Below are 123,412 nucleotides of genomic sequence, written 5' to 3'. Positions count from 1 at the left end.
CTTTGGGGGTTTTAAACTGCTACTCTCTTTTTTTTTTTACTCACAAAGAATCTTTTTCTCTAAAATCACAGATTGTCTAAAAGCTTGCTCTTTGAAATCAATCCATTAAGATTAAAATATCCTAATCTTAGCTAGATGACCTAAATCATTTAACACAGAGCAGCAGTCTCTACTTCCAACCCAGGGGCAGAACATTAAAAAAAGTGGTTTGTTTGTTCCAAGGTTTCGGCACCAAAAAAATAAATAAATAAAAAATTTAAAAACGGGTTTGTGGACAAAAGACACAACTTTTTTAACTGCAGTTTCCAGAAAAAATGCAGCCTGTGTCTATGTTGGAGTCCAAAAAGAATGGAGACCCCTTTACAAAAGCCTCACTTTCTTTTGAGCCTACACACCACTACTTCATTTCAATTTCTTCTCAACTCCACACTTCCCCAAATTCCTATAACAAAGGAATTCCTATCTATTCCTTTGTTTGGTGAGGCATCCCATAGTTCTGGAATGTGAACTCCCTCCCTGCAATAAATTAGAAACTCGACTTTCTTAATATATATTCTTTTACTAATGGACTTAGCCTTCTGAATGAGGAAGCCTCGCCCATACTAAAAATTCGGGAGTAATAATTTGACAAAAATGAACAACAAAAAAAAACTCTAAGCTCAAATACTATACAAAATTATTATTTTTAAAAAAGAGCATAACATCATCATTATAGATGATGAAAACATACCTGAAATATGTGTCACAAAAATAGATCAAAACTTACTATTTTTAAACTACCTAAACAAAAAAAATAAAAAGTAGCAAAGAGCAACATGATTCAGAATTAGAAAAACTCAGCTTGATGGCAGGAATCCTTTTACAATGTATATTTTTATCAAATCATCACATTGCAGTTAAAATATCTTACAGTTTTGTTAATTATCTCAAAAGGGTGGGAAAAAAATTCACAAATGAGGTGATAGATCTCAGAAGAATTAGTAATAAAGAACAAATTAAGGAGTGCCTGAGTGGCTCAGTCAGTTGAGCGACCAACTCTTGATTTTGGCTCAGGTTATGATCTCAAGTTCCTGGGCTTGAGCCCTGTGACGGGCTCTGTGCTTAGCATAGAGTCTGCTTGAGGATTCACTTACTCCCTCTCCTTCTGCCCCTGCTCCCAATTGCAAGCTTGCTCTCTCTCTCTAAAACAAATCACCTTAATAAAAAAAATTTTTTAAAAGAATAAACTAGAAATGGAGTAGGTAGGATGAGTAAAATAGGTGAAGGGAATTAAGAGGTACAAATATCCAATTATAAAATAAATGAGTTACAGAAATGAAAAGTACACCAAAACAAATATAGTCAGTAATATTGTATTAATATTACAAAAGAAAAAAAGAATAAACTAGAAGGAACACAGAACCTAATGCATGTAACGGTTTACGATTTCCTGGAAAGAACCTGAGCCCATCCTTAGGTCCTCTAGTCATTTTGGTTGTCTGATGTTCATTCTCTAGTAATTCTTCAGGAAGGTTTTATGACAATAGTTCATCAAATATTGATACCATATCAAGTGTTGATAATAGTTTATACGCTTTGTACATTAGAGTTGCTTTTGCTGCATAAAAATCTTTAGCCTACATTTTCCCCTTAAGTATCCTAAATATGCTGTTCCACTTTCTTTTGACAATAAGTTTCACTGTCTAAAGTCTAGTGATATTCCAATTTTCTACATTTTGTGAATGTAATAATACCTTAAAATACATTAAACTGGGGGTATCCTTTGTGCTTTTGAAATAATGCACACTCTATTTCGCTAAATCTAAGATGACCTCAAATTTAAGAGTACCATTTTTTCTGTCTTGATGAAAAAGGGAAAAACTACATTCCAATTACAGGGATATTAAACTGTAAAGAAACGTGGGTTGTGGATGAAATTCAAGGTATCCATTTTTATTGTATAACAATGTGCCATATACATAGTACAAGCTTAGCACTACATAGACTGTTGAAAAATGGGGCACAGACCGAGTTCCTTTTAATTACCATGTAGAAAAGGTACAGAACGAGATTAAGAAACCTGAAAAATGCCAGAAACAAGCAGCATCAAGTTTCCAGGTATTTGGAAACGTTCAATGTTGAAATGAGAATGAAGAGAACAAAGGATCATGCCGTTTTGCCTCCACCCTCTCTCCACACCAGAGAGGAAGAAGATTCCAATTAAAAAATATCGTACATTACAGACGCTGATATAAAATCGACGTACATTCTAATTTTTTAAAATTCTACAGACGTTTCCTCAAATGTAGTTGAGAATGAAAGACAAACCTTAATGTTGAGTACTAATGGTTCTTGTTGTTTTCTAAGAAAGGGGAAAGGGGAACCAACAGAAAAAAATAGATGAGTCCGTAGGTGTCCAGAACTTCGTCTGACAGTGACCTGTCTGTGACCTTGACCCAGTCACCCCGGCCGTCTGGAAGCTCTTCTCCCTCACCTGTGAAGTGGAAGCAAACCGGACGACGATGTCACTCATGGCTCTAAAAACCACGACTCGAGTCCACCTGCGGCAGTGCCCGGCACGCACTGGACGCCCACGATCGTACGTTTACGCCTAACGTTTGAAAACGGAACCCCGGAAACCCCGAAAATCGGGAGCTCCCCGCTACCAACTTTCGGTTTTGTATTTACTAAATGAAGGGGCTTCCTCTCAGGGCTACGCAACCCCATCCCTTTGCCGGCCACAGGAACCTCCGTGCCTCCCCCAGAGCCTGCGGCACCGCGTAACTTCGCTACTTCGGCCCACCCCCATCCGCGAGAAGCTCGGTCGCAGCCCAGCCGCTCCCGGAGCACACCTGCGGCGAGGCCCGTCCCGCTCCCCCGCGGCCACACCCAAACCGGAAGCCAGGACGCCCCCGGGGTTGACGGGAAGGCTCCGGCCGGCGGCGCGCTTCCCCGGCCCCGCCCCCTCCGGTGATGTCATCACCCGCCCCTTGACCCCCGCGGTCCCACCCCCTTCCCTGCCTACCCGTATCCAGCGGCGGCGGCGTCTCTTGGAGGCGATGGAGGCGTCCGAGCCGGTGGCCGCACCTCAGAGGGAAGAGGCGTCCTGCTCGTCCTGGGGGGCCGTCAGGTGAGAGGAGGAGTGTGAGCGCGAAGCAGCGAGGGGTGGCGGCCGGGAGCGGGGCGCCGGCTTCTGCGGCTCCCGCTGGGGCGTGGAGGGAGCGCGCGCGAGGCCGCGGAGCCGGGCAGGGCCAGCCCCGGGAGGCGAGAGGAGCGCGCGCGGTGGGTGTGGCGCCGTGGGTTCGGACCTCGGCGGCTCCCGGCTTCGCTGAGGAGAAAGGCCGCTTGTCGGTGCTTTCGGCGCCCTCTCAGTTCCGCCTGGGGTCCGCCGTCTCTCAGTCACCGGACATGTTTGGGGGGGAGGGGACGCGAGGCGGGGCGGAGTGCGGCGAGCGCGGCGGCGGGTTCTGGCCCGGGTCGCGCGGCGTGAGCTTCGCAGCCTTGTTGCCAGACACCGTCCCTCCTTCCTTCGGGGAAAATGACAGCGAAGAGCGCCGCGGTGCGGGATCCGGCGCCAGGATCCTCCTTTGAAAACTGTTACCAGAGGGAACTTGGTAATGATGAATCACAGGCGGTCAGGACACCCTGAGGCCTCGCTGACTACGGTTTAAAAAAAAAAAAAAAAAAAAAAAATCGGGGAAAAAAACCCCCACGAGTTACTCATTCTTATTTGCCTGTCGGTGTTGAGGTTCCTCACATCTTTTGCATGCCTGCAAAATCGGGGTGGAAATGTTCGTGTGCGGCCTTGTAATTAACACAGCGGTTAGTTGCATACCGCGCACACCGGAACTCGGTATTCCAGAGGTACGAGGGCTGGGTGCCTGATTCTGAGCTAATGGGAAAGTGTCCGTAAACCTGTAGCTTCTCCGCTGGTTGGATGCTGTCAGTACCGTGGTAGTGCCCAGGCCAACCCGGCCACATTTCCGTGGGGGGGTGTTATGTAATACAGACAAAACCTCCCCTTATTTAAAGGGTTTTTGATGGCCCTATAGACGTTATTCCAGAAATGACTTTTGAAACGTTCCGGTGAGGCAGGATTTTGTGAAGAGTAAGTGCCAGTCAGATCATTAAGTGACAAGGCTGGTTAGAACGGAGCTGATCTCCCCTTTCCTGCGGAGCTTTGCCCACTAGACTGGTGTCCTCCCTGCAAGGAAGACAGTGAAAGTAGACCAGGGATAAGGAACCCGTGTAAGGAAATTTTTGCTTATTTTCGTGTTTCATTGCTGTGCCAAAGCAGGGCATATTGTGTATGTGTGTGTTTTAATTAGACGTTATTTGATCTAAATACAGCTATCTCTTGGTTTGCTTTCATAATTGGAATCAAATATTTCTAAGTTATCCATGTATCACTTAGCTAGAAGCTGATAACATTTTGATTAACTCTGTTTACAGATCTTTTGGCTTATCAATCAATACCAATCTGAAAATTGGATTTCAGAACCTAAGTTTTGTGCCTTCCCATTATTTTTAGAATCCTGTAATTGATAATTAGAGCTTCCCAGAACGTGGAATGGATTACATTTTTGCCAAAATGATGTTAATCTTAGCAGTCACTGTGTCTCAGGCCAAAGTGCCCCCACCTCTGTCTGGGAACTATTTCAGTTTCCCAGTGTTTATCCTGTTTTCATTTTCATTTCATTTTTGTGTGCCACGCTGTGAAAAATTTGAGCTACGGTAAGTGATACATCACTTTAAGTACATCTTATCATGCTAGTATGCTGCTCTTTAAAAATTTTTTTAATTTCCTCAAATAATCTCTACACCCATCATAGGGCTCAAATTTATAACCCTGAAAGAGTCGCAGGCTCTACCAACCAAACCAGCTGGAGCCCCCCCCCTTTTTTTAATTTTTAAAATTCATTCAACAGATACCTGTTGAGTGTTTTCATTATGCCTTCTATGAGGCAGTAGGCAGTAGAGGATGGTGATCAAGAGCTAGACTGCTTAGGTTTACATTCTGGGTCTACCATTTACCTACTCTGGAACCTTGGGCAAGTTATTTAAATTAACTTCTATGAGCCTGTTTTACTTCTCTGTTCAGTGGAGTTGGTAATAGTGCCTGTCTCCTTAAATTGTAAGGGTTAACAGAGTTAGTACATCTAAAGCACTTAAAACAATGTATGTATGTTGGGGAAGGTGTATGGGGCACTCCCAACAAAATTGCTAAAATAAAGATCCATCAGAATATATGTAAAACAACATCTGATAACACCTAAGAATAAAAGCGTTGGCTGTAATTTTACAATACACACGGAGTAGGCAGTCAGTGAATTTAATTTTGACCTATTTTTAAAATGGAAATAAAGGGATGGAAAACAAAATATATATCTGGTTTGTAAAATCCCATCTAGTAAGTGCCATGTGTAATTGAGTATTAGATTATAGAATGTGAATATTGAATGACCGTACTTGCCCCTTATAAGTTGTGTTTTATTTTTTTCAGTACAAATACAAATTTGCCCATCATATCAGCAGAATCTGTGGAGATTGATGATGCATTGTACAGGTGAGAACCTTAGGGAAACTGAAACTTATTTTCCTCATTTATTGTTCTATAGTAATGGAATACTCTATTTGAAAATACCATTAGGCCTTTGCAGAGTTTTGTAAATATATCCTAAGAGTTCCTCTGAGGTTATAATTCGAGTTTTCTTGGATTTTTTTTTTTCCCTGCAGTCTGAAAGCTTGAATAATATTTAAGTCTCAGTTGTTTTAGGTTTAGGTGATATGACAAAGAATGATTTTGTTACCCATTATAAAATATTCCTCTTGTTTTTGGATAGGAGTACATATTTATGTTCTTGATAGTGCAAGAGTCTCATGAAAAACAGTCCATCTTTGGTTCATACAGTAACATACAGAGAATATATTTACTTCAGTGTAATCTCATTGACAACATTGCTTGTTTGCATGATATAGACAGCAAGGAAATATGAGGTTGAAGATGATTTGAATGGAATTTAGTGAGATTCTTATTTACTGTACCTTTTCATGAAGTGAAAATATTTTTCTTAGAGTTAAAGAGAAATTAAAAATATATACATAACTAGTACTTCTTTTTTTTTTTAAGTTATTGATTGATTTGTTCAAGTAACCTCTGTACTCAGTGTGGGGCTTGAACTCAGGACCCCAACATCAAGAGTGGCACATTCTTCCAACTCAGCCAGCCAAGTGCCCCTATATTGCTATCACTTTTAAGACTTTTTTTTAATACTTCAGATTGTTTGTATGGAAGATAGTATAATCTCAGTTTTGAAGTTTTTAGATTTCCTCTCTATATAATTATGGAAAATATATTTTATGTAGAAAGAATTGGAATAATGGGCTATTTATTTTTAATCCTTTTTGTTTAGTGTGGGATGCAGAGTCAATTTTGAGCATTTTAGGAAGAGCTGAATCAACTTAATAGGTTGATTTCAATTATTGCTTTATGTTGTACACTTGAAAAAAGAGGGAGAAAACTAAATTTTGCTTTCTGAAAATTATTTTACCATATGGTTTCCTGATTATAAATATACTTTAGAAATCACCTTAAGGAGAAAATCAGTTATCATATGGTTTCACTTATTTGTGGAACATAAGGAATAACATGGAGGACATTAGGAGAAGGAAAGGAAGAGTGAATTGGGGCAAATCAGAGGGCCAGACAAACTGTGAGAGACTCTGGACTCTGAGAAACAATCTGGGGGTTTTAGAGGGGAGGGGATGGGAGAATGGTGAACCTGGTGGTGGGTATTAAGGAGGGCATGTGTTGTGTGAGCACTGGGTGTTGTACATAAACAATGAATCTTGGAACACTTCATCAAAAACTAATGATGTATTTTATGGTGACTAATATAAAACAATTAAAAATTTTAAGATTTTATTTATTTATTTGACAGAGATCACAAGTAGGCAGAGAAGCAGGCAGAGTGAGGAGGAAGCAGGCTCCCTGCTGAGCAGAGAGCCCCATGTGGGGTTCGATCCCAGGACCCTAGGATCATGACCTGAGCCAAAGGCAGAGGCTTAACCCACTGAGCCACCCAGGCGCCTCTATAATAATGATGTTCTTAACGTCCTTTCGATCATATCCTTGGGATAACAAATGTCAGCTTCTTGGAAAGGCACTGGCTAATTCTATTCATTGTTCAGTTACAATCCTTATAACACTTTTTTATATCCCTGAACCCTGTAATGGCTGATTAATGATCATAATTTTCAATAAACCAGAGATTAAATACTCCATTTGCAGTGTCGTATAAGTAGGGCTGCAGTTTGCTTGAGTGCAAAATACAGAATATAGTAGTTTATATATGATCAAGTATTGCTGGATCATAAAGTAGTTCCACTTTTAATTTTTTGAAGAACTTCCATACTATTTCCATAGCAGCAGGACCATTTTGCATTCTTACCAATAGTGCACAAGGCTTCCATTTTCTCCACATTCTTACCTTTTTATTTTCTGGCTTTTTTTTTGTAATGGCCATCCAAACAGATTTGAGGTGTTATCTCATTGTGGTTTTGCATTTCCTTGACAATTAGTAATGTAGAGTACCTTTTCATACCTGCTGCCCATTTGTGTCTTTGGAGAAATGTCTGTTCTAGTCCTTGCTCATTTTTTAATTATATTCCTTGGAGGGGGGTTGCTATTGAGTTGTAGTTCTGTATATAATTCGAATATTAACCTATCAGATACACGGTTTGTAAATATTCTCTCCCATTCTGTAGTTCGCCTTTTCACTTTGTCGATAGTCTCTTTTGCTGTGCAGAAGCTTTTTAGTTTGAAGTCACCCCACTTGTCTACTTTTGCTTTTATTGCCTCTGCTTTTGGTACCATATCCAGGAAATTCTTGCCAAGACCAATGTTAAGAAACTTTTCTCTTATGTTTTCTTCATAAGTTTTCTAGTTTGGCACTTAAATTTAAGTCCTTAACCCATTTTGTATTGATTTTGTATATGGTATAAGGTAAAGGTCCAGTTTCATCTTTCACATGTAAAATTCCAGTTTTGCCAATACCATGTATTAGCCCCAACTTTCCTCTACCTCTAACTATACTGGCCTTACCAGATTGTTTTCCTCCCAAACACAGTTTATACTTTAACACCTCATTGTCTTTTCTTTAAGAGCACTCAACACCATTGGATCCCTTTTCCTTCTTCCCACTTCCCATTCCCAAACTTAATTATTTAAAATGCTACCAAATCTACTGTGTAACCTAAACTAGAAACCTTGGTTTCATCTTAGATTATTCCCTATTTGTCATCCTCCAAATTCAGTTTTTTAAAAACCCTTTTAATTCTTTCTAAACAACTCTCAATTCCAACTCTTGGGTTCTCTCTCCCTGCATTTTGTATCTCTCAGTTGAACTATTATTTATAGCCTCTTATATGACCTCTTTAGAGCTACTGAATCTTTAATCCACCTTCCATACTTTATTCAAAGTGATATTTTTCAAATTTACCTCAAAGCTCCTGGTTTCTCTATTTAAAATACTTAGATGGTTCCCTATCATTTACATTAGTGAAGCCAATGCATTTAAGTCTCCTTTTCTATACAAAGTAACAGTGGCTGAGAGGATAATCTTTGGTATTAGATCTGAATTTGAATTATCCTTAACTGCTGATAAGCATTTGGATTGTTTCCAGGTTTGCATTATCACAAATGTTGCTGTGAGAATTTCTATGCATTTTAAGGTCGACATGTGTTTTCATTTACTCTTTAATAAATACCTAGAAGTAAATGTCTGGGATGTATGGTAAGTGTATTTTTAACTTTTGGGGGCTGACTGGGTGGCTCAGTGGGTTAAGCCTCTGCCTTCAGCTCAGGTCATGATCTCAGGGTCCTGGGATTGAGTCCCGCATCGGGCTCTCTGCTAGGCACTCCTTTCTCTCTCTCTCTACTTGTGATCTCTGTCAAATAAATAAAATCATTATTTTTTTTAAAAAGTGTATTTTTAACTTTTTAAGAAATGCCAAGCTGTTTTCCAAAGCAGTTATGCCATTTTACCTTTGTACCAGTAGTGTATGAAAGTTTGAGTTAGCCCACATGTTTATTCACCATCTGAAATAGTCAAATCTTTTTTAATTTTAGGCATTCTAGTATGTGTATCGTAGTATTATATTTGTATAATATTATACAGTGAATATAATACAAATATATATATATATATATATTTGTTTTACATTTGTGTTTCCATAATGACTATTGATCATGGACATCTTTTCATGAGACTATTTGCTACCTATATTTAGGGAAATATCTATAAATCTTTTCTCTTTTATTAGCTTGTCTTAATGAGTTCTTTATGTATGTTCTTTGTTATAGATATGGTTGCATATGTTTTCTCCTAGTTTGTGGCTTGTTTTACTTTTCATAAATGTCTTTGACAGAGCAAAATTTTGAATTCTGATCAGACACAACTGATGTTTTTTGTCCTATTTTTTAAATGTTTGCAAGACTTAAAGATTTTCTCTGATGTTCTGTTCTTGAAGCTTCATAATATTAACTCTTAAACTTGTGTATGATTCATTTTAAGTTAATTTTTATATAATGTGAGCTGAATATCAGAGTTTATTTTTTTTCCATATAGCACTAATGTTTTAGCACCCCATTTGAAGATTATCCATTCTCTTTGAATTCCCTGGGTATCTGTCTTTGGCAGAATTTAATAGAGTATGTATCTGTTGAGTTATTTCTGGGATCTTCTTTTTCAGTAATCTGAATGTTTCACTTTACAACATCACACTGCCTTGCTTACCATAACCCTGTCATAAATCTTGGACTCTAGGAGTGTTATTCCTCCAACTTTGATCTTCTTTTGCAGAGTTGGTTTCAGTCTTCTATGTCCTTGGAATTTCCACATACATTTTAGAATCAGCTTGTCGATTCTTTAAAAAAAAAAATCCTACTGGAATTTTGTTTGAGTTTGTGTTGAATCTCTAGTTCAGTTTTGGGAATATAGACATTTTGACAATATTGAATTTCAAGATCCGTTAATAAACATGGTACGTCTGTCTGTTTCTTTCTTTAGTCTTTTCTTGTAGTGTTATATAATTACCAGTGTGGAGATCTTGCACAGCTTTTATCAGATTTGTCCCTTGGTAATTTGCAGTTTTCTACTATTGTGAATGGTCATTTTTAAATTTCAATTACCATGTATTCTTAAATTCAAGCTCAGTTGATTTTTGAATAATATTCTTATCCAGCAAGCTTGCTAAACTTACTAGTTCTGGTAAATTTTTTTGTAAACACCATAGGATTTTATAACGGTCCTGTTTGAAAATAAAGAAGTTTTACTAACTCCTTTCCATTCTAGATGCATTTTGTTTCCTTGTCTTAATCACACTGATTGGAACTTCCAATACAATGTTAAGCGGAAGTGATAAAGGTGGACAGCCTTACTTTGTTCCTGGGGTGCATTGGAAAACATTCATTCTTCCATGGTGGAGTATATTGTTAGCTGTCGGTTTTTCATAGATGCCCTTTATTGGGCTGAGGAAATTTCCTTCTGTTACTAGTGTGCTTAGAGTTTTGTTTTGGGTTTGTGGTTTGTTTGGTTTTTTTTAAAGTTAGAAATGGATATTGAGTTTGTCAAACACTTTTTCTTCATTTATTGAGGTGATCATATGGATTTTCTTTTAGTCTTTTAATGTAGTGAATTATAATGATGGCTTTTAGATTATTATATGACCCTTGCATTTGAATTCTAGGATAAAACCCATTTGGTCATGATGTACGTTTACAATATGTATAAAAACTCTGTTAAGTTTTGCTTCTGGTTATAGAAGACTGATGAATCACTGAACTCTACCTCTGAAACTAATAATACTCTATATGTTAATTAGTTGAACTTAAAAAATGGGTAAAAAAAAGAATTTTTGCATCTGTGTATGTGAGGGATATTGTTGTAGAGTATTTTTTAGTGCAGTGATTATGTGTTTGATATAGGGTGATGCTAATCTCATAGAATGAGCTGAGTATTTCTTCAAATTTCTGGAAAGTGTATAGAATTGGTGTTATTTCTTTCTTAAATTTTTGGTAGAAATAATAATGAAGTTTGGAGGGGTTTTTTGTGGGAAGGTTTTTAACTACAAATTTAACACCTAATAGACATGGTAACATTCAGTTAATATATAATTGACCCTTAGCATAGATTTAAACTGCTCAGGTCTATGTGGATATTTTTCAGTAGATATATTGGAAATTTTTTTATAAATTTGCAACAATTTGAAAAAATTCAAACTACACAGCCTAGAAATACTTAAAAATTACAAAAAGGTATATCAGGAATGTATAAAATATATGTAGAAACTAGTCTGTTTTATCATTTAATACCATAAAATACACACTAATCTATTATTTAACAAATTTATCAAAACTTACACACAGGGGCACCTGGGTGGCTCAGTGGGTCAAGGCCTCTGCCTTTGGCTCAGGTCCTGATCCCAGGGTCCTGGGATCAAGTCCCTCGATGGGCTCTCTGCTCAGCAGGGAGCCTGCTTTCCCCTCTCTCTCTCTGTCTTCCTCTCTGCCTACTTGTGATCTCTGTCTGTCAAATAAATAAATAAAATCTTAAAAAAAAAAAAAAACTGCCGCTCACAGTGTCATTTATAGTCAGGAGAAAAGTAAGCCAACATAAAAATGCAGTATTAAATCATAACTACATAATATAATACTGTATGTTAGCTAGTGGGAATTAAAATAAAAACTTAAAAATCTTAACTATAAAATTAACTGTAGTGCATATATTAGTGTAATAATTCTGTAGCCACCTCCTGTTGCTATTGTGGTAAGCTGAAGTGTTGACAAGTATTCCCTTAGAACACCATGTGATGCTAATCATCTTAGTGTGAGCAGTTTCTCTCTTTAGTAAATTGTGTATCTCAGTAAAAAGTGATCTCACACAATTTTTCATTGTGTTTAGTGGAATTCTGCAGACCTTGAATACCACTATGAATCCCATAGAGGGTATCACTAATGATGCTGGAAGCACTCCCTAGAAGTAGAGAAAAATCATGACAATACAGAAAAAGTTGAGTTACCTGTTATGTACCATAGATTGAGGTCTGCAGCTGTGGTTGCCTGCCATTTCAAGATAAATAAACGCAGCATAAGAAGCACTGTTAAAAAAGGAAGAAGAGGGAGGGGGAGAAAGAGAGGAAGGGAAGGGAAGCTGAAGCTTATGCTCCATCAACAGACACAAAAACCTTGCAGTTTTTGCAAAATTCCTTTATATCTTGCATTGAAAATGCAGCTTTTATGTGGGTATGAGAGTTGCTTTAAGAAAAACATGCTGATACACTCTATTACGATTTGAGAAAAAGCGAAGTCTTATAAGACAACTTAATGCAAAAGAAGCTAAAGCTGGAGAACTTAATGCCAGCAAAGGATGGTTTGATAATTTAGGAAGAGACTTGGTTTAAAAATGTCAACAACAGGCAGCAGTTGAGTTCCAGATGCCTTTCAGAAAATCATTATGGAGAAAGAATACCTGAACAGATTAATGCGGATGAAAGTATCCTATTACGGAAAAAAATAATGCCACAAAGAACATTTATTAGTAAGGAAGAGAAGCAAGAGGATTTAAGGCAGGAAGGGATGGGCTAACTCAACTGTTTTATGCAAATGCAGTTGGGTTTTTGATTAGCACTGCCCTTACCTATAAAGCTGCTAACCCCACCACCCTACCTTCCCACCCCTGTCCTTGAGCCTTAAAGATAAAAAGTAAACACCAGCCACTAGTCTTTTGGTTATACAACAAGAATGCCTGGACAGTTCAACTTTTTATTCTGAATTGATTCCGTCAGAGTTTTGTCTCTGAAATTAGGAAGTACCTTGCGTAAGGGATTGTCTTTTAAAATACTTTTGATATTGGACAATGCCGTTGGCCACCCAGAACCCTATGAGTTCAGTATGAAAGGTATCAAAGTTGTCTACTTGTCCCCAAAGTATAACGTCTGTAATTCAGCCTTTAGATTGGGGCTTTACATTGGACTTTTAAAGCTCATTACAAATAGTACTTTATTGAAAGGATTATTAATGCCATGGGGTAGAAACCCAATAGAACATCTTGGGAAGGATTACACCATTGAAGATACTGTTATTCTAGAAAATGCCAGGAAGGCATTCAGGCCCAGAACAATAAATTACTGCTGGAGAAAACTGTGTAGATGTTGTGCATGACTTCACAGTATTTACGATAGAGTGAATCAAGGAAATTAGTAAAGAAATTGTAGATATGGTTAAAAAAGGGGGGGGCAGGTGACGGGTTTTAAGGTACAGATTTTGGAGAAATTCAAGAGTTAATAGACACCATACCAAAGGAATTAACAGAAAATGACTTGATGGAAATTAGTACTTCCAAAACAGTGCCAAGCGATGTGGAAGAAGATGTAGAAGAAACACTGCCAGAAAACAAATTGACATTTGACAATCTGGCAGAAGAGTTTTGATTATTCAAGACTGTGTTTGACTTTTTTCATGACACAGACCCTTCTGGGATACCAGCACTGAAACTAAAGCAAATTGTAGGAGAAGGATTGGTACCATATCAAAACACATTTAGAGAAATGAAAAAGCAAAAAACAGATCATGATGTATTTCCATAAAGCTACACTGAATGTGCTTGTATCTCCTGCCTACCCTTCCCCCTCTACTTTTTCCACCTTTGCTACCCTGAGACAGCAAGACTACCCCTCTTCTTCCTTCTCCTCCTGTTCAGTAAGACAATGAGAATGAAGACCCTTATGATCTGTTTCCACTTAATGAGTAGTAAATGATCAAACTGCTGCACGGTTAATAAGCTGATAGTTGTATATGTATCTTCATATGAAAAACTAATAACTGTACAGAGGGAACTGTATGAGACATTTTTGTATCATCATCAAGTATTCATTGTGTAGAACATCCTATGCAAAACTCATAGAAGTGGATAGCCTGTCCTTAAATAGGCCTAAGATGAATATGTAATACAAAATTAATATTTTAGTGTTTCATATCTTTGCTTTCAAAGAATTGCATTATTCTACAGTATGATCCCCTTTCTCTCATCATTGAGAAACTGCTTATCAGCTTTCTAATTACAAGTAAGTGGGTTTTTTAGAAAATGTAATGATGTTTCCAGTACTGTCTAGATGTATGGCTACAGTAATATATGCCATAAAAATTTTGTAAGGATTTACTCATTAGTATGTAAGCTACACTACCATGAAGCAATTGAATTGTTTTTGCTAGGCTACCAAAAGCAATCCTATTGCTGCTGCTTTGTTTTTAGTATGGATCGTTAAACCTATAAATAAATATGGCTTGTTTTCACGTTATCTTTTTATTTTTGATGACAAATATTAATAATACATATAACATCTACAGTGTTTTGTATCATGTAAGACAATAAGACAACATTGATATAGGTACTGACAGGTGATTCATCTTATAAACAGATGATAATTTACAGTACTGTAAATGTATTTTCATTGTATGATTTTTTTAAATAACATTTCCTGTAGCTTACTTCATTATAAGAATATGGTATCTAGTACACAGAACATACAAAACATGTTAATTGACTGTTTTTGTTACTGGTAAAGCTTCCAGTCTACAATAGGCTATTACTAGTTAAGTTTTTGTGAGTCAGAAGGTGTGCACAGGGTTTTGACTGTGTGGAGGGTTGGTACCAGTCCCTAACCCTAACATTGTTTAAGAATCAGCTGCCTTTCTTTTTTGAGTGAGCTTTGAGAGTTTGTCTCTTTTGGAGAATATGTTTGTATCTCAGTGGTTGAATTTAGAGGCATAAAATTGTTTTTAGTTTTCTGTGAATACCCTTTTTAATGTCTATAGAATGTGAAATGATGTTCCTTCACTCATTTCTATTACTGATCATTTTTTTTTTCCTGATCATTCTGGCTAGAGGTTTATTGATTTTATTTTATTCTCAAGGAACCAGCTTTTAGTTTAATTGATTTTCCATATTATTTTTCTGTTTTGTATCTCTGTGATTTCTGTTCTTTTTGGGATTTTTCTTTGGTTGACTTTGATATTAATTTGCTTTTCTTTTTCTAATTCCTTTTTTAGTTAAGTTTTTTATTTAAATTCCAGTATGATTAACATACAGTATTATATTAGTTTCAGGTGTAAAGTACGATGATTCAGCAATTGTATACATTATTCAGTGCTTATCTGGTTAAGTATACTCTTTAATCGCTATCACCTTTTTCGCCTATTCCCTCCCCGCCACAGACCCTCCCTTTGGTAACCATCAGTTTGTTCTCTATAGTCTATTTCTTTGTCTCTATTTTTTTTCTTTAAATATTTTATTTCTAAAATTCCACATAAGTGAAGTCATACAATGTTTGCTGTTCTGTGTTACTCTGCTTGACCTTATACTCTCTCGCTTCATCCATGTTGTAGGAAATATCATGATTTCATTCTTTTTTGTGGCTGAATGGTACCCCATTTTATATATGTACCACATCTTCTTTATCCATTCATCTATAAATGAACAATTAGGCTACTTCCATAATTTGCCTAAGGTAAATAATGCTGCAAGAAACAGAGGTGCGTGATGAATGATGTATTAGTGATGAATTAGTGTTTTGTATTTTTTGGGTAAACAGTAGTTTGATTAGTGAATAGTAGAACAGTTATATTTTTAGCTTTCTAAGGAACCTCCATACTGTTTTCCACAATGGTTGCACCAACTTGCATTCCCACAAACAGTGCATGAGGGTTCCTTTTTCTCCACATCCTCACCAACATCTGTTGTTTCCTGTGTTTTTGATTTTAGCTATTCTGACAGGTGTTAGGTGATATCTCATTGTGGTTGGTTTGCACTTCCCTGATGATGAGTGATGTTAAGTATCTTTTCATGTGTCAACCATCTTTATGTTGTCTTTGGAGAAAAGTTTGTTCATGTCCTCTGCCCATTTTTAAATTGGAGTATTTGGGGGTTTTGGGGTGTTGAGTTTTATAAGTTCTTTATGTATTTTTTTATACCAGCCTTTTATTAGATATGTCATTTACAAATAATTTTGTCCCACTCAGTAGGTTGCTTTTTAGTTTCGTTGACTATTTTCTTCACTGTGCAGAAGCTTTTTGTTGTAGTTCTAATAGTTTATGTTTGCTTTTATATCCCTTGCCTTGGGAGACATATCTGGAAAAATGTTCCTATGGCCAGTGTCAAAGAAGACATTATTGCCTGTACTCTCTTCTAGGATTTTTATGGTTTCAGGTTTCACATTTAGGTCTTTTATCCATTTTGAATTTATTTTTGTGTTTGGTATTAGAAAGTGGTCCAGTTTCATTCTTTTGCATGTTGCTGTCCAGTTTTCCCAACACCATTTGTTGAAGAGACTTTTTTTCATTGGATATTCTTTTCTCCTTTGTTGAAAATTAATTGACCATATAATTATGAGTTCATTTCTAGGCTTTCTATTCTGTTTCTTTGATCTGTGTTTTAATTTTTGTGCCAATGCCATATAGTTTTGGTTACTACAGCTTTGAAGTATGGTTGTGATACCTCCAGTTTTGATTTTCAAGATTGCTTTGGCTATTGAGGATCTTTTGTGGTTCCTTACAAATTTTAGAATTGCTTGTTGTAGTTCTGTGAGAAATGCTATTGGTATTTTGATAGGGACTCTAAATCTGTAGATTGCTTTAGTAGTATAGACATTTTAATAGTATTTGTTCTTTCAGTTCATGAGCATGAAATGTCTTTAATTTCAGTTTATTACATCAGTGTTTTATACTTGTCAGTTTACAGGTCTTTCATTTCTTTGGTTGAGTTTGTTCCTAGATGTTTTATTATTCTTGTTGCAATTGTAAATGGGATTTTTTTCTTTCTCTTTTTGCTGCTTGATTATTAGTGTATAGAAATGCAGCAATTTCTGTATGTTGATTTTGTATCCTGGAACTTTACCGAATTCATATATTAGTTCTAGTGTTTTGGTGGAGTCTTCAGTGTTTTCTATATATAGTATCATATCGTCTGCAAATAGTTGAAGTTTTACTTCTTACTTCTTTACTTCATACTTCTTTGATTGCTGTGGCTAGCACTTTTAGTATTATGTTTGAATAAAAGTGGTGAGAATGGACATCTTTGTCTTATTCCTGACCTTAGGGGAAAAGCTCTCAGTGTTTTCGCATCATATTGATGTTCACTGTGGATTTTTCAGATAAGGTCTCTATTATGTTGAGATATGTACCCCTCTGAACCTACTTTGTTGAGGGTTTTAATCATGAATGGCTGTTATACTTTGTGAGATGCTTTTTCTACATCTATTGAAATGATCATAATACTTTTTATCCTTTCTGTTGCTGGTGTGATGTTCTTTTTCTAATTTCTTAAAGTGAAAGTTGAGATAATCAATTTTTGAGTCCTTTATTCTTTAGTAATATGTCCATTTCATGCTAAAAATGTCCCTCTAAACACTGCATTGTATGTGTCTCACAGATATGTCTCCATTTTCATTCAGTTCAGAAAGCTATAATCTTTTTTTTTTTTTACTTGTAGGTCTTTTTTTTTTTTTTTTTAATTTCTTTTCAGCATAACAATATTCGTTGTTTTTGCACCACGCCCAGTGCTCCATGCACCACCTGGTTCCCCCAACCTCCCACCCTCTCCCCCTTCAAAACCCTCAGATTGTTTTACAGAGTCCATAGTCTCTCATGGTTCATCTCCCCTTCCAATTTCCCTCAATTCCCTTCTCCTCTCCATCTCCCCTTGTAGGTCATTTAGAAGTGTATTATTTGGTTTCCAGGTACTGAGAGATTTTTTTAGAGACCTTTCTGTTGTTAATCTCTAATTCAGTTTGTTGGTATCTGTAGATAAGCTTTGCATGACAGCTTTTTTTTTTAGTGTTTTGCTGTAGAATATGGGTTATCTTGCCATTGTTCTATGTGCATTTGAAAAGAATGTGTGTTCTGTTGTTTACTGGATTGTCCTTTCAATGTCAAATTGATTGATAGTGTTTTTCAGATATTCTAAATCATAACTGATTTTCTGTCCACTCTTTATACCAATTGAGAAAGGCATATTGTCTTTCATTTTGTATTTGAATGTTTCTCTTTTCAGTTCTATCAGTTTTTGCTTTGTATAGTTTGAGCCTCTGTTATTAATGCATAAACTTTTAGAATTGTTGTGTCCTCAAGATGTATTGATCCTTTATCATTTTGAAATGACCCTCTTTATTCTGGTAGTTTTCTTGGTTCTGAAATCTATTTGTCTGATATTAATAGAGCCACTCCAGTTTTCTCTTGGTTATTGGTAGCATGGTTTATCTTTTTATACTCATTTATTCCTACTTGTGTATTTAAATTTGGCTACTTATAAATAGAATATAGTTGGGTTTTTCTTTTTCTTCAGTCTAACAATCTTTGTCTTTTAATTGGAGTGTTTAGACCATTTACATTAAATGTGAAACCCTGATTTTTCTTTCTAATTGTCATTTCTTACTAGTTTTCCATTTTTTTCTGTGTTTTTTTTAATAGTAGAGCATTTTTTATCATTATATTTCATCTCCTTTGTTGGCATATTACTATACTTCTGCCTTGTTTTGTGATTGTTTTATGGTATGTACCATATATTGTTAATATATTAAAATAATTTGTTACTTCGTATATGTTATAGGGATATTACAACAATATACTTCTGTTGCTCCTGTCCCAGGATATCATTTATTGTTGTCTTACATTTTACTTCTGTATATGTTACAAATTTGTAATTCGTTATTGTTCTGGGCTTAAATAGTCAACTGTCTTTAAAAGAGAATTTTAGATAACAAGAAAGTGTTTTGTATTTATTCACATACTTGTCATTTCTGGTATTCTCTATTCCTTTGTGCAAGTTAAGATTTCTACCTAGTATCATTTTTCATCTCCCTGAAGATTTAGTGTAACATTTCTTATTGTGAAGGTCTGTCAGCAATGAATTCTTTCAGTTTTTGTATGTCTAAAAAACTCTTTACTTTCTTTTTTGAAATTGAGTATAGAATTCCACATTGACAGTTTTTTCCCTTCAGTGCTTTTAAAATGCTGGGCCACTATTACTGATCTGTAGTACTTCCTGGAAGAAAGTCAGCTGTCATTCTTATCTTTTCTTAGGTGAATAATGTGCCCTATTTTCTCTGATTGCTTTTAATACTATCTCTTTATCCTGGTTTAAACAATTACAATATGCCTTGGTATAGTTCCCTTCATATTTCTTATTCTTGGATTTGTTCACATTGTGGTGTGTGAGTTGATTGTGTTCCTGGAAAAATTCTAGCCATTAGACCTTTAAATATATTTTTATCTCTCTTTTTCTCCAGTCTCTTTCAAGGACTCTAATTGTTGTTCCACAACTCATTTATGCTCTGGGCTTTTTGGGGTTTTAGTCAATCTCTGTGTTTAATTTTGGAAGGCTTCTGTTCCTGTATCTTCAAGTTCACTTCTGCAGAGTTGAGTCTATTAATTCCATCCAGTATTTTTTTTTTTATCTTAGATATTATGGCTTTTATCTTTAGAAGTTTTGCTGCTCATGCTTCCCTCTACCTTCTTGAGCATATGGATTATATTTATAATTATGATTATATTTATAATTATTTCAACATATTTGTCTATAAAGTCTGTTATCTGTATCATTCCTAAGTCTGTTCTATTGTGAATTTTTCTGTTCATTATAAATTTTATCTCTCTACCTTTTTGAAAACCTTTTTCATATATGTCCGGAATTGTGAATTTTTATCTTTTTTTACCTTTTTGGGTACTGCATCATTTTGAATTCCTCTAAATTCTTAAGCTTTGTTGAGAGACCCAGTTAAATCACTTGAAAACAGTTTTAGTTTTTTCAAAGTTTGCTTTTTAAGCTTTGTTAGGCAAGATTAGAGGAGACCTAAGTCTGAGGCTAATTTTTTGCCCACTATCGATGTATCCTTCTGAGTATTCACATTTTCCACTTGGGTGGAGAGGAACACAGACTATTTCTGGCCCTATTTAAATAACCATCATTGTTTCACCAGCCCCTCTCAGGTTGTTCTTTCCCCAGCTTGATGTTGTTTCTTCATATGCACTTGCTGATCTTATTCAGCTAAAGACTCAAGAAGAACCCCTACAAATCTCTGGTGCTCTATCTGTGCATCTCTCTGCTTTCAAATTTTAGCATTCTTGAATTCACAGCCCTATCTCTTCAATTCAGGGAGACCACCAAATTCTATTTGGGCTCTCCTTCTCCACTGCAGTCTGAAAAGGAAGTAGCTAGTGCATTCATAAAGTTCACCTCATTTGTTTTTCTTCGAGATTACTGTCCTGAGATGCCTATTCTCTGTGTCAGAAGTCTGTTGTTTATTTATATTGTCCAGTTTCCAATTGTTTAAGGTAGGCAGAGGATAAATCTGGTCCTGTTAATTCACCATGACTAGATGTAAACATATTATATTTATTATGTATCTCTTACATGCCTTTCTTTTCGATGATTTTCTTTTTCCTGTTACAGAATGCTTTTCCTTTTTTGATTATTTTTTAACTCCTCTTAAGTCTTCAGAGTTTGAGTTGGATGAAACTCATTTGTGAAGCTTTCCATGATCTCCAATGATAATTACTTCCTGTTCTGTATTTCAGATTCCCTTAGTTTCTAGTACTTTTGTATATAGTACTTGATAAAGAATTATTTGATTATTTATCTTTCTCTGTCAATAACATGTCACAGGCATTCTGCTAAGTATTCCATATATTTTTTCTTACTTAATTTAATCCTCATAGTACCCATTTGATGTTGTTGTTAAGGTCTCCACAGAGTGCCAGTGCCTGGTTAGAGATAGATATTTTAATGAATTTATGAGTACATGACAAAAATAATTGAAATCCATCCAGAAGAAAGTGATTAGTGTGTTGAGGGGCCTCAAAATGATGTTATATTTGGAATGTTTAAGGAACTGGAGATATTTAGTCTGGAGAAAGACAATTCTGGAACCTGAATACCATCTTCAAATGTTTGGAGGGCTGTCACATTGAAGAGAGAGTAGACAAGTTTCCTTACCCAAGGAGGTAAAATTAGGACTAGTAGGTGAAAACTGTAGGGAGATACCACACTTTCATGAAAGGGAGAATCTTTAATGAATAGGGCTCTCTAAAAGCAGAGTAGATAACTTGGTAATTTCTTTCCACTGAATACTCCACTAATATTTTGAGTATCCGCTTAATAGAGTAAACTGCAATAAAATAGTGCTGGACTTGAGGTTACAGTCTAGGCTCTTTAAATCCCATCTCTACTACTTACTAACAAAATGAACTTTGTAGGATTTAAGTGTGTCATTTTCAAAGTACCTGACATTGCCTAACACAAAGTAGGTACTTAGTACCCTTCCCCTTGGTGGTCAGACATTAAAAAGGTAGATAATTTAGGTAGCTGCTGAGAATCTGTCTGAGATTTTATGATTCTTTGGAAAACTTTGATTCATTTATCTTTGTTTTATCCTTTTGTCTGTAAGTTCTTTGTCATTTATAGCCAAATTTGTGTCATGGCTATTCATTATTTACTGAAGTAATCTTCAAAATAATTCATGGGAACAAGTCTGAGATGAAAAACGTTTTTTTAACCTAGTTCCTCTGACTCTGAATAGGAGAAAAAGGACTCAAGTCCTCTGCCAGGTAGAACGTAAACATGTTTTTGTTCTTATGTGCCAATTTTTAACAAATTGTTTTTGTGTGTGTTTATAATGTGCCAGGCCCTGTTAATCCGCTGAGAATACAGTAGTAAATAAAGGAAAGGCCCTGCCTTAAGGAATCTGCAGTCTCCTAGGAATAGTAGACAAGTAGCAAAATACACTGTGATTAATGTTGTAATAGCTGGAATGTAGGATGTTATGAATGCACATAAAAGATGATCCAGCACTGTCTTGAGTAAATTTAGGTGTCTGGAGACATATCAAGAGGGAAAGTAATATATAAGCCAAGACTGGAGGATGAGCAGAAGTTTTTCAGGCAGAAAATATTGAGGGAGAGGGATACTCCAGAAAAAAATGTCTCATGGCCAAAGACAACATACCACATTTGGAGAACTGAAAACCTTTAGCCCACCTAGAACATGGAGTTTGATGGAGGAGTGACAAAAGATGAGACCAGAGAGACAAGCAGAGACTAGCTTATGAACAGCCTTGTGACTACTGTCACAATCTAGACTTTATCATAAGGGAAATAGGAAACCATTGAAGTTTTTAAAGCAGAAGAATGATTTGACCAGATTTGTATTTCAAAAATATTATTCATGTTAGTAGAAAGTTAATAGGCTATATATAAAACTGAAGAATATGAAATAAAAGTGTAAACATATTACTGGGGAAAAAAGGGGGCTAACTTTTTTAGAAGACAAAACTTAAAGAATTGAGAGTGGTTGCCTTTGATGTATACAAATCTGGATTAGGAAGAGTTAGGGAACTAATTTTTTTTTTTTTAATTATTCCTCCAGTAAACCTTATTGGAATGATTTGACTTTCTTAATCTACACTGTAGCAGAGTGGGTGAGAGTGGATGATCCCAGTGTCTTGTGATCAAGTCCACATCCGCCTCCCTTTACAGCAGGGAGCCTGTTTCTCCCTCTTCGACTCCCCCTGCTTGTGCTCTCTCTCTCTCTCAAATAAATAAATAAAATTTAAAAAAAAAAACAAAAGGTAAAGTATGGATGCTAAGACCAGACTGCTTGAATTGAGTCTTATTTCCACTGTTTGTAAATTAATTAATTTCTCTGTGCTCAAGTTTTCCTATCTGTAAAAATGGAAAAATAATAGAACTTGTAGAATTTAGTGAGGATTAAATGAGTTAATACAAGTGAAAACCTAAAACAATGTGGTGCAGAATAAATACTCAGTGTTAGCAGTTTTGCTTACATGTCAGCACTGTTGAGGTACTAATATACAAGAATAGACAAATTTACTGTTATATTGGAGGAGGAGTTTAAGTGTTTTTAGTAATCAAGAGAACAAGCAGGCAAAAAAAATCAGAATGGGAATAGAATTCATCAACAGGAATATTAAAATTAATGTAACAGTGTATATAAAGAATGTTGTATTGTGACCAGCTGTTGAGTACATTCTGTTCAAGAGCACATTTGCAACATTTGCAGATTTTCAAATACTAAAAAATGAAATCATATAGGATTGTGATATCTATTCACAATGCATTTAGGCTAGAACTTAACACAAAGGTAGCTAGAATATTCCCCATGAAATTACAAGTTTAAAATACACTTCAGATTAACCCAAAAGTTAGAAAAGAATCGTAATTAAAAGTGGAAAATAAGGAAGTATTATGTGTCAAAACTTGGGATTGCTGTTTAAGATCAGTTCAAGTTTTACGTGTGTATTTTAGAAAAGAAAACCTAAAAACTAATAAGTTTTTATTTCAGGAAATTAGGACAAAATAAAATAGAAGACACCAGCCAAGGGCTAGCCTTGTCAATAGGCTAATGATCAGATCTACTGTTAACTTTTTCCTACATGTTAAGGATGTGAAACTACAGGGACTTTGATACACTGCAGGAGGAGAGTTGTTTGGTACACTTCAGATAAACAGTATGGCATTATCTAATAAAGTTATCCCTGCATTTCCTCTCCTAGATATATAATGATATCTGTCTGTCTGTCTGTATCTCTGTAGAAATGGCTGTGTACACATGTGTATCACTAGACATATCTAAGAATGCTGATAGTCTCACTATAAGTAACTGTCCAAAAATATAGAATAACAGGGGTGCCTGGCTGGCTCAGCCAGGAGAGTATGTGACTCTTTATCTCAGGGTTTTAAGTCTGAGGACCACATTGGGAATAGAGATTACTAAGTAAATAAATAAACTTAAAAAAAAAGTCATTCCACAAAACTATAGAATAAATTATGTTATTGCAGTAGATTAGTACAATACAATAAAATAAAACTGAAAATCAGTAGCCATGTGCACTGATAATAAGTAAATCTCATAAATACAATATCATTCAAAAGAGGCATGGCACAGAAGACAATATTCAAAATGATCCCATTTATATAAAGTTCCAAAACAGACAATACTTAAATATATTGCCTAGAATTACACAAATAAGAGTGGCAAGACTGTATCATACACAATTCCATACATATCATAGTAGATAATCAGCAAGTATTTGATGAAAAAGTGATTGGTTTGGCTCTCTGAAACAGAAATGGTTAATACTGACTTAAAAAGAAAAGTCTAAGTTTTATTTTGCAGGAATAAGGAAGGAGGGGTGCCTGGGTGGCTCAGTTGTTTAAGCACCTGCTTTGGGCCCAGGTCTGATCCCAGAGCCCACATTGGGCTCCCTGCTCATTGGGGAGCCTCCTTTTCCCTCTGCCACTCCCCTTGCTTGTTTTCTCTCTCTCTTACTGCATCAGATAAATAAATAAATAAAGGAATAAGGAAGGTAATAACATATAAATGATGTTTATAAAGTTTGTTCTTACTAGACAGGAAAACCGTTTTCAGGCTTTTAAATTGAATATAAATAACTAAAATACAGAAATTAAATAAACATCTAGGGGCGCCTGGGTGGCTCAGTGGGTTAAGCCTCTGCCTTCGGCTCAGGTCATGATCTCAGGGTCTTGGGATCGAGTCCCGCATCGGGCTCTCTGCTCAGCAGGGAGCCTGCTTCCTCCTCTCTCTCTGCCTGCGTCTCTGCCTACTTGTGATCTCTGTCTGTCAAATAAATAAATAAAATCTTTTAATAAATAAATAAATATCTATATACTAAACAAACATACATTGAACCGGCATGAATATTATGAATTCCCAAAAAAAGTACTTGTAAACCAAGGGATTCACTTACTTGTACCTAACTCATCTTTCAGTGATTGTTGTAAGAATCCATTGGAATGTCCATTATCTTCAAAATCTTGATACAGCATCAAGTTTTTCACTCTTCTTTCAAGTCAATTTTCTATTGCCCTTATTACTGTATCTGACTTTTTAAAATAGCCAGTATGTATTTTTTAAAGTACCTATTCTGAGGCTACCTTATGGTTATTAGTATGGATGACTTAATGAGATCCCTTATATAATTTATCAGCATTTGTATTTAAAGTAATGTTTTGGGGCACCTGGCTGGCTCAGTTGATAAAGAATGTGACTCTTAATCTTGAGGTCAGGAGTTTGAGCCCAATGTTGGGTGTAGATAATTACTTATAAAAATAAATAAATAAAATTACATTAGAAAACTGCTATATGTCACCTAAACTCCAAGAAGGAAACCAAATCTTTGGCTCAGAAATCCCATTTATAGTGAAAGGTCTACAGGGGAGATAACATACTCAGATGCCTGTAGTGGCCCCTGAGGTAATAAATGAAGGGAGCAAAATGGGGACTACGTCAAATCTAGAGCACATAGTCGTCCCTGTCTAAACAGGACAACACAACTCCATCTGTTTGTTGCTATGAGAGAAGATGGGCCAGATCTTTAGTTTTTTTCAAAATATGTCATATATTTGGCAGTTAATTTAGAAATATCAAATACTGTGATCCAAACCATGTCTGTGGCAGGATCTAGTTGCTATGCTGTTCATTTACAAACATCTTTAAAGGATATGTAGTTTTGGTGAAATAATTTATTGTTTTTTATTGTTTTACCTATAGTCGACAGAGGTACGTTCTTGGAGACACAGCAATGCAGAAGATGGCCAAGTCCCATGTTTTCTTAAGTGGTATGGGTGGTCTTGGTTTGGAAATTGGTAAGTAGTATTTTTACATATAACTTTATATGACACCTCGAGCAACATAAGTTAAAAGAATTTTCCCCTTGTATGTATTGTTTCCTATAAAGGAAATTAGATCCAAAACCTTGAGAAGATTCAGTTTTGGGTCTTTTTCTTTTTGGGTATGTTTTCTTTTCTCTCTCTCTCTCTCTCTCTTTCTCTCTTTTTTTAAGATTTACTTATTTATTAAAGAGAGTAAGCAGGAGCAAGGGGAAGGAGCAGAGGGAGAAGCAGATTCTCTGCTGAACAGGGAACCTTACCTGGGGCTCAATCCCAGGACTCTAGGATCATGACCTGAGTCAAAGGCAGACACTTAACCAACTGAGCCACCCAAGTGCCCGTTGACAACACTATTTCATAATACTGTTTTTTTTTTAAAGATTATATTTACTTATTTGACAGACAGAGATCACAAGTAGGCAGAGGCAGGCAGGGGGGCGGGTTCCCCACTAAGCAGGTTCCCCACTAAGCAGAGAGCCCAATGTGGAGCTCGATCCCAGGACCCTGAGATCATGACCCGAGCCGAAGGCAGAGGCTTTAACCCACTGAGCCACCCAGGCGCCCCTCATAATACTATTATATTCTTCCACAAAGAACTGGTAATGACACTTTTGCTTTTCTTTATGATGTTAATAGCCATTAATTATCATTTCTGTATCTTTAATTCATTATGATAGAGCACATACACACATATTTATAACAACCTGTCTAAAATAATACAGTAAAACTTTAGTGTATATATACCTCAGTGTGGTATGATTATAGAAAATTCAACTTTTTCCTTTTGGTTTGTCTGCATTTTCTAAGGAACTAGTATTTTTTAGGTACTAAAAAAGTTAAAATTATCCAAAGATGTGACCAAGCTCCATCCAAATGATCTAATATACATTCCTAATATTAAGCTATTTTTCTTTCTCCTTCATAGCAAAGAATCTTGTTCTTGCCGGAATTAAGGTAAGTGAATAAACGTCCTTGGTTATGGTAGTTGTTTGTTGTAAACTTTTTTTTTTTTTTGCTCATCATTAGTGGCAATCATTTTTACACTTTGGCCTAATTATTGCTGCTGCTTCATTTAGTAGCAAAATTGTTTTAATTCTGTATTTTCCTCTTTTTAAAAAAAACTATTACAGAAAGTTTAAAAATTTTATGAGACTAATCTAAACAAAACCCCATGTACCCATCATGCAACTTCAGTTACTTGCTCATAGACAAATTTGTTCCATATTATCTCTTTCCCATTCCCCACTGTCCCCAAGCCACCAAATTTTTTTTTTTTTTAAATAGAGATTTTTATTTATTTATTTGACAGAGAGAGGTCACAAATAGGCAGAAACAGAGGAAGGAAAGCAGGCTCCCTGCCGAGCAGAGAGCCCGACGCGGGGCTCGATCCCAGGACCCTGGGACCATGACCTGAGCCGAAGGCAGAGGCTTAACCCACTCAACCACCCAGGTGTCCCCCCAAATTATTTTGATATAAAACTCAAGGGAAGGAAAAATAAAATAATTTATTATTTTATTGAGGAAGATACAAACCATAAGAGACCCTGAATCCAATGAAAAAGACTGAGGGTTGCAGGAGGGGGGCGGTGGGAGGGAGGGGATAATTGGGTATCAGCATTAAGGAGGGCTTTGATGTAATGAGCACTGGGGCTTATTTGCAACTGATGAATCACTAAATTCTACCCCTGAAACGATTTTTAAGGAACCTCAGACACCCTACTATAGCATTCTTAAATATATTAATATATATCTCTAAATGATAAGGGTGCCTTGTGAAAGCATAACCACAATACCATTTTCACACCTAAAAATGTAACCAATTCCTTAATAGCATTGTCTTAGTTAGCTATTGCTGGAAACAAATTACCCCAAAACTTAGCAACTGAACTTATCAGGGAGCAGCTTAGCTGGTTAGCAGCTTAGCACTTATCAGGGAGCAACTTAGCTGGTTCGTCTCTTTGGGGATCTCTCATGAGGCTCCAATTACGATATTGGCAGGGCTGCAGTCATCTCCAGGCTAGGGAAAGAATCTGCTTCCCAAGCTCCTTCACATAGTGATTGACAAGATTCAGTGGCAGGGTGGTTCCGCTTCACATTCTCACTTTAGTTCCTTGCTGGCTCTTGGTTGGAAGTTGCCCTCAGTTCTTGAAATGTGACCCTTTCCATGGGACAGCTCGCAATATGGCAGTTTGCTTCATCAGAGTAAGCTAGCAAGAAGACAAGAAAGGGAGTGTCCTAGCAAAACAAATCACAGTCTTTTGTAACCTAATTTCAGAGGTGACATTCCATTATCTATGCTTGTTTGCTAAAAGCAATTCACTAGTTTATGAATGTTAGGAAAGGGAATTACATGAAGACCTGAATAACATGAATTGGGAGCTATTAAGGCTGTCTTACAGCCTGCCTACCTCAGTCATCAAATATCTAGTTAGAGTTCTAATTTTCCCACTTGTCTTATGAAAATTTTATTTGTTTTGTTCTAATCAGGATCCAAGTCAGGTCCATGTACTGAACTTGATTTCTTTCAATGTAGAGATTGCCCTTCCCTGATTTTTTCCCTTACAGTGTACTCGTAAATGAAACCAGGTCATTTATCACATACACATCTGCCCTTGTATTTCCTGTAAACTGGTAAGGTCTATCCAAAGATTCAAATTCAGATTTGTTTTTTTTTGGCTTTTTATTGCTTCACAGATAATTTTATTTTCTCATCAGGAGAAAATCATAATCTATTGGCCTTATTTTTCTGGTTGTTACTAGCGATTAATGATCATTGCCTAAATACATTATTTCATTAGGGCTAATGACATTCTAATTCTGTCATTTCTTTTTGATTTATTAGCTGGAATAATTATGTATTTGCTTTATCCTATGTTGTATTATACCTATTTATGACATAACTTTAGGTTAACAGTTTAAGTATTGTTAATAACAATATAATTATTGAACTTACTTTAATGATTTTCTTTTTTATCCTTAGGAAAAATCCCATCCAGATTTGGCAGGCAAATTAACTACTTTTTAGAAAGCAGTAGTAGTGGATTTTTAGGGATCACTTTTTTAAATTTAACTTTTACTATTATAAGACATATCTAATTCAAAGTGGAAATTACAGTGGCACCTGCGTGACTCAGTCGGTTAAATGTCCAGCTCTTGATTTGGCTCAGGTCATGATCTCAGGGTGTGCTGGGCGTGGAGCCTGCTTAAGATTCTCTTTCCTTCTCCTTTTACATACCCCCTCCCCTGCCACATGCTCGTATTCTCTCTCTCTTAAAAAAAAGAAAGAAAGAAAGAAATTATAAAGCAAGGTTTATTCAGGTTAATCTACTTTCTCTCTTATCTAATTCCCTCCTTCCCTTATTAGGTTGCCTGCCTTTTTTTCATGTTTTTAAATATAAGCAAATGCATACATACAAATATGCAAATCTGTATATGCATGTGTATACATATTTATCCCCTCTTGCCTTTCTTAGATAAAGTGTCATACTTGCCTCCACCTTGCTCCTTATCACTTAACATATCCTGGGATTACTCCCTAATGCTAAATATATATATTTCATTCTTTTTTTATAGCTGCATGGGATACATTGTATGGATTATCATATATTATTACACAATTCCTTATTGGACGTTTTTGTTGTCTTCAGGCTTTTTCTATTACAAATAATGCTACAGTTAATACTCTTGCACATATGTCTTTTTTGTATCTTTCCCAGTGTGTCTTTGTGATAGATTTTTAAAAGTGGGATTGCTGTATCAAATAAAAGCACACTTTTGCTAGAGATTGCCAAATTATTTCCCGTTGAGGTTATGCCATTCGATATTCCCGCCAATAATATATGAGAATGCCTGATCACCTCATTCACCAATACAGTATATTGTCGAACTTTTGGATTTATACATTCTGATGAATGAGAAAAGGAATTACATTCTTGAGCAGGGTTGAACCTGCTTAAATACTTTAATAAAAGGCCATATGCATTTCTTTTTCAGTATACCCCATGTTCTTACACCTTGTCCCTTTTTCCATAAGATCTCTAATGTAAGTTAAAAATGTTCTTTCCAATTAGCCAATTGTCTTTCTTACTTTGAATACAGAGCATTTGAAATTGTTTGCTTTTGTGAGTTCTTTTGATTTTTTTGTATTTTGATTAATATAGTATGTTACTTTCCTAAATTAAAATTCTCTTATGGCTTAAAGTAGTTTTTCCTTTAATTTTCCTGGATTTCCAGGTGTATATGGTTATACTCTGTGTGAATGAATCCAACTTTGTATGCTTCCCAATTCTGAAGCTTTTAATTACTTTGTATTGTTTATTACACAGGATAATTCTGATACAGTATAAAAGGTATTGGAGATAGTTGTCTTATTCCTGACTTTAACAGAGATTTTTCTCTTTTCAAAGGCACTTACCATTCATGATACAGAAAAATGCCAAATGTGGGATCTAGGAACGAACTTCTTTCTCTGTGAAGATGATGTTGTTAATATGAGAAACAGGTGAAGATAGAATATTTTGATGTATTATTGTAGGATTTTTTTTTTACTCTTGCAATTACTTAGAATATTTTCTGTGTCCAGTGCACTAGTTCATTCAGAGTTGTTTGACTCATCACCATAAATTCACATCACCATAGTAAAATAAGTGTTAACATATACTTACATAATTATTTATATTTGTGAAATTTTTAAGATATTCATATTGCTACCTAGAAATGAATTTATGATTGTTAAGGGTCTTTATTATTAAAAGACTTAGTATGGAACCATAGGGGTATACTTTGAGACTAATATGGTTTACTATGGAATATGACAGTATGCTACATCTCAAGATTGTATAGTTATCTATAAAAGTCTTATAAATTTCCACTGAAATTTTCTAACATTCAGGTTTCTTTGATGTTGTCGAAGTGTCCAAGCATGAGAGATTGGGTATATTGAAGGAAAGAATAGTAAAAGTCTTTTCTTTTTTTTTTTTTTTTTTTTTTTTTTAGGGCTGAAGCTGTACTTCACCATATTGCAGAACTAAATCCATACGTTCATGTCACATCATCTTCTGTTCCTTTAGATGAAACCACAGATCTCTCCTTCTTAGATAAATACCAGGTTGGTACTCTATTTTGTATTTATATTTTATATGTTTTATACTAGATGTTATTGACAGATTATAAGGCAAATTGTTACATGTTATTTTAGTATATAATTAAACCTAGTCTTCTGAACAGAACAGAAAATTTTAAGTTAAAAGACTTCCTTTAGAATAATACTTTTCTAATGCCCCATTTTAGGGAACACCCTGAGAACTACTGACAAAACCATTACATTTAACTAATGGTTTTGACTAATGACCATATACATGTGGAAACCCAGCTACTGTCACAGTAATGTTCATCAAAAACTACCCAGCATGTATTTCTAGCAACATGTATTTCTTTCTCCTGCACCTACACGTCAGTTGGAGTTCAGCCATTCTGGGCTGAACTCAAAATTGCAGAGTCTGTGTTTTGTTCTGTATGCTCTCTTCTAGAACCAAGAGTCCACCAAGTATATGGTTTCATGGCAACAAAAGAAATGTGTAAAGTCAAGTCCAACTATCTAAGCACATTTCAAATTCTGTTCATGTTACTTCCATTAATATTTCATTGGCCCAGGCGAGTCACATGGTCAAGCCAGAAATCGAGGAGCAGGAATGTAGTACACTGCTCTTCCTAAGGCCATAGGCAAAGGATGATGTATAATCCAATGGCAGAGGAATAAAAAATGCAAATCAACATTCAGTCTACTTTAGTTAATATTAACTTTAGTTAACCTTAAATAGTAACAACAATTCTCCACACCTTAGATGTTTCAGAAGTGACTAGGTTAACCCTGGTTTTCTCTGCAAGTAAATTATGATATTACCCATTTAGGGAGAAGCACTCTGTTTCACCTTTACTCGGTACTTTTGACACTGTGTGACCATGTGTATGGGGGGGTTTTTACCCAACCAAGCAGGCAGTTCTCCAACTCCCTGGACACCTAGTTCAGTGTCCTATAGTTCAGTTCAGTTTTGACACTATTACTTAGAAAAGATAGCTTCACATCCCATACAGTAAGGATTCATTTCCACAACAGCCCCCTTTTTGCCCCGTTTCTGACATGAATCACAAGTCGAGGTTGTTATCCTGTGCTTCTAAAGACTGGCTATAAATCAGAGATTCCCACACCCCCTCCCAGGGTCTAATTAATTTGCCAGAGCAGCTCATAGAATGCAGGAAAACAGTTTACTTACCAGATTGGTTTATTTAAAAAGCTATAATTCCAGGGGCACCTGGGTGGCTCAGTGGGTTAAAGCCTCTGCTTTCGGCTCAGGTCGTGATCCCAGGTGGGATCGAGCCCCACATCGGGCTCTCTGCTCAGCAGGGAGCCTGCTTCCCCCCACCCCCCTCTGCCTGCCTCTCTGCCTACTTGTGATCTCTCTCTGTCAAATAAATAAATAAAATCTTTAAAAAAAAAAAAAAAAAGCTATAATTCCGGAACAGTCAGATAGAAGGGACGCATAGACTAATGTATGGGGAAAGGGGCACACAGCTTTCATGCCCTCTCCAAGTATGGCAGCTTCCCAGCACCTCCATGAATCCTGAAAGCCTTCTGAGCCCCTAGTTCAGGGATTTTTATGACAGCTTCATTATGAAAGCACAATTGATTAAATGATTGATCTTTAGCAGTTAAGTATATCTCCAGCCCCTCTCTTCTCCATGGAGGCCTGAGACGTAGGACTGAAAGTTCTGAATTTTAAATCACAAGGTTGGTTCCCCTAACAATCAGCGCCCCATCCTTAATGACATCCAAATGTCATTTCATTAATCTAAACTCAGGTGTAGCTGAAAGAGCCTTGTTATGAATAACAAAAGATGTTATTTCACCTTTATCACTCTGGAGCTATTTCAGGACTTGGGACAAAACTAAATACTATGACAAAAGATGCCTCAAATGCCTCGATAGCTCTTACATAGGAAATTACAAGAGTTTTTAAATATCACACTAATTTTAAAACCAGCATAGGCTTCCATTCTAGACTGCATAACTTGAAATCCATCCTCTACAAAGATGCGTAATAGACTTTCTAAGTAAAATTGTTTAATAGACTTCCTTTTTCTAAATTTTTTTATTAAAGTATAATTAACATATTAGTTTCAGGTATACAGTATAATGATTCAAGAATTCTGTGCATTACTTAATGTTCACCATGTTAAGTGTAGTCACTATCTATCACCAGTGTTATTACAATATTATTAATTATATTCCCAATGCTGTACTTTTCATCTTTGTGACTTATTTATTTTAGAATTGTATGTTTGTACCCCATACCTCATCATCCTCTTTACCTATTTTACCATCCCGCTACTCATCTCCCCCCAGCAACAACCATTTTGTTCTTTCTGTTTGAAGACCGGGATTTTTGTTTGTTTCTTTGTTCATTTCTTTTATTTTTTTGGATTCTACCAACAAATGAGATCATAGAGTATTTGTCTTTGACTTATTTAATTTAGCGTAATACTGTGCAGGCCCATCCATGTTGTCGCAAGTGGCAAGATCTTACTCTTTTTTATGGCTGAGTAATATTCCATTATAGCTTTTCCTCCAGTTTGCATTCTCACCAACGGTGCAAAAGGGTTCCTTTGTCTCCACATCCACACCAATACTTGATATTTCTTATCTTTTTGATTCTAGCCATTCTGACGGATGTGACATGGTACCTCATTATGGTCTTCACTTGCATTTCTCTGATAATGAGTAACATTAAGCATCTTTTCATCTGTTGGCCATCTGTATGTCTTTGGAAAATGTCTGTTCAGGTCCTCTGCTCATTTTTAATCAGATTATTTGGAATTTTGGTGTTGTGTTGTATAATTTCTTAATATACTTTGCATATTAACCCCTCTCAGATAGATCATTTGCACCTGCAAATGATAGGCTGCCTTTTCATTTTATTGATGGTTTCCTTCACTGTTCAAAAGCTTTGATATAGTCCCAAAAGTTTATTTTTGCTTTTGTTTCCCTTGCCTAAGGTGACATATCTAGAAAAATGTTGTGGCCGACGTCAAAGAAATTATTCCTCTGTTTTCTTCTGGGAGTTTTATGGTTTCAGGTCTCACATTTAGATCTTTATTTTGAGTTCATTTTTGTGTTTGGTATAAGAAAGTGATCCATTTTGATTCTTCTACATGTGGCTGTCCCAGTTTTCCTATCACCATTTGTAAGAAAACTGCCTTTTCCCTACTGTACATTCTTGCTTCCTTTGTTTTTAGATTAATTGAACATAAGGGCATGGGTAAGCATGGGTTTATTTCTGGGTTATTCGGTTGATCTATGTGTCTCTTTTTGTCCCAGTACCATAGTATTTTGATTACCTCAGATTTGTAGTATATCTTGAAATCTGGGATTGTGATATCTCCAGTTTTGATCTTCTTTCTCAAGATTGCTTGAACTGTTTAGAGTCTTTTGTGGTTCTGTAGTATTTTTTAATATTTTTGGTATTATTTGTTGTAGTTCTGTGAAAAATGCTGCCGGTATTTTGAAAGGGATTGCATTAAATCTATAGATTGCTTTGAATAGTATGGACTTCTTAACCATATTAATTCTTCTAATCCATGAGCATGGAATATCTTTCCATTTGTTGTATTGTGTCTTTAATTTCTATTGTCAGTGTTTCATAGTTTTACCTCCTTGGTTTTATTTTTAGATTTTTTTTTTTAGTGCAGTTGTAAATGAGATTGTTTTCTTAATCTCTCTTTCTTCTACTTCATATTGGTATGTAAAAAGAGATTTGTGTATATTAATTTTGTAAACTGTGATTTTACTGAACTCATGTAGCAGTTCTCATAGTTTTTTTGCAGTCTTTAGGGTTTTCTATGTATAGTATCATCCCATCTGCAAATAGTGACAGCTTTACTTCTTTACCAGTTTGGCTGCCTTTTATTTCTTTTTCTTGTCTGATAGCTACAGCTCAGACTTATAGTACTGTGTTGAATAAAAGCGGTAAGAGTGGGCATCCTTAACTTGTTCCTGATCTTAAAGGGACAGCTCTCATTTTTTTACCATTGAGAAGAAAATGTTAGCTGTGGGTTTTTCACATACGGCCTTTATTATGTTTAGGTATGTTCCCTGTAAACCTACTTTGTTGAGAGTTATTACCATTAATGGATGTTGTACTTTGTCAGATGCTTTTCCTGCATCTGTTGAGATTTAAGTGATCCTACGGTTTTTATTCTTTCTCTTGTTAATGTGATTTATCATTTTGATCAGTTTATAAATATTGAACTGCCCCTTGCATTCCTAAAATAAATCCTACTAATCTTGGTAGAGAGGGTTTTTTTTTTTTTTGAAGTTTTTTAATGTATTATTGAATTCAGTTTCCTAATATTCTGTTGAGATTTTTGCATCTCTGTTTATCAGAGATATTAGCCTGTAGTTTTGTTTGTTTTTATAGTATCTTTGGTTTAGAATCAGGGCCTCACAGAATGAATTTGAAAGTTTTCCTTCCTTTTCTCTTTTTTGGAATAGTTTAAAAAGAATATATATTAACTTTTCTTTAAAAGTTTGGTGGAATTCACCTGTAAGGCTGTCTGGTCCTGGCCTTTTGTTTTCTGGGAGTTTTTTGATTATTGATTTGATTTTTGATAGACTTCTTTTACATGAGTATCTGAGCCTAAAATAATGTAAGGGGTGTGCTCAGAGACCAAAAATTTACATTAGCCAAAGGAAATGAACTGCTTATTGGCTATGGTCACTTTTAGACAGGGATCACTGGTTTCAGTAACCACATTTCTTGGGAATTAGTGATAATTTAGAAACAGAAGAAACAAAATGGTTTACACGAGAGAGAGAAATGGATTTCCAACCTACCCCTCTTCGTAAAGTTAGAACCTAAGAGAGCTATACAAGGAAAGTGTTGATTAGAATAGTCTTTTGCCCATCAGAACAAGATTGCCTGTTTTCTTTTGAGCTGTGGATGAAAAAAATAATGCTCTTCTCTGGGAATTCACAACCATATGCTTGTCCTCACCCGAGTTTGGAGATAAACTTTACAATTCTTTACAATGTAAAATTTCCCAAGCTGAGAATTTGACGTAAGAAGTAAACTGGTAATATCCTGGAATGCCAGAAAGAAATTAAACAAATACAAAGGAATCTACCTCCAACTAAACCATGGTGTATTCCAGTATATAAAGCTACTTTGAAGGTGATTCAGGATACAAAATAACAAGACAGAAAATGTAGTGCAGTGTGATCAAGAGTCAGTGAATATAACAAATAATAGAATTAACCTCCAGGAATTTCAGATAATAGAATAATTGGATACAGACTAAAAAATATACGTGTTCAAATGACTGAATCTTAAAAGAAGGAATTAAATATACAGTATGGAAAAGGAATTACAGATGGAAAAGGAAATACAGAAGGAATTAAATATACAGTATGGGAATAAAAAAAACTTAAAAACAGGCAGATATGATAAAGAATTAATAGAACTTTTAGAAAGGAAAATATAGTCTTAAAAATTAAACCTCACTAGGTAGATTAAGCAGTGGGTAGATACAATTGGAGTAAGAATTAGTGAACTTAAAGAGCTAAAGAGATTATTGAGACTATAGCCCATTGAAATTAGAGTTAAGTGTGAAAGAGAAATTAAAAGAAATGAGAGCTTTGGTTGCCTGGGTTGCTCAGTCAGTTAAATATCCAACTCTTGATTTTGGCTCAGGTCATGATCCCAGTGTCCTGGGATCAATTCCCCCCCCCCCCAAAATCTGGCTCTCTGCTCAGTAGGGCGTCCACCTCCCTTCTCCCTCTCCCTCTGCCTCCTTCTACCTCTCCTCCCCCCTGGTCATGCACACTTTCTCCCTCTCTCTGTCCCTCTCTCAAATAAATAAATAAGATCTTTAAAAGAGAGAGCTTAAATGAAAAGGTTCAGTTCATCAGATTAGATTTCTGGAAGGCGAGTATTAGGAAAGAGCAATATTCAAAAAAATTATGGCTGAGAATTTTCCAGCATTGATGAAACACAAATTAGATTCAGTGAATGATAAGTCTCAGATTTTATTCTGTTTACAAACTTAGTAAGTTAGCCTGTTAATATTACTGGTTGCTGGCAGAAAACATGAGATTTCTGGGTCAGAGACTAAGGGCTTTATTACTCAGAGCATGGTGAGAAGTATGAGTGTCATGAGATAACTGAGTGTTTCAGTCAGTTAAGTATCTGATTTGATTTCAGCTCAGGTCTTTATCTCAGGGTCGTGAGTTCAGGCCCTACGTTAGGCTCCACACTGCATGGGGCCTACTTAAAAAAAAGTTATATTTGTTTCATTTCCTCTTGTCTTCCCTCCAACCCCATTAGTGTAGTGCCGAGGACTCAGTGGATGTCTGCTCATGTGATGGGTCCCTTTTGAGAAGAGGAGCACTGAGCTTGGGAAACCTGCTGTTTTATAGCACGCAACAGATATATGCTTTCCCTCTTTGTTCCAGAGGGTATCAAACCTCATTCCTAAGCTTTCACAAAGCAAATATAATCCTGAGAAATGACCCAGGAATGGTCGAGAGCCTTGGATTCATGGCTGACCCAGTTGAGACATGTACAAAAAGTAAGAGACCCATCGAAGAGAAATATCTCCCTGCAGGAAGCATACCATATTCTGAGCTAGATGAATAAGAATAAATTCACACCTGGATATTTGTAGTGAAAATGAGTTATACAATTAATTCATGGGAATGAGCAGCGAGAAAAAGTCTGGAATGAGAGCCTAGTTCTGCTTTTGCCACTTGATAGATGAATAACCTTAGGAAAATTTTTGACCTTTATGAAACTAAGTTACTTAAGATAAAATCTAATTATAGAGCTGTAATTATCTCACAGGGTGATGATAAAAAGGTAAGCATTGAAAATTAAAATCTTCTGGGGCACCTGGGTGGCTCAGTCGTTAAGCATCTGCCTTCAGCTCAGGTCATGATCCCAGAGTCCTGGGATCGAGCCCCATATCGGGCTTCCCTCTCCAGCTCTCCCATGCTTGTGTTCCCTCTCTCACTCTCTCTCTCTGTAATAAGTAAATAAATAAATAAAATAAATAAATGAAAGAAAAAAGAAAAAAATTATAATCTGCTTTTTTTAAAATAACAGAAATTGGTGGTTTCACTAATAACCCTGTCATAAAGCAAAAGTCATATTGTGAATCTGTTGAATATCTGAAGTAAAAGCAAGCTAAGCCAACTAATGTAGTATGTTATTTTTACTTTTGCTATTCCATAACTCTGAAGGTTTTAACCTTAGGATGGAGTACAATAGAATAGTATTTTTTAGTAAGGAAGACAATGTTTTTCTCATGATGCAAACTGAAATGCTTCTGATTTAGAAGTGTATTTTTCCAAACTAATTGTTTATTTTCTAGTATTTAATTTCTTATGTTCTTCTTAACAGTGTGTTGTATTAACTGAGATCAAGCTTCCATTGCAGAAGAAGATCAATAACTTTTGCCATTCTCATTGCCCTCCAATTAAGGTAATAGTATCATTTAATAATGACAGGTAGTTAAAGAAAGAACACTTCCACTATTAGAATTTGTAGTTTTTCAGTGCATTGTATAAAAAGTTTCTTTTTACATGAGGATACTCACAGTAATATTTTCCTCTCAATTTTGGCATCATGTTCATTTCCTGTTTTCAAAACCAAGATCTAAATTTGACTTACAGCAAATTACCAAAACTAAGGAAGAAATAAGGTTAGGAATGGAAATAATAGTGAATATTGACTTCATCATTTAACTTTAAAAATGGCGTAATGGTGGTTTTCAAGACGTTTATTGGTTCTTGTAAGAAAAACTGATTGAGCATCTGCTACAGATACAGTTGGAGGCAGTAGGAATACATTAGTGAATAGGACAAACAAATTTTCTTACTCTAGAAAATTATCTAGTAAGGAAGATACAAGTAAAAAAGCAAAGAAATACCTAGTTTCAAGTCCTATGGAGAAAAAAAGCTAGGTAAAAAGTAGAGTATAATGTCTACATGACGTTGGGATGGGAACTAGTGTTGGTTCTCTTAAATTAAAGGTCAGGGAACTCCTCTTTGGGGAGATAACATTTGAATAGAACCCTGAATAATTATAAAGAGCCAGCTGTAGAAAATGTGGGAAAGAGATTCAAATCATGAAGAACAGCAGGTATAAAGACTTACAAGTATAAAAATTTGCTTGGTGTGTTTAAGGAACAGGAAGACGCAAGCAAGACCAAAACGGAGTTTGGGTAAAGAGGATATGAGTACACATTTTCAGAGGATTGGGTTCAGAGAAGTAATTAGAAGGCCATAACTTAAATAACTTTGAGGATAGCTGAGTTTTAAGCCCATGATTTTGGCCTAATGTATGTTTTTTAAAAGATTTACTCTGGATATGCTGTATAGAAAATAGTCTAGAGCAGTAGTTTTCAAAGTATGGTCCAAGGATACTGAAATTCTTGATATCTTTTCATGGGATCTGTAAAGTCAAAACTATTTTCATCATATTATTATAAAATGTTATTTGCTTTTACAGTCTGATTTTCTTATGGGGTACAGTGGAATTTCCAAAGTCTAGATGATGCGTAGTGATACTATTGCTTTGACAGCTAATGGAATGTGTGTGTATTCTTGTGTTTTAAATGTTTCTCAGTTTTAATCTCTAACACAACAAATATCAATAGTTACAACCTATGAAATAAAAACTCTTTCGGTCCTCAATGATTCTTAAGAACATGAAGGAATTACAAAACCAAAGAGAGGGACGCCTGGGTGGCTCAGTTGGTTGAGCAGCTGCCTTCGGCTCAGGTCATGATCCCAGCGTCCTGGGATCCAGTCCCACATCGGGCTCCTTGCTCAGCAGGGAGTCTGCTTCTCCCTCTGCGTCTGCCTGTGTTCACTCTCTCTCTGACAAATAAATAAAATCTAAAAAAAAAAAAACCCCAAAGAGAAAAGAGAGCCATTGAAATATGAGGGTAGAATAGAGTAGCCTATGTGAGAGATGCTGGTGCCTTAATCAAGAGAGGTGGAAATAGAGATTGTAAGAAATCACTGAATTTGAAATATGAGAATAGATGAATATGAGTTGTGAAGGAAAGAATAATCAAGAATGACTTTTAGATTTTTCTGGAGTAATTGAGTTGTGGTGACATTGGAAAGACCAGAAATAGGTTTAGATTGGAAAAATCATAATTGATCCTGTGCAGTTACATATATATTACTAGCCCCACCTCCTTTGTGGGATTATTTGTTCCTTTGGAAAAAGAAAAAACTGTTCGTTCCTTGGAGGTAGGCACTAAGCCAACAGCCACACTCTATTAAATAGATGTGGTGAAAATTTTTGGATTGTGGTGTTTACATAACATATTTGCATTCTGTGCAACATTATGCTGTGGTTCACAGTTTAAACAGATGAATAAGACATAAGGTAGTCAGTAAACTTAAGACAGGGCACAGAAGTTTTACAAATTAATTACACTGAGTTATGAGCTAAAATCTTTATTTATGTAATTGATATACACTGTCTTACTTGAAAGTTGTTCTCAAAAGAAAATGTCCTCAAGTTTACAGCTTTTGAAGCTAAAAAGTTTCTAAATTTCTGCTCAGTTTTGTCTCCTAAAAAATGCTGTGCATGTCCATTTTGATAGTAAAGGCAGTACATGATCCAGTAGGAGGTAGTCTTCTATTGACTCTCACTACTTCATGTAATAAGTGGTATAAATTACTTTAATGGGCTACATTTTTATATCCAAATATGAATATACAAGTTTTTATTTTAAAAAAATGACTTTATACAGGATCATATGTGTTACAGAGTAAGAATTTCCCTTTATTATTTTTAACTCTAAAAATAATTTTGAGCACAAAAACAGTTTCTTTACAGTTTTTTAGAATGGAGAATATTATAAAAATCACTTTTAATAAAACAGTGATTAACAATTGTGTGTAAGAATCTGATTTTTACCTCTCTTCACTTTGATGTATACTGTTAGTACCTCAGCCCTTTTCTGTTTGTGGCCTTCATTTTCAGCTTTGAGCTCTGTTCTAGTTTCCATTAACTCTACTTTTAGTGACTAGGCACTCATTATTTTCTCAAATGGAAAGTAAAAATTCGCTGCTAAGACCATTGAACCAAAATAACCATTTCTTAAATATTTTACTTGAGTTTTAGGACAAGGAAAGAATTTTTGTCATTTAAAAATCAGAGAGTGTAGGGGCCTCTGGGTGGCTCAGTGGGTTAAAGCCTCTGCTTTGGCTCAGGTCTGGATCCCAGGGCTTTCTGCTCAGCGGGGAGCCTGCTTTCCTTCTCTCTCTCTGCCTGCCTCTCTGCCTACTTGGTGATCTCTGTCAAATAAATAAATAAAATCTCTAAAAAAAAAAAAAAATCAGAGAATGTATAATGATGATTGTGTCATCTTCTAATTGTGTAATACTTAGAAATATCCAGTCCCAAATACCAATATCCTTGATTCCTGAAACAGTTTACAATTAATGTATTTTATTTGTGATTCATTTTATATCCCAAAGGATAGTCTTTGTTTGTTTTTGTTTTTGTTCTGTTTTTTTTGTGGGGTTTTTGGATAATCTTAATTACAAATAAACATGTTGTGAGGGGGCTTAAAATAGAGGTGGAGGTTTTTTTCTTTAGGTAAATAGATAAGCTTGAACTTATTTTTTATCATTTCACAGTTCATCAGTGCAGATATGCATGGAATTTGGTCACGGTTGTTTTGTGATTTCGGTGATGAATTTGAAGTTTCAGATACTACCGGAGAAGAGCCAAAAGAAATTTTCATTTCAAATATAACACAAGTATGATTGTGTGTGTATATATATATATATATATATATATGCATATATATGTAATTGTGTATTTATATGATTAATTTTTTAATGTTGATGTGAATATAATTTTGCAAATAGTGATATTAGCAAAATGCTGTAATATGCAGTATTTTTCATTTGTTTTATAATATTTTAAGATAATTTGTAAGGGAATATTGTGTAAATCTCTTGATTGCATTATAAAGTTAGAATAGACAAGAGTATCTGGATTCCTTCTAACATTAATAATTGGTACATAAACATTTACTTATGTCATAATTTTAATTTTGTTCAGTGTGGTGCTCCTATTGGACATGAAGTGTGATTCAGTGTTTATTGTGTCAGATTGTAGATGTACTAAGTATGTCATAAGTCACCTGGCCCATCACTTGACTACAGGAGGATACATAGACAAGAGCTTTTTTAAAATTTGTTATATTTCTAAAACATCATTTGGAGGAGGAAAAAAGTTAAGAATTACCCTTAAGATCAAAAGTTAAGAATTACCCTTAAGAAAAAAGTTAAGAATTACCCTTAAGATCAAATCTCCCTTTTGTGAGAGATTTAAAATTTGTACGTACTTTCTAGTCACATTAGAAAGTTCATATAAGCTTAAGTTTTTAATTCCCTAAAAGAATTGGAGAAAAATCATCATGATCAATTTCTTACTTGTTTTTTTTTTTTTTTTTTTTTTAGTTCTTGGTTTGTTTGTTTTAGTCTAAATCATTACATTTATTTGATCCTTTTAGTCAGTTTACATTAAAGCTCAAAAAGAAGCCAAATATAAGGGAGTAATATATTTTGTCCTGATAGTGTTTGTGCTTCTGTCTTTATGCTTGATTTTTAACCCAGTGTAATGTTGCCTTTTCACCCCTTCTTAGGAAGAATGCATTTGAAAAAATCATTTTCTGTCTCTCTACTTACAGAATGATTTTTTTATTCAACCTTTAACCTTTGTACTTGATTTTAGTTTGTCCCTGCAAATATCATACAGTTAGAATATGCTCCAGGGTCTAGTATGGATGCTTGTATTACGTTGGTATTTTCTTTTATTGAACAGTGCACAAAGTATGAAGGTTATCCATAAAGAATTATAAAATAACCATAAGTGTTCCCATTTAACTTACCTTCAAATTATTCCTCTTTTTTAATAAAGTCCTTATGAATTTTATTCTTCTTGAGACATTAGTAAACCACATTAGGTTAATTTTATCTACATGTTTGTGATCATGATTTTATTCTTTTCCAAATTATTCAGTCCACAAGAGAATTTTTAGAATCTTCACAATTATGAAAGACAGAATGACAATTCTTTAGCTTTTATTAGATTAAGTTATCATTACCTTATTCAAGAAGTGTGTTGGATTATATGTAGTTGGGAAATTTGGGGGCCTTTGACCTATCCCATCCATCCTGTTTGGTAAGATAAGCCAATTTCTTCCTATTTTTATCCTGGTAAACTGGGCTATGTATTTTTTTCCTTTAAAGTGTTGGGCAAGCTTTAAACTACCAGTTTTCTGGCTTTAAATTTCTGTCCTTCTTCCTTCTATTTCCTTGATCTTAAAGTTAGATTCATCATTTTTGTATAGTTTTTTGTAACAAAACTTTAAAATTTAAATTTGATGACTTGAATGTCTTTCAGAAGTCACAGAAATCTTTATATCTGTGAAATATCCGAACTCCCTTGTAGAATCTGTCTCCCCGAAATATAAAAATTCTATTTTAAACATTGATAGTAAAATAAGATGATCATTATTTTGCGAGAATTCTTAAAAGGCTTTTACTAAAAAAGGAATGTCCCAGTATTTTGACTATTTTGAGAATTTTATGATAACATGGTCCCTTTTGTGAGAGATTTAAAATTTGTACAAAAAAGGTATACATGAACTTGTTTTTAGGCTAATCCTGGCATTGTCACCTGCCTTGAAAATCATCCTCACAAACTTGAGACTGGGCAGTTTGTAACATTTCGAGAAGTTAATGGAATGATGGGCTTAAATGGATCTACGCAACAAATAACTGGTAAGTTTATAAGTTTTATTAATTCATTTATACTTACTCATTATTTAGCACTTTAGTAGTTCAGACAATCTACTCAGTGCTGAGAACTCAGCATTAACTCCGACATGATCTAGTTCTTCGCTTCAAAACATTCGATCCAAGTGAGGAGATACTTACCTTAAGCAGCAATGGTATAAACAGAATACAGGCATTCTGGGAACTCTAAATGTAGCAAGGAAATCTACCCAGTCTTGGTACAGCAGCAGTGAGGACAGAATATCTTGATTAAAATTTTAAGATTGGATTGGGGCACCTGGGTGGCTCAGTGGTTTGGGCTGCTGCCTTCGGGCTCGGGTCATGATCTCAGGGTCCTGGGATCGAGCCCCGCATCGGGCTCCCTGCTCCGCAGGAAGCCTGCTTCCCTCTCTCTCTCTCTCTCTCTGCCTGCCTCTCTGCCTACTGGAGATCTCTGTCTGTCAAATAAATAAATAAAATCTTAAAAAAAAAATTTTTTTTAAGATTGGATTGACTTAGGAAAGTGGTAAAAAGAATATTCTATGCAAGGCCAAATAATAAATGGCAAAACAATTCAAGGGACTAAAAGATATAATATGGCAGGGTGGCAGTGGGAGTTGAGGCAGCAAGTCTTAAGGCATTTAAGAGGAAATTTCATGATCTCATTCAGTAAGGAGGGAAATATTGCAACATGGGCAACTTACTCATTTAGGGAGTGCAAAGGGGAAGTTTTGAAGAGAAGGTAAGGTGGAAGGGCAGGTCAGGCCCGTTGTAAGGTGGCTATGAACTATACATGGAAACGTGTTTTTATTCAGTGGCTTGGATGGAAAAAATGAATGGATGTTGTTGCAGGCAAGTTTGTGGGTTTGTTGGCAAAAGCCGAAGGAATTTGGTTTTTTTAATAGACTAAGATGAGGTCATTGCCCAAAGGAGAGGAAAGGTGCCACAGTTAGAGATTTGAGGAGAGTAAACATTTTAAAAAATAAAAAGATTTAAAAGAAAATAGAAGGATTATCAGTCTTCATTTAGTGCCCATTTGAAGTTGAAGATAGTGAATTTTTAGCAGTGTTAATTTGAATAGTTTGTGATTTTCCTTCACCCATGTTTAAAAGATGTAAAGACATTGCTAGACATCTTGTAACTCAAAGGTGGCATGTTTACACCTGTTAGCTAAGAACGATTCATGTTAATCTTTAGGACATTTGAAAGTCTAATTATGTAATTACTGTATAGACTAGTAAATAGATTACTTTTTTTTTCTTGTAATGACTGCAAAATGGATCCTTAGGAGAGAAAAAATTAGTCCTGTTATGAACTCTTTATACTAAAACAATTTTGGATCTACGGTTAATTGAGCATCTTTGGTAACAAAATTACTGGATTTTGTTTCCCAGACTATATCCAGATACATAAAATACAAGTTAGATCACTAACATTAAAGAATTTTTATCTGCTTTTGCAGAAATCGACTCAGCTAATCATTTAGGGTTATTGTTATTTTGGGATCTGTGCCATGGGGGATTGTGAGACTTCAGAATCTTCAGGCAACCATTTGTCTGCCTACCTACTCATTAGCCAGTACCACATTATATTTTAGTATTAATTGTATATAATTATTAGTTATCAGTATTAGTTATTGATGTCTTATAAAATGATTTTACTAGTTAGTAGTAAGCATCCCTCATTACTGTTACCCCCTTTGGGTTTTCTTGGTAATTTGTAAGTGCTTGAGTTCACATTGGAAAAATAGTGTGTCTAGTTTTCCACACTTTCTGCCCCCTCCAAAAAAGATTTATAATGGGATCTTCTAATTGTATAAATTAGGGAAAATTAAGATTTTTATCATAAGTCTTCAAATTTAAATACCTATATCAGTACATAATGGTTTTCTTATTTTTCTTTTAGTGGTATCACCATTTTCTTTCAGCATTGGTGATACTACAGACCTGGAACCTTATTTACATGGAGGCATAGCTGTCCAAATTAAGACTTCTAAAACATTTTGCTTTGTAAGTATTGTTTGTTTGTTTGTTTGTTTTGCTTTAAATATATTTCTTTGTAGAAGAGAAAAAAAAAGTAATAGTTAACCAGACAATTAATTCAGTAGATTTAGTAGCTGAACAGATTTTTGGTTTGTTTTTTTTTTTTTTTAAGATTTTATTTATTTATTTGACAGAGAGAAATCACAAGTACACTGAGAGGCAGGCAGAGAGAGAGAAGGAAGCAGGCTCCCTGCTGAGCAGAGAGCCTGATGCGGGACTCGATCCCAGGACCCCGAGACCACGACCCGAGCCAAAGGCAGCGGTTCAACCCACTGAGCCACCCAGGCGCCCCAGATTTTTGGTTTTTAATTTGTACATACTTGGAGGGAAATGGGATCAATTTAGGGAAATAAACTGATAACAATTAAAAAAAATTATATCTAGAAAAAAAATTTTATATCTAGAATACCAATGCATGTAATTAAGGTATAAAAATTACCTCAAAAGGACTCTACTTTTTTGAATCATCAAAGAGTTGATCATTCTTCTTATTCCCTAAGACAAAAGATAAAACTAATATATGTTTGAAGGATTTAACAAGCATTGAAGCTATGTTTTGTTTTACTACTCAATTATTTACATTGTTAAATTAAAAGGAATATTTTTCATACTTAGTTCAGGTTTTTAAATTTTAATTTCAGGAAAGAGTGTATATGTTGGGAATATAAAATAAGCCTATACAAACTGACATTGAAAGGAAATTTAAGTTTCTAAATAGAATATAGCAGGGACATCTGGGTGGCTCAACCATCTGCCTTTGGCTCAGGTCATGTTCCCAGGGTCCTAGAACTGAGTTCCACATCTGGCTCCTTGCTCAGGGGGAGCCTGCCTCTCCCTCTGCTTGCCACTCCACCTGCTTGTGCTGTCTCTCTCTGTGCGACAAATAAATAATATCTTTTAAAAAAGAGACAGAGAGAGAATATAGTAGCTACTGTGTAATGAGGAACTAAGGAGTTTCTTGCCGCTTCAATCCACAGGCTCCTTCTCATTATAAGCTGTCTACTACATCTCTATATTTTCTTGCAAGTTCTCAAGGTTTAACTTGATTGCCTCTTCTTTCCAGAACAATTATTAACCATAGTCCTCTACAAGGCTTAGTCCAAGCCAAAGTTTGAAGAAAACAACAGATCAAAATATAGTTCATCAAATCTGCCCCTGCATTATTTCCTCTTGGCTCTGTTCCCAGTTTTTAATAATGCCTCAGGTTTATACCCCAAGTAAATTTCAGATTGGGTGGGTGTTTGAGGGGATGGTTGGTTGATTGGCTGGGTTTTTCGGCCTTCGTGTGTTCTCTGCTCCACGCAGAAAATTTCAGCTTTGAGTATTTATTCAAGTCTTATCAGGCATAACAAATCTTGATAATTCGATATCAAAAAAATACAGTAGCTTTTTTATTAAAACAGTAGTTTTTTTCAAGTATATAGGTGTTTTCACCAATTCTTCCCAAATATAGTAGCAGGTTGTCTAATTGCATTTAACATTCAAAAAAATGAAATACAATTGTTTAAACAAGGGGCAGTAGGGAATAGTAACTCTTTTATATTTCAATTAAACCGTATTAGCCCAACCATCCATAGTTATTTCAGACCTTTGAGAGAGATGTATTCCTTTTAGTGCTCTATATATTTTGTCAAGGAATCACTCACTTACTCTGAAGAAATTTTTTTTTTTTTTTTAAGGAGCCATTGGAAACTCAGATAAAACATCCAAAGTGCCTTATTGCGGATTTTAGCAACCCTGAGGTAAATAAACACTTTGTAGTTTTTAAAGAGGAAGCAAAGTGGGGTTGGGAATTGGTAAGAGACATTTTAAAGTTGAAGTAGGCTAACCATGTATATACCTTTCTGTCAGGTTTTTTTAATAAAGGTTGGATTCACATACCTAGAGTTGACTCCCAAGAATTAAAAACAGGAATTTATTTCATGGAAAACTTTTTAAAATAATAGGAATATATGTTACTTTAATAATGATATACTAGCTTTGGTATTTAAAAAAATGATTTCAGTAATTTATGCAGATGACTTTACTAAAAGATTTTCTGAACCATGTAGGTTTTTTTTTTAATTATTTTTAGTAACATATAATGTATTATTTGCCCCAGAGGTACAAGTCTGTGAATCATCAGGCTTACACCTTTCACAGCACTCACCATAGCACATACCTTCCCCAGTGTCCAAATGAACCATGTAGTTTTATATGATACATGTTTCTTCCTAAAAACCTTGGAAGCATTTATTGTGTACTTTTAAATCCCTGAATATAATTGTGCAGCAGTGAGTTTATTTGTGGTAAGGAAAGAATTATTATATGAATAGTTTCCAGATTTATAAACATTGATCAAGGAAACGGATTTGGTGATACTGATTTTATACAAATTTTTGTTGTTGTTAGTTGATATTACTGTGACTTTCATGCAGATAACGTACTAAAACCTGGGACTGACACACTATTATGTTAAATAATAGCCTTATGGGCTTTAAGTCAAGTTGTTTAACTTCTCTAAGCTTCAGCTTCCTTATCTGTTAATTAGAGATAATAGTATTAAGGTAATTGATTTATCTTAAGAATTAAATAATGTTTACAAAATTTTAGCACAGTGCCTGTCTAGCACATGTTATGCTGGCAATAACTGTTGAGCAATTTTTAATGTTCTAAACAGGCACCTTTAGAGATACACACAGCGATGCTTGCCTTGGACCAGTTTCAGGAGAGCTATAATCGCAAGCCAAATATTGGGTAATGTTTTCTGTTTTAAATAACTTTTTTTTTTATTATAAAAGCAATATTTTGGAAATGATAGTTTAAAAAATTTAAAAAGTAACTAAAGTCCCTTAATAGTTGCAGTACTACTAAATACACCAAACTGTATAAACCTTTATTATGACATCTTCTTTGTTCTGGGAGGAGTGGAAAGATCAATTTATTAAAATGGATTTATGCTAAATAAGAATTTTCCCACTTTGAAGTCTTCAGAAGCTACAACTTTAAAATAAAAAAATCTGGGAATTACTGAGTTATGAGTCCACTATGTAATTTTTTCCTTTCTAGCCTATTAAGTCAGAAGTATTGTTGCAAATAGTTTCTTTCTTGTCAATTTAAAACTAAATCCTATTTATATAGCATCATGATTTTTAATTAATGCATTTATTAATCAACTACCTTCAAGTCAGGTAAGCACTTCGTGCTACCTGGTGCAAAATTCCACTTTTTTTTCTTAACACATTACTTAAATTTTAGTTTTGAATATGAGTTACAATTTATAGCATTTCAGAAAATTGAAATTGGGATCCTTCATTTTGAATCCTAGATGCCAAAAAGATTCTGAAGAGCTTTTGAAACTAGCAACATCTATAAGTGAGACCTTGGAAGAGAAGGTGAATATTCAAAGTTAATGGCCATCAAAAAAGGTGTAACATAGATACATTCTATATATTAATATTCTCTTACCTTTCAGATCCCAGCTTTGCTGCTTATTGACTCTGTGACAGTAGGCAAGTTACTTGAATTTGTTCTGCTTTAGTTTATAAATCTATAAAATAGCATTTACCTACCTCAGGGGTTTATTATGAACATCAAGTGATTTAATTTTGTGATGTGCTTAGAAGAGTATGTGGCATATAGTAATTACTATTTGCTATTGCTGCTATATTTTTAGTATTAATATTATCTCTGCTCATTTACTTAGTTTGTTAACCCACAGAAACTCACTGTATAAAGTTGTAAGCTCTCCTATAAATCATCTTTTATCCATTATATATTCATATTTCTTAATTGCATTTTGCATATCATGTTTGGACATTTCACCTAGAAAATGTCTTTTTCATGTTATGATGCTGTGCCTGCTGGCCAATAGTTTTATTTTAGCAGATACCAAAATAGCAGTGTTTGTGCAAATTCATTTTTTTTGTTTTCGTTATTATACTATAAAAGTAAGAAGGAAATGAAAAGTCTTCACATTTGTGGTTAAGTGAATATGATCTCATATTTTATGTGATTAAACAAAGAAAGAAATAATGTACTGAAAACAGTGAGTCATTAACCACAAGTTAAAGACCTTTTATGCATTTAGTGGTTACTGAAAAGTGTGAAAATCTAGAAATAGATTGATGAAGTCTGATTAAAAGGATGTTAAGAATTCATCAGGTTTATTGAGATAAAACTTAAAAGAAAATTAGACCCTTTTTAGATACACAGTACACAAAATTCTATATGCAGTTAAACTGTGCACAATTAAGTCAAAGTGTACAGTCATGTCACCACCACCAGCATCAAGATCTAAAACATTTTTGTAGTGCCAAAAAATTCCCTTATGCCTCTTTATAATCATCTCCCACTCCCCCAACCAATCATGCCTTTTTCTTGTAATGCCATATAAATGGAATCATGTAGTATGTAGCCTTTTGAGTCTGGATTATTTTACTAAATGTAATGAAGCTGAATTTCATCCATGTTGTTGCATTTTCATTCCTATTTATTGTTGAGTAGTATTCCATTATATGGGTATACCACAATTTGTTTTCCCCTTTAGCAGTTGGTGGACATTTGGATTTCCAATATGAGCAATTATGAGTAAAAATCCTGCAAACATCCATACAGATTTTGGTGTGGACTTTTGTTTTCATTTCTCTTGGGTAAACACCTAGTATCGTGTTAGAGAGTGAAATGATGGGTATACGTTTAATTTATAGAAATTAAAGAAGAAACCGCCAAATTGTTTTTGCAGAGTGGCTGTACCATTTTTGCATTTCTACCAGAAATGTATGAGAGTTTGAATTGCTCTGTATTATCTTCATAATGGTATATTATCTGTTTGTTTGATTTGAGCCATTTTAAAGTTTATGTATTGATCTTGTTTTGGTTTTAATTTGCATTTCATAGTTAACTTTGCTTTTGGTGTCTTTTCATATGCTTATTTGTCACTCCTATCTCTTCTTTGATAAATTGTCCTTTCAAATCTTTGTTTTTTAATTAGATAAGTTGTTTTCCCATTGATTGAGAAAGGTCTTTATATGTCCTGGATTTCAGTCCTTTATGGGATACATGTTTTACAAATATTCTCTTCCAGTCCATGGGTTGTCTTTTCATCTTATTACAGTGTGTTTTAAGGAGTTTTTAATTTTGATAAACTTCAAAGTACCAGTTCTTCTGTATGTGGTTTGTATATCTTTTTAAATCCAAGGTCATATGTTTTCTTGGAGAATTTTTCTTTGTCCTTTGTTTTCTTTGGAAATTTTTATGGTTTTATGAGTTCATTTTTGTATACATGCAAAGTATGGGTCAAGTGTATATAATTCATATTTTATATTCATTGGGTACAGTTTTGTGCTTTTATGAGATTTTTTATACCCTGCCAGGCATAGATTAAGGTTAATTTTTAAATATATGAATATCTAGTAATTCTAGCCCACTTGTTGAAAAGGTAGTTCTTTCCTAATTCAATATTCTGGGTATTTTTCAGTAATTTATTGAACATCTATGAGTAGGACTACTTCTGAACTCAGTGTTATCTTCCATTGGTTGTTTCTGTCCTTTTTCTAGTACCATCCTATCTTGATTACTACAGCCTTATGGTAAATCTTGAAATCCTAGGATATTTCTTAGAGCTCAGAATTATGTATTTTTCTGATTCTTACGTGTTTTAAATGTTTTCAGTAGTCTCCATGCTTGAAAGACAACTTGGCTGAATATAAAATTCTAGGCCTTACTTTCTTCAGTGGTATCTTGCTTTGTATCTTACTGTTGACAAGTTTTGTTAAGAAATGTAATGCCAGCTTAATTTTCTTATTCTTATAAGTAGTTTGGTATTTTTGCCTCATGACTTTTTATATTTTTTATCCATAAAGTGTAATAATTTTACCTGGTTATATCTCAGAATTGATCATTCAGTCCATTTTCTCAGGTATACTGTGAGCCCATTTTGATACATGGATAGAAATTTTTTTTATTTCTTCCCCCTTTTGATCAGTTAGGGGGTGTTTGCTGGTGGGATGGATTATTTGATACTTAGTTATTAAATTTCTAATTCAAAGTGAGGTGTTTTGTGTTTGTTTTCCCACATCTCCCAAATATTCATTAAGGATGTATGATTCACTCAATCAAATTTCATCTGCCTTGTGATTAGTTTGGAGGAGAAATTTTCAGTAGCTGAAATGTTTTGATTCTAATTTTCTGTTTCCTTCTTACATTACTTTGGTATAGTAAATTGGTTTTTCTCCATACTTTTGGTTCAGGGCAAGGGTTTTGGATTCTTTTCCAGATTACTACTTCTAAAACCCTTATTCTCTTAGGATACTGGAGTTTCTTTAATGGATTCTTTAATGGGTTTTTGTTTTGTTTATTTGTTTTAGAGGATAGGTGTTGGTGTCTTGTGGATCTCTTTGATTTCTGTTAAATCCTTAACTTCCTCTCTTCCTTTTGTGTCAAAGGATGTCTCCCTATTTCTATTTATATCATTCTCTCCCAGATAAATTCTTACACCATAGTCAGTGCTGAGATCTGCTAGATTTCATAGGTTTTCAGTAGTTTTTGCACTTAGTGTGGGGCTTTCTGTTTTCTCAGAATGATTGTAACTTTTAGGCCTTTCATTCTGTTTTCTGTGGTTACACACTTCCTGCTCTCTCTGCAACTTTGCAGTAGTATGATGTCCAAAGTAGTTTTGTTGGAGTTTAGTATTTATTTTTCTATTTACAGGTAATTTGAAGTTCATAATGTTTTGTTTCTTAGTAATACTGAAACTCTGCCACTGGTTTATTTCTCTTCTTATGGATACATACCTGTTTTTAGAGGTTGTGTGGGGAAATTTAGATTTAGGCTGCTGTCATTATCCTGAGGCAACCAAATATTCCCCAGATTTGGCTGTTTGTTAATTAAATAATAGTAGAATCTTGGGAGATAGTGTAACCTAATGGTAATTTGCACTTTTGGGGTTCAGATTCTATTTTATTAGCTATAAAATCTTAAGTAAATTCCTTTATCAAAGTTTCAGTTTTCTAATTTGAATGATAAAAATTATATTTCCTAGGATTATTTTATAAATTACATGTGAATTTAATATAAACTCACAGTAGGTGCTCAAACTACCTGCTTCTATTCGCATTCTCATCGTTTTTACTATTGTCACTACCACCAGTATCTCTGCATTCAGAAATGGCACAGCTTAAATGAAATCATAATCTGAGTTGCAGTTAGTGCTAAGTAGTTGAAAAATAATGAAATCTAGAATACTGAAATGGAGTGGGTCGAATAGTAAATAGATAGTAACTAAATAGATAGTATCCTCTTTGTATCACAGATGTCTTGAAGAATAAAGAGCTTTCCCTGTTCCCCCCCCAAATGTACAAGTAGTGTTATTTTACATAGGGTTTCAAAGCAGTTGAGCCCTATTTGAATTTTAAGGTTAAGATTAAGGTTATTGCTATTGAAAGAATAGGAAGAGAAAGAGAAGCCAGAGCTCATGAAAAGATCTTTCTCACAAATAAATTGTGCTAATAATCGCTCCAGAATCCAATTCCCCAATATTTCCTTAAAAATACTAATAAATAAGTCTTATTTCAAGAAACATCATTTCAGTTTTAAAGTATGATAATGACAACTTCATGGTGATTGGTTCTTAAATTAGTGTGGAAAATTGCCTTTACTCTCCATTTTTTTTGTTTCTAACAATGTATTGCCTCATTATTTTTGACCCTTTTACTATTTTTTCCTGTAGTTTTCATTAAAACACTTTTCTTAAAATTCTGGTTGTTTACAAATATTGACTGACATCACAGAACTGCTCTTTAACAAAAACTGTAATGGTAGATATTCCAGTTAATCTTAAACCTTGCCCTAGTGAAACATAAAGATTCAAAAACTAAAAATGGGCAGTTACTGATATAGAGAAATACTGCTTATGGTAGCTAACATGCAGTTGGCTCTTTTATTATGAGATTGGAAATTTTTTAGGACTTAATATGTATTTAGTAGGAAAATTGAGTAGCTTTTTACAAAGTTAAGCTACAGTAATTTAATAATTCTCACAGTAAGCCAATGAAATTTTAAGTGTCTCTGTAAAAACTATTAAGATTGTCATCTTTCATGGCTTCTGTTTCAGCCAGAAGTAAATGCTGACATTGTGCATTGGCTGTCTTGGACTGCTCAAGGTTTTTTACCCCCACTTGCTGCAGCAGTAGGAGGTGTTGCCAGCCAAGAAGTATTGAAAGCCGTGACAGGGAAGTTTTCTCCGTTGTGCCAGTGGGTTAGTTCTGTATTTTAATGTTGTTTTATACTTAAAAGGTTGAATTTCCCACGCATACAATGATTGTTTGTTATGAATTATAGTATTAATATATTATAAAAGCAACCTTAAAATGTTTTTTGATGCATGAGTTAGATGTGATATTCCACCAAAGTTTAATTCTCTAATTGAAACTGACAATATCATTGGTTGAGGATAGTGGAATATAACCCAAAGTTGCATTCTAGGGTATATTTCCCTCATTTGTGAGAGTGAAGGAATGAATTTTCTTTATACTTAGTTTTTAGTACTATTAGCTTAGTATTCATGGGTTCTCAGGACTTTTAAACAGTTCCATGGAATCTTTGGGCATCAGGAATCTTTAAAATTCCTTCCTAGTTTTAAACTAAAAGTAAAAGCATGGGAATGGTGTAAGTATGAGAACGATCTATGTATAGGGTAAAAATACCTCAAAAAAGAACTAAAAAATCCTTATTTCTGTTACCAAAAGGAATAATTGGCAGAGGGTATATCAAAGGATACCCTTCAGGCCCTTTCCTTTTTGAAAACGCTGTAACATTTTAAATATAACATTTATGTGTTAAAAAGTACCACATAGTTCTGTTTTGCTGCTTAATTACTTGATTTATTTTAACACAGAGTACAAGTTCAGTTGTAAATGTCTAATTTAGATGCAGCTGTTAACAGTATGGGGAATATAAGTTGTTATTAATATGGATTCTGTGTTGTTATAATAAACAGCCATTTAGTTATGTTCAAATTTGCCACATAAGTTACTTAAATGAAAATGAGAGTGAATTCTTTTTTTAATAAACGTTAACATGGTGTTTTTTTAAATGTTAAAATTGTGACTTCCTAAATCATTTCCCTTCTGTTATATGTAATTATAAATCACATAATATACCCAAACTGGAAAATAAAACAGAATAGGTACTTTCTTATCTAAAAGTAATCAGATTATTTATTCAAACGTAGCTGAAATTGAATGGGGCTTCCAGAGTTTTTATGTAATTATAAATAGATTTGGAGGTGAAATTTCCTTTGGTTTGTTAAAATTTATCATTTTTAAGATGGATAAGTGACATGAATCAAATTATATCTTTTTAACAGTTCTTCAAGTTTAACCATTGTTTTAATAAAGTAATATAGGGATGTATATTGTAAAAAAAGCAACAAATTGTTTTTTAGTGTATTGTTTTACTCAGGATTGGTATTTTTATCATTGTTTTCCTTAATGATTATTCGTAACTACTGAAGAGAAAAACTGCTTTTCTTTTTTTTTAGCAATTTAATGTTTATACGTAGTAAGTTGTGTTTTTATCTTCTACTTTAAAGTTATACATTGAAGCAGCAGATATTGTCGAAACCCTAGGTAAACCTGAACGTGAACAGTTTCTCCCACGGTAATTCTGAAATTTTTCTTGCATTTTTCTTAGTTGAATATTTGTAAGAGACAACAAGGCTAAAAGATTTTCTGCTCAAATATGCATTTGTTTTAGATGTCTTTTCCTGTAAGTTGCTGACTTCTACAGTTACTTTTTTCTCTACTTAGAGCTTATTTTTAAGTGTCAGAATAATGCAGAATCTCTTTATCACTTTATAAATAATGAACATAAAGTTTTAAATTATATGCCATGAGAATAGTTAGCATTCAAAGTACCATTCCGAATTTAGATGGAAACAGGGGCGCCTGGTTGGCTCAGTGGGTTAAGCCTCTGCCTTCGGCTCAGGTCATGATCTCAGGGTCCTGGGATCCAGCTCTCTACTCAGCAGGGAGCCTGCTTCCCCTCTGTCTCTGCCTGTCTCTCTGCCTACTTATGACCTCTTTCTCTCTCTCTGTCCAATAAGTAAATAAAATCTTTAAAAAAATATAGATGAAAACAATTGCTATCTGCACCTTTTATTTGTATCATTCTTCATCTTTGAGTCACAGAGCTCTGAGAATCTGATAGAAGCTTATGGATTATTCCCCCCAAAATTCACATGTCCCAAAGTTCTGCCTTCAATTTAAGTGCATTGACAACTCCAAAGCCCTACCATAGACTTCTCTAGGAACTTTTATTAAAAGTCCCTACCTGGGATGCCTGGGTGATACAGTCAGTTAAGTGTCCAACTCTTGGTTTCAGCTCAGGTCATGATCTTAGGGTTGTGAGATCAAGCCCCACATCAGGTCCATATTCAGTGTGGAGTCTGCTTGAGATTCTCTCTCCCTTAAGCCCTCCTGTTCATACTCCGTCTCTCCCTCTATCAAATAAATAAATAAATATTTAAAAAAAATTTTCCCTTACTTGATCTCAAGATCATGAGATCCAGCCTGGCTTCAGTCTCCGCGTTGGGTATGGAGCCTGCTTAAGATTCTCTTTCTCCCTCGGTCCATCCCCTCCATTTGTGTGTGCGTGCACTCTATTTAAAAAAAAAAAAAAAAAAAAAATCCCTGCTTTAGAAAATTGTCGTTTCTAGATAAACTGAAGTCACCTTTACTTAAGTCATTTGAATATAGGATATTAAATGGAGAAAGAAAAACTGATTTCTTAATAGGGCATTTGTCTTTCAAATAAGATAATTTCCTTTCAGATTGGAGGAAGTTCAGAGTATTCTATTTAAAGTACAGCATTAAGTTGGTATTAACATTAAGTTGGTGAAACTAATCTTAATAATGTTTTTATGCCTTTCTGGTTTTTGGTATATGTTATTTTCCTCAGAGGAGATAGATATGATGCCTTACGAGCTTGCATTGGAGACACTTTGTGTCAGAAGCTACAAAAATTGAATATCTTTTTAGTAAGTATAAATAATGATGAGAATATACAGTACAACCAAACTGCTATTGTGTATCCTCAAATTCATTTATTAAAGCAAATTTGAGTCTAAGTGAGTATAATTCCTGACAGAATAGACATTCAGTAGAAATTTAAGATAAGCCAAATCCATTCTGCTGGCTGTTTTTGTAAATAAAGTTTCATTTGGAACACAGCCAAGCTTGCTCATTTATGTATTGTGTGTGGCTTCTTTCATGCTATAATAGCACAGGTGAGTAGTTGCGAAAGAGACCATATGGCCTACAAAACAAAAAATATTTACTATCTGATCCTTTACCAAAAAAAAAGTTTGCCAACCCCTAGTATAAAGAATTAATACATTCAGAATTAAAATATGAGTATGATAAGTTTTGAAAATTAAATGATTTTCTAGAAATACATTAAAAATTAGATTTGGGATGGGATTTTTCCCTCCACCATTTAAATTTTTTCTTACCGAATCAAGGAAGATGTAAATAGAATCTGTCTTTCTTAAACCTTAATTAGTGCTTTGGCAGGATGTGGTACCCCAGTACCATAAAATTCCTTTTCCTGCCATTAATGGGGTTGTTTTTATTATTACAATCGGTTGTGAAAATATTGCTGATTTTGTAGTAATTGTTTTTTAAATAATGTTTTGAGTATTAATAGCTGTTGTTGAACTATGGAAAGTCTTAGAGTAGGTAACTTCATCAAATGAATTTTGAAGATTATCTATAAACAAGGAATGTTTTTCATCTAAATGTTGCACTGATGTTTTGTTTTTGTTTCTATTTCATACAAATAATTAGCTCAATTGTTTGCTTTTGTTAGAATAGTAAAATATCTTCTGTTTAAAGGAATTGTAAATATTAAGCTTTTCCCTACTTAATTTATACCTTTTTTCCTTTAACCGAAACCATTAAAATAGTATAATAAACTAGTTGTGTACTCTAAAGTGAATCACCAATGTCCAAATTATTTTAGAAATCATATGTATATATTAAAAATTGGCATTTGAAGAAAGTTAAGATGAAATTTCCTTGTAGTAAGTCATCTTAATTGTATTTAATCTGATATATTTCATTTTTCCTCCTCTGTAGGTGGGATGTGGAGCCATAGGCTGTGAAATGTTAAAAAACTTTGCTTTACTTGGTGTTGGTACAGGCAAAGAAAAAGGAATGGTAAGATATAAATCCTTGAGAATTAAGTTTATATTTCTGTTGCTGCTCGCTTTTGTACTATATTTGACTGCATAGATCTGAAATACTAATTTTTGAGGAGAGAATATGCTAGAAATTGGGAGATTCTGATTCTATTCTGACAACTTTTTGAAAGTTAGTGATCTTGTGGCAAAATAGTTTTTAATTCTCTGTTCCTCCATTTCTTTTTCTAATACTATGAAACTGATATCTCTACTTTCTACCTCATAATGTAATTATGAAGATCAAATTCTTTTGAAGTGGGTTTGCAAACTATAAAGCACATTAGAATTGTTATTATTTCTGTTAAGATTCCTTACAAATTATTAAATAAATCTTTAAGATGGGAGCAGCTAACATTAGAAAGTGGCAGAGTTCTCAGATAAATTTTCAGTTAGTGATTATCAAAAGAAAAGGGAATAATAAAAACTTCGGTGTAGTTTAAATTCTTAAGATGATAAATATGAGTTAATTGGGAAGCCATGTCATATATTTAAATAAGAATATATTTCACTAATTTGTTTTGCCTTTGATATATAAACTAGCTTCCAAGAGTCATAATTTCATATTTTATCATAGTGATTAATAGTAATGAAATGACTAAAATTTATATGCTAGTTCACAGTTTATAGTTATTTTTTTTTAAGATTTATTTATTTATTTGACAGAGAGAGATTACAAGTAGGCAGAGAGGCAGGCAGAGAGAGAGAGGAGGAAGCAGGCTCCCTGCTGAGCAGAGAGCCCAATGCGGGACTCGATCCTAGGACCCTGAGATCATGACCTGAGCCGAAGGCAGCGGCTTAACCCACTGAGCCACCCAGGCGCCCCACAGTATTTTATAGTTATATTAACATTGTCTTCATATTCCACTTAAAAACTTAACTATCACAGTTGTAGACTGATATTCTTACATACATATTTTTCCTGCTTAACATTTCCTAAATTGTGTTTCACAAGCCACTGTTCGTTCTAGTGGTTTTAAAAGGTATTTCTAATTAAATAAATAAATAAAGGAATTAAGAAATCTTGGTTACCTAAGTTTGGGAATCACCTGAATATCTTAACTCCTGGAAATTCATAATGCATATCAGCATATAAAGGTACTATAGTAAATAATCCTATTGATTTCAGATGACAAAGCACAGTAAGTTAATGTGCACACATTTCTATCCTGCAAATACATAGACTTGCCATATAAATTATTCTCTTTTATAGTGTTTATAAGTGTAGCCCGACTAACTGGGAAGAAGGAAGGAAATATCCCCAGGTTCCAGAAACCAAGAGAGAAATTAATTTCTGAGCTAAAAGCTGTGGTTATTCACAAGTGTATATGAGTATATGTCCCAAACATTAAATAGAAAAGGAAGTAACTCATGAGAAACTGTTATTGAAGAGTATGTACCATACTGGTGTGTAGAATCCAAAATTATATCTTATAAAAACTTCAAGGAGAGAGATGAATATAACAGTTAAGACCATTGAAATCTTCAGAGCACTGACAATAACAAATGTGGAACTGCATTGTGGTGATAAATAAACACCGAAAGTACATAGAATTATGCGAAGAAATTAACACCCATTCAAGATAATTCACAATAAAAAGTGACAATCTATGAGAAAAAAAGTACCACCTGGAAGAATAATAAGTTAAATGAAAATAGACGAACTAGATTACAGGAGTGCTACAAGTAATAGATCAAGCAAACTTTAAAATAAACTTTAAAATGACCAAAGATTTTTAAAAAGGGGGGGGGCGCCTGGGTGGCTCAGTGGGTTTATCCTCTGCCTTCAACTGGGGTCATGATCTCAGGGTCCTGGAATCGAGCCCAGTGTCAGGCTCTCTGCTCAGCGGGAGCCTGCTTTCCCCCACCCTCCCGCCTCTGCCTGCCTCTCTCCCTACTTGTGATCACTGTCTGTTAAATAAATAAATTTTTTTAAAAAAGGAATAGAAACATGAGAGACAGAAAGCACTAAAATTTTTACAGAAAACCAAATAAGACTTTTTTGTGTAGTCAGTGAACCTAAAATTCACATACAACTGAAATGAGAATTGATGCATAGACGTTAAAAACCCAGAAAGCTATCTTTTTTTTACGAAAGCTGTCTTTCTTTAATGAAAGAGGATTCATTTGCATAGTCCAACAGAAGTGTAGTAGAATTTTCAGAGAGAAAATAGTATACTATTTAATATTAATTATATAATAACAATTATTATTTTATATATAAATATAGTTATATAAGTAATAACAATTATATAATTAATATTAATATACTATTAATATATTATTATTAATATACTATTAATATTAATAGTATATTATGATTAGTATGCTAATTACACTAATAGTATATTAGTATATTATGCTATGCTATATTATAATAGTATATTATAGTTATACTATTAGTATAATTAGCATACTATTTATAATATACTATTAATATGCTATTTAATAGTAATACTATTTAATATTAATATACTATTTAATAGTATACTATACTTAATATTATAGGGGGAAATAATTATCAACCTGGATTTCTATACCCAGCTACATTATTTTTCAAGAGAGGTAAAGATAACTGACAGGTGAAATGATGAAAAATGATCATTTATTGGTTCTCAGTGAAAGAACTATTAGATAATATGTGCAGTGCTTGAAGCAAGGGTAAGTAGAGGCATTTGTCAGCATTCTTAGATATAAATAAACATTGGGATTTTTTAAGCTTTAATTAAAATATTGACATTGGGGATGGGATGATTAAAAATAAGTAAAATGTTCACTGATATTAAAAGAGAGAGTTCAAATATCCTCTATTCGAGAGGAAGATACTGTATTAATTTTAGAGCTTAGGTCACATGTGTGTGTGAAAATTTTGAGTATAACCGTATAAAAATAGGTGGTTAACTTCCAAACCAACTTAGTAAGGATTGAGGGGGACTGGAGTTAAGAAAACTTAAGACTTCCCCAAAAGGGAGTGAATAAAAAAGTGGTATGGGGGAGGTAGGAAAAAAGCCTTATATCAGTAATCACAGTAATCATATATTGATTATAAGGTTTTTGTTAAAAGACATTTTCTATTTGATGCCTTTTGTTTCCTATTTTAAAGAGACACTCTAACACATAATTGTATAGTGATGTTGAAAACAAACCCCCCCAAAAAACTGATGTATTCAGGTAATACCAGCTAAAAGAAAGTGAATGTGAACATCAGTCAATACCTAACAACTCAAACACAATATAAAGTTGATATATAAACTGGCTTCTAGCAGTACTGCTCCTAGTCAGATCTTACACAAATGCTAATCTAAGTGACAAATGCATGCTTTTCAGATTATCTTGGATCCGTTTATTTTAATTTTGCATCCCTTAGAATGTCTGCAAACTTCTTCTTAAGGGACCAGATTGCAGCTATTCTAGGCTTGTGAACCAAGGATCTTTGTCACAACAAGTCCGCTGTCCCATTACAACATGAAAATAGCCATAGACTGTACTTAAAACAAATGGCATGACAGTGTTTCAACAAAATTTATTTATAAAAACAGGCAGGCGCCTACACTGTAGTTTGTAGACCTCTGATGTAGCAAGAGTTCTTTCAAACTGAAACATGCAGACATTCTTTCCAAATTCGTTGCAATTGAAAATAAATATGTTTAGAAAGAAGCGCTAACTCCTTTATGGCTAGTCCATCACATGTTTCTAAAATGTGGTGACGTTTTAGCCTCTTGTTATGAATAATTAGAAAAAAGTTTTGAACATGAATTATCATCAGTTTTAGCAGTTTTGTTTGACATGTTCCCATGCTGAGCATTAATTATAGATGAACATAGTATAAAAATATTAGTATTGGTAACCGTTGGAATATTTGTATTATAACTTCTACCAGCTAAAATAATTTAGAATAACTTGTGGGAATTATTTTGGTCTTTCTGAGAAAAGCTAAATAGATGTAAATTTTTCTCTTACCTAATGTTAGCTTTTTTCTATTCTTGACATTAGGTTACAGTTACAGATCCTGACCTGATAGAAAAATCCAACTTGAATAGACAGTTCCTATTTCGTCCTCACCACATACAGGTTTGTTGCTACTCTGTTTCAAATTTAAAACATTTGTTGTGTTATACAAAAAAGAGGGTTTCCATTTTATAAATAGAAAATGGTGCATGAGCAAGCATAAGGTGTTTTTGTATTATTAGACTCTCTCAAACTGTCTTAGGAATGACATTTGCGACAAATATATAATTATTTTTTAATGTAAAAATTGGTTTTTATATTGATTTTGGATATAAAATCTTAAGTTGTGAGTCATGGGAAGTATTTCTTTCATTATATAATCAAGATGTATCTACATATTTAACTTTAGAAACGAAGGTTACAGATTTCCTAATTTAAAGTTTTAATAGCTCACACATTTGACAGTGTCTTTTTTGGAGTCTTTATTACAAAATAGGTAAAATTTAGCACTTAGAATTTTTTTGCTCTTTGATCTTACTGTTTAATGTCCTCTTTATTGTAAAATAATGCCAGTTTTCAGTCTTTTTATAGAATTCAAAATATTTAGGAAAAGAAACATTTTAGTCAGTGAAACATACTTGCTTTCACTTTAAAAATGTTTTTGCAGTTTATTTTTCAACAACCCATTGATAATCTTGATCAATTAGGGAATGTAATTAACAAAAAAGTAACTACAAAAGCAGGTGGCATAATTCCCTCACCTGTCCAAATACAAAAAAAAATTAACAGCGTATGTCAGGAACCAAAATGTATGTCACACGATTCATTCACTCTGCATTGTATTTATAGAAGAACTTTTAAGGCCTGTTTATTTTACTGAGTTCTGACAAAACTTACAATTTGTATACTTAAGAGCACTGAGAAGTAAAAATGTGTCAGGGGAACTCTTATAAAATTGAAACATATATAATAGTTTTTAAAATATTTTCATCCAGAAATAGTAATATATTTATGATTTCAGTACCAAAGTGTTAACTTCCCATACCTCTTAGAGCTTATTTTCTGCAGTTAGGATTGCTAATTAACTGAGTATGTTCTTATTTTTTTCTAGGCACTTACCAGGTTCTTAGGAAAAATGTACTTTTAATAACTGATATTTTAAGAACCCTAAAGCACATGGCCAAAATAGAAGTTGTTTAGGTTTCCATTAAGAATGTGTTAATTATTCAGACTAACATGGGTTATTAAATGCAATGTGACCATGGTGAATGTAATTTCCACAAACTAAAGATGAAAGCTGATGTCATTACTCTCATATGAAAAATGTGTAAGTTCAGTGATGGCCTGGCTTTTCTGCTTAACATTTATTTCTTCTGATCTTATTTGTTACTTGTTTAGAAACCTAAAAGCTATACTGCTGCTGATGCAACCCTGAAAATAAATCCTCAATTAAAGATAGATGCACACTTGAACAAAGTATGTCCAGCCACTGAGGCTATTTACAATGATGAGTTCTATACTAAACAAGATATAATTATTACAGCACTAGATAATGTGGAAGCCAGGAGATACGTAGACAGGTAAGTTCTTGAAATTCAGGTTTATAAAAATTTTTTCTTGTTTTCACTCTTTTCCACACCTGTTTATTAAAAAGTTACCCATTTTTTTGAACATTCATTGTGTTTCTTTTATAGTTATCAAGCCCAGGTCCTTTTTATGATTTCCCATTATACCTAGGATAAAATTCAAAAGTGTTACATGGCCTAAATGTTTCTCCTAGAGTGTCTGCCATCCGTCTACCACTCTAGCTTAAAACTGACTGTCTTCGCTGGCTCCCCTCGTCCCAGCTGTACATTCCTTCTTTCAGTTCTTATAAGGCATCCAGCACTTTCTCACCTCAGACACTTCTACATACTCTCCTTCAGACTCAGAAATTATGCTTATCTTGTTCTAAAAGTCCCAACCCCAAATCTACCTGATTCGGTTTTTTGGTTTTTTTGTTTTTTCCTTCCAGCCTTCCAGTTTCATCCTAAATATCTTTATGCAAACAGACTTTTGTTAACCACTAAATTCTGTAGATCCTCCTATGGCAGTCTTTCACAGCACTCTTGTTTTTTCTATTATAGTGCTTAATTTTACTGATGCACTTATTTAATTAATACTTGTTTTGTCACTGAATCATTTCTTCAGGGACCATTTTTTTTCCCATCACTCTATCCTCAGTGCCCAACATAGGTCATTCAGTAAATGGTCGTTAAATAAGTAGATGAGTGAGTGACTATAATGTGTACATCTTACATAATTTATCTTACATCTTTTTGTGACTTGAGCAGATTTATTAACAGAAAAATTTGCCAGTGGAGAGTGTACTTGAAAGTTTTGTTATCTTGGGCAGAGGAAGGAAGAATTAAAACTTTAAGAAATTAAAGTATATAGAATATAGGTATTATAAATATTAAGAAAGAATGTTAATATTGTTTGAGGTAAAGAGAACATTGAGAAGATATAGTAGGACAGAACTTGTAGCCAGAAAATAACCAAAGAAGAAACAGAAAGCAAGACAAGAAGGGTCAGTACATTAGTTAAGAGTTAACCTAGAGTAAAAAAAGTTGAAGCCCAAAATCTAGTAGTAGTGGTAGTAGTAGTAGTAATAGAAGAAGAAAAGGACAAAAATTAATAGGTTGAGCAACAAAATTTGTGGGAGGAGGGGGACAGAAATGATAAATGCATTATTTGGAGGTAATGTATCTATTCCCTGATATTACATTCAATAAGTGATCACTGTGTGAAATGATTAACAGAAGGTGGTAAGATGTCCCCTGCTTACATTGATTGTTACTGCTCACTTAAATGTTACCTTTTCAAATAGCCGTTGCTTAGCAAATCTACGACCCCTCTTGGATTCTGGAACAATGGGCACTAAGGGACACACTGAAGTTATTGTACCTCATTTAACTGAATCCTATAATAGTCATGTAAGTGAACTGACATTTTTAAATAAATGTCTCTCTTCTTTATATCTCGTAATTTTTATATCTCATTTTTTTTCTTCATTAGTCAGCAGATTTGATTTAGCTTTCCTAATTTGTTGGTCAGTCTGTCAGTAATTTGCATAAATATGTACATCGGTATTTTTTTAAAGAGGTTAAGTCATCAAAATTTTGTTTATAGCCTTTTTGCAGTCTTATTCTTGTGTTTACTGTTCATTTCTCAGAGGTGGTTAATTGATTTTCTAACAGCATTTGGACTGACCCATCCACAATCTTACTGAAAACTCAGTTGATCCATGGGCAGAATCAAGCTCTCTATGTATATACCACACATATAGATGTAATTTTTTTTAACCTCCACAAGTGATTTTGATACACTGCCAAAATTGAAAAACCCTGGCCTAGGAAACAATTGTAGGCATTAGGATTTTAAAAAAGACCAATCCAAGTTGTAAAATGGAAAGAGTATTTTTTCGTTTACAAGTATAAATGTCACTTTAATAGTTATGTTTGCTTTAGTAAAATTTTTAAATATTTAAAAGTTGTTTTCCCATTAATTCTCATGAAATCAGAAGTTTATATAGTAAAAACATTATAGTAGACAAAATATATAAGTTTAATTTGAAGGAAGTTAGAGAAAATCATGATAGGCTGAGGTCATAGTAGATGATTTTCAAAATAGGGAATGCTTGATTCTGTCATTCTACCACATTTTTTCCAGACCTTTTCCTATCTGACTTTATATTCAGAAAAAAATGGAATTCTCTTCTGGCTTCCCTCTTTGGTTTATAAAATATTTTTTGGTATTTCTTATGAACAAACTGAAATATAAATCTCTAGGTAAAAAGAGATATAGTGAGTCATTTTAGATTTGTTAAACCAATAAGCCTAAGCCAAATGTACCCTATAATAGAAAATGGGTCTTTTTCCTGATATGAAGAATTTGAGAGCCAATGTGGGAGGTTTGGGGAGGAGGGAAGGAAAAAATGAAACAAGATGGGATCAGGAGGGAGATGAACCATAAGAGACTCTTAATCTCACAAAACAAACTGAGGGTTGTCGGCGGGGTGGGGGGGTGTGGTTGAGTTATGGACATTGGGGAGGGTATGTGCTATGGTGAGTGCCATGAAGTTTGTAAACTGGCGATTACAGACCTGTACCCCTGGGGCTAGTAATATATGTTAATAAAAAATAAAATTTTTTAAAAAAGAAAATGGGTCTTTTTAAAGATTTTTTTTACATAAGAAACATAGATATCTGCTGTTTCTTTTATTTTTTGAAAGTTCTTTTTTTTAAATTTTTTTTAAATTTTGGGGGTTTTTTTAAAGTTTTTATTTAAATTACAATTAGTTAATATACAGTGTAATACTAGTTTCAGGTATACAGTGTAGCACTTTATACAACATCCTGTGTACATCCAAGTGCACTGCTTAATCCCGAACACGTATTGAACCCATCTCTGCACCCCCATCCTCTCTGGTAACCATCAGTTTGTTCTCTATGATTGAGTCTGTTTCCTTGTTTGCCTCCCTTTTTTTCCTCTTTGTTTCATTTCTTAAATTCCACATATGAGTGAAATCATACAGTATTTGTCTTTCTCTGATTTATTTCACTTAGCATAATATTCTCTAGCTCCATCCATGTTATTGCAATGGCAAGATTTCATTCTTTTTTATTTGTTGTTTATTTATACACACGATCTGTAAGGGACTTACACCACGCATCAAGGACATACGATCCTGCTGCTAATTTTTTTTCTCCATGGAGAAGGAAACTCATGGTATGCTGAGAACTGTTTGGGGAATTCTTAAATTACTTTTCAAAGTAGGGAATTGCAAAGTTTTCAATGTTACCTTGATTCTTGGAGAAATATATATGGGAGCCTGCTGTAAGTACCACATGGTACCAAATAAGTGCACAGATAAGTCATAGAAAATTCATGATTTTTGTTACATTGCTGTTAGCAAATTGGTTAAGTGTCTCAAGAATTCACTTTTCCTCTTATTTGCCTAGGAGAAAGAAGATATAAAAATTTTAGATTCATTTTATTAATTCATTTTAATTTTTAATGGTCTTAAAACACTGAAGTAAATTCAGTCAACAAAAAATTGCCATTGCTTAACTATCTGTTGTCATATTTTATAAATAAGCGGGATCCCCCAGAAGAGGAAATACCATTTTGTACTCTAAAATCCTTTCCAGCTGCTATTGAACATACTATACAGTGGGCAAGAGATAAGGTAATTAAGATCTTTATTTTGTTTTTATTTGAAGTAGAAAAGAAGGTATTTCCGATTTTTAATCAGACTTCTATTTGTAACTTTTTTCTTTTTTTTTCCTTTATAGTTTGAAAGTTCCTTTTCCCACAAGCCTTCATTGTTTAACAAATTTTGGCAAACTTATCCATCTGCAGAAGAAGTCTTACAGGTAAAAATCAATACATTTTAATATAATCCAACACTGTGTCGGTGTAATCTTATTTGCAAATTGCCTATAAAGAGTTTATTTTACCTCTTTAAAGAAAGTATAGCATCATTATTGTACATAGTAAGTCCATGAGGAATCAAATTAGCAAGTCAGAAATGATCCCCATTTTAGTTTGTATGAACTATGCAGAATTGCCAGTATTTGACCATGTTTGATCCACAGAAAAGAAATTCACATGATTCAACCTAAGAAAGATAACATAATAATAAAATAATAAGTAGCTTGTTAAACTCTTTTGGAAAAACACTGATGTGAGTTCCAGTGAAAATTTCATGAGTGGACAGGAATGTCTGAGACTTGAGGACAACTTTAAAGATGTTTTCTTACATTTATTCCTGTACTAAACAGGTCAACTGTTTAGTATAAAATGTTACTCATAAGCACTTCTTATATGAAGTACATCTCTAGTACTAACAACTTACAGCCAGCAAGACATGAGGCTAACTTGTCAGATAAGAAACTACCGTTGAAATTTCATGTGCTGTCTTTTCCCATTCTCCCTCCCCAAAAAAAGGAAAGAAAGAGGGAAAAGAAAAAGGCAGGGACAAGGAGCTCTTGGTGAAAAAATTAAAATCACAGGTCATACGAGCTGGCACTTCAAACTTTAGCTTATACTTCCTGGGAATGATGTGGGTGGTAGGTGGGTGTTCTTTGTTTAATTGGAAATGTATTTATTTGGGTTTCTTTTTTCTCACATTCTAGAAGTTACAAACTGGACACAGTTTAGAAGGCTGTTTCCAAGTTATTAAGTTACTTAGCAGAAGACCTAGAAATTGGTCCCAGTGTGTAGAATTAGCAAGATTAAAGTTTGAAAAATATTTTAACCATAAGGTAAGTATGCATTATAAAACATTAGGTGGCTCAGTAGGTTAATAAGCCTCTGCCTTCAGCTCAGGTCATGATCTCAGGGTCCTGGGATCAAGCCCCGCATCGAGCTCTCTGCTGAGCAGGGAGCCTGCTTCCTCCTCTCTCTCTGCCTGCCTCTCTGCCTACTTGTGATCTCTGTCAAATAAATAAAATCTTGCGGCGGGGGGGGGGGGGGGAACCATTAGGTAAGAGATATGACCTTGGGGCATTTAATTGCTACCAAATTAATGTCATTGGACCAAACATCTCTTCTTTCCTTTGGGAATCTTAAGTGAAAACAAGTGCAGGGCACACAACTGATTTCTCTTTGCATGTTAAAAGAGTGCACTTAATAATCGCCACCGATTGGTATGTCAGTCGTACATTTACTTGATCCTTGTCCTTGTGCAAAAGTCGGTTTAAAATAGGGCTTCCCTCTGGAGAATAAGGAATACATTTCATCAGTAGTCTGAAAGAAGTTTGTTGTTCAGAATAAAGCAAGAAACTGAGAAAGTAGAGATTTTGAATAAGAAATTTTGTTGGATTTTGCCTTGCCCACCGATACCCAAAATCACATTTTATATCTGTTTTGTGTCTGTTTCCTAATTTGTAAAATGGGGATAATAAATTGGTACGTAGTACATAAGGTAGTGTAAGGATCAAATAAGTGAATGATACATGCACAGCATTTTGAGCAGAACCCAGCCCATAAGTGCTCGCTAAATATTAGCTGTTACTCTTATCTCCCATTACTGACAGTTGCTAGAATGTGTTCTCCACTCTCTCTTGAGTCTCTCCCTCTCTTTAGGCTCTTATCTATTGGAATATAAAGTAAGTTCATCTTTTCTAAAAAGTCTTTTGATTACACTTATCCTTGCTTTTCACTTCCTTCTTGTCTCTGCTGCTTAGAAAAGTGGTCTTATACTTACTGTTGCTACTTCCTCACCCAGTAAATGCGTCTTCTTTCCTTACTCCTATTCAAATTATTTTTACTGTAATTACTAATGACCCCTTGTTTCAAAATCTAAAGGACTCTTTTTAAGTCCTTACCTTTTGTACTTTTTTTTTAGCTTTTGATTATGGAAAAATTCAACCATAGGAAGTGGAAAAAATAGTATAATGAACCCCCACATAATTTTCACAAATCCGTCACCCAGGTTTAACATTTATCGTCTTGTTGATAATCTTGTTTCATCTATATATCCTCCCCAGATGGTTTTGAACCAAATCTCAAATATCATTTATCATTTCAAAATACAGAGTATGGTATATTTTTACTGGTTCATGTTTATTTTAAATTAACTCTTTGAAAGGAGCAGAATGGTATGTAAGATACGCCACTGTCTGTGTAAAAATTGATAAAATAATGTATATTCATTTTGCTGTAGATATAAAGAAAAGAAACAGCTGTAAGTGTTGATTAAAAAATAATAGTAGAGGTTATTCCACATGTGGAGGGGTGGCGATAAGAGAAACATAGATAGAGTACAAAGGTAGCTAGAGGCTTCACTGTGTATCTTTTTATGCATTTTGATTTTTTTTTTACCTCAGATAATACTAAGTAGCGATTTTTATAATTGATTGTTTTTTCTTTAGGCTCTTCAGCTTCTTCACTGTTTTCCTCTAGACACACGATTAAAAGATGGCAGTAAGTATGACCAAGTGTTGAGAGGAATGTTTAATATAATTTATTAGTAGGTCCCTATAATGAAAATAATATTTGTATCTTTTGTTAGGTTTGTTTTGGCAATCACCAAAGAGGCCCCCTTCTCCAATAAAATTTGATTTAAATGAGCCTTTGTAAGTATTTGTATCTAGTCTTATATGCCTCCTTTATTGTAAATTTCTTAACTGTCTTACCAGTTGACATTGCAGGGTGAAAACCTCAGGCTCTGGCAATGTTAAATTATTGCATCCCTGTTACTCTTAAGAATTAGTGTATTAGTCTGGCCAACAAAGCCAGCCACAGTCCTCTTCCCCACACATACATGAATCTGTTTGTTTAAATTGTAAAATAATTTCATTATTTTTATCTTAAATGAAACCAAAGTATTACCTCTCTGGCTTTATCCATAAGCAAAAACCATAAAATGACAACAAATGTTTTCCTATTAAATGAAGCCACTATTTAAGAAACTTTTGTTAAATGGGGGGAAATATTGTTACTACTAAATGTCTCCCTAAATTATCTCAAATTAATTTTCAAAGTAGTTAATGTTTAGATGGACATTTTTGTACATTCACACACACACACACCCATACTTATATGTTTGTTTTCCAATTAAACATTCTCCTTCCTATCAACAAATAACTCCCATTTAGTTTTCTTATGTGATATTTATGTTAGGCTTCCAGTCACCTTATCCTGACTGCTTCTCCTGTAAAGCTTACCTTACTTGTGTTTTTAAACAAACTTCATTTGCTTAATTTGAACCTAATGTATGCTTTTTAAAACCAAATTTCTAATTTTTTATGAATTAAAATGAATTTTCTTTCGCTAGTCTAATTTTTCTCCTTTTTGCCACTCCTCTCCCCAGGCAGTCACAATCATTTCCTAAATATCTGTACTTAGAAGGATAAATACCTAATGTTTCTTATAGGTTCTGTAATTTCTTTGTCTAAGCCAGAAGTTCATTGCCTAACTTTTAAATATTCCTGTATCAAAAGTTCTGTGATTACTTTTTTAAACATTTCAAAGGCTGTAGTTTTTGGTGAATTAAACATCTTTGAAACTGTACATTCACACTTTGCCTTACTTTTTAATTTCAAAAGGCACTTCAGTTTTCTTCTGAATGCTGCAAAACTATATGCTGCAGTCTATTGCATTCCACTTACAGAAGAGGTAAGATAACCTTAAAGCTCTAGAAAGTGATACAAAACCAGATAAAAATTCAGTGACCTACCAGCTAATTACATCATCAAAATATGTTTTTATGTTACAAGAATCAGAATTCCGAAAACAGAATGTGAAGGATTTCATAATAATTTTTAAATATTCCTTAGAGATTCTCTTTGTTAACATTTCTTTGATTTATTTAGTGATAATAACTTACATCTTCAGATTTCAAGAAATTTAAAGTGCTATCCCATATCGACATTTCTTAACCCTTATCTTACCTATTTCCTTAGACATCATCTTTATTGACTCACATCTAAATGGTCTAATACAGTTTTAATTGAGAGGCAGACGTGCATTCGTGGTTTTTTTCTTACAAATACAAAATAGAGCCAAATTAATTGCTATCCTTTTAGATAGGCTGAATGGGGAAGTAAGAACCAGAGCCGTAATTAACACTGGCAGTTTTGGACCCAGATAAAAATGCCTACTGTAAATTAATCCTTTTTGGAGTATAATGATAAAATATACTATAAATGTCTGGTAAAATAGTGCCATTCAGTCTGGTATTCTTTTTGTAAAAAGAATAAAAATATTTGTGGCAGTTTTGTGATGAGTGTAGGTGACTTCAAAAGCAGTATGTCTCAGTTTTTCCTAAGCAGCTTAATAATGAATATAGATCTGATAGTCTTGAATTCATCTAGGTTCATCTTGAACCATTTAAATATTTTTCTGCTTCCAAAGGTATGAATTCCATTTACGTACATATTTTATTTATTCAGTATAACTTTGTTCAGGAAACTTTGTAAAACAATGACAAAATAGTCCCTGATCACAGAGCACTCAGTCTGATACAACCAGCCCTTAAACCACTTTTTAAAAAATCTATGGGAAAAACTAAGATTTCAGGTTTGTTGACTAGTAAGTAATTTTTCATATACATCACCCTGCCTCCCACCCTTTATGAATGGTATTTTGTAGAATAAGGGCTAATGTCACAAGTGGATGTGGTCTAAATAGTCTGATGATAAATCATCCAAATAGTTTAGTATGCTAAATGACCTTTTTAGCATTTAGCTTTAGAATTCAGAATTTTTAAAAGTGTTTGTTCATAAAATTACTCTTTAAAAAAAACAGGACTTATCAGCAGATGCCCTCTTGAATATTCTTTCTGAAGTAAAGATTCAAGAATTCAGACCTTCTAACAAGGTATGTTTAGAAATTTATTCACTCAGCAAATAGTTACTGAACTTTTAATTGTATCAGGTCCCATTCTAAACCTGCAGAATCCCACATCGAACACAACAAAAGTCTTGTTCTGATGGAAGTTATAGTCTACTGGGCCAGAGATGGACTGTTGAAAAGAAATGCTATTATATAATATTACACTATGGGCATAGTGCTAAGGACTAAAAATAAAACAAGGAAAAGAAATAAATATGCAGCTGGTGTCATTTTATGTTGGGCTAAAGAGGAAAGCCTCTCTGATATAATACCATTTGGGCAGAAGTCTGAAGGAAGTGATGGAGTGAGCCATGCTATTATGTGGTGAAATAAAAGCAGGAACAAGTTCAGAGAAAGGCCTTGGAAGACTTAGAAGGCCAGAATTTTTCTGAGGGAGAATATGCAAGAAGAATGGTAGATAGTGAGATAAGTGAGATACTTGGGGTTATGATAAGTACTTAATGTTTTATTGTGAGATAAACCAGTATGATTTTAAGCAGAGTACGCAGTCTGGCTTATATTTAGAAGGATGACTGGGGGGGCACCTGGGTGGCTCAGTGGGTTAAGCCACTGCCTTCGGCTCAGGTAATGATCTCAGGGTCCTGGGATCGAGTCCCGCATCGGGCTCTCTGCTCAGCGGGGAGCCTGCTTCCCCTTCTCTCTCTGCCTGCCTCTCTGCCTACTTGTGATCTCTCTCTCTGTCTCTATCAAATAAATAAATAAATAAATGAGCCTGCTTCCCCTTCTCTCTCTGCCTGCCTCTCTGCCTACTTGTGATCTCTCTCTATCAAATAAATAAATGAAAGAAAGAAAGAAAGATGACTGGGGGCACCTGGGTGGCTCAGTCATTAAGCGTCTGCCTTCAGTTCAGGTCATGATCCCCAGGGTACTGGGAACAAGCCCCACATCAGGCTCCCTGCTCTGTGGGAAGCCTGCTTCTGACTTTCTCACTCCCCCTTCCTGTGTTCCCTCTCTCACTGTGTCTCTCCCATCAAATAAAATCCTTTTTAAAAGATTTAAAAATAAAATAACAATAAAAGGATGACTCGTTGTTGCGTTAAGAATGATCATATAGGACACAAGAGGGGAAACTTGGAAAGTTCAGTTATGGGCAAAAGATGGTGGTGTTTTGAATGAAGTAGTAGGTAACAGGTAATTTGTGATAAGGGATTGGATTCTGGTATATGTTGTAATAGTCCTGACAGGATTTGAAAGGGATTAGAGTTGGATTGTAAAAGAAAAAAGATTATTTGCTTAGTTGAAGTAAGAAGCATGCTTAAATACTCCACATGATGAAGACGTGAAGTTAAAGGAAGGAATTTGAACAGAGGGAAAAAAATGTGTGAAATAATTGCTCCAGGGGGTGGGAAAGTTACTTGCTAGAAGATAGAGTACAATTTTGAGACAGCAGTGAGAATCCACTTAATATTAATCCACTTAATGTATTACGCTAAATGTGGCTGGGAAAAAAAGAAATTTAAATGTCTGGGTGCTGCTTTAGAATAGCTGGAAAATTGGATAGAATGAAGGTTGGGGTTTTGCTGGGCAAGTATTGGAAGGAAAAAGAGGTAAGGAGTATTAATAAAGATAGAACATGAAATTTAGGCAGGATAAATAGGAAAGTTTTAAAATATTAAGTATTTTTCTTGTTCACATGCTTATTATATGCCTTTTTCATACACTTTAAAAATCATGTACAAAACAATCTTTTGTTCCCCTTACCCTCTAGCTGTATTGAGAAATATGGAATAATGATTGCTTCCCTATAAAATTCAAGCAGAAGCTGGTGTGTGCAGTCTTCCACTTGCACTGTTATTTTAGGGAAAAGGAAAATTTGTAGCTGTTTGATATTGTACAAGTAAATGGGTGTGCTGAATGAAATGTTCATGACTTGTAGCTTATCAAGAATTAAACAGAAAAGTAAACAGAGTTCTTATATTAAGGAGTTTCCAATTATGGAATGAATAAACCAAGGGAATAGAAGATAGCATAGGGAATACAGTCAGTGATTCTGTACTAGCATTGTATCGTGACAGATGGTAGCTGTACTTGTGAGCATAACATAATTTATGGAGAAATTGAATCACTATGTTGTACACCTGAAAGTAATGTAACATTGTGTATCAACTATATTCAAATATTTTTTTTAAAAGTTTCCTACCACATGTTCCCAGTAGACAGAACTGCTAGACAGAAGCCAAAGAAATATGTATGAATAACTTTACTAATTTTTATTGCTCTTCAGTGTTTTGTGGCCTGAATTGCTTCTTTCTCTATCAGAGTTTTGGGGTAATAAATTAGCCTGAGCAATTTAGCTATGGTTTTAGTTTTAAAATGAATTATGAGTTTTTCACAACTCCCTGAAGCAACTCACACTGAAACTTCAGAGTCTAGCACTGTTAACAGATGCCAAAAATGTCAACTAGACATTCTGGCAGATAAAAGTTTCTGCTTCCTTGACTCTTTACTATTTCTTAAATACTCATAAGAATACTTAATCTGTAAAAACACAAGTTGAATGTGTACTATACAAAGAAGTAGTATTTTTAATTAGTACCCTTGTAGAATGTCAAATAAGTAATTTCTTAAAGATAGGTTACTTAGGGGCACCTGGGTGGCTTACTAGGTTAAACCCTCAGCCTTCGTCCTGGGTAATGAATGATCCCAGAGTCCTAGAATCCAGCCCCGCATCGGGCTCTCTGCTCAGTGAGGCGCCTGCTTCCCCCTCTCTCTGCCTGCCTCTCTGCCTACTTATGATCTCTGTCTGTCAAATAAATAATCTTTAAAAAGATAGGTTACTTAGATGTGCTGCTCTGAGTATGCATCTATGTGAAGGAAGACATATTCTCTAGGAAACAGCTTCTTGTAAGCAATCAATAAATATTTAAAGGATGCCTATCATATATATTTTATGGATTTCTTTGGAGATAGAAAACAGCTCTGTACTAGTTAGAGCTATGCAGTTTGGTTTGAGGTACATTTGTCAGAATTAAAGACTGCTCATTAATATTAATTGTATTCTACTGTGGAATTTTAAAAGAGATCTGTATGAATGCAGATCTTACAAGCTATTCAGTGAATATTTTATTTTACTTTATTTTATTTTTAAAGATTTTATTTATTTATTAATTTGACAGAGACACAGCGAGAGAAGGAACACAAGCAGGGGGAGTGGGAGAGGGGGAAGCAGGCTTCCCGCAGAGCAAGGAGCCCGATGCGGGACTCGATCCCAGGACTCTGGGATCATGACCTGAGCCAGAGGCAGACGCTTAATGATTGAGCCACCCCAGGCGCCCCTCAGTGAATATTTTAACACAAGCAAGTTTGTTTTAAATACATTGAAGTCCTCTCAGTGAACAAGGTAATGATCCCTCTTCTAATTTACATGTCAGTGTGAGGAGATAGATAATAAAACAAATATTTAAATAACAATATTATTTAACAATGGAAGGTGTAAAATAAATTGGACCATAATGATTAATAATGTGTTTAAATTATGGACACCTGGTTGACTCAGTCATTAAGTGTCTGACTCTTAGTCTAGTCTCAGGTCTTGATCTCACCATTGTAAGTTGGAGCCCTGTGTTAGGCTCCACACCCTGATTTAGTGATCTTAAAGCCATTGTTTTCATATCTTTCAATAACTTCATTTTCCTGAATTTTTCTCGTGTATTTCAGTGATTTAAAAACATATGTAAAAAAATAATGATGTGGTTAAACTGGATAAAAGGAATATCTTCTCTGTATGACTGATTTGATAAAACAGGCTAATCAAACTTAGGTACAGGATATGATAACATTAATGAATATATGTCCATGTATTTAAAGGTTGTTCAGACAGATGAAACTGCAAGGAAACCAGAGCATGTTCCTATTAGCAGTGAAGATGAGAGGAATGCTGTTTTCCAACTAGAAAAGGCTATTTCATCTAATAAAGCTACCTCAAGTAAGGGGAAATCTTTATAAAAATGCTTTGACCTGGAGGGAGTTTTTATTTTCAATAAACTCTATACCCAAAAGCTTTGGGGACTAAATAATAACTATTATAATAATAATGATGTTAGTTGATTTCATGATCATATGAAAGTCACTGTTCATCTTTAACTGTGACTAAATTCATTATTTTTTTCACCTTTGCCCTACCCTCAATTGCTGAAATGTAGTCTGCTTTATTGTCATTGTTCTGATCGGTTTAGTCCTTTAGAGTCTACTGTGTGATTCCTTTTTAACTCATGGCCAGCATAATGAGCAAAAAAATGGAGTTCCTATATAGACTAACACTTAGACCCAGTGAAATCACTTTAGAATAAAAAACCATAGACAGAGTTCTTTTGGCTTATTAGTCTCCATAGTTACAGGGAATACAACGTGACCTGTATACATCCTTGTTAAATGGTTTTAAACTGAAGGAAACCAAACTTGGATTCCTTAAAAACAGCACCATTTGATCATTTTTAGACCTGCTTACCATCTTTTATTACATAAATCAGTAGTTTCCAGACTTTCGGGATATTTATGCACAAACCAGTAAAATTCAGGAAAAAAAGAACCTAGGTTAACCAACTATTTATTTTGTAAATAAAATATATGTTAATTTAAGCATTACAATTCTTTAAAAATTTCCATTTCTGACTTTCTCATTTCATAACATATGAAACTACACCTATCTACAGAATGATTTTTGAGAACCACTAATCTAGAAATATTTCAAATAGATACATACTTTTATTAGACTAACTGAGCCTGTACTTAGTTATCAGAGGCAAAATGTTTCAGACTATTTATGGAATCAACTTTAGAACACTACCCAACATTAACATTTTTTATTCATAAAGAGTTTAATAGCAGAGGTGGTACATAGCTTTCTTGTTTTCTGTGTTTTAGAAAGAATTTTTTAATATAGAAACTTCTCTGATTTAGTGATTTCAGAACCATCATTTTCATATCCTTCAATAACTTCATTTTCCTGGATTTTTCTAATATATTTCAGTCATTTAAAAACATAAAGGAATATTTAAGAGTAATGAATCCACATTGCTTTTTACCTAATAAAATCTTTACAAATTATTACAAAACTTTATTTTTCTGGTTGTTATGATCAGGTGATCTTCAGATGGCAGTGCTTTCATTTGAAAAAGATGATGATCATAATGGACACATAGATTTCATTACAGCTGCATCAAACCTTCGTGCCAAAATGTATAGCATTGAACCAGCTGACCGTTTCAAAACGAAACGCATAGCTGGTAAAATTATACCTGCTATTGCAACATCTACTGCTGCAGTTTCTGGCTTGGTGAGTTTATTTTTCTTTGAATGGAAATACTTCTTTTTCATTTATGTCTTACCTGTTTTCCCCATTGTAACAACCTAGCAAGTCCCGTAGAGGTCTTAGAGAAGGAGAGATCCATATTGATTTTAAATTTCAAGAAATTTCTGAAGATTTGGTAATTCACATATTGAATTTTTACAGCTATATAGATATTTTAACTTAAAAATTAACCTGTGTGAAGGCAGAGTACAATTTTTCAATCCTTTACAATTTTTACAATCCTTTTAGTCATTCTTGTATCCTCCATTGAAAGCAGATACTGTATTTTTCTTGAATAAGATGAACTGCTCGAATGGTTGCTCTTTGATTGTATTAGATTTTAGTTCTTTGGCTTAAAAAATATAATTCCTGTTAGTGATTAATATTTCTTACAATTTAATATTTTCTTAATGATTCAAAACCTTTAGGCTGACTCTAGCTGTTTTGCTGTACTGTAGTGTTATAGTTGGAAGCTGTGTAATTATCTGCCCTTATATTAAGTGATTTTAGACTGTTGTATTTCTTGAATTCTGGTATCTTTCAAAACAGGAAGATTACATGATCAAAATAATTTTTTAAGTAACTTTGCTCACCCCATGTAGAACAGGTGAAAAGTTTGAAAGTATAAGATATGCTAAAAGTGGACAGGTTTATACAAAATTCCTATTATATCAATCCATTAGCTGCTTTTATTCTTTATAAAGAAATGCTTGAGAACAATTTAGAAAAGTCATGAATAGGTTTAGGCTCCTTATATAATCAGATCACCTTCTTTTATCTAGGTTGCATTGGAGATGATCAAAGTAGCTGGTGACTATCCATTTGAAGCTTACAAAAATTGTTTCCTTAACTTAGCCATTCCAATTATAGTGTTTACAGAGACATCTGAAGTAAAAAGAACTGAAATCAGGTATGTGTGAAGTTCTTTTTCTCTTGCATAATGAAAATGAAATAAAATTTTTACCTTCTTAAAGGAAAAAATTGTAGTTTCACCTCTCCCTTTCATATATATATGAAGTGATCCTTGCCATCACTTCAAGACTATCACTTCAATCCCATCTTCACGAAGCATCTTTTTTTAATTAATTGACAAATTAAATTTAATTAATTAAAATAATTAATAGGCATTAGGTTAGTTTCAAGTGTGCAACACAATGATTAAGTACCTGTATGTACTACGAAATGATACAACGGTAAAGCCAGTTAACATCATTACCATACATAGTTAGCTTCTTTTTTTCTTTATAATAAATTCTTTTAAGATCTGCTCTCTTAGCAACTTTTAACTGTGCAGTATAGTATTATGAACTGTAGTCACCATGCTGCATATTACATACTCATGATTAATTTTATAAACTGGAAGCTTGTACTATTTGACTCTTTTCACCCATTTTGCTTACTCCCCAGCCCCACTTCTGGCAGTTACCAATCTGTTGTCTGTATCTGTGAGCTCAGTTTCAGGGGTTTTTCTTTTTTTTAAGATTCCACATACAAGTGAGATCATACAGTTATTTATCTTTTTCTTTAACTTATTTCACTTGGCATAATGCTAACATTGTTCCAAATAACAAGATTTCTTCTTTTGTGGCCGAATTGTGTGTGTGTGTGTGTGTGTGTATCACGTTTTCTTTATCCATTCACCCATTGATGGACACTTACTTACGTTTTTTCTGTATCAGTATCTTAGCTACTGTAAATAATGCTTCAGTGAACATGGGGGTACTGATATGTTTTGGAATTATTTCTTTCATTTTCTTTGGATAAATACCCAGAAGTAGAATTGCTGGATTGTATGGTAATTCTGTTTTTAATATTTTAAGGAACCTCTGTACTATTGCCAACACTTACTATTTCTTTACTACTAGCTGTACTAGCAAGTGTTAGGTGATACCTCATTATGGTTTTGATTTGCATTTCCCTGATGTTTAGTGATGTTGAGCACCTTTTCGTGTGCCTGTTGGCCATCTGTATATCTCCAAGTTCCTTATATATTTTGGATACTCACCCGTTATCAGATACATGATTTTCAAATATTTATTTCCATTCCATAGGTTGCCTTTTTTTATTTTAATTCAGACAGTTCATTACTTCTGGCATTGCAGGTAACATGTGCTTCATGTTTGCATCATTTTCTCTTGCTCTCTAAGTCCCCTGGGGATAATGCAGAGGAACCAGGTTGATAGTGCACATACAATAGATCTGACAGATCTGTGTCACAGCTAAGGGATACTGAGCTTAAGAACACACCAATTTTATACAAAGACTGCTGGCAAATCTGAGCAGTTGCTGTCCAGCAGACAGGTCTTATCTTTCATATGTTGCACAGGAATCAAAACTGGCTCCTGGCCTTTAGGGAGTTACTATTTCATCATTTAGGGCTGTTTATTCTGAAAACATCTTTGAAAAGGTATTTCTATTTTTAGTTTGGTTTTTTTTTTTTGGTTTGTTTTTCTTTCTTCCTTCCTGTCTTTTTTAAGATTTTATTTCTTTGTAGGGCTCCTGGGTGGCTCAGTGGGTTAAGCCTCTGCCTTCGACTCAGGTCATGATCCCAGGGTTCTGAGATCGAGCCCTACATCAGGCTCTCTGTTCAGTGGGGAGCCTGCTTCCTCCTCTCTCTCTGCCTGCCTCTCTCCCTACTTGAGATCTCTCTCTCTATCAAATAAATAAACAAAATCTTTAATAAAAAAAAAAAAAGATCTTATTTCTTTGCAAGAGAGAGAGAGAGCATGAGCCAAGCACTTGGATGGCTCAGTTGTTAAGTGTCTGCCTTGAGCACATGTCATGATCCCAGAGTCCTGGAATCAAGCTTCACATTGGGCTCCCTGCTGAGTGGGAAGTCTGCTTCTCTCTCTCCCATTCCCCCTGCTTGTGTTCCTGCTCTGGCTATCTCTCTCTCTCTGTGAAAGTAATAAATAAAATCTTTAAAAAGAGAGAGAGAGAGAGGGGGCGCCTGGGTGGCTCAGAGGGTTAAGCCTCTGCCTTTGGCTCAGGTCATGATATCAGGGCCCTGGGATCGAGTCCCACATCGGGCTCTCTGCTCAGCAGGGAGCCTGCTTCCTCCTCTCTCTCTCTCTGCCTGCCTCTCTACCTGCTTGTGATCTCTGTCTGTCAAATAAATAAATAAAATCTTTAAAAAAAAATAAAAAGTAAAAAATTTAAAAGAGAGAGCATGAGCCAGGGGATGGGGCAGAGAAGCAGACTCCACACTGGACAGGGAACCCTATATGGGACTCAATCCCAGGACCCTGGGATCATGACCTAAGCTAAAGGCAGCTGCTTAACCAATTGAGCCACCCAGGCACCCTGAAAAGATATTTCTAGATAAAAGTTGTCATATGACATATAGAAATGTCATGAAAAATTGCCTCCTAATAGTGAGTGCAAGAAGCCTGGATCACTAGGAACTTTATAAAACAAATGAAACACCCCTGGTTTGCCTAGTTCTAGATTTCTTCTATACAAGATTATTAGTTTGTACAGTTAACCACTGTTCATTTTTATCTGCCCTTTTTTTTTAAGATTTTATTTATTTATTTGACAGAGAGGGGGGCAATCTGGGGAAACGGGAGAGGGAGAAGTAAGATCCCTACTGAGCAGGGAGCTGGATGTGGGGCTTGATTCCAGGACCCTGGGACCATGACCTGACTCAAAGGCAGATGTCTAACTGACTGAGCCACCCAGACGCCCCTTGTCTGCTTTTCCATTTTGTTGATGGTTTCCTTTGCTATGCAGAAGCTCTTTAGTTTGATGTAGTCCCATTTGTCTACTTTTACTTTTGGTGCCAAATGTGAAAAAACTGTCACCAAGACTGACATCAAGAGGCTTATTACCACCTTTTGTTTTCTTCTAGGAGCTTTACAGTTTCAGGTCTTATATGCAGGTCTTTAATCTATTTTGAGTTAATTATTTTTTAAGATTTTATTTTTAAGTAATCTCTACACCCAGTGTAGGGCTCAAACTTAGAACCCCAAGATCAAGAGTCATTTGCTCTACCAACTAAGCTAGCCAGGAACCCCTTGAGTTAATTTTTGTATAGTGTAAGATAGTGGTCCAATTCTATACTTTTGCTTTGTGATAGCATTTCTGACTAAACTAGCTATAGAACTCTCACAGCATTTAATCTGCCACATAATTTAGCATTGTACTTTCTTACGGTTTTATCTGTTATCCTAATTCAGTTGAGTTAGAAGGCATTATAACGTCTGACTAATGTTATGAGATTGAGAATCTGGTTCCAGAAATTATGTGACAGAGCAAAACAGTTCCCCTGGACCTCCATTTTTCACTTTTAAATTGACAACCACCAAAAATTTAAAAATACCTATCTTGGCAAGAGTGAAACAGCACTCTCCTCATACCTCAGTACTCATAGGAGTATAGAATAGTATAATCCATAACAGAAATATAGTGTAATATTTCAGATTTGCAGACACATTTGTACTCATCTCAAATGATATATTTATAAAGATATTCATTCTGGCATTGTTTATCATAGCCAAAGATTGGAACAACCCAGCTGTTCAGTAATAGAGAACTAGAACATCCGCAGAGTGAAACCCATGTAGCTATTAGAGAACTCTTACTAAGACATGCTGGTTTATTGTGAGAGACTGGAAGGATCAATAAGGTGTACAGATAAAAGTGGTTACCTCATATAGTGTAATGGAGAAATAAGTTGTATTTTTCTTTTTCCCCTATGTTATTATGTAGCTAAATCACAAATAATGGACCTCTGGGGCTTTTTATTACTACTAAAGAGAAAAATACTAAAATGTTTTGTTTTGAATATTTTTCTACAACAGAAATGGAATATCATTTACAATTTGGGACAGATGGACTATACATGGTAAAGAAGACTTCACCCTCTTGGATTTCATTAATGCAGTCAAAGTGAGACATTTATTTACTTAGTTCATCAGTTGGAGGTTTTTATAAATCATATTTAGCAGAAATTTGTCTGCTGTGTTTTTACTGGTTGTAAAACATTGTCACCCAGCCTTTTATATCTGGACATAGCTTTGATTGTTTCTCTTTGGGCATTTACTTTTAGGAGAAGTATGGAATTGAACCAACGATGGTGGTACAGGGAGTCAAAATGCTCTATGTTCCCATAATGCCAGGTCATGCAAAAAGATTGAAGTTAACGTAAGTATTGAACTTTATATCAGAAGATTCACAAGGATTAAAACATAAGGTGGATGCACACTGGGAAATCAAATGGATTGACCTCTGCTAATTTAACCAGTTTGTTAATAGCGCTGTCTCCTAAAAATCAGGATCTTTGTTGATAGCATCAGTGTTACAACCATGAGCAGTAAGTCAGATGATGCATGTTACCTTGTATTAAATAAATAAAAGCTAGGATAAAAATATTTGTCATATGAATCTCTGCATGATAGGTGCTTTAACATATGCACATTTTAACTATGATTATCAATGAGATTAATCCCTTTTAATTACTATAATCCAGGCTTAATGATCTATACTTTAAAAAAAACAAAATTGCTATTACATAAAATAAGGCACTAATTTATCTTATATTATTGTCATTAGGATCCCTGAGTATGTCTTGGATGCATAAATAATGGTATTTCCTATATAGTACATAGATGAGAGTGAAATGTGCAGTCCTGAAGCATACTGATTAGTGGAATTTAAAATTTGTTGCGAGTAATTCACAATAGTGCTTTATAACTTGGCCAGTATTTGGAATCTCCAGCATGATATACTTTGTGAATGGTATTTTTCATTTACCAGATATTTACTAAGTACCCACTAAGTGGCTGGATGAGCTTGGCTTCAGAAAGATCTGGATTCACATGTCCAGCTACTTCTTTTGTCACATTGAGTAGCTTATTGAACTTTTTTGAAACTCAGTTTTCTGTCCACAAATAGGAATGATTGTGCCCATAACTATTGAGCATTAAAATAATAGTAAAGATTAGTAGTATAATTGCAACTGAGAGGTAGCCCATAAATATTAATCCTATTGATATTTTTCATGATACATCTTTATCAAGTAACCTGTACCCTCAAGGAATTCACAGTCTCTTGTGACAAAGGGACATGTTAATCATTAAAATGTAATTGAATAATTAATATAATAAAGGTTTTTACAGACTACCTTAGGCACTATTAACTCAGACCTTCCCTGTAGGTAGATTTCATTTGAGCTGCCTTTGAAAAAGGGTATCAGGCAAAACCAACAGTTTATGCAAAAGCATACAGCTAACAATGAGCACGCATGATCTGTTTGGGAAATCAGTATTTTGGAAGAACTTAAGAATGAGGTGATAAGAATAAATGGTAGAAAGAATAACAAGTTATAAATGGGACGAATTTCTTTGTAAAATGGGAAGAGCTATTATTGAGGTTTAAATAAATCACATAGTTCAGAGCCTGCCATGAGATAGGTACATGGCATATGATATATAACATTATTAGGCAAGAAAGTAAAATCACATTTACATTTTAGAAGGATCTTGGCAGCAGAGTAGATTGGAGGTAGGAGGCAGTGGGCTCAAGGCTAATCTACTAATCTAAGGATATACAGATAATAACTTGATTTAAGGCAGTTTCAATGACAGGGATGCCTGGGTGGCTTAGTCTGTTAAGTATCTGCCTTCAGCTCAGGTCATGATCCCAGGGTTTTGGGATCAAGTCCCACATCAGGCTCCCTGCCCAGCAGAGTCTACTTCTCCCTCCTGCCTACCACTCCCCCTGCTTGTGCCCTCTCTTGCTCGCTCTCTGTCTCTCTCTCTGGCAAATAAAATAAAATCTTAAAAAAAAAAAAAGACCGTATCAGTGACAATAGCAACAGCAAAGTGGTTTTTTAGTGAATGGGATATAAGAGAAAGGTAAAACTTAATGTCTTTCACTGTGATTAGCTTGTATTTGAAGATTTCAATCTAGTTTGCTTTTTACTCTTTACATAGAAATGCTTGAGAAGAATTTATGATGCCTCCACACTTTAGGGAATATGAGGAGTATCTGTTTTTAAAAAACATTGCTTACATTTTGGATTTGTGGGTGGGGATTGTCTTTTAACAAATGGTCTGTATCCTTTACCAATACTATTAGTAGTCTAGACTGATTCACTGTTAGATAAATGAATGTCTTGAGTTTAGAGATTTTAGTAAAGAAAAATTATAATATATGAAAGCAGGTGGATTATTAGATTTAAAAATAAATATAAAGTCTAGGCACACAGGTCTGGAATCTCTGGGCAACATTAAACAGCAAATCTCTCATTTTATAGAATTTACCAAATTATTTGTCGTTGATTATCTTTCTTAGAATGCATAAACTTGTGAAACCTTCTACTGAAAAGAAATATGTGGATCTTACTGTATCATTTGCTCCAGACACTGATGGAGATGAAGATTTGCCTGGACCTCCAGTAAGATACTATTTTAGTCATGACACTGATTAACAGAAGTTGTCGTAAATTTACTCCGGGACTACTTGATTTTGGAAAGATTGCATTTAATTCAGGAATCAATTCATAATACTATGGATTTCTCTCTGATGAAGCTTTAATTTAAGGGAAACATCAGTAGAAAACTACAGTGAAGAATTTTAAAGCATTTTGGAATATAATCTGTACTTATCTAGTGCTTCATATGTAGATATGATCACAAGCAATTTTGAACTGGACTGACGTTTTATAATGCTTAGAAAAAATGTGTGTATTAACATCTCTGGATAAGAAAAAGGAAAAAAGTATGTATCCATCACCAGAAGAGATAAAAGATCAAGAAATTGAAAGTAACAAATGCAACTATCCAAAAAGTTTAATCTTTTGTGAATTTTGTTGTTCACTATTTGAGACCCAATTTTTCTACACAAGTAGTGTTTGGCACCCCGCACCTCTTAAAATTAGGCTTTTGAGTTTAACACCATTGAGAAGAGGAGAGATGGTAGCAGTAAATGAAGAGCAGCCATTTTAAATTGTACATACAGTTACAGTTTACTGTCCTGCTAATTTAACTGGCGTTTGTTAATATCACTATCTCCCAAAAATCAGGATCTCTGTTGATAGCATCAGTGTTGTAACCCATGAGCAGTAGGTCAGATGACACATGTTAACTTGTATTAAATGTTAACAGTATTATATGAACTCTGACAGCCTTCTTAGAGGATCCATGAATGTGAACAGCTAAATGTGGCTAATCATTTGATTCTTCAATATGCCTTCTAATGTAGCTGTTTTATTTATTCGGAACTCTAAACCTGATTGTCATAGTATATAAGACTAAAAGGTTTTGTAAAGGGAGTGTCCTTAGAAGTAGATGAGAACTAGAAATTAAAAGAAATCATTACTAGTTGAGTCTTGATTTTTTTTCTTCCAGCAACCTAATGGATAGAAAAATAAAATTATTTTAAAGGGAAACATTTATTTTATTCTGCATTCCCAGAAAGGGAGTTGACAAAGATAAAAATTTATTTTTTTAGGTCTTTATTGATAGAAACTGTTTTCTGGTAGGAAATATTACAGAAAATTCATACAAATGCTTTCATTAAAATGATGTAAAATGTACTCAACACTGTAAATTTGGTAAAAACAGCAAGTATTTTATTTCTAAGGCTGTCATGCATTCTAAAGCTACTGGCATTTTGTAACCACAGGAAGTCACTTCCTTCTAGCTGCTTTTAGTCTGATCTGTTGAGGCCATTAGTAGGTACTTTGATAAACTCAAGACTAGATTTACATCAGTATTACTCCTGTTTTGGTATCTTTTTATACTCCCTACTTAACTTCCCTTTTATTTCATTTATAAATAGTTGAAATTACTTTGTCAACCAACTGTATTGTTTCATTCTTTTGTAAAAGTATAATCCAATTGGGAAAATTCTATTTGGGATTGGAAGGTGAATTTGTATGAATAAAAAAAAAAAAAAGATACTCTGCATTGGAGGCAAGGATAGATGGACGGGATGAACTTAAAGGAAATGGATACTCTTGAAATAAGTAATGTTTATTCAGGTATAATGTTTAAAATTACTTAAAATTGAATTCAGGAACATCAGGGTTCTCTGTCTTGGAACTCTTGATGCTAGCAATAATAAAAGGACTTTTCTGTAAGAAGCCTTTTCCCCATTTTCACTTTGCTTTGTACAATAGTAACTGATGTTTTCCAGGTACCCATTCAGTAACCCTCAACTATGATCTAATAGCTTGCTTATATTTTATCTAAGTCTCCATACCTTTTCAGAAGTAAATTTGGAACCATGCTATCAGTTCTTATTTATAGTGATCTGTGCTTCAATAGACAAAACCAACAAGGATTAACTTTATTTTGACATTACACCTGAAACCATTTTATCATTGCCTTTTTTTCCCCCAGTAGGTAATGGTAATTGCCATTAATAATCTCTGTTCAGTTCTACTAAGCTTGAAAGCCAGGTGTGAAGTTAATGACGGTTTTTTTTTTCATTATGTTTTATTTCTGTACCATGAGATCACTTTTGGTGAAAATACTAGGTGCAAAAATTATTTGATTTTGTATGGTACCACTGAGTGATTTTTTACTTATTAAAAATAAATTAAGAAATTTGACAGTATCTTTGTAAATCCTATTCCATGGTTGACTCCAGAGATTCCAACTTTGCTGTTCATTTTGTGGGTAATGTTTCTTTGGTGTTTTCTGATTTTCAAGTTTTGCAATCATGCAGATGTAACAGTCACTGAGGATAGAGGAACATTACTTAAAAGTGCTTCTGGAAATTCTGTTAAAACAATTGAAAAATGGTGACTGTGTAAAACCATATATATTTGGGGGAGGGTATTTTTTTTAATTTTATTTTCAGGCTTCACATCCAGTGTGGGGCTTGAACTCAAAACTCTGAGACCAAGAGTCACATGCTATACCGACTGAGCCAACCAGGCACCCTTAAAGTATAATCCTTTTTAGAGTCAAAACTTTGTTGACATTTGTCAGTAATTTCCTCTAAATTGTCCCAAAGCTAGAACTTAGAAATAGATATATGTCTTCATTTTTATTTTTTGTCTATTATAACACTACCTGGTGCTGCCAGTGACAAGGCATAAAAGTCAGCAATGTTTAGAGTCCACTTTTTTAATAATTTATAATTAGTAAAATGAAGACAGAAAATGATTCTTCTGAGATCTTAAGGAGAAATCTTTTTTTTTTTTTTAAGATTTTATTTATTTATTTGACAGACAGAGATCACAAGTAGGCAGAGAGAGAGAGAGAGGAAGAAGCAGGCTCTCCACGGCGCATTCAGCCCAATGCGAGGCTCGATCCCAGGAACCTGGGATCATGACCTGAGCTAAAGGCAAAGGCTTTAACCCACTGAGCCACCCAGGCGCCCCAAGGAGAAATCTCTTGACCTAATAGTTCAATTTTAATGAACAAAAATTAAAATGACAAAAATTCATTGTGATTGTAAGTAAATAATCATTTTATATACAGTCAGTAGGTATGGGTTTAACTATTTTATTTTCAACAAATCCAAACCGAAGTGAGGAAGTTGAAATAATGGGGATTAGAGTAATTAATAGGTAATTTTTAGTGTTCTTTTTTATCTTGCCATCTCTTAACTTTGTTTTTTTAACTTGAGAAATATATATATACAAGAGTATATAGAATATAAATACACAGTTTAAGAATTAATTTTAAAGTAAGGGTTGTATAACCACCTGTCAAATTAATAGAACATTGGCAGCAGCCCAGAAATGTACCTTGTAGTCCCTTCTCAGTCGCCACCAGCTTCCCTACATATATTCTCTAACTTTTGTGATAATTCTTTGTTTTTATTTATAATGTTAACCACCTGTCATGTACTTTACTAATATAGTTTACTTTTTGTTGGTTTCTGAACTTGATGTAAATGGAATCAGACTGTATTTTTGTGTGTGTGTGTGCCTGCTGCTTTCTTCAACATGAGAATCATCTGTATTGCTCATAGTCACACTTTATCCATCATTATATAGTTTACTTTTACATTAATATACCACAACTTATTTATTCATTGTATTGACTATGGGATGTTTTTATTTTGGGGCAATCACAGTTCTTCATTGAACATATTGTATGTATTTCCTAATGCAACTGAGGTAATATACCTAGGAATGGAATTACTTGGTCGTAGGTATTCACATCTTTAATTTTACTGGACAATAACAGAGAACTGCCTTAGCTTTAGAGATAGCCTGTATGTCCACACCTTGCTTGACACTGGTTTTAACAGATTTTTTTTTTTTTAATTCTGTGAATCTGGTGCACATGCAGTTGTATGTCATTGAAGTTTTACTCTGTATTTCCCTAACTGCAAGATACTGAGTGAAATTGAGCACCTTTTTCTAAGTTTTTTGGCCACTTATACTTTATTTTTTTTGCAAAGTGTCTTCTCAGTTGTTTTTCCCCTTTTTCTATTGTGTTAGTCTTTAGTCTTTTTCCTCGTTGCTTTATAAATCCTGTTTTTAGTTAGCTATACATTTCCAAATACCTTCTCCCGTTCTGACTTCCCCTTTCCCCTCTTTATGATGTTCTTTGCTAAAAAGAGTTTCTCAATAGTTAGGTGCTAAAAGAGGTATCACTCTTGTTTTAAGGTTAGTGTATTTTGTGAGTTGCCTAAAATATTGTACTCTATCCAAGGTCATGAATGTACTTACCTATATATTGTCTTCTAAAGGCGTTAGCTTTGCCTTTCACATTTTCAGTTTTCAGTTCATGAGGAATTAATTTTGTGTATGCTTGGAAGTGCCTCACCACTATTTATTAAATTATGAAATATGTCCTTTTACTGAAGTATGTTCTTTTTTGCATTGCCACTCTTCTACATTACCGCCAAAGTCATATATCTATTTATGTTTTTATCTCTGAATTTTTGTTTCTTTTTCCTATCCCTGTACTAGTCTGGTATTTTCATCACTGTAACTGATGTATTGTTTTTTATATTGGGCAGAACAAGTCCTCCCAACTTACTGTTCTATAAGAGTATCTTGGTTATTCTTAGCCCATTGTGTTTTCAGTTCTCCAGTTTCTAATTAAAAATATGCAAATTTTGTCACTCTTGCAGTTTCCAGTTATCTTGCTAAAATTTTTAATCTTTTATTTACCTGGACATGAAAAGCATTATTTTATTATGTGTGTTTAATCCCAAATCTGGAACTCTCCTGTGGGCCTCTTTTTATTTTTCTTTTGTTTGGGCTAATCATTATCTTACATTATTTCTAAACATAGAGTTTAGATTTTAGGTGTTCTTTTTAACCCAGTCTGATGAACTCTACCTTTTAACTGAAACACCTAGGCCATGTACATTTAATGTAATTGCTGATGTATTTAGGTTTAGTTCTGACATTTTATTTTATGGGATTTGGTTTGATTTTCTTGGTTTTCTTTTGTTTTTTGTTTTGTTTGTGTTTGTTTTTGTTTAGCCAGTTCTATGATTCTTTGTCTCTATTTTCTGGCCTTTTAAAAAATTTTTTTATAGTTTTTTTTTTGTTCCATATGCACCGATTACTAATATTACATCTTAACTCTAGATACCCTTTCATATTCTGGAACTTTGCAAACTGCATTTCTGTTTTGCCATTTGGCTTCCTTTATGTTCCATAAATAGATGGCACTAAGAGGAGGACTGGGAAGCTGGCACAAGGGAAAAGAGATTTTTACCCTTGCCATTTGCTTCCTGACATTGTCAGCATCACCTCAATAGAGGCTTTTTCTCTATAGAGGTTCTTTTTCTCAATAGAGGTTCTTGGGCTCTAGCTTTTCTCTGGCACTCAGCAGGGTATCTCTTCTAGGTTTCCAGGTTCTGATAAGGTCACCCTCTTCCCTTTAATAGCTGTGTCCCTTGCTGCTATTTTCCCAAACCTGTTTAACCAATTCTTTATGTTAAACTCTTTCTTAATATACATGATATGGTTTCTCTTTTCCTAAGCTATACACATTTTTTTTCTCTTTTCTAGTTCAGTGCCTTTTGTCTTTTGACGATTACCCTGTATTACAGTTTGCACATTCGGGTTAAACCAGATGAAATTTTAATTATTATCTTTACTTTGGTGATGACAGTTTTCAAAAGTGGCCACAACAATATTTCCAGTCTCACATGCTCTTCTAGAATCTTGCAACCTCCTCAAACCCTCATAAGAGACCGTCGTCTATTTTCACTCTCCTTTGAACCTGAACAAGAATTTATGATTGCCCTAACTAATACAACCAAATGCCTCATACGTAACTACAATTTTTCAGGTTAGGTCACAGAAGGCTATATGGCTTCTGCTTTGCGCTCTCCCTCATGGAAAGCTCACCCTTGGATTCTAGACCTCATGTCACAAGGAAGCCTAAAGTAACCCACATGAAGAAACTGAGGTCCCCAACCTGCAGCCAACATCAGGTGTCTAACATGATTAAGCACGTTCAGCTGATTCCAACTCCCAAGCTTAATGGAGCATAGACAGACCATCCTTTCTGTCCTGCCAAATTCTTGACCCATAGAATCCATGAGCATGCATGGTTTATGTTAGTAAATTTGGGGGATTATTTGTTACACAGTTGTTGTTATAATAACTACTCTAATTCCTAGTTTGGCTAGGAATGATCATGTATTTTATTTCTGTTACTACTTTAATTTTGTTTTCATTTACATAAATGTCTTTTAATTGTGTTATTTTGTTTATGAAGTCAATGTTTGTATTTACCCATATACATATTTCACCTTCTTTGCTCTTTATTCTTCTTTTGTATCTCAGGCTTACCATCTGGGCTGAATTTCTTCCTACCTGAAATGCTTTAGAATTTCACTTCGTGGAAGTACACTGGTTGCATACTTGCTTATGATTTCTTTGTCTGAAAATAAATTTGCCCTCATTCTGCAAAGATACTTTTGCTGAATGTAAAATTTTAATTTGGCTTTCATTATCTTTCACTGGAGATATTTATCTATTCTATTTAAACTTCCCCTGTTGCTATTGAGTCAATCATCAGGCAAATTAAACATTGCAGCTTTAAAAGAAATACCTATCTGCTTTCATTTTACAAAGTTTAATTATTATATGTCTAGATATGGATTTCTTTTATCAATCTTGTTTGGGATTTATTCAGCTCTTTGAATCTAGATTTGGGTTTTTGTTAATTCTAAGAAAGTCTCGGTACTTCTCCTTCGTATATTGCCTCTTTAACCATTCTCTTCTGTGGGGAATTCTCATTAAACACAGAGGACTTGGGGCACCTTAGTGGCCCAGTGGGTTAAGCCTCTGCCTTCAGTGCAGGCATGATCTCAGGGTCCTGGGATCGAGCCCCACATCGGGCTCTCTGCTCAGTGGAGAGCCTGCTCCCCCTCTCTCTCTGCCTGCTTTTGATACCTCTCTCTCTCTCTCTCTCTCTCCCTTTCTCTGTTAAATAAATAAATAAAATATTTTTAAAAACACAAGAGGACTTATTCTGCCTTCTGTGTTTAAAACCCTCTTTTCTGAATTGGCCAGTTCTTTTTGTCTCTTCATGCTTTATTTCTGCATCATTTCTTCTGCCCATATTCTAGTTTACTTCATCTATTTTTTTATGTTACGGCCATCTGTTTTGCATTTTTAATTTTGGCTGTATTTTTCAGTCCTTGAAGTTCTGTTTAGTTCTTAAAAAAAAAAAAAAAAAAAAACCTGCTAGATTACCTTTTATAGTTTTCTATCTCCTGCAGAACTTTTCTAATGTCTATTATTTAAACTGTAGGGGCATCTTATGGTCTTTGTCTGCCAGTTTCAATTTCTGCAGTTTTTGTGGCTCTTTTTCTGTTGTTTGTCCCAGCTCACTTTGTTGGTGGTCCTCTTTTAGATTCTCTCCTTGGCCAGACCCTCAAGTGTTTCTGTGTCCCTCATCCATTCTTTTTCACTTTATTGCTGTGAACGACATTGCCTCATCATCTTCAGGAGTCTGTTTTTTTTAAGTATTCTATATTAAGCCCTTTATTCTCATAAAATGCAAGAATTTACCCTTAATATTTTAAGATTGTTGCAGTTTGGAGTTCTTCAGTCTCTTATTTATCAATATTTGGACTTAATCGTAAGGCCCTTTAGAATATAAGACAGATTTGATAGATCTTTTGTAATCTTTGCATCAGTGAGTCACTTGATATCACAGTAGATTTTAAAGAAATAGTTCACATACTTGATGTATAGAACAGACTTTTTTGTATATGATAAAAAGGCAGATTTCTGGATCAATAATCCCCAAAAATGAACTCTCTAAGTCTGAGAGAGGCTTAGAATTCTGCATACTTCCAGGCATCCTATACAATTCATTAAGTTGGTTTGCTAGGACTGCTACAATACCACAGACTAAGTGGCTTAAACAACAGAAATTTATTTCTCATGAATTTTGGAGGCTAAGCCTGATAAAGATGTCAATAGAGTTGATTTTTTTTTTTTTTTTGAGGCTGCATTAGCTTGTACATGGTCATCTTCTCCCTCTGTCTCACATTGTCTTCTGTGTATGTGTGTCCTGATTTCCTCTTCCTTTCAAGACCTATCTGTATAAATTATTGGAGCTGAGAGGACCTTAGGAGTCTATCCTAACTCAATTTTTTTCAGATGAATCAAAGAAGCCAAATAAAACAACCAAATAATTAGAACCAGGAGTAGAATATAAGCCATACCTTTTGACTCTTACTTGATTGCAAAAGTGATTCTCAAATTTGATGACCATCAAAATCAATTTAGAAGCTTGTTTTTCAAGAAAAAAATTAATGAAAATATATTTAATTCAGTAGATGTAGTGTGGGTCTAAGGAATTAGTATTTTTAAAGAATTCTGTGTGATTAAAGTCAGTCTGCTATTGTGTTGTACTTGTGAAATGGGTGATCACATACCCTTTTACCATCTTTGTAGATTTAATGTTTTTACAGAAGTATGGGTTGATTTTAAGCTAGCGAAATGACAGCATCAGGGAAAACATGTAAATCGATCATTTTTATTTATTTCCAGTAAGAGGCATAGTTTTTCAGTTAGAAAAGAGCTTCTAGTACATTTAATGTCTCTGATTTCTAACTAGATATTATAATGATTTATATTTGATAAGTTCATCAAATCAGATGTCACCAAAAGCTACTGAGGCTTTTTTGGCATTGCTAGAATTTAGGAGAATCTGCTATGGAAAATTGTGTAGAGGGAAATGCATTTAACTGAAGCCTAAGAAAAAAAAATTCATTTAGAAAGGACCATATGTTTCCAACTTCTATCATTACATAAAATGTACGTATCTGTGAGTTACCCTCACAGCCATATTCTGTGGTTTCCCCTATTGATTAGACTAATCAAGATAAATAATATCAATAATTCAGATAATGAAATTAAACAATGTTTAATTTTGCTGTTGAGGTAAGCAACTTGATCAGAAAAATAGAGGTAATTTTCTTTACCAGCAAGATCTTCCTTTTAAAAAATAAGCTATCAAGATACTTAAAGCTAGTTTTCCTATTTTACTTTCATGCAACATACAGATTTTTCTCCTTTCTCTCCTCCCTTCTTTGGTGGTTTCTTAGCCTAAAAATTGTGGGTAGAAATGCTTAATTAAAGAACCAGTTTCAAGGCACCGGGCAGTTCTTTATTTTTAAATGTGAATGGATTTTCCTGCTGTACTTAGAACATTGGTGGTGTGTTTAGGAAATGTTGTTAATTAAATAATGAATATTCATATGCTTTTTAAATTTTTATTTTATTCTTGACTTACGATTTGGCTCCTAATAAATTTTCTCTAGGGAACATTTTTTTTCTTCCTGAATAGCTTAGTACCATTTACCAACCCTACCATATTTTAAAGTGGCTTTTGGTTTTATTGGTTGGTTGGTTGGTTGAAGATTTTATTTTTAAGTAATCTCTATACCCAATGTGGGGCTCGAACTCACAACCCCAAAACTGAGTCGCATGCTCTACTTACTGAGCCAGTCAGGCACCCCAAAAGTGGCTTTTATTTAAACTGCTGAGTTCTGAAGTTGAGAAAAATAAACTGAGGAAATATCTTTGTTTTGGTTCTGTTTTTGTTTTTCCTTTTGGTGTTGAAGAAAAAGCTGAATGCTGACATGGGTTAACATCAAGGATCAAAGAGAGAAAAAAATCTTATTTTCTTTTTGATAATATGTTTCTGGAAACTCTTTAATTTTCTCCAAGTTTCCAGATTTTAAACCTTACATGCTCTACAACTTCCGTTTCCTAACTCAGGGCAAAATAAAGCTAAGGGCTCCCAATCCCCACTGTGCCCAATCAGCTATGGAGTCCAAACTCCCTAAAACAATTGTACATATCCCCAACGTTTCCTTGAAGCTTAAGCACTGTTTGTCAAGATGAGTTTTGGTGTTTTGTAGTTTTGGGGTTTTTTAAGTCCTTTCTCCACTATCATGTACTCTTCCAGTTTACTGTTCCATCATCTTTCTGCTTTTCAAAGAAAATATATTACTCTACAGAAGATAGTCTGATTATTTGAAGTCTCTCTCCATGTGATCATGTAATTCTATGTGTTCATAGGTCACTTCCTCACTCTTTAATAAGGGAATCTGAAGTGCAGGGAGGCTGAATAATTTGTTTCTGATCACAAAGCTAACTCAGTTCAGCCAGCAGAGCAATAGTAATCTGGTTGTTTCTAAAAGCATTGACATTTAGGTGCCTCGTTAGCGCAGTAGGTAGCACGTCAGTCTCATAAAAGCATTGATGTTTTACATGAACAGCCAATTTTTGGTTATTAATTTCCATGCTCCCCCCACCCCCCACTTCTGGCCCTGCTCTGAGGGTGGCTCCGTCTCACGGCGCTGCACCGGAGCGGCAGAGGACGGCATAAGCACCCCCAAAGAAAGCTTTTCCTGGCCAGAGAACCTGGGAAAATTGGACCCTGTAGCCTAAAGAATGGAGGGGTGGGGTCTGGCAGGGAGAAGGGTTGGAATTCCTACTAGTTTTTTCTTTCTCTTCTCTTAATGTCTTTTCTTCCAAGGGCAGTCCCAGTCTCCACAGAACTATGTGGTGGCACAGGTGGTTACAACTCTTAAAAAACCCCATCTTTGGAAGACCAGGAAAAGGACCTTTTTTTTTTTTAAAGATTTTATTTATTTATTTGACTTAACCTTTGGCTTAACCCACTGACCCACCCAGGCGCCCCAAAAAGGACCTTTGATAGCAGAAGAGGGGGGGAAACCCTGGAGAGGTGAGAGAACTGAAAAAGCGCCCCCTAGTTCTGTGTATGAAGTGACTTAAGTTCCAGGCTTCCCTCTAAGCTGTGCACACACACAATATATAAAACATACCGAAGCCTTTGATAAGTAAAAAGTATTGAACTATATAAGGTATATATAGTTTATCTATACACGTAGCTTATTGTATATATGAATAGTTTATAACTAAACTATAAACCACTGCCTAAATCCTAGATCAATCCCTGATACATACATGCATTGGACAGACCCAAACCAATATAACAAAGGCTTGGAAAACTGAACTGATACTGGAACTTCTTCCCACAAAGAGTAAGGCAGACTGAACTGGTGCACTCTAATCAGGATGATTGTCTGCTTTAAAATATTTTTTAAAATCTCCAGGGGCACCTGGGTGGCTCAGTTTGGTTTAGTGTCAGACTCTTGATTTCACTCAGATTGTGAGTTCAAGGCTTGCCTCTGCAGGTGCTGGGCCTGGAACCTGCTTAAGATTCTCCATCTCCCTCTCCCTCTGCCCTCCCTACCCCACCCCCCTCTCAAAAAAAAAAAAAAAATGCAGAAGACCCACCTAAGGGAGGCCCAAACTCCCAACTGAAAGAAATAGGAAAGGATTAGGGGCGGGGCGGGGGGGACATGAATATCTGTTTACAAATATATAGCGCCGGAGATGTGAATCACGAGTTTTTAAAAAGGCTTCAGAAATAAACATGGGTTTGGATTCCAACTTCATTTACTAGTTGTGTTTCTGCCCTAACTTCTTTAACCATATGTGAAAACTACTTGGGTGGTAATTATATGAATCATCTCATTTTTATTTCTCTCAATCTTATAAGGAAAGTGTAATTATCCTTGTTTTATGACAATTCATCTAATCTTGGCAGTTCACACAATGCCCATCAGAGAGTAAATGTACAGTCACCCAGGCTCTAGTTACTTGCAATGGTCCTTCCCTGTTTCTAAACGTGACAGTTTTCTTCTAGGAAGAAGGAAGGATTGTTTCCTCCTTCCCTAATGTTTTGCTTATTCATTCATTTATCTCTTCTACCACTGTCCCTCAGCTTCCATTCTGTGCCAAGCTCTAGGCCAGAAGACTAATTTAAGGACTTGGAGCGGGCTGGGGGACAGTTCCTTAAAATAAATTACCAAAATTCACTCGAGAAAAAATAGATAATCTGAGTTTCCAACATCTATTTAAAGAAATTGAAATCATAGTTAAAAACCTTCACCAAAGAAATCTTCAGGTCATTATGGCTCATTGGGTGAATTCTACGAAGTACTGAAGTAAGAAGAAATACCAGTCCTACACATATTTTCCACACCACAGAATAAGGAATGCCTCCCAGCTCTTTTTTTAATGGTAGCATTACATTAATACCAAAACCAGACAAAAGGAAACTTTCTCAATCTGATAAATCATCTTTTTAAAACCTACACCCAATATTATACTTATTAGTGAAAGATGAAATATTTTGTTTTTTAAAACTGGAAGCAAAGAATCACTGCATGGCTCAGTCAGTTAAGCATCTGCCTTCAGCTTAGGTCATGATCCCAGAGTCCTGGGATCAAGTTCTACTTTGGGTTCCTTGCTTAACAGGGGCCTGCTTCTCCCTCTGGCTGCCTCTCCCCGCTGCTTGTACTCTCCATCTCGCTGACAAATAAGTAAAATCTTAGAAAAAAAAAAATGACAAGGAATCTAAAAAAAAAGAAAAAAAGCTTTTAGAAATGAATGAAAGTCTAGCAAATAGAATCCTGGAATTAAGATCAATAAATAAAAAGTGTATTTCTATATATTACAAAAAATTGGAATCTAAAATGTTAAAAACTATCATTTACAATAGCACCAAAAATTAAATAGGTATTATTCTAACAAAATATGTTCAGAATCTATATGCTGGAAACTATAAAGAACTGTAAAAGGAATTTTTAAAAAAACTAATTGGAAGGATATATTATTCCTGAATTGGAAGATAATGCTGTCAAGATTCCAGTTCTCCCTGAACTCATCTTAAAGCTTCAACAAAATCCAAATCAAAACTCTGGAGGATTTTTCTGTAAGTACCATGCCCAGGTGGCTCAGTGGGTTAAAGCCTCTGCCTTCAGCTCAGGTCATGATCTCAGGGTCCTGGGATCGAGCCCCGCATCGGGCTCTCTGCTCGGCAGGGAGTCAGCTTCCCTTCCTCTCTATCTGCCTGCCTTTCTGCCTACTTGTGATCTCTGTCAAATGCATAAATAAAATCTTTAAAAATAAAAAAATAAATAATAATAATAAAAAAATAAATAAAACTTATACTAAAAGGCAGAGAAGCTAGATTGGCCCAAACAATTTTGAAAAGAAGAACAAAGTTGGATTTTTATCTTCTGATTCCAAGAACTACTATAAAGCTACAGCAGTCAAGATAGTGTGGTATTGGCAAAAGGATAAGAACGTATATCAATGGAAATTGATCCACAAAAATACAGTAAATTAATTTTTCACAAAGGTACAAAAGCTATTTAAATGAAGAAAAGATCATCTTTTTTTAACTAATGGTGCTCGAACAATTATATACCTAAATGCAAATAAAATGAATTCTGTCCTTAAAATTAATTTGAAGTGGGTCATAGACCTAATAATGTAAAATACAAAACTGACGCTTATAGAAGAAATCATAGGAAGAAAAATTTTTGTGATCTTAGATTAGGCAAAGAGGGGTGCCTGGATGGCTCAGTGGGTTAAAGCCTCTGCCTTCGGCTCAGGTCATGATCCCAGGGTCCTGGGATCAAGCCCCACATCGGGCTTTCTGCTCAGTGGGGAGCCTGCTTCCCCACCTCTCTCTCTGCCTGCCTCTCTGCCTACATGGGATCTCTATCTGTCAAGTAAATAAATAAAATCTTAAAAAAAAAAAAATTAGGCAAAGTGTTCTCAGATACAACACTAAAAGTACAACCTATATACAGAAGCAAAGATTGATAATTTTTACTTCATTAAAATTTAAAACATGCTTTGCAAAAGATACTATTAAAAGAATGAAAAAGCAAACAGTATTTGCAAATTATACCTGACAAATGACATACTCTGAATATGTACTGAATAATCAAAATTCAACCACAAGAAAACAACCCAACAAAAATGTGGGCAGAGGGTTTAAAGACTTATTTTACCAAATGAGATATATGAATGTCAAATAGCACATGAAAAGATGCTCAACATAATCACCAGGGAAATGCATATTTCCACTACACATTTATTAGAATAACTTTTTTTTTTTTTTATGGTAATACCACCAGGGTTTGTGGTTGGCTCAGTTGGTAAAGCATGCAACTCTTGATCTCAGGTTCATGAGTTCAAACCCCATGTATGATGTAGAGTTTACTTAAATTTTTTTTTTAAAGGTAATGACAATACCAAGTGCTGATGAGCATGCAACTACAACTCCCCAGCACCAACGGCAGATGTGCAAAAAGGGAGACCTGCTTGTGAAGAGAGTTCCACAGTTTCTTACAAAGTTAGATGGACTCTTTTCGTATACCAATAATCTCCTTCCCAGATATTTTACCCAACTGGAATGAAGACTTATGTTTACACAAAAATCTGCACTTGACTATTAATATAGTTCAGTCAGTAATAGCCAAAAACTGGAAACAACCCTAATACATTTTAATTGTTGGATGGATAAACAAACTAGTTCTTCCATACAGTAAAATAGTATTCAACAATAAAAAAGAACAAGCTAATAATATAACACTTACCTGACTCTAGACATTATGATGAATGAAAGTAATCAACCTTAAAAGTTTTCTATACTGTGATTCCATTTATACGACAGGTTGGAAAATGCAAAACTATAGGAGTGGAAAACATCTGTAGTTGCTAGGGATTGTGGGTGAGAAGGATTGACTACAAAGAAAGAACATCAGGGCATTTTTTTGAGGTGATGGAACTTTCTGTATCTTGATTCTGATGGTGGTTGTCACAACTCATTGGACTGTATACCAAAAAGTGAGTTTTATTGCATGTAAGTTAAATTTTTTAGAAAGAAAGAAGTTTAACCCTTGTACATAAGACACATCACACTTGGATCCATTTATTCAATTCACAGTTTCACCAATACTGAAATCTCCAGCAGAGCCATACTTGATCCTTAACGCTAAGAATTTCTAGCCCAAGGACTTGAGGTTTGCTTCATCTCTTAATAACTCTGAGATCTCACGTGAGAGAGCCTGAGCTAACTCCTCAAGTATTAGAGAATACGCGAGGAGAGTGGTTCAGCCAGCTTCAGCTGGCCACCGACACCAGATGTGTGAATGAGGCCAACTTGAAACACGCAGCCCCGGTCAGGCCATCAGCAGGTTACAGTTGCATAAGTGACAGCAAGTGAGACTAGCAAAGGAACTGCCCAGCCAAATCCAATCCAAATTGCCAATGCACAGAATCATGAGCAAATAAAATGGTTGTTGATTTAACAACCATGTTTTGGGGTGGTTTGTTACATAACAGTAGATAACTGACAAGAAGCAAATTATATCAGATTCACCATCACCTTAAACTTTTTTTTTTATTTTAGAGGTGTTACAGGAGATCCTTCAGTCTCTGAAAAAAAAAATTATATCAATAGTTACCACTTCTTATATTAATAATCATATTAAGTAATACTTAATAGATTTCTGTAAATGGTGTTTTCCTGAATTAAGCCTGTGTAATATATTATTCTGGCCATATCTATAGTAATGTGTTCATCCCCTATAATTCTATTTTAAGAGAGATGTTCGGAAATTAATATACAGAAAAGCTAAAGATGTGATAAGAGGGCTGAAGGAACTAATAACTTACCGAGGACAGAGAAAGACTAAGGGCGGGGGGGGGGGGGGGGCATTGTGGCTGCTTTTATATATTTGATAGGCTTTTTAAAACCCTGAGTTGTTCCAAAACCAGAAATTGGATTAATATATAGAAGTTAAAGGAAGAAATATTTCAGACTTACTATTAAGAAAGAATTCTCTAAGATGAGCAGTGATCAAAAGTGAAGCGTGCTGCCTCAGAAAGCAGTGAGGTGACCATCATTAGGAATTTTCAAACAAGCTGGCTGGTCACATCTTTTTTTTTTTTTTTTTTTTAAGGTTTTATTTATCTGACAGAGATCACAAGTAGGCAGACCAGCAGACAGGTGGGGGGAGGGGGAAGCAGGCTCCCCCATGAGCAGAGAGCCCGATGCGGGGCTCAATCCCAGGACACTTGAGTTCATGACCTGAGCAGAAGCCAGAGGCTTAACCCACTGAGCCATCCAGGTGTCCCTGACTGGTCACATCTTAGAGATGCCTTCTGTACTGAGTGTGCAGGTGATTCCTATATACAGTGAGACACTGTACTGGACAATTTCCCTAAAACTCCTTCAGACTCAGTTTCTTTATTTGGCATCGCAAGATTCATATGTTTTCAACCTTGGACTTTTAAAGTTGCTGGTTTTTTAAATGTAATCAGACTTTTCAGATATGCTGTGATGCAGGTAGCCAAACACAGTTGTTTTCCCTCATAACCTGTAGGAACAGAGACTTATTTTGTTATCTGACACTCAGGCCTCTGCCTTTACAGTGGAACTAGCCTCTCTCTCAAATCATCTACCCCCGGAGGGCTAATTCCATCTTCATCCATTTTAATCTGACGAGGGCATTTGATGTTAACAGATCATACTTTTAAATCCCGTTTGGTTTCCATCACTCTAATAGAGTATGGTTTTTTGTCTTATCTCTGAACTTATTTGATCAAGACAAGTAGAAGGGCACATGGGTGGCTCAATCAGCTAAGGGTCTGCCTTCGGCTCAGGTCATGATCCCAGGGTCCTGGCATTGAGCCCCACATCAGAGCCCCTGCTCAGAGGAAAGCATTCTTCCCCTTCTCTCTCTCTCTGCCTGCCACTCCCCCTGTGCTCTCTCTTTCTCATTCTCCATATTATAAATAAAAAATCTTTAAAAAGACAACCAATTAGAATGATGATGAAATTAGACACAAAATACATGCCTATGACTTTCCTTTCTCTAGAATGGGCCACCAGAATATATTGGTCCTCCCTTATTTTCACAGGGTGAATGATAAAATGGCTTACAAATAGATAAATTTAAAAGCTGAACTACATTCCTACCTGGTTGGTATTACAAATCATATATGGGGGTTGGTGGGGAAGGATTGTTGTTTTGTTTTGCTTTCCTTAATACAGCAATGCAGTGAAGAACATACCAGAGGTTTCATCAGCTGAATATATAAATGGTCGTAAATTTCCTCGAGTCTCTTTCATGAAATAATCAACGACACTGAAAAGATTTGGGAGTGTGACCTGTACAAAGAGAGTGAGAGAAGGCTCGGTATCATCCATGTGAAGAGAGTTTTAAAAAGCTTGTGTGAGGGGCGCCTGGGTGGCTCAGTCGGTTAAATCCTCTGCCTTCGGCTCGGGTCATGATCCCAGAGTCCTGGGATCGAGCCCCGCATCAGGCTCTCTGCTCGGCCAGGAGCCTGCTTCCTCCTCTCTCTCTGCCTGCCTCTCTGCCTACTTGTGATCTCTCTCTGCCAAATAAATAAATAAAATCTTTAAAAAAAAAAAAAAAGCTTGTGTGAAAAAAAAATTTTTTTAAGATTGATTTTATTTATTTGACAGAGACACAGCAAGACAGGAAATATAAGCAGGGGGAGTAGGAAAGGGAGAAGCAGGCTTCCTGCTGAGCAGGGAACCCGATGCGGGGCTGCATCCCAGGCCCCTGGGACCATGACCTGAACCGAAGGCAGACTCTTAATGACCGAGCCACCTAGGCGCCCCAGGTCATGTGAAATTGAATGAAGATTACTGTGAATTTCCTAATCTTTAGTAAAAACATGTCAATACTTCACTTCAACAAGGTACTGAATGGCCAGTGTTTCCCACCCATGCATTTTTTTTCTCTTTTATAGTATCTAATTCCCTGTTGAAAAATCCCCCCCCAACCGTGGGATATATTTTGGTGGACAATAATTAGGTACTCTGCAATTCCCTAGTTATTGCATGAGAATGTGACTCAGGTCAGAAAATGCTCCCTTCCTGAAGTCTGAACTTGAGGAGAGGAACCTGGAAGAACAGCAGGTTCCTAATCAGAAGGCTCTCACTAGAACAACAGGAGTTAGGGATGCCACCCGCTCTGCACTCAAAAATCCGCATAATAACTTTTGACTCCTCCCAAAATTAAAGACTAACAACCTACCGTTGACCAGAAGCCTTACCAAATAACGTAGTTAATTGACACATATTTAGTATGTTATACATTATTATATACTGTATCCTTACAATAAATAAGCCAGAGAAAAGGAAATATTAAGAAAATTCACAAGAGAAGTACATTTAGCAGTACTATTCTGTATTTATCAAAAGAAAAAAAAACACATGTAAGTGGACCCATGCATTTATGTTCAAGGGTCAACTGTACAAGTAACTGCTTCCTCGTCCCTGGAGGTCTTCAGCTGTCCAGTCATTTCATGGGTTTTCCTATGTTCTTAAATCTGTCTTTACTTAAGCTAGTTATTTGGTTTCTTCTGTTTGAAACCAAAGAACCCTTAAAGCCAGAGAATTTACCATTTTAACATCTCACTGTAACAGGATAGTTTACTTGGCCAAGAGTACCTGAAATGGCTTGCCGCCCCCAAACCAATATTTTTATACAAGTAAAATCAGGCTAAACCTGAATACCCCTGGAATTCATAAAACGTCAACCTGGTTGTGGGCTAAGGGGGGGGGGGGGGGAGTGTGAAAGGTGAAAAAACAGTCCAGGCAGTTAACTTTCCTTATATTGGGGCCTGTTCGGGCTAATTACAGAGAAATGAGCCCCGTTCACCAGTCACAGAGGCACCTTCTTCTTCCCTGACTGTTGCTTCCGGTCAGTTGGTTATTTGCGTTATCCTTCAGCAATCTAGTTGTTTGTTTCCTTCATTAGAATTTTTGGAAAAGCCCCAGCAGGCATGGACCTGAGAGCCGAGGAGCTCAGGGAGGCATTTATGGCAAAGAGGGAGGGAGGAGTACGAGTCATCAGCTGCTCTCCTCTTGGCAAGAGTCACTAGTGCATTCTAAGAAGTAGGGTCTAAACATAAAAAATTCAGGGACGCCTGGGTCGGTTGAGCATTTGCCTTCAGCTCAGGTCATGCAAGATCCAGGGTTGTGGGACTGAGTTCCGTATTAGGCTCCCTCCTCCGTGGAGCCTGCTACTCCCTCTGCCCGCCACTCCCCCTGCTGGTGCGCTCCCTCTCTCCCTCTGACAAATAAAATCTTTGTTTAAAAAAAACAAAACAAAACCACCATAAAAATTCAGCTAGACTGCCCCTTTGTCTATCTGATCAACACAATGGGCTTGAAGAGGCAGAGGCGCTAAGAGCTCAATTTTAAAGATGTTAAAATAAATATCTTCAAGACTCATCAATTCCATTTATGTGATATCACTTCCCCCGTCTAGTCTTCCCACTGCGGCAGCCTAAGATCGCAGAACTATATTCCCTTTTTCTGGCACCTGGACCATAGCTCACATCACTGCATTTTCATTGGTTGAGATGAGTGTAAGTACCAGTTTTCTCACCTGTATCATGGGCATCCCTCGGGGTCACGGTGAAGATTAAATTAAGTGATACACGTAAGTTCCTTAGCTGTCTGCCTAATACCGTGACCTAGTGATTGTATCATGAGCCCCATGGTACTGTTGAGAGGAGTTGCAGACCAGGAAGGGACTGTTTCTTCATGATTATGTTGCTAGTATGAGGGGGATTTCTGAACTTCTGCATGACGGGTATTCGAGAACTAGGCATTCACAGATTTTTTGTCCCCCATTAGAAACAATCACATTGAAATACGTATCATTGGAGGATGGAAAACAGGCATTTAAGAAAAAAATCTTCCCTTCCTGAAAAAATCATATTGATAAAGATTACAGGGAAACAAAAGTAGAAAGAATTGTTAGCAGAGTCTCTCCTGAGCCTCCGATCCACCTGTTCTACCTCACGTCTCCCCCTGGATCTCTGCCACTTTTGGGGCTCCTTCACATGGCTGCTGCTCACCACACTGTGTTCCTGGGCAAGGGGTCTGCTTTTTCACCTTTCTTTGAATTCTATAAGGTAGATTTGGAAAAAAGCAGGAGAAAATTCCTCAAAAACAAGGAAATAGCTACTTACAGGTTTTTCCAGTTCAATAGTGTAGTTTTTCCCTACACTCATCACTTTGTAGTGCTTGATTCTTGGCATGCTAAAATGAAAAAAAAAAAAAAAAGGTTATTCTCCATTTGAATGTACTATTGGATCAAATCAAACTAAAGTGAATATAAAATATCTCCTCTATAATAAAACCTACATTCCCATTCCTGTAGTTAGGCAAAAAAATAATAATAACAATGATAAAAATTTTAAAAATTTAAAATAGTGGTTTTCATTTTATTTTCCCAGTTCTCTATGTCTGTTTTTGGAGGGGTTATACATTAGGGATACTGAGTCACCGAGTGGGTGATGGATAACAGGAAAAAATCTTGAGCTGAAAATCTTTCAGGCAGAAATTATCATTTTTAAAGCCACTAATTTACAAAGCAGGCAACATTATAATATCCTAAGTAGGTACGTACAAATCAGATTTTTATTCTCTAGATTAAAAGGAAAGTAGAAAGAATTACTGAAAGCAAATTACTTTCTATTCTACATCATCACTATGCCAATGAGAAATCCCTGAATGGCCATCCTTCCTGCTAGCTCACAGACCACCTTAGATACCTGCTCACTTCAGGCTGACTTAGAGATCTGGAAAATGCTCCAGGAGAAGGTGAGCACAGTAGATGAAGCGTAATGTCTTCCTCTTCTATGGTCACATAGCACTCTAAATTATTACCACCCTGAACACATATTTCATTAACGAGAATTGCTTAAGAACAAGAAGCACAATCTATTCACCTTTGTCTTCCAGCATTAGGCACACAATATTTATGAAACTGAATTTTGAAAATACTACAAGCCCGTCTTATAGTGCTATTGGCTACAATTAATTTATACTGAGAGCAGAAGTAAAAATGTTTGCCCTGAATTCTTTTGATTCACGTGACAACAGTGTCAGGACCAAGAGTTTTTCTTTTCTTTTTTTTTTTTTTTTTCCCCCCCCCCCCCCCAAGAGTTTTTCTAATGTTGAAAAATGTAAAGCATTTATTACTCTGCCATTGGCTTGAAAGAGAAACTAATTGAACATCTGTCCGATTTACAGAAGCGGTCCAAAGCTGTCTGTCAGGTTGAGTTTGTTGTCAGGGTCCCCCACCTTCTTTATCACCCGTCTCTCCACTTATGGGTCACATTCCTCTAGGACTGAACTACAATTCTTTTCAAGGGACTTTCTCCTCATCTACCATTCTATCCCAATATTCTCTCCATTGAATGTCATTGGAAAACAGCTAATAATTTTATTCTAGTGTCGTATTCTAGAACTTTACTTTTAAGACATGATATAAAACCTAACTAACCTTATCCCCTCTTAAAAAATAATTAAAAATAAAAAGTATTCTTGATTGCCAGTCCCTCAGGGATCACTAGCAGACTGGTAAAGGAAACATTTTTGGACAAAGGACTTCCAAGTACCTTCTTTTGGAGTGATTGGCTCTGGCTTTATTTTTATCCCTACCTGAAAAAGACTTTGACAATCACATAGTTACTTTTGAAATCTCTCATCCTTAACAATTAAATCTCCTATATTTTTATGAAACAAGTGATTCTTACTCCTTGAAAGACTGACAGAAAGCTTGAAGGGCATGATCTTTATCACCAGAAAGATTGAGGTTCATCTACAAAATGGAGATGGTAATCCCATTCCTCACAGGACTGTTGTGAATTAATGTCTGAAAAGTCCTTAGTACAGTATCTTGCACATGTAGACACGCCGCAAATTATAGCTCTTTTTACTGCGTTTTAAATTTATCACTTTAACTTAGTAGCTTCTTTAAGGCTTAGCTGCTTCATTTATAAAACATGGAAAAAACGGTCTCAGTTTTTACTGTGCCTGGAGGAAATGCTTGTCAAGCACCACCTCAGGACCCCCTCATGGTACGCTGGAAGTGATGACAATGATTGTTGTTAGTAAGAACTGTTGTATCATCGTCATCGTTATTCATGACGAAGCTGCGGGAGGAAAAGCAGCAAAGATTTACAGAGTCTCTTGGAACTTTTGACTAAAAGGACTGAGTTCTGGAGCAGAAAGTAAGGTAGAAAAAAAAATTCCGTTGAAGTCGCTTAGGCTTTGAATCTCATTTAAGACCTTTGCTTTTCTTTCATATTTTGTTTTGTTTTTCCCAAGAAATAAAGATAGAAGAAAAAAGGATAAAATTTTCTATACTGAGGTTTCCTGATTATGACCTCAAAAAAAGAAGTAACCTGTCTTTCAACAAGTGTGTGGCCTTAAATGTGATATAAATACGTGTATTTAGCTTCTTGCCCAAATTTCTGCAAAGGCATTAATGTGGGTCAGTATTTTCTACTGTTTCCTTGGCTAATGGCTTTCCAAAGTGTATATATATATATATATACTACTAGTTTGCCATGTAGTCATGACAATTTTAAGAAAACAAAGACCAAACCACTAAGTTTGTTGTAAGAATAGCTCTGTCTTATGAATTCACACACCACTGGGTTGGGTAAAGTGAGGTTATTTTACATCAGGAGAGGGTCACAAGATAATTGGGCACTGAATAACTTTTGCTTCTTCCCAAGAACTACAGTCTTCCCTCCTACAGCTGCTTTGTTAACTGATGGAGATAATTTTACTTTTTTTTTTTAAGATTTTATTATTTATTTGACAGACAGAGATCACGAGTAGGCAAGAGGCAGGCAGAGAGAGAGAGAGGGAGAGCAGAGAGCCTGATGTGGGGCTCGATCCCAGGACCCTGGGATCATGACCCAAGCCGAAGGCAGAGGCTTTAACCCACTGAGCCACCCAGGCGCCCCGAGATAATTTTACTTTTAAGCACTGCTCTATAAACTAGTCTGTCCTTTTCAGTTAGTATTTTGCCAGACACACCTAAATTTGCATGGCTGCACATTTCTCCTACAACCTGTAAGAGAATGAGTTGGTTCGGTGGGTTGTTACCCACCTGTGTTCAGGTGCTTCCTAATCGTCTAGATTTTTTGTCTAAGTCTTTACATTAAGCTCTACAGTCTAACATGGTAACATTCTACTATTCTCTATAACGGTTACCCTGTTAAACAGAAGATATGAAATCTAGGCTTCTAAAAGTTCTCTTTTGAGGGAACCTGGGTGGCTCAGTTGGTTGGGCATCTGCCTTCACCTCAGGTCATGATCCCAGAGTCCTGGGGTTGAGTCCCACATCGGGCTCCCTGCTCAGCAGGCAGCCTGCTTCTCCCTCTCCCTCTCTCCCTGCTTGTGTTCCCTCCGTGTGTCTCTCTGTCAAATAAATAAATTAAATCTTTTAAAAAAAATATGAAGTTTTGTGGGGAGGAAGATTCGTTTAAAAAATGTTATGTTTTTAGGACCATCAGTTGTACAAAAGCATGAATTTTTAAATGAATTCAAAATGGAAGTGATTTTACTAAAATTACAATTCTAGAAGTTTGATATGAATTTCTTTGCCAGGCTCTTTCTTGGGAGTTTAAATATAGCTTAAATACCATAGAGATATAAGTAAAAACTATGACGGTCAGATCATATCCTAAGTATAGAAACTCACTGCATTCGGTCAAAAACCACATCGACATCAGAAAGCGCTGTTATTTCTGATAGCTCACGTTTACAGAAAATAAGGTGCAAAAGCTGGGCTAATTTAGACCATCTTAAAAAGATCAGGTTGCTATTGTGCAGAAAATATGTGGTCTTTAAAGAGTCATTAGGTCTCAGGGACTTTGTTCATTTCACACAGAATAATAATGCAGGGTTCACATGCCAATGGATCAAACACTCAATCTAACCAAGAAAAATGAGGGGAAAAAAGCTTATCACTCCCTTGTGTGATTTACCTTTCCAGCAGTTAAATTTCTTTTTAAAAACAAAATCTAAGAAATGGATTTTAATTCCGTTTTATATGCTCTTAAGTTTTAAAGGCATACTCAATTCAATTTCCTAAAACCCTGAAAAAGAATAAGCTCCTTGACCAGAATGTACTCAACAGAAAAATTCACTGTTCGCCCAGCGTTTCTTCTAAGCTCACTTATATGTGAGGGCAGTCACAATTTTTATTTCTTTTGGATTTGTTTCGAAAGAGCCAATTGAATTATAAAGCAAGTAAAATTGAGTAATCTGTGATATTCTACCATATTAGCTGAAAATATATTAACTCCAAATGTCAGTCTTTATAATAAAAAATAATAAAACAACAAGAAGGTTAAGTTGACATAGGTATTCATTATGGAAAATCAAGCACATATACTCACACAAAGAGCTCTCTCACTTCACACACAGAACCGGGACCTGATCTGCCTCTGACACTCTTGCTGTCCATTCAGGGCACACGTCTGGTGTCTAAAGATGAGTTTCTGTTTATATGGAGTAACTGGCAAGTGAGGAAGCTTGTTGGACCATGGTGCGTTATAATTACTTTCTTTTTACTGCCTCCATCCATTGTCAGTGTCTTCATATTTAATATATTTAGAATTACTGATATTTATAGTGGACTGACTGGTAAACAGATGCACCGACAGATATGTTACAGCTAAAATAATTCATGGAATATTACCCCCAGAAAGAATAGCAAATTAAAGAGTCAAAGTTCTGGTTATGCTTTTATATGAAAGATAATTACTTACTGAACATTTTCACTTAGGACAAAAAATGTCCTATTGTTTTAATTTTATCATCATTTGTCAAAGTGTTAATAACGTGGAGTGCTTGTTTATTGACATGCAAGATTTCAAAGACTCAGAGCTGGAAAGGACCTTAGCAGATCCAACCACCTTAGCTACATGGAAAAATCAACTATTGCATGTAAGTATTTCTGACTTCATCAAAGGTAAACCATTTTACCAGAAAGAAATTCTTAACCTTGACAAGAGGCTCCAAGTTGTCCTTTATATGGATGTCAATTATGTCACTTCTTCATGCATCACAGTCCAGTGGCCTCTTGTGTCGTTCAGAGTATATAACTGTCCCTCAGCGACACGCATGACTCAGAGCGATCACTCGCTCCCCCACCGCTGGAATCTCGTAGGCACTGGTTGCCTGCTCACTGCATTGCAATCACAGGGACCTCTTTTTGTTTTTGAACAAACAGAGCCTTCTCCTGTCTCTAGGAGAGAAGTGCTGTTGTTGCCCAAAGTGCTCTTGTCCTAGATACTGGCTTGGTTTGTTCCCTCACTTCCTTCAGGGCCCTGCTTAAATGTTAGCCAATAAAGGAGGCCTTCTGTATTAAAACAATAGCAATCGGAAAATGTTTCTCTATAAATCATCTCTGAGTGTTCCCATCTCCCTCATCCTATTTAATTTTCTTCCATAGTCCTTATTACTATACATATGATTATTTTTAAGATTTTATTTAATTATTTGACAGACAGAGATCACAAGTAGGCAGAGAAGCAGGCAGAGAGAGAGGAGGAAGCAGGCTCCCCGCTGAGCAGCGAGCCCGATGCAGGGCTTGATCCCAGGACCCTGGGATCATGACCTGAGCCAAAGGCAGAGGCTTAACCCGCTGAGCCACCCGGGCGCCCCTACATATGATTTTTCAGTTATGCATTTATTTACAGTCCATGTTGCCTTACAAGAATGTAAACTCCTTACATGGTTGTTTGGTTCACTACTCCATCCTCAGTGTCTAGAATATCACTTGTTCTTATAATAGTCGCTCAATAAAAATGTGTGAAGTGAACGAATGAGTAAGAGAATTATACCCAGGATCAAAGTAATTTGCCCATTCTTCCTACTGCAGATGTTAGCCTTGGCTCTGCTTCTATAACATTCTCTCCCTTTTCTTATGTTTGTATTTTTAGCCCCAACAGAACACATAGCAGGTGGTGATCTTGTGCAACTTTGCTTTCTAAAGTGATACCATGCTTTTAACAGTTCCATACTTTTTAAAATTAAACATACTCTATCTCCTGCCGGATAGTGATGGAGTAGCTTTTGCTGTCACTACCAGGTCTCAGGATCATATTTCCCAAAGAAGGGTTCTTCTCAAGCATCTCAGTTGCTTCTTTTCGGGACACAGTATAAAAACATCTACAGAGGTGAGACAAAAACAAAAACAAAAACAAAAAACATAGGATTGTTTTTTTTTAACTGATGAAGATCATTACTTTGAAAAATGCTACAAAACTAATCCTAAGAGCTGCAGTTATTAACTTTTCTTAATTCCTGGCTTTATTATTATAATTACAATTGTATAATTACTGTTATTACAATCCTGGCCACTATTAAATACACTTTATGCTTAACACCTTTACTCCCTCGTCCCTCCAAACCTCTTTCTTTAACCAAAGAAGACCTGAAAAGTTATCTGGTAGTCAGTATGTAATCACCAGTGTCATCTAAAAATCTAAGATAAGAATTAATACTGTATCCCCAGTTCTTAGTCTCAGTTTATAATAAGCTCTTGCAAAAATAATATTTATTGGTGGTTTCTCTTCAGGGACACAAAGCCTTTCTTTATATGTTTCTCTTGTACGGTCTGTTTTAAATAACTGGTATTTAAGGGTATGTCTGAATTCACTCCCTTGGGTATAATATGACATTCTAATGGCATTGGTGTTATTTTTAGTGTGTAACATTTTTAAGAAAGCCCTTCCCATTTTTATAGTAAATATTGTGGTCAGTGAAAGGTCTGTTTTATCAACAGAGAAATATCTGGCAGGATATGCCATGCCCTGAAATGGTAACAGTGAATATGTCTGACTGGTAAGACGAAGAATGATTTTCAGGTTCTTTTTATCTGGCTGTAATAGATGCATAGTCCTTGTATGGAGGAAAAGAGAAAAAGAAGCAGTCTCTGTGACTTCTAACCCATCAGTCCATCAGATGTCACTGGTTTCAGTCGAATGTGATGGTAGGCAGGTTTCGGCAAGTATGGGGCAGCTAGACTATATGTGAGAAGCTGACGCCACGGGTGGTACCAGGACAAGATTCCTGGACAAGAAGACCACAGTTCCAGGAGGAAAGACCTCACCATCTTAGTCACAATTTACAGCAAGTTAAGAGTAGAAAATAAAAGTGTTGCTGACTTGGGCCTGTCTCTGCCTCTTCATTTCCCCAACACCACCTTACACGTTTTACACTTGGCCTTCCTCAAGTACAAGTTCAGTGACCACTCAGTGACAGGACAAGTGAATAGAACATTCACAGACTTCAAATTCTTGGATATAATTTTCCGACAGAAAAATCAGTCCATCATGGAGTTGCATGGTGGGGGAAAAAAAAAATCTTTTCCTTCTTTCTACACAGCAGTTTTTATTTAGGTTTGAGCTTCGGGAAAAAATATTTAGTGTAGAGGTGTGGGTGGATCGGGGTTTCCTGTGTGGTCAGAGGTTGGCCCCAACCTACATTTCGCTTCTTGTTGATCATGACACGGAAGAGGAACTGTGGCATCTCCTCAGAGATGTAATGTTCATCCACAAGACAGCTTACTGTCCCCGCTAGAATGAGGTCAAGGGCTCACTCTCTTTGATAATTAGAAATTAACATTAACAATCGAGGGGCAAACCCCAGAGTGGGCGGTGCACTTACGCTGGCATAGGGCTCAGTACATCTGCATAATCTTCGGTCGGTTCCTTCTTTTCCACAGCTGAGCTCGGGGTCTGCTCTGTCTCAATCCTCCTTTTTCTCTCTCTCTCTAGGACTTCGCGCAGTCGGATTACTTGCCCGGGGAGGAGGGACACGTGTTGGGGAACTGACAGCTGAAACCAAAGACAGCAGTAGGCAAACAAGGCCAGCGGGATGACTGACTGGTGTTAGCGACAAGACCGCTGGGGCTCTCAGGGGCTTCAGTTACCTAATACAGATGGAGGGACAGAATCATGCACAGGGGATCTTGGTGTCTTCACTGCCTCCAAACCAACCAAAGAGCTCTAACCTGTGCATGGTACCCAGTCTTCCCAGAAGTGTTCCTTTTAGCCTGGCACACAGCGCGGTAGACCCGCCTCGCGCTACAGGCTACTTCAAGTAACGACTGACTCTCCTTGTTCCTGCTGAGCTCACTAGTTCTTGCCGCCCGGGAAATCCCAGAGCACCTGCAAGGCGCCGTGTTCTCCCACAGCCAACCTGGGATTAGCTCCCCCAGCCACTCTACAGCACGGAGTAGAAATGGAACTCTTCATTAGATGACTGAGAATGGGTAGCCGGAGGTCCATATTCTGGTGTTTTTGTGTGTCTATTTCAAACTGACATTCACACATTAGGATTATGATACTACCCTACTTCATTTGGTTTTTGACCTTTTCTGGAGACATATTTTGGATTGAGCAATCTATGCCCTCCTGATATTCATACCCCGGGTTTACATCTCCTTATGACCTATTTACATGTTCTTATTAATCCTATTGTTTCTATCTTATATATATGCATATATATGACATTTGAAATAAAAACATAATAAGGGTATACAATCAAAAAGTTACTCTTCTGAATAACTAAACTAATAATCAGTAAAGTTATTTCCTTATATACCAATCCAGAAAAAAATAATAGAATGAGGTGGGGAGCGTCTGGGTGGCTCAGTGGGTTAAAGCCTCTGCCTTCAGCTCAGGTCATGTTCCCAGGGTCCTGGGATCGAGTCCCGCATCGGGCTCTCTGCTCAGCGGGGAGCCTGCTTTCCCCTCTCTCTCTGCTCTGCCTCTCTGCCTACTTGTGATCTCTCTCTCTGTGTCAAATAAATAAATAAAATCTTAAAAAAAAAATAGAATGAGGTGAAACAAATGAAAAACTACTGCTTATTCATCACCTATTACATCCCAAGCATGGGGTCATTCCAAATCCTCACAGCAATACTATAATAAAGATATTGTTATCTTTACTCCACAAGTAGAAAAAAAAAGGTTCAGAAAGATTAAATAACTAGTCCAGGGTCACACAGCTAGAAAGTTGTGGGCTCAACCTTCATTTTATTTAATTCAAAAGCAAATTCTCTGCTCTTTTAACTACAATCTGTGTTTGTCAAGCTTCTGGTAAAGTTCTCCTCTAACAATAGCAAGGTGTGAATATACACGGAGTGTTCAGGGAACACAATAAAAAACAACATTTAGGGGCGCCTGGGTGGCTCAGTGGGTTAAAGCCTCTCCCTTCGGCTCAGGTCATGATTTCAGGGTCCTGGGATCGAGCCCCGCATCGGGCTCTCTGCTCCACAGGGAGCCTGCTTCCTCCTGTCTCTCTCTCTCTGCCTGCCTTTCTGTCTACTGGTGATCTCTGTCTGTCAAATAAATAAATAAAATCTTTAAAAAAAAATTTACAGAATACAAATTAAATAATAATTTTTCTTCTCTTGGAAGTTCAGGTGAGTTGTATTTTGTATTCTAAATATATCTATGTACACGTTAATATGAAAACAATGCTTTTTATCCTTACCTCAAAAAAAAAGCTAAGAACATTTTTCCCCCCAAATAATTAGTGTGTCAGGAAGATGCACCCCAAGGCTTTCCTGTGGTTTTAGTGTTCTCCTTCATACAACTCACATGCCCTTGGAGGACTTGGATCCCCGTGTAAGAAGGGCCATGCCACACAATGTCTCTTTTCCACAACACTGATTCTGTTTACCCAAGAGTTTCTTCCCCGTCACAAGTCAGCATGCCTTTCACATCTTCAGCCAGCCCCCTCTTCTAGCCTCCTGTGACTTCCCTGCATAGGGCAGTCCAACTTTTACCTGTTGTTGGCTGCCCTGAAGAACCAGCATCTATCATCTCGGTCAAGTGCGGTGTGTATTTCGTGGGACTGCAAAGCCTTAAGAGCTAGCTTTGGACAGCGTCTGGATTTAACTGACTGTAATAAACATACAAAGTTTTCTTCTCCTCTAGAAGTATCAGAACATGGTTCCCTTTCCGGGGCTGGCTCTCAAAGACCCTCACATTTATAAGGCAGTCACTACAGTATCTTCATTTAGAATAATGGTGGCGATCGTGCTACAACAGTTAACTGTAAACTGTTGGTCTTACTATTTGTCTCTGATAAGATGCCACAGAGTTGAACGTGTAAGCATTGCTTTGTCTTAAGACTCACTAAACAAATGTTTGAAAGGTGAATTTTCATTTTGATGAGCTGTTAAATTGTTTATGTCATTCACAATATTCATCTCTTAGCATTTTATAAATATGTATTAAATGAATTAGAAAGCAGTTTTGGAAGATGCAATGTAAGCTATAGATATTAGCATTAGAAAGGGCCACTGTGTCAAGGGATAGGACCAAAAAAGTAGATCTCCCTGACCACCTGTAGCTCTCTAGCTAGCACAAGGCCCTGTTTACTTTCTACATAACAATCATCACAGTTTTAATTCATCTTGTTCATTTTCTTTTCTTTTTTTTTAGATTTTATTTATTTATGTGACAGAGAGATCACAAGTAGACTGAGAGGCAGGCAGAGAGAGAGAGGGAAGCAGGCTCCCCGATGAGCAGAGAGCCTGATGCGGGACTCGATCCCAGGACCCTGGGATCATGACCTGAGCCACAGGCAGAGGCTTTAACCCACGGAGCCACCCAGCCGCCCCTATCTTGTTCATTGTCTTTCTTCCTTTCCATCCACCTGATAAAAATATAAATTTCATGAGTAAGTGTAAGGGTTTATATCTCCTCTTTTCGGTTCTTGTATCTTTGACCTTTTTCACTCTGTATGGTTCATAGCCAGTGTCCAGGAAATAGTTGCTGAATTTATGAATCAGTCAAAAATAAGGTCTTTCCTACGTACCTCTGTTACTGTAAGAATGAAGCCTCTCCATTCTTCCCCACTTTCTGTGTTCTCTGTCTAAAGAGGAAGACAAAAGACAAAGACAAAAGAAGAAAAGACATGAATGTAAACATTCATACTTTTAATTACTTCAAATAACTTTAGAATTTCATACAATTATTTTCTAAGTCTCAAAACCCGGCAAGATTGACAGAATGCATATTCTTCTATTGAAGCACATTGTTTTAAAAAGTTACTTGTAATTTTTTAAAGCACTTTAGTCAAAAGGAAGAAACAAATCATTTTTCTTTTTGCTTAAAACTGTTAATGTGGCGGCACCTGGGTGGCTCAGTGGGTTAAGCCTCTGCCTTCAGCTCAGGTCATGATCTCAGGGTCCTGGGATCGAGTCCCGCATCGGGCTCTGCTCATCGGGGAGCCTGCTTCCCTCTCTCTCTCTGCCTGCCTTTCAGTCTACTTGTGATTTCTCTCTGTCAAATAAATAAAATCTTTTTTAAAAAACTGTTAATGTGCATTTGTTATGAAATTTCAATACTATTTTCTTTCATCATAAGTATATAGTTTTGAGCTGTTTGCTCACTCAACAAGTAAAATTATACAAACTTACTTAACTCCAAAAAATGTAAATGTTAGGACACTTATTTCCACAATATGTCAATTAATGGTCCCCCAATCCCCCGCCACTGGTATTTAACACTGACTGGCTTTAAGTTTGGGGCAACTGGGTAAGACCAATGTAGTTTTTTTAAGGAGATTTTTAAGGAAAAATTTCTGGTTCTTAACTCTAAATTCTACTAATGCAGCCAACATTTGTCAAGTACTTCTACATGGCAGCTCTAAGTACTTCCATGTATTAACTGATTTAATCTTCATGGTAACTCTGCAAAAGTTTTAAAATTTTTATTTTGTGCATTTGCTCATTTAGCATATTTATTGAGTGCCTTTAGGTTCTAGACACTATTCTAGGTACTGGTTTCCATCATAGAACAAAACAAAAATCCTTGTTCTGATGAAATTTTGGGTCTAGCAAGGAATAATAAGTCATAAATATAATTATGAGTAAATGGTATAGCTTCAGAAGGAATTAAATGGGAGAATAAAATGTGTAGCAGTGTAAAAGACATTGGGAATGTCTTGAGGGGTTGGGACAGGAAAAGGATTGTAATGTTAATAAAGCAGTCCAGGCAGATCTCAGTAAGAGGGTTACATCTGAGTAAAGACTTACTTCTGGATGAAGAAACCAAGGCACGAAGAGGTTAAGTGACTTGCCTATGATTACACAGCTAATGAATAAAATAGCCAGAAATCAACCCTAGGTATCTGACTCCAATCTTGTGTTCTTAACCACCACATCAGAATCATGTGCGAAGCTTGCTTAAGACAAAGGTTCTGAGGCTCAGGGTTAGGGGCAGGGCCTAGATTTCCTAAGTAAAATTATTTCTTGTCCAGGGGCACCTGGGTGGCTCAGTGGGTTAAAGCCTCTGCTTTCGGCCCAGGTTATGGTCTCAGGGTCCTGGGATCGAGCCCTGCATCGGGCTCTCTGCTCAGCAGGGAGCCTGCTTCCCTCTCTCTCTATCTGCCTCTCTGCCTATTTGTGATCTCTGTCTGTCAAATAAATAAAATCTTAAAAAAATTATTTCTAGTCCAGTAGTGCTTTTATTTGTGTGAATACATTGCAAGATCCCCAGTGGAGGCCTGACACCCCAGATGGCACTGAACACTATATATACACCATGTTTTTTTCCTATAGGTACATACGTATGATAAAGTTTCATTTATAAATTAGACACAGTAAGAGATTAACAACAATAATGTAATAAAACAATTATAACAATAGTCTGTAATAAAAGTTCTGTGAATGTGATCTTTCTCTCAAAATATCTTATTGTACTGGGGTGCCTGGGTGGTTCAGTCCAGTAAGCGTTCAGTTCTTGATTCTGGCTCAGGTCGCGGGAGGTCACGGATCCAGCCTGGCATCAGGCTCCCCGTCAGTGTGGAATCTCCTTGAGGTTCTCTCTCTCCTCTCCTTCCCCTCCCCCCACTCGTGCTTTCTCTCTCTTTCAAAACACATAAATAAAATCTTAAAAAACAATCTTATTGTACTCTACTCACCCATCTCCTTGTGATGATAAGAGCTGATAGAATACCTAGGTGAGGAAAAGCTATGAATGACATGGGCACTGTGACGGAGTGGTGGGCTACTACGGATCCTCTGATAACAGGCCAGAAGGAGGATCACCTGCTCCCGGACCACGGCTGACCACAGGTCACTGCAATCACTTCAAGTGGAGACTATGGTTCTGTGACGCTCATGACCAGAGCTCGCAGGACCAACTCCAACATCTTATTCAACGCCACGGCATTCTCTTTATGCTATTACTATAGTTGTTGGTTGATTTTAATGGGCTCACTTTGAATGTCCATTCAAGAAAAGCATTTTTTCTATGGAAGTTCTGGGTGTACAGTGACGACTTTAACAAATGAGATCTCTGCTCCTGTGAGGTTTAGAGTTAGATGAGTTGAATATCATATTTCACTGTGTCTATTTAGCACACAGTTCTTTTTGGATTTTTCCTCACTGTAACAATAATGTTCTTCACCATTTTTTTCCTTTTCTAATACGGAATCCAGTCCAGGATCACACATCTCACATAGTCGTCACACTCCAATTTCCAAAATTGCCAACAGGTGTCCAGTGTTCCTTTGGCTTTTCTTACAGTGGTATTTTTGAAGATTATAGGCCAATTGCCTTGCAAAATGTGTCTCGATTTGTGAAATATGGGGTTTTTCTAATTTAGTGGTTCCCAACATGTATCGTGTTGGACGTGTCTCAGATTCATCTGGGAAGTTGGTGAATGTCAATTCAAGAACAACTTTTTAAAAACACCAGATGGGATCCCTGACTTTGTTGGAGGACAGAAGTATATGGTTTCAACGTGCTTGTATACTAAACAAGGGAACATGCCCTTTCAAATCCCTATTTAGAAAACTGCAGTTTTTGGCAAAAGGCAAGAAATATTAACCATGTATGAGACTTGGCAGCTCCTCGTAGAATTCCTCTTTATCTCAGCCACTGGGTTGTGCAGCGGCCAGTACTATTTATAACTACAACTTGTTTCCAACTAATTGCTTCTCCTTACTCACCTTCAGTTGCACTTCCTCTTTTGGCAAAACAAGGGTGAATTTTGCACAATTCTTTACAGTTGAATTCTGGTCCGTAAGACATGTGAGGTCTATTAGGTCTAACTTGTCAACATACTGCAAAGAGAAAGGCAATCTCATTAAATTATTTCATGGGTAACATACATTAGGTCTGGCAGGCAGGAATAGAAGAAATCTCTTCCCTTGAACCGATTTGTATCTTGCACGACATCCTGGTTTTCCGCTGGGCGTTGCGACCCTTCTGAACCGAGAGGGCGTCGGGAAAATGTATTATGTGGCAGTGTGCTGGACCTGACTCATACAGGTTCAAAAAAGCTAATTTTTTATTTTTAGGAATTTTGCAAGCCAGTCACTAAACACAGCCTTTATTAAGAATTAAATGATATAGGGTGCCTGGGTGGCTCAGTGGGTTGAGCCGCTGCCTTCGGCTCAGGTCATGATCTCAGGGTTCTGGGATCGAGTCCCGCATCGGGCTCTCTGCTCAGCAGGGAGCCTGCTTCCCTCTCTCTCTCTCTCTGCCTGCCTCTCTGTCTACTGTGATCTCTCTCTGTCAAATAAATAAATAAAATCTTTAAAAAAAAGAGAATTAAATGATATAAATATAATCTATTTTAAAACAAAGGTAATCAAATTCAAAACTCACTATTTTCCAATTATATTACTGAATAGTATTCCTGCTACACTCTGGAGGTTGTTGACACCTACACCTCTATTTGATAGAAATGCCATCTAATGGTGCACTACTGTACGCTTCTTCCCAACTCATTGAGATCACACTGATAGGTTGAAATCAGCTATGATGGTGGAAGTATTTACATCCTGGAAATTGGCAGATCTTACAAATTAGGGCTTGATCTACTCTTTTGTTAGTTGTCCTAAGGGCCAGCAAAAAAAAAAAAAATTTTTTTTTTTCCCTGCAGAGGCTAGGTAGAAAATGCATCTGGATTTGTGGACCACATAGAGTCTCTGTTGCAAATTCCCATAGCTGTTGTTGTTTTAATATTTGGAAAGGGTCAAAAATATCCTTAGCTCATAGACTGTACCAAATCAGGCCACTGGCTAGATTGGGCTCAAGGGTCACAGTTTGCTTGGCTCTGGCTGAGACATAAGAAAGTGAAGGAGAAAAATGTTAATAATGCAGGTGAAACTTTAAAATTTGTTGTGTCTGAAACTTTTTCATTGTTAACAGAACAGAAAGTTGCCAAAATATTCTTCCATAATTCAGAAAGTATTGTTACTCAGAGAACTTGCCCATGTCATTGACAAAGAGGTGACATACGTAAATATTGCTTTGCTTTCCTCTTATTCATTAATGTAAACAAAATTATCACCAACTTTCATTTCAAACGTCATATTTAATGACAATAACTTTATTAGGGAAAGAGCAGACTGGAAACAAGTTCATTTGTCAAATCACAATTGAATTACAGTCATAGTTAGCCATGGACCCGAGTTCAGAAAAATCAATGAAAGTATTCTGTGAGAATCAACTGACTATATGGAAATTACAATAAAGAATATTGTGTATTTTATTTTTTTAACTGTGTGCCACACATTCTTTTTATCAGTAATATTTACAATATATTTATATACATATATACATATAAACAATTTTTTCCAGAATCCTGGACATTTATCACATGCCACTGGTTATGAGAATCCTATTAAGAAATTCCTATCTTATCCCAATACAATAAAAATACTTCTTCTGAACAACTGGTATATATGGATCGCTCTGTATGCAACTGGCCAAACTTGCTTTCTAGTATTAGACCAGAACCACCTCCAGTAAGTAACTCCAGTAAAGTTTTTATGGCATAATTTTTTTCTGAATTAGCCTTATTCCTGACGTCCTTATATTTGCCTCTGTTTAGCCCAATATAACTTATTTTACGATGTTCTTGTAGGTCTCATTTTATTTTTCCGAATAAAGTAAGGCATAAAAATAAGTAAATTTTTTTCCAGACCTATTCCTGTGTTGATGAAGTTAAGGGAAATTTGGGTTGGCCGACTCATTTTCAATGAACAAAGAGCTATTTAGAATGGAGGGAAGGCATAAGGGAAGCCAGACAGAATTTCAAACTACACAAGATCTTTTTCTGATAGATTGTCTACATCAAGCTAAGTGAATTTTGCTGAGACAAAGGAGGAAGCAACAGAGGAAGAAGTGGGCAAATTAGACAGAGAGCTGTAAACGGATCTATTGATTAAAAGAAAGGAAGTTCTATCCTTTTTTTTTGAATTGTAGTGTTGAAAGAGCCTTAAAGGTCATCTGTCTAATCTACTGCCATCCGATGTCTGACTCTCCTTCAGGGCAGCCATCCATGCAGCCATCCTCCACCAGGATCTCAGACAAGAGCAAACTGACGCCTCCTATGCCACTCTAGCAAGTTCTTCCTTGTTTTAAGCCACGTTTTTTTGTGTGTGTGTGTGTGTTTTTAAGATTTTATTTGTTTATTTCACAGACAGAGATCAAAAGTAGGCAGAGAGGCAGGCAGAGAGAGAGAGAGAGGGAGAAGCAGGCTCCCTGCTGAGCAGAGAGCCCGATGTGGGCCTCGATCCCAGGACCCTGGGATCATGACCTGAGCCGAAAGCAGAGGCTTTAACCCACTGAGCCACCCAGGCGCCCCGCCACAGTTTTTTCTCTAGAGAATTTCCATCCATTGGTCCCAGTCCCCTTTCTCTGTAATAACATGAAACAAATCCATGGGTTCTTTCGCATGACCTCCCGATAGCCTTTCAAATAAAAGCAGCTTTAAATTCTTCCCCAATAACCGCTTAATATCTACAGTTCTCACCTGTTCTATCTCTGTGCTTTCTCCTGAAACTATCACCCAACACAGTTCCTAAGGCCTGCACCCTCTTTTAACAAAATTAGTAGATGGACAGTTCTGCGATATTTCATTGTAACAGTCTCTTCATGGCATAATGGTTAAGAATTCGGGCTCAGGGGGCGCCTGGGTGGCTCAGTGGGTTAAGCCTCTGCCTTCGGCTCAGGTCACGATCCCAGGGTCCTGGGATCGAGCCCCGCATTGGGCGCTCTGCTCAGCAGGGAGCCTGCTTACCCCCTCTCTCTCTGCCTGCCTCTCTGCCTCCTTCTGATTTCTGTCTGTCAAATAAATAAATAAAAATCTTAAAAAAAAAAAAAAAGAATTCAGGCTCAGGAGCAAGATCCGGATTTTACCCCTTTCATTCTCTGATCTTGCACAACTTCTGAATCCTGAAACTTGACTACTCTCATCTGTAAGTGGTGATTGAAACACTACCCACTCTAGAGTTGTTACGAGAATTAGATGAGATATTGCATATAGATACCACCTGAATGCAGGTGCCTGGGTGGCTCGGTTAAGCATCTGCCTTTGGATCAGGTCATGATCCCAGGGTTCTGGAATCAAGTCCCATGTCAGGCTTCTCGCTCAGCGGGGAGTCTGCTTCTCTGCCCATCCCTTGGCTTGTGCTCTCTCTCTCTCTCTCTCTCTCTCTCAAATAAGTAAACTTTTAAAAAACTAAAAATATTGTAAAACATCCGAATGCTTACCATGTGCCAACTATTTTCTTGTCCTTACGTTCACTACATCGTTTAATCCTTTTGATAACCTCATGACACGGACTACCCTTTCCAACCTAATTTTAGAGATGTGAAAATACGCGGGCTGGACAAGACCTTTATTTGGTCCTCTAGTTTTACTTTTATCTACTCACCGCACAGTGCTATGCACCAGGACAGAGACTGATGTGGACAAAATCTGACTTCCTGTTGGGTGGGACCCTGGTTAACACTGGCAGATCAGAAGACCGAGGAGAATGAGCTATTTATGGTCCCATACAATTGCTTCGTCAGTCAAAGGTCATACTCCTCTCAACACACTCATTTTGCGCACCTCTGTTCACTCTTCTCCCGCTTTTTAAAATGCATCTTGGGCACAAGAGTAGGGTGCCGTTACTAGCCTCAAAGTTCTGCTCTACCCTTTGTGGTTTTCCTACATCCTGTCCACAGCTTTGAATATAGCATCAACATTATACTTCCTTCAAAAACGTCCAGTTTGAGGGGCGCCTGCCGGGCTTAGTCAGTAGAGCGTGAACTCTTCATCTCGGGGATTCGAGCCCCACGTTTGCTGTAGAGATTACTTAAAAATACAATCTTAAAAAAAAAAAAAATGCCCAATTTGACATGTCATCTGTTCCTTACCACTTCCCTGTCTGGTAGACTGAGACAGAGAGAGGTTAGGTAACTGGCCTGAAAACCCACAGTTAATGGCAGCAGAGCCATCATCAACACCCCGGCAGTCAGCTGAAGAGCCGGCTGCCGTCCCTAAGTGGTACCGCCTCCGCCAGGGAGTGAGAGAGCAGTAACTGCAGGCTCGTCGCCCACTCTCCTGCGCTCCACAAGGTGGAGGGCAGGGGCTGTCACAGGCTTACTGACATCAGTAAGCAGTTGGAAGGCACAACGGCAGAATTAGTTTTATTAAAATTTATTACGGTATTTGGAAACACCTTTACACAAGTCTTGCCTATCCAGAATTCCGGAGAGAGATGATTATTTTATTTTAAGTTTGCTTTTCGTTTTTGTTTTTTTTTCTGTGTGTGTGTGTGTGTGTGTGTTGTGTTGTTTTGTTTTTTAAATGGCTTCTACTGGGCGCCTGGGTGGCTCAGTGGGTTAAGCCTCTGCCTTCGGCTCAGGTCATGATCTCAGGGTCCTGGGATCGAGTCCCGCATCGGGCTCTCTGCTCAGCAGGGAGCCTGCTTCCCCCTCTCACTCTGCCTGC

The 123,412-nt window shown here is 35.7% G+C and overlaps 2 protein-coding genes and 1 long non-coding RNA gene across 7 annotated transcripts in view; 1 reads left to right on the top strand and 2 right to left on the bottom strand.

Annotated features, from left to right (window-relative positions):
- Positions 1 to 1,911: 1,911 nt before the first annotated feature.
- On the bottom strand, positions 1,912 to 2,976 carry LOC132006784 (uncharacterized). Its single transcript, XR_009401228.1, has 2 exons — positions 2,832 to 2,976; positions 1,912 to 2,473 (listed from the first exon to the last, which is right to left on the bottom strand). It is a non-coding gene; the product is annotated as an uncharacterized LOC132006784 (long non-coding RNA).
- Positions 2,977 to 3,004: 28 nt separating this feature from the next.
- On the top strand, positions 3,005 to 87,069 carry UBA6 (ubiquitin like modifier activating enzyme 6). Of its 4 annotated transcripts, none has more exons than XM_059384766.1 (33): positions 3,005 to 3,109; positions 5,483 to 5,545; positions 25,620 to 25,714; positions 26,664 to 26,692; positions 30,145 to 30,239; positions 30,734 to 30,845; positions 38,191 to 38,271; positions 41,454 to 41,576; positions 43,487 to 43,610; positions 45,510 to 45,613; positions 47,326 to 47,388; positions 48,306 to 48,382; positions 48,954 to 49,020; positions 53,739 to 53,882; positions 55,218 to 55,285; positions 56,585 to 56,663; positions 57,763 to 57,843; positions 61,857 to 61,934; positions 63,210 to 63,391; positions 64,681 to 64,786; positions 66,952 to 67,041; positions 67,148 to 67,228; positions 67,991 to 68,119; positions 69,731 to 69,782; positions 69,871 to 69,934; positions 70,907 to 70,976; positions 72,108 to 72,179; positions 76,023 to 76,140; positions 77,297 to 77,490; positions 78,288 to 78,415; positions 82,308 to 82,395; positions 82,556 to 82,650; positions 84,802 to 87,069. In XM_059384766.1, the coding sequence occupies exons 1-33, from the start codon at positions 3,039 to 3,041 to the stop codon at positions 84,935 to 84,937; spliced, it is 3,159 nt and encodes a 1,052-aa protein (XP_059240749.1). In that variant the 5' UTR covers positions 3,005 to 3,038; the 3' UTR covers positions 84,938 to 87,069. The 4 variants fall into 4 exon arrangements, with proteins under 4 accessions (XP_059240749.1, XP_059240758.1, XP_059240768.1 ...); XM_059384775.1 differs by having other exon boundaries at positions 3,018 to 3,593; XM_059384785.1 differs by lacking the exon at positions 3,005 to 3,109 and adding an exon at positions 3,600 to 3,843.
- Positions 87,070 to 99,700: 12,631 nt separating this feature from the next.
- STAP1 (signal transducing adaptor family member 1) overlaps positions 99,701 to 123,412 on the bottom strand; it is a 32,963-nt gene continuing 9,251 nt past the window's right edge. For both annotated transcript variants that reach the window (XM_059396576.1, XM_059396583.1), the window contains 7 exons: positions 118,629 to 118,742; positions 115,488 to 115,544; positions 112,323 to 112,492; positions 110,694 to 110,822; positions 104,813 to 104,882; positions 101,873 to 101,969; positions 99,701 to 100,231 (listed from right to left, as the gene is read on the bottom strand). In XM_059396576.1, coding sequence (XP_059252559.1) covers positions 100,197 to 100,231; positions 101,873 to 101,969; positions 104,813 to 104,882; positions 110,694 to 110,822; positions 112,323 to 112,492; positions 115,488 to 115,544; positions 118,629 to 118,742 — 672 coding nt within the window. In that variant the 3' untranslated portion in view covers positions 99,701 to 100,196. The remainder of the gene's footprint in view (positions 100,232 to 101,872; positions 101,970 to 104,812; positions 104,883 to 110,693; positions 110,823 to 112,322; positions 112,493 to 115,487; positions 115,545 to 118,628; positions 118,743 to 123,412) is intronic.

The sequence above is a fragment of the Mustela nigripes genome, chromosome 1 (genome assembly GCF_022355385.1).
Source record: "Mustela nigripes isolate SB6536 chromosome 1, MUSNIG.SB6536, whole genome shotgun sequence".
Classification (NCBI taxonomy): domain Eukaryota; kingdom Metazoa; phylum Chordata; class Mammalia; order Carnivora; family Mustelidae; genus Mustela; species Mustela nigripes.
This window is presented reverse-complemented; position numbering and strand designations above follow the sequence as displayed.

Coding starts and splice junctions, on each gene's coding strand:
- UBA6 (XM_059384766.1), top strand. CDS start 3,039: ATGGAGGCGTCCGAGCCGGTGGCCGCACCTCAGAGGGAAGAGGCGTCC. Junction 69,783..69,870: donor CACACGATTAAAAGATGGCA/GTAAGTATGACC, acceptor ATCTTTTGTTAG/GTTTGTTTTGGCAATCACCA. Junction 82,651..84,801: donor GCAAAAAGATTGAAGTTAAC/GTAAGTATTGAA, acceptor TATCTTTCTTAG/AATGCATAAACTTGTGAAAC.